The sequence below is a fragment of the Nerophis ophidion genome, linkage group LG10 (genome assembly GCF_033978795.1).
Source record: "Nerophis ophidion isolate RoL-2023_Sa linkage group LG10, RoL_Noph_v1.0, whole genome shotgun sequence".
NCBI lineage: Eukaryota > Metazoa > Chordata > Actinopteri > Syngnathiformes > Syngnathidae > Nerophis > Nerophis ophidion.
In genome coordinates this window covers 45,651,006-45,795,184 of record NC_084620.1, presented here as the reverse complement: position 1 = coordinate 45,795,184, position 144,179 = coordinate 45,651,006, and the positions used below count along the sequence as shown (strand labels likewise).

The 144,179-nt window shown below is 38.4% G+C and overlaps 4 protein-coding genes across 6 annotated transcripts in view; 2 read left to right on the top strand and 2 right to left on the bottom strand.

Annotated features, from left to right (window-relative positions):
* Positions 1 to 32,316: 32,316 nt before the first annotated feature.
* LOC133559915 (mannose-P-dolichol utilization defect 1 protein-like) lies at positions 32,317 to 49,647 on the bottom strand. The gene is made up of 7 exons (XM_061911913.1): positions 49,518 to 49,647; positions 46,756 to 46,821; positions 39,651 to 39,783; positions 39,492 to 39,577; positions 36,557 to 36,675; positions 35,145 to 35,255; positions 32,317 to 35,058 (listed from the first exon to the last, which is right to left on the bottom strand). Exons 1-7 carry the CDS (start codon positions 49,642 to 49,644, stop codon positions 34,909 to 34,911), a joined length of 792 nt encoding a protein of 263 aa, XP_061767897.1. The 5' UTR covers positions 49,645 to 49,647; the 3' UTR covers positions 32,317 to 34,908.
* Positions 49,648 to 54,775: 5,128 nt separating this feature from the next.
* mpdu1b (mannose-P-dolichol utilization defect 1b) lies at positions 54,776 to 96,009 on the bottom strand. Of its 3 annotated transcripts, none has more exons than XM_061913914.1 (7): positions 95,822 to 96,009; positions 94,188 to 94,253; positions 85,893 to 86,025; positions 82,290 to 82,375; positions 76,279 to 76,397; positions 76,029 to 76,139; positions 54,776 to 55,213 (listed from the first exon to the last, which is right to left on the bottom strand). In XM_061913914.1, exons 1-7 carry the CDS (start codon positions 95,946 to 95,948, stop codon positions 55,148 to 55,150), a joined length of 708 nt encoding a protein of 235 aa, XP_061769898.1. In that variant the 5' UTR covers positions 95,949 to 96,009; the 3' UTR covers positions 54,776 to 55,147. The 3 variants fall into 3 exon arrangements, with proteins under 3 accessions (XP_061769898.1, XP_061769897.1, XP_061769899.1); XM_061913913.1 differs by lacking the exon at positions 54,776 to 55,213 and adding an exon at positions 63,970 to 64,452; XM_061913915.1 differs by lacking the exon at positions 54,776 to 55,213 and adding an exon at positions 64,533 to 71,127.
* A 3,069-nt stretch (positions 96,010 to 99,078) lies between these two features.
* mblac1 (metallo-beta-lactamase domain containing 1) lies at positions 99,079 to 113,702 on the top strand. Its single transcript, XM_061913912.1, has 2 exons — positions 99,079 to 99,547; positions 113,435 to 113,702. Exons 1-2 carry the CDS (start codon positions 99,134 to 99,136, stop codon positions 113,681 to 113,683), a joined length of 663 nt encoding a protein of 220 aa, XP_061769896.1. The 5' UTR covers positions 99,079 to 99,133; the 3' UTR covers positions 113,684 to 113,702.
* A 16,408-nt stretch (positions 113,703 to 130,110) lies between these two features.
* The window catches only part of LOC133559914 (transmembrane 4 L6 family member 1-like), a 20,506-nt gene continuing 6,437 nt past the window's right edge, over positions 130,111 to 144,179 (top strand). The window contains exons 1-3 of the mRNA XM_061911911.1: positions 130,111 to 130,427; positions 137,155 to 137,220; positions 140,930 to 141,081. Of these exons, the coding sequence (XP_061767895.1) occupies positions 130,236 to 130,427; positions 137,155 to 137,220; positions 140,930 to 141,081 (410 nt within the window). The 5' untranslated portion in view covers positions 130,111 to 130,235. The remainder of the gene's footprint in view (positions 130,428 to 137,154; positions 137,221 to 140,929; positions 141,082 to 144,179) is intronic.

Below are 144,179 nucleotides of genomic sequence, written 5' to 3'. Positions count from 1 at the left end.
TTTTTTCAACGCAAAAAATGTGCCTTGCCTCAATAAAGGTTGAAAAACACTGTTCTAGGCGCTGCAGTGGGATGATTTAAAGGCCTACTGAAACCCACTACTACACACCACACAGTCTGATAGTTTATATATCAATGATGAAATATTAACATTGCAACACATGCCAATACGGCCTTTTTAGTTTACTAAATTGCAATTTTAAATTTCCCGGGAGTTTCTTGTTGAAAACGTCGCGGAATGATGACGTGTACGTGTGACGTCACGGACTGTTAAGAAATATCATCGCTGCGCACACACACAGCTAAAAGTAGTCTGCTTTAACCGCATAATTACACAGTATTTTGGACATCTGTGTTGCGGAATCTTTTGCAATTTGTTCAATTAATAATGGAGAAGTCAAAGTAGAAAGATGGAGTTGGGAAGATTTAGCCACACAAACACAAGGTGATTCTTTGTTTAAAATTCCCGGAGGTGAAGCTTTCCTATGGGGCAGAGCGGTTAAGCGAACATGGATCCCGACCAAATGTCAACCAGCAGTTTTCGGTGAGAAAATTGTGGTAAAAAGTCACCTCTTACCAGAGATCAGACACTGGCCTCAAGACACCCGTGGACACACCCCTCCAACTTTCAGGTACTATTAAACTCACTAAAACACTAGCAACACAATAGAAAGATGAGAGATTTTCCAGGATTATCCTAGTAAATGTGTCTAAAAACATCGCAATCACGTTTTTTTTTTTTTTAACCCTTGTGTAATGTTCATATTGTTGTTACTCAGCCAGTGTTTGTGGGTCTGATGGACCCGTTGCATTTTGTGGCTTTTAATGCCTGACAGTTGAACACTTTTACGTTAAAATACTGAACAGATGTTTACCTTATCCTAATAAACATCTGTTCAGTATTTTAACGTAAAAGTGTTTGATTGTGAGGCATTAAAAGCCACAAAATGCAACAGGTCCATCAGACCCACAAACCCTGGCTGAGTAACAACAATATGAACATTGCACGGAAAACTTCTCTGCCGGTTTCTGCATCCCACAGGGATTCTTCTTTTGTGTTACTGCACCTGCGGTTCCCACGCAAGGTTGCAACATTGTTTGTCAACACTGTCTGATCTCATTTTCTCGCACATTTGACCCTCTGATGTTTTGTGTACCTACACTCTGTCCTCCTCCTGTCTAGGCCTGCTGTGTGTGTGTGGGGGTGGGTGGGTGGATGGGTGGTTGTGTGTGGTACACAGAACATCAATTTTCACACTTGTATTAGTCAGTTTAAAAAAAGAAGAGTGTTAAGCCTTTTTTAAAAGCATTCACAGTCTGTGGTGCCCTCAGGTGGTCAGGGAGGTCGTTCCACAGACTGGAAGCGGCGGAGCAGCAAGCCCGGTCTCCCGTTGTTCGTAGCTTCCCTCAGAGTTTTTAGGAGGTTAGCCTGTCCGGAGCAGAGGTGTCGTGTGGAGTATGGTGTTCCATCCATCAATTTCTACCGCTTGTCCCTTTCTGTTTTGTTGAGCGTGCATTACATGGCTGGTAACTGTTACTAGGTACATAGTGGGTGGATGGTTGCGTGTGGTACACAGAACATCAATTTCCACAACTCTATTAGCCCCGGGTCCAGTGGAACCGGACATCTTATATGTGATAGAAATGTGTAGGGGGGGGGGGGGGGGTGCATGGTGTGTGGTCATTAAATATGTATTCTGATATATTTTCTTCACAAAAAATGAGCCAAAGTCAGTGAGTCTCAGTTTGAAAAATTCTTTAATTGTATCATTTTCTTTTAATAAAAAATGAAAACGGGTCCCACAGACCATTTATTTTGATTTTTTTGTAGTCCTTCGCTATCAATATCCTCAAACACGAATCTTTCATCCTCGCTTAAATTAATGGAGAAATTGTCGTTTTCTCGGTCCGAATAGCTCTTTTTGTTAAAGGCTCCCATTAAAAACAATGTGAGGAGGCATCAACGGGTGACCTCATCGTCTCCCGACCAAATGTCAACCAGCAGTTTTCAGTGAGAAAATAGTGGTAAAAAGTCGCCTCTTACCGGATATCAGACACTGGCCTCAAGACACCTGTGGACACACCCCTCTGACTATCAGATACTATTAAACTCACTAAAACACTAGCAACATAATAGATGGAGAAGGGATTTTCCAGAATTATCCTAGTAAATGTGTCTAAAAACATCTGAATCCGTCCCAATGCAATCGCGTTTTTTTTTTTAACTTGATTTATTAATATTTTTTTTCTAGTCCGTCGCTATCAATATCCTCAAACACAAATCTTTCATCTTTGCTCAAATTAATGGGAAAATTGTCGTCTTGGTTCGAATAGCTCTTTTTGTTGGAGGCTCCCATTAAAAACAATGTGAGGACGTGAGGAGCCCTCAACGGGTGACGTCATCGTCTCCCGACCAAATGTCAACCAGCAGTTTTCGGTGAGAAAATAGTGGTAAAAAGTCGCCTCTTACCGGAGATCAGACACTGGCCTCAAGACACCTGTGGACACACTCCTCCGACTATCAGGTACTATTAAACTCACTAAAACACTAGCAACACAATAGAAAGATAAGGGATTTCCCGGAATTATCCTAGTAAATGTGTCTAAAAACATCTTAAACCGTCCCAAAGCAATCGCGTTTTTTTTTTTAACTTGATTTTTTTTATATATATTTTTTTTTCTAGTCCATCGCTATCAATATCCTCAAACACGAATCTTTCATCCTCACTCAAATTAATGTGGAAATTGTCGTTTTCTCGGTTCGAATAGCACTTTTTGTTAAAGGCTCCCATTAAAAACAATGTGAGGACATGAGGAGCCCTCAACGGGTGACGTCATCGTCTCCCGACCAAATGTCAACCAGCAGTTTTCGGTGAGAAAATTGTGGTAAAAAGTCGCCTCTTACCGGATATCAGACACTGGCCTCAAGACACCTGTGGACACACCCGTCTGACTATCAGATACTATTAAACTCACTAAAACACTAGCAACATAATAGATGGAGAAGGGATTTTCCAGAATTATCCTAGTAAATGTGTCTAAAAACATCTGAATCCGTCCCAATGCAATCGCGTTTTTTTTTTTAACTTGGTTTATTAATATTTTTTTTCTAGTCCGTCGCTATCAATATCCTCAAACACAAATCTTTCATCTTTGCTCAAATTAATGGGAAAATTGTCGTCTTGGTTCGAATAGCTCTTTTTGTTGGAGGCTCCCATTAAAAACAATGTGAGGACGTGAGGAGCCCTCAACGGGTGACGTCATCGTCTCCCGACCAAATGTCAACCAGCAGTTTTCGGTGAGAAAATAGTGGTAAAAAGTCGCCTCTTACCGGAGATCAGACACTGGCCTCAAGACACCTGTGGACACACTCCTCCGACTATCAGGTACTATTAAACTCACTAAAACACTAGCAACACAATAGAAAGATAAGGGATTTCCCGGAATTATCCTAGTAAATGTGTCTAAAAACATCTTAAACCGTCCCAAAGCAATCGCGTTTTTTTTTTTAACTTGATTTTTTTTATATATATTTTTTTTTCTAGTCCATCGCTATCAATATCCTCAAACACGAATCTTTCATCCTCACTCAAATTAATGGGGAAATTGTCGTTTTCTCGGTTCGAATAGCACTTTTTGTTAAAGGCTCCCATTAAAAACAATGTGAGGACATGAGGAACCCTCAACGGGTGACGTCATCGTCTCCCGACCAAATGTCAACCAGCAGTTTTCGGTGAGAAAATTGTGGTAAAAAGTCGCCTCTTACCGGATATCAGACACTGGCCTCAAGACACCTGTGGACACACCCCTCTGACTATCAGATACTATTAAACTCACTAAAACACTAGCAACATAATAGATGGAGAAGGGATTTTCCAGAATTATCCTAGTAAATGTGTCTAAAAACATCTGAAACCGTCCCAATGCAATCGCGTTTTTTTTTTAACTTGATTTATTAATATTTTTTTTCTAGTCCGTCGCTATCAATATCCTCAAACACAAATCTTTCATCTTTGCTCAAATTAATGGGGAAATTGTCGTCTTGGTTCGAATAGCTCTTTTTGTTGGAGGCTCCCATTAAAAACAATGTGAGGACGTGAGGAGCCATCAACGGGTGACGTCATCGTCTCCCGACCAAATGTCAACCAGCAGTTTTCGGTGAGAAAATAGTGGTAAAAAGTCGCCTCTTACCGGAGATCAGACACTGGCCTCAAGACACCTGTGGACACACTCCTCCGACTATCAGGTACTATTAAACTCACTAAAACACTAGCAACACAATAGAAAGATAAGGGATTTCCCAGAATTATCCTAGTAAATGTGTCTAAAAACATCTTAAACCGTCCCAAAGCAATCGTGTTTTTTTTTTAACTTGATTTTTTTTTATATATATTTTTTTTTTCTAGTCCATCGCTATCAATATCCTCAAACACGAATCTTTCATCCTCACTCAAATTAATGGGGAAATTGTCGTTTTCTCGGTTCGAATAGCACTTTTTGTTAAAGGCTCCCATTAAAAACAATGTGAGGACATGAGGAGCCCTCAACGGGTGACGTCATCGTCTCCCGACCAAATGTCAACCAGCAGTTTTCGGTGAGAAAATTGTGGTAAAAAGTCGCCTCTTACCGGATATCAGACCCTGGCCTCAAGACACCTGTGGACACACCCGTCTGACTATCAGATACTATTAAACTCACTAAAACACTAGCAACATAATAGATGGAGAAGGGATTTTCCAGAATTATCCTAGTAAATGTGTCTAAAAACATCTGAATCCGTCCCAATGCAATCGCGTTTTTTTTTTAACTTGATTTATTAATATTTTTTTTCTAGTCCGTCGCTATCAATATCCTCAAACACAAATCTTTCATCTTTGCTCAAATTAATGGGAAAATTGTCGTCTTGGTTCGAATAGCTCTTTTTGTTGGAGGCTCCCATTAAAAACAATGTGAGGACGTGAGGAGCCCTCAACGGGTGACGTCATCGTCTCCCGACCAAATGTCAACCAGCAGTTTTCGGTGAGAAAATAGTGGTAAAAAGTCGCCTCTTACTGGACATCAGACACTGGCCTCAAGACACCTGTGGACACACCGCTCCGACTAGCAGGTACTATTAAACTCACTAAACACTAGCATCACAATAGAAAGATAAGGGATTTCCCAGAATAATCCTAGTAAATGTGTGTAAAAACATCTGAATGCGTCCCAATGCAATCGCGTTTTTTTTTTAACATGATTTATTTATTTATTTTTTTTCTAGTCCTTCGCTATCAATATCCTCAAACACGAATCTTTCATCCTCGCTCAAATTAATAGGGAAATTGTCGTTTCCTCGGTCCGAATAACACTTTTTGTTGGAGGCTCCCATTAAAAACAATGTGAGGACGTGAGGAGCCCTCAACGGGTGACGTCATCGTCTCCCGACCAAATGTCAACCAGCAGTTTTCGGTGAGAAAATAGTGGTAAAAAGTCGCCTCTTACCGGAGATCAGACACTGGCCTCAAGACACCTGTGGACACACTCCTCCGACTATCAGGTACTATTAAACTCACTAAAACACTAGCAACACAATAGAAAGATAAGGGATTTCCCGGAATTATCCTAGTAAATGTGTCTAAAAACATCTTAAACCGTCCCAAAGCAATCACGTTTTTTTTTTTAACTTGATTTTTTTTATATATATATTTTTTTCTAGTCCATCGCTATCAATATCCTCAAACACGAATCTTTCATCCTCACTCAAATTAATGGGGAAATTGTCGTTTTCTCGGTTCGGATAGCACTTTTTGTTAAAGGCTCCCATTAAAAACAATGTGAGGACATGAGGAGCCCTCAACGGGTGACGTCATCGTCTCCCGACCAAATGTCAACCAGCAGTTTTCGGTGAGAAAATTGTGGTAAAAAGTCGCCTCTTACCGGATATCAGACCCTGGCCTCAAGACACCTGTGGACACACCCGTCTGACTATCAGATACTATTAAACTCACTAAAACACTAGCAACATAATAGATGGAGAAGGGATTTTCCAGAATTATCCTAGTAAATGTGTCTAAAAACATCTGAATCCGTCCCAATTCAATCGCGTTTTTTTTTTAACTTGATTTATTAATATTTTTTTCCTAGTCCGTCACTATCAATATCCTCAAACACAAATCTTTCATCTTTGCTCAAATTAATGGGAAAATTGTCGTCTTGGTTCGAATAGCTCTTTTTGTTGGAGGCTCCCATTAAAAACAATGTGAGGACGTGAGGAGCCCTCAACGGGTGACGTCATCGTCTCCCGACCAAATGTCAACCAGCAGTTTTCGGTGAGAAAATAGTGGTAAAAAGTCGCCTCTTACTGGACATCAGACACTGGCCTCAAGACACCTGTGGACACACCGCTCCGACTAGCAGGTACTATTAAACTCACTAAACACTAGCATCACAATAGAAAGATAAGGGATTTCCCAGAATAATCCTAGTAAATGTGTCTAAAAACATCTGAATGCGTCACAATGCAATCGCGTTTTTTTTTTAACATGATTTATTTATTTATTTTTTTTCTAGTCCTTCGCTATCAATATCCTCAAACACGAATCTTTCATCCTCGCTCAAATTAATAGGGAAATTGTCGTTTCCTCGGTCCGAATAACACTTTTTGTTGGAGGCTCCCATTAAAAACAATGTGAGGACATGAGGAGCCCTCAACGGGTGACGTCATCGTCTCCCGACCAAATGTCAACCAGCAGTTTTCGGTGAGAAAATAGTGGTAAAAAGTCGCCTCTTACCGGAGATCAGACACTGGCCTCAAGACACCTGTGGACACACTCCTCCGACTATCAGGTACTATTAAACTCACTAAAACACTAGCAACACAATAGAAAGATAAGGGATTTCCCGGAATTATCCTAGTAAATGTGTCTAAAAACATCTTAAACCGTCCCAAAGCAATTACGTTTTTTTTTTTAACTTGATTTTTTTTATATATATATTTTTTTCTAGTCCATCGCTATCAATATCCTCAAACACGAATCTTTCATCCTCACTCAAATTAATGGGGAAATTGTCGTTTTCTCGGTTCGAATAGCACTTTTTGTTAAAGGCTCCCATTAAAAACAATGTGAGGACATGAGGAGCCCTCAACGGGTGACGTCATCGTCTCCCGACCAAATGTCAACCAGCAGTTTTCGGTGAGAAAATTGTGGTAAAAAGTCGCCTCTTACCGGATATCAGACACTGGCCTCAAGACACCTGTGGACACACCCCTCTGACTATCAGATACTATTAAACTCACTAAAACACTAGCAACATAATAGATGGAGAAGGGATTTTCCAGAATTATCCTAGTAAATGTGTCTAAAAACATCTGAAACCGTCCCAATGCAATCGCGTTTTTTTTTTAACTTGATTTATTAATATTTTTTTTCTAGTCCGTCGCTATCAATATCCTCAAACACAAATCTTTCATCTTTGCTCAAATTAATGGGGAAATTGTCGTCTTGGTTCGAATAGCTCTTTTTGTTGGAGGCTCCCATTAAAAACAATGTGAGGACGTGAGGAGCCATCAACGGGTGACGTCATCGTCTCCCGACCAAATGTCAACCAGCAGTTTTCGGTGAGAAAATAGTGGTAAAAAGTCGCCTCTTACCGGAGATCAGACACTGGCCTCAAGACACCTGTGGACACACTCCTCCGACTATCAGGTACTATTAAACTCACTAAAACACTAGCAACACAATAGAAAGATAAGGGATTTCCCAGAATTATCCTAGTAAATGTGTCTAAAAACATCTTAAACCGTCCCAAAGCAATCGTGTTTTTTTTTTAACTTGATTTTTTTTTATATATATTTTTTTTTTCTAGTCCATCGCTATCAATATCCTCAAACACGAATCTTTCATCCTCACTCAAATTAATGGGGAAATTGTCGTTTTCTCGGTTCGAATAGCACTTTTTGTTAAAGGCTCCCATTAAAAACAATGTGAGGACATGAGGAGCCCTCAACGGGTGACGTCATCGTCTCCCGACCAAATGTCAACCAGCAGTTTTCGGTGAGAAAATTGTGGTAAAAAGTCGCCTCTTACCGGATATCAGACCCTGGCCTCAAGACACCTGTGGACACACCCGTCTGACTATCAGATACTATTAAACTCACTAAAACACTAGCAACATAATAGATGGAGAAGGGATTTTCCAGAATTATCCTAGTAAATGTGTCTAAAAACATCTGAATCCGTCCCAATGCAATCGCGTTTTTTTTTTAACTTGATTTATTAATATTTTTTTTCTAGTCCGTCGCTATCAATATCCTCAAACACAAATCTTTCATCTTTGCTCAAATTAATGGGAAAATTGTCGTCTTGGTTCGAATAGCTCTTTTTGTTGGAGGCTCCCATTAAAAACAATGTGAGGACGTGAGGAGGCATCAACGGGTGACGTCATCGTCTCCCGACCAAATGTCAACCAGCAGTTTTCGGTGAGAAAATAGTGGTAAAAAGTCGCCTCTTACTGGACATCAGACACTGGCCTCAAGACACCTGTGGACACACCGCTCCGACTAGCAGGTACTATTAAACTCACTAAACACTAGCATCACACTAGAAAGATAAGGGATTTCCCAGAATAATCCTAGTAAATGTGTCTAAAAACATCTGAATGCGTCCCAATGCAATCGCGTTTTTTTTTTAACATGATTTATTTATTTATTTTTTTTCTAGTCCTTCGCTATCAATATCCTCAAACACGAATCTTTCATCCTCGCTCAAATTAATAGGGAAATTGTCGTTTCCTCGGTCCGAATAACACTTTTTGTTGGAGGCTCCCATTAAAAACAATGTGAGGACGTGAGGAGCCCTCAACGGGTGACGTCATCGTCTCCCGACCAAATGTCAACCAGCAGTTTTCGGTGAGAAAATAGTGGTAAAAAGTCGCCTCTTACCGGAGATCAGACACCTGTGGACACACCCCTCCGACTATAAGGTACTATTAAACTCACTAAAACACTAGCAACACAATAGAAAGATAAGGGATTTTCCAGAATTATCCGAGTAAATGTGTCTAAAAACATCTGAAACTGTCCCAATGCAATCGCGTTTTTTTTTTAAAACTTGATTTATTAATATTTTTTTTCTAGTCCGTCGCTATCAATATCCTCAAACACAAATCTTTCATCCTCGCTCAAATTAATGGGGAAATTCGGTCCGAATAGCTCTTTTTGTTGGAGGCTCCCATTAAAAACAATGTGAATATGTGAGGAGCCATCAAACATGTGACGTCATCGTCTGCGACTTCCGGTAGAGGCAGGGCTTTTCTCTTAGCACCGAAAGTTGCGAACTTTATCGTGGATGTTCTCTACTAAATCCTTTCAGCAAAAATATGGCAATATCGCCAAATGATCAAGTATGACACATAGAATGGACCTGCTATCCCCGTTTGAATAAGAAAATCTCATTTCAGTAGGCCTTTAAAAAAAAAAAAAAAAAAAAAAGAAAAAGCTGCGATTATTTACTTTTTTTTAAATTTTTGGTCCTCTTTAAAATTCACTTTCTCCCCCTCTCCAATTCGCTTTCGCTACCCTAGTCACCCCCAACCCCCCCCCCCACCGCCTTGCCCGCTTCCCACACAAAGCTCGTGGATGATGGCCCCCGCGCGTATAATTGGCCGTTTCGGAGGCGGCATTGTCCGCCGCCTTTCAGGACGCAGGTGCATATAGTAAAGCGCGGCGAGTCTCCGCTCCTCCCTTCGGCCGGCTTTGTTCGCCCTCTGCCTGGCCTCCACCCTCCGACAGCCCCCGCTGTGCAGAAAATAAGGGGCTGCTTTTCTGCTTTTTTTGCCCCCCTCCTTCGTTCGAGCAGGCTTAACCCTTTCACCGGCCGCCGCCTTTTCTCATGGAAATGCGCCACAAACCCCCCTACCCCACCCAAGACCCCCACCCCACCGAACCCCGAACTTTGCACCAGCTAATCGGTCGATGGAAGGGGGTGGATTGTGGGAGAGTTGATTTACAAATGAAAGTTTCTGCCATTGCTTCCCAAACATGATACTTGAGGTACTTCAGCTGGGATATTATGTCAAAAAGTAATATAATGATGACAACTTAGTTGTGATGTCATGAAAAAAAGTGAGGATTTGACCCGAAAACAATGTTCTAAATTTTGCAAAGTCGGGGAAAAAAATTTCTTATTTTAAAAGTGTGATATTGAGAGAAAAAAAGTGTAATATCAAATTTAAAAAACGCTTAATATGAGAAACGTGGTCATTTGAGGACGATTAATGCTATTTATTTGTCATTAATCACATGAATAAACTTATTTTTAACAGCCCTAATATACATACATACATACATACATACATACATACATACTGTATATCTTACATTATACAAAGTTTCTGCTTTGTTTCCCAAACATGATACTTGAGGTACTTCAGCTGGGATATTATGTCAAAAAGTAATATAATGATGACAACATAGTTTGATGTCATGAAAAAAGTGCGGATTTGACCCTGAAAAAATGTTCTAATTTTGAAAAGTTGGAAAAAAATTACATATAACAAAAGTGTGATATTGAGGGAAAAGAGTCGTATTATAATCAGAAAAAAGTGTAATATTACATAAAAAAATGCGTTATATGAAAGACGAGGAAATTTAAGGACGATTAATGCAATTTTTTTTGTCATTGATCACATGATTGAACTTATTTTTAACAGCTCTAATATACATAGATACATACATACATACATACATACATACATACATACATACATACTGTATATCTTACACCATAAAAAGTTTCTGCCATTGCTTCCCAAACATGATACTATGATACTTGAGGTACTACAGCTGGGATATTATGTGAAAAAGTAATATAATGTTGACAACTTAGTTGTGATGTCATGAAACGAAAAGTGAGGATTTGACCCAAAAACAATGTTCTAAATTTTGCAAAGTCGGGAAAAAAAATTACTCATTTTAAAAGTGTGATATTGAGAGAAAAAAAGTGTAATATCAAATTTAGAAAACGCTTAATATGAGAAACATGGTCATTTGAGGATGATTAATGCTATTTATTTGTCATTAATCATATGAATAAACTTATTTTTAACAGCCCTAATATACATACATACATACATACATACATACATACATACAAACATACATACTGTATATCTTACATCATACAAAGTTTCTGCCATTGCTTCCCAAACATGATACTTGAGGTACTTCAGCTGGGATATTATGTCAAAAAGTAATATAATAATGACAACATAGTTGTGATGTCATGAAAAAAGTGCGGATTTGACCCTGAAAAAATGTTCTAATTTTGAAAAGTTGGAAAAAAAATTACATATAACAAAAGTGTGATATTGAGAGAAAAGAGTCGTATTATAATCAGAAAAAAGTGTAATATTACATTAAAAAAAATGCGTTATATGAAAGACGAGGAAATTTAATGACGATTAATGCAATTTTTTTTGTCATTAATCACATGATTGAACTTATTTTTAACAGCCCTAACATACATACATACATACATACATACATACATACATACATACATACATACATAGATACATACATACATACATACTGTATATCTTACACCATACAAAGTTTCTGCCATTGCTTCCCAAACATGATACTTGAGGTACTACAGCTGGGATATTATGTGAAAAAGTAATATAATGATGACAACTTAGTTGTGATGTCATGAAAAAAAAAGTGAGGATTTGACCCAAAAACAATGTTCTAAATTTTGCAAAGTCGGGGAAAAAAATTACTTATTTTAAAAGTGTGATATTGAGAGAAAAAAAGTGTAATATCAAATTTAAAAAACGCTTAATATGAGAAAGGTGGTCATTTGAGGACGATTAATGCAATTTATTTGTCATTACTCACATGAATAAACTTTTTTTAACAGCCCTAATATACATACATACATACATACATACATACATACATACATACATACATACATACATACATACATACATACTGTATATCTTACATCATACAAAGTTTCTGCCATTGCTTCCCAAACATGATACTTGAGGTACTTCATCTGGGATATTATGTCAAAAAGTAATATAATGATGACAACTTAGTTGTGATGTCATGAAAAAAGTGAGGATTTGACCCAGAAAAAATGTTCTAATTTTGAAAAGTTGGAAAACAAATTACATATAACAAAAGTGTGATATTGAGAAAAAAGAGTCATATTATAATCAGAAAAAAGTGTAATATTACATTTAAAAAAATGCGTTATATGAAAGACGAGGAAATTTAAGGACGATTAATGCAATTTTTTTTGTCATTAATCACATGATTGAACTTATTTTTAACAGCCCTAATATACATACATACATACATACATACATACATACATACTGTATATCTTACATTATACAAAGTTTCTGCCATTTCTTCCCAAACATGATACTTGAGGTACTTCAACTGGGATATTATGTGAAAAAGTAATATAATGATGACAACTTAGTTGTGATGTCATGAAAAAAAAAAGTGAGGATTTGACCCAAAAACAATGTTGTACATTTTGCAAAGTTGGGGAAAAAAAAGTACTTATATGAAATGTCTGATATTGAGAGACTCCATCCATTTTCTACCGCTTATTCCCTTTTGGGGTCGCGGGGGGCGCTGGCGCCTATCTCAGCTACAATCGGGCGGAAGGCGGGGTACACCCTGGACAAGTCGCCACCTCGTCGCAGGGCCAACACAGATAGACAGACAACATTCACACTCACATTCACACACTAGGGCCAATTTAGTGTTGCCAATCAACCTATCCCCAGGTGCATGTCTTTGGAAGTGGGAGGAAGCCGGAGTACCCGTAGGGAACCCAGGCATTCACGGGGAGAACATGCAAACTCCACACAGAAAGATCCCGAGCCTGGATTTCAACCCAGGACTGCAGGACCTTCGTATTGTGAGGCAGACGCACTAACCCCTCTGCCACCGTGAAGCCCATATTGAGAGAAAAAAGTGTAATATCAAATTTAAAAAATGCGTAATATGAGAAACGTGGTAATTTGAGGATGATTAATGCAATTTTTTTGGTCATTAATCACATGATTGAACTTATTTTTAACAGCCCTAATATACATACATACATACATACATACATACATACATACATACTGTATATCTTACACCATACAAAGTTTCTGCCATTGCTTCCCAAACATGATACTTGAGGTACTTCAGCTGGGATATTATGTCCAAAAGTAATATAATGATGACAACTTAGTTGTGATGTCATGAAAAAAAGTGAGGATTTGACCCAAAAACAATGTTCTACATTTTGCAAAGTCGGGAAAAAAAATTACCTATTTTAAAAGTGTGATATTGAGAGAAAAAAAGTGTAATATCAAATTTAAAAAACGCTTAATATGAGAAACGTGGTAATTTGAGGACGATTAATGCTATTTATTTGTCATTAATCACATGAATAAACTTATTTTTAACAGCCTTAATATACATACATACATACATACATACATACTGTATATCTTACATTATACAAAGTTTCTGCCATTGCTTCCCAAACATGATACTTGAGGTACTTCAGCTGGGATATTATGTCAAAAAGTAATATAATGACGACAACTTAGTTGTGATATCATGACAAAAGTGCGGATTTGACACAGAAAAAATGTACAAATTTTGAAAAGTTGGAAAAATTACTTATATCAAAAGTGTGAAATTGAGAGAAAAGAGTGGCATTATTATCAGAAAAAAGTGTACTATTACATTAAAAAAAATGGATGGATGAGAAAGGAGGCCACGGAGAAGACCCAGGACACGTTGGGAAGACTTTGTCTCCCGGCTGGCCTGGGAATGTCTTGGGACCTCTCGGGAAGAGCTAGAGGAACTGGCTGGGGAGAGAGGTAAGTCTGGGCTTCCCTGCTTAGGCTGCTGCGCCCGCGACCCGACCTCGAAGAAGACGGATGGATGGATGATAGGACAAACGTGGTAATTTGAGGACGATTAATGTGATTTTTTTTTGTCATTAATCACATGATTCAACTTATTTTTAACAGCCCTAATATACATTCATTCATACATACATACATACATACATACATACATTCATACATACATACATACATACATACATACATACATACATACATACATACATACTGTATATCTTACATTATACAAAGTTTCTGCCATTTCTTCCCAAACATGATACTTGAGGTACTTCAACTGGGATATTATGTGAAAAAGTAATATAATGATGACAACTTAGTTGTGATGTCATGAAAAAAAAAAGTGAGGATTTGACCCAAAAACAATGTTGTACATTTTGCAAAGTTGGGGAAAAAAAAGTACTTATATGAAATGTCTGATATTGAGAGACTCCATCCATTTTCTACCGCTTATTCCCTTTTGGGGTCGCGGGGGGCGCTGGCGCCTATCTCAGCTACAATCGGGCGGAAGGCGGGGTACACCCTGGACAAGTCGCCACCTCGTCGCAGGGCCAACACAGATAGACAGACAACATTCACACTCACATTCACACACTAGGGCCAATTTAGTGTTGCCAATCAACCTATCCCCAGGTGCATGTCTTTGGAAGTGGGAGGAAGCCGGAGTACCCGTAGGGAACCCAGGCATTCACGGGGAGAACATGCAAACTCCACACAGAAAGATCCCGAGCCTGGATTTCAACCCAGGACTGCAGGACCTTCGTATTGTGAGGCAGACGCACTAACCCCTCTGCCACCGTGAAGCCCATATTGAGAGAAAAAAGTGTAATATCAAATTTAAAAAATGCGTAATATGAGAAACGTGGTAATTTGAGGATGATTAATGCAATTTTTTTGGTCATTAATCACATGATTGAACTTATTTTTAACAGCCCTAATATACATACATACATACATACATACATACATACATACTGTATATCTTACACCATACAAAGTTTCTGCCATTGCTTCCCAAACATGATACTTGAGGTACTTCAGCTGGGATATTATGTCCAAAAGTAATATAATGATGACAACTTAGTTGTGATGTCATGAAAAAAAGTGAGGATTTGACCCAAAAACAATGTTCTACATTTTGCAAAGTCGGGAAAAAAAATTACCTATTTTAAAAGTGTGATATTGAGAGAAAAAAAGTGTAATATCAAATTTAAAAAACGCTTAATATGAGAAACGTGGTAATTTGAGGACGATTAATGCTATTTATTTGTCATTAATCACATGAATAAACTTATTTTTAACAGCCTTAATATACATACATACATACATACATACATACTGTATATCTTACATTATACAAAGTTTCTGCCATTGCTTCCCAAACATGATACTTGAGGTACTTCAGCTGGGATATTATGTCAAAAAGTAATATAATGACGACAACTTAGTTGTGATATCATGACAAAAGTGCGGATTTGACACAGAAAAAATGTACAAATTTTGAAAAGTTGGAAAAATTACTTATATCAAAAGTGTGAAATTGAGAGAAAAGAGTGGCATTATTATCAGAAAAAAGTGTACTATTACATTAAAAAAAATGGATGGATGAGAAAGGAGGCCACGGAGAAGACCCAGGACACGTTGGGAAGACTTTGTCTCCCGGCTGGCCTGGGAATGTCTTGGGACCTCTCGGGAAGAGCTAGAGGAACTGGCTGGGGAGAGAGGTAAGTCTGGGCTTCCCTGCTTAGGCTGCTGCGCCCGCGACCCGACCTCGAAGAAGACTGATGGATGGATGATAGGACAAACGTGGTAATTTGAGGACGATTAATGTGATTTTTTTTTGTCATTAATCACATGATTCAACTTATTTTTAACAGCCCTAATATACATTCATTCATACATACATACATACATACATACATACATTCATACATACATACATACATACATACATACATACATACATACATACTGTATATCTTACACCATACAAAGTTTATGCCATTTCTTCCCAAACATGATACTTGAGGTACTTCAGCTGGGATATTATGTCAAAAAGTAATATAATGACGACAACTTAGTTGTGATATCATGACAAAAGTGCGGATTTGACACAGAAAAAATGTACAAATTTTGAAAAGTTGGAAAAATTACTTATATCAAAAGTGTGAAATTGAGAGAAAAGAGTGGCATTATTATCAGAAAAAAGTGTACTATTACATTAAAAAAAATGGATGGATGAGAAAGGAGGCCACGGAGAAGACCCAGGACACGTTGGGAAGACTTTGTCTCCCGGCTGGCCTGGGAATGTCTTGGGACCTCTCGGGAAGAGCTAGAGGAACTGGCTGGGGAGAGAGGTAAGTCTGGGCTTCCCTGCTTAGGCTGCTGCGCCCGCGACCCGACCTCGAAGAAGACGGATGGATGGATGATAGGACAAACGTGGTAATTTGAGGACGATTAATGTGATTTTTTTTTGTCATTAATCACATGATTCAACTTATTTTTAACAGCCCTAATATACATTCATTCATACATACATACATACATACATACATACATTCATACATACATACATACATACATACATACATACATACATACATACTGTATATCTTACACCATACAAAGTTTATGCCATTTCTTCCCAAACATGATACTTGAGGTACTTCAGCTGGGATATTATGTCAAAAAGTAATATAATGACGACAACTTAGTTGTGATATCATGAAAAAAGTGCGGATTTGACTCAGAAAAAATTACTGTATTTCCTTGAATCGCCGACGGGGCGCTAATTGATTTAAAACCTCTTCTCACTCCTGCGCTTACCAAAGGCATGCGGTAAAAGTAAGCATGCACTAATTATTTTAAAACATCTTCTCCCTCCAGCACTTAAAAGCAGTAAAAATTTGAGTGTGATGTAAGCTTGGACCTTAAATCCTACTGAATATCTCTTAATCTTCTTCCCTTTATGCGATTTCAAAATACCTATATTGAAATCAGTCTCCTCCATTTTGAAAATGATGACAGGGGTAGTGTCTCTCGTGATGTCACAAGTTTGACCAGGTGGTAATATTAAGCATGCGCTAATTATTTTGGGAAGTGAGTTTGACCCTGCAGTAATTTAAGGCAGGCGCATACTATATGCCCTGCGGCAATTCAAGGAAATACGGTATATCAAAAGTGTGATATTGAGAGAAAAGAGTGGTATTATAATCAGAAAAAAGAGTAATATTACATTTAAAAAATGCGTTATATGAGAAATGTGGCAATTTGAGGACGATTAATGTGATTTTTTGTCATTAATCACATGATTGAACTTATTTTTAACAGCCCTAATATACATACATACATACATACATACATACATACATACATACTGTATATCTTACATCATACAAAGTTTCTGCCATTGCTTCCCAAACATGATACTTGAGGTACTTCAGCTGGGATATTATGTGAAAAAGTAATATAATGATGACAACTTAGTTGTGATGTCATTAAAAAGTGTGGATTCGACCCCCAAAAATTTTCTAATTTTGAAAAGTTGTAAAAATTACTTATATCAAAAGTGTGATATTGAGGCAAAAGAGTGGTCTTATAATCAGATGAAGTGAAATATTACAAAAAAAAGCGTTATATGATAAACGTGATAATTTGACGACAATTAATGTGATTTTTTGTCATTAATCACATGATTGAACTTATTTTTAACATACTTAATATACATTCATACATACATACATACATACATGCTGTATATCTTACATCATACAAAGTTTCTGCCATTGCTTCCCAAACGTGATACTTGCACTTCAGCTGCCATAGGGATATTATGTCAAAAAGTAATATAATGATGACAACTCTGTTGTGATGTCATGAAAAAAGTGACAATTTGACCCGAAAACAATGTTATAATTTTACAAAGTCGGGAAAAAAAGTACCTATATCAAAAGTGTGCTATTGAGAGAAAAGAGTGGTATTATAATCAGAAAAAAAGTGTAATATCAAATTTTTAAAAAAGTGTAATATGAGAAACGTGGTCATTTGAGGACGATTAATGCGATTTTTTTGGTCATTAATCACATGATTGAACTTATTTTTAGCAGCCTTGATATACATACATAAATATATTGAAGTGAATTATATTTATATAGCGCTTTTCTCTAGTGACTCAAAGCGGTTTACATAGTGAAACCCAATATATAAGTTACATTTAAACCAGTGTGGGGGGCACTGGGAGCAGGTGGGTAAAGTGTCTTGCCTAAGGACACAACGGCAGTGACTAGGATGGCGGAAGCGGGAATCGAACCTGCAACCCTCAAGTTGCTGGCACGGCCACTCTACCAACCGAGCTAAACCGCCCCACCATAATAGAGGTAAACTATTGGTTTTGTTCATGATCAATAGCGCTTTTTCTATCGGTATTTGTATTGCTCCAGTTTTAGTGTAAAAATGCTCATTGTCATTACTGTATTATTATTTATTTCACTAACTGCTTATTAGCTATCACTTTTACGATCATATTTGTACATATTGTATGGGCTGGTGTTGTTCTATTGTTGTTATTGTCGTATTTGCTGTTGTTGTTTTTGTCTCTCTGTCTAATCCCCCTCTTATCCCCACAATGTCCCTCTCTGTCTTCCTTTTTTTCTCTTTCTAAAAAAAAAAAAAAAAAAAAAGTAATATAATGATGTCATTTTAGTCATGATGTCATGAAAAAAGTGCGGATTTCTCTCTAGGTCGTCCTCAGACGAGCCTTCCATCGTTGCTTCCAGTCATCCCGATTCTCCATACGTTTGGCCAGTTCCTTGGTACTCTGAGCTCCTGCATGCTTTTTGAGTATGTCCACGTATGTTTGTGTGGGACGTCCTCTTGACCGATGCCCATGTGTTGGTTCCCACAGCACCAATTTGCTGGCTGGCAGCTCCTGTTGTCTTTGGCAGTGTCCTGCTAGTCTCATTCTCCTTACAGCAATCTGGTATTCCCTTGTAGAGGATTCTGTTGGTTACGTGCGCACTCTTGTTGATGTTATGCACTGCACGCAGCCTCCTGGTGTAACAACCATGCATAGACTTCTCCAGGGTTGGCTTCAGGGTCCAGCATTCGCTGCCATAGAGGAGAACAGACTCAACTGTCACGTAGAAGAAGCTGAGGTTGGAGTTCCATACACTGGTCATGCCGTTCAGGGCCCTCCATGCAAGTGTCTTCCTCACTTTTAGATCTTGCTCAGTTGAGTTGACCCATGAGCCCAGGTATTTGAAGTCGTCAACTTCTTTCAGCACAGTGCCTCCTGCTGTTACCAGAGGTTGATGTTTTGGTGGAACGTTGTAGGTCATGACCTCAGTTTTCTTGGCATTTAGCCTAAGGCCAACCTTAGCGCACTCTAGCCCTACCCTGTGTAGCAGTTCTTGTGCTTGTTCCACCTTGTTGGAGAGCAGACTGATGTCATCCGCATGGTCAAGGTCTGTCAGGACCACTGCCGGTTGTCGACTCGACTTCCTTGGTGTCAGCGTGAAGCCAAGTTCCTGCTCTCGCCCATTTATTGCCTTCCTGAGCGCATGATCAAGAACTAAGATGAAGAGGAAGGGGGCTAGTGTATCCCCTTGTATAACTCCAGCCAGGATGTCAAAGTCCTCGCTGTTGCCATCTGGGGTCACCACCCTGGTCCTTGATCCTGCATACTCTGAGTAGGTTCGGAGGACTACCGTATGCCTTCAAGATCTTCACCATCGTGCCTCGATGTATCGCGTCAAATGCCTTTTTGAAGTCTATGAAGCATAGGACTGCAGTCAGGTTGTCCTTCCTCACCTCCTCAATCAATCTCCTCAGTGCCAAGATCTGGGCTGTAGTTGTTCGTCCTTCTCGAAAGCCATTCCGATTTACTCTTAGGTGAGGGTCGATTGCATGCCGGACCCTGTTTAGGATCATGCGGTCGTAGACTTTAGCAGTGATACAGGTCAGGCTGATGCCTCGGTAGTTGTCTGGCTTCGAGAGGTCTCCGGATTTGGGCACTGGCACAATGTTTGATAGAGACCACATATCAGGGAGCCGATTATGCAGCAGGGCAAGGTTGCAGAACTCTAGAATGATGTCATTGAGATCACAGTTCTTCACGACCTCTGGGGGTATGACGTCTGGGCCAGCGCTTTTTCCCACTCATACTGTGGCTTTTGCCCTGGCGAACTCTCCGAGTTCTCCAAAAAAAGTCCAAAAAAAAGTACTTACTGTATATCAAAAGTGTGATATTGAAAGAAAAGAGTGGTGTTATAATAAAAAAAAAGTGTACTAATAAATAAATAAAAATGCGTAATATGAGGAACGTGGCAATTTGAGGACAATTGATGTGATTTTTTTGTCAAACACATGATTGAACTTATTTTTACCAGCCCTAAGATACATACATACATACATACATACATACATACATACATACATACTGTATATCTTACACCATTCAAAGTTTCTGCCATTGCTTCCCAAACATGATACTTGAGGTACTTCAGCTGGGATATTATGTCCAAAAGTAATGATGACAAGTCAGTTGTGACATCATGGAAAAAGTAATGATTTGACCCAAAAACAATGTAAAAAATTTTAAAAATCCAAAAAAAAAACTACTTATATCATAAGTGTGATATGGAGAGAAGAGTGGTAATATAATCAGAAAAAAGTGTTATATCAGATTAAAATAAAAAGTGTAATGCGAGAAAAGTGGTAATTTTAGGACGATTAACGCAATATTTTTTTGTCATTAGTCACATGGTTGAACTTATTTTTAAAAGCCCTAATATACATACATACACACATACATACATACATACATACATACATACATACATACATACATACATACATACATACATACATACATACATACATACATACTGTATATGTTACATCATACAAAGATTCTGCCATTGCTTCCCAAACATGATACTTGAGGTACTTCAGCTGGGATATTATGTCAAAAAGTAATTTTTAACAGCCCTAATATACAATCCCCGTTTCCATATGAGTTGGGAAATTGTGTTAGATGTAAATATAAACGGAATACAATGATTTGCAAATCCTTTTCAACCCATATTCAGTTGAATGCACTTTCAAGACAAGATATTTGATTTTCAAACTCATAAACTTTATTTTTTTCTGCAAATAACAATTAACTTATAATTTCATGGCTGCAACATATACCAAAGTAGTTGGGAAAGGGCATGTTCACCACTGTGTTACATCACCTTTTCTTTTAACAACACTCAATAAACCTTTGGGAAATGAGGAAACTAATTGTTGAAGCTTTGAAAGTGGGATTCTTTCCCGTTCTTGTTTTATGTAGAGCTTCAGTCCTTCAACAGTCCAGGGTCTCCGCTGTCGTATTTTACGCTTCATAATGCGCCACACATTTTCGGTGGGAGACAGGTCTGGACTGCAGGCGAGCCAGGAAAGTACCCACACTCTTTTACTACGAAGCCACGCTGTTGTAACACGTGGCTTGGCATTGTTTTGCAGAAATAAACAGGGGCGTCCATGATAACGTTGCTTGGAGGACAACATATGTTGTTCCAAAACCTGTATGGACCATTCAGCATTAATGGTGCCTTCACAGATGTGTAAGTTACCCATGCCTTGGGCACTAATACACCCCCATACCATCACAGATGCTGGCTTTTGAACTTTGCCCCTATACCAATCTGGATGGTTATTTTACTCTTTGTTCCGGAGGACACCACGTCCACAGTTTCCAGATATAATTTCAAATGTGGACTCGTCAGACCACAGAACACTTTTCCACTTTGCATCAGTCCGTCTTAGATGAGCTCGGGCCCAGCGAAGCCGGCGGCGTTTCTGGATGTTGTTGATAAATGGGTTTTGCTCTTCATAGTAGAGTTTTAACTTGCACCTATAAATGTAGCGACCAACTTTAGTTACTGACAGTGGTTTTATGAAGTGTTCCTGAGCCCATGTGGTGATATCCTTTACACACTGATGTCGGTTTCTGATGCAATACCGCCTGAGGGGTCAAAGGTCCATGATATAATCGCTTACGTGCAGTGATTTCTCCAGATTCTTTGAACCTTTTGATGATTTTACGTACCGTAAATGGTATCATCCCTAAATTCCTTGCAATAGCTCGTTGAGAAATGTTGCTCTAAAACTGTTCGACAATTTGCTTACAAAGTGGTGACCCTCACCTCATCCTTGTTTGTGAATTACTTAGCATTTCATGGAAGCTGCTTTTCTACCCAATCATGGCACCCACCTGTTCCCAATTAGCCTGCACACATGTGGGATGTTCCAAATAAGTGTTTGATGAGCATTCCTCACTTAATCAGTATTTATTGCCACCATTCCCAACTTTTTCGTCACATGTTGCTGGCATCAAATTCTAAAGTTAATGATTATTTGCAAAAAAAAAATGTTTATCAGTTTGAACATCAAATATGTTGTCTTTGTAGCATATTCAACTGAATATGGGTTGAAAAGGATTTGCAAATCATTGTATTCCGTTTATATTTACATCTAACACAATTTCCCAACTCATATGGAAACGGGGTTTGTATATAAATCCATCCATTTCTACTGCTTGTCCCTTTTGGGGTCACGGTGGGGGGGCTGGAGCCTATCTCAGCTGCTTTCAGATGGAAGGCGGGTACACCCTGGACAAGTCACCACCTCATTAATATTACATATACAGTATTTTATATTGCTACTTTGGTACATATTTTGTCTATTTTATATTTGCATTACTCTTTCCATCCTTAGTTACTGAGCTACTGTGTGGAAAAAAAAATGCCCTTGTGGCTCAATAAATTATGTCTAAGTCTAAGTCTAAGGAAACAAGTCATGATTTAGGACACGGGTGTCAAACGTACGGCCCGCGGGCCGGATCAGGCCCGCGAACAGGTTTTATCCGGCCCGCTGGATGATTTTGCGAAGTATAAAAAAGAGCCGAAATGTTTGAATGAAAAAACCTGCTGTTCTAGATGTGTCCACTAGATGACGCAATAGCAATTATTTTTATCTTTCTAATCTAGATTATGCTACACATGTAAGAAAAAAAGAAAAAAAAACACGTTACTGCAGCAGGCGAGGTAAATGAGCAAACTACATAAATAACATCCTGTAATTTGATTTTGTTATTTATTTTATCCTGATGGATTGAAAATTAGTTGACTGATGAACATTATCACATAATTTATTCAGAAAGTAGAAATAACGATGTGGAGGGGGGGCGTGGCTTGCAGTCCTGCAACAAAGCAGGGTGTGCCAGGAACGAATTCGAGATCAGCGACAGGTGCGTAGATGGCCCACCTAGGCGTGCTTATCTAATCACCTGTCACTCTGTTAAAGGCAGCAGTCGGGAAGGAGAGAGGGGTGGTTGATTGTGGAGCACGAGCACGAGCGAAAGCGAGACTGACGAAAAGACAATTGCTAAAAAGCACAAAGACAATTTATTGCAAAATAGAACATTCTCGTAAAACTGGAAGAGCCTTGCATGTCGGTGATTGGTGATCCGAAAAACCCGGAAAAGCAAGTTTTCCACACACGACAAATAAAGATAGAATACTATTAGCCGCAACATGTGAGTGTAAAATAAACCTGACAACATTATGATTTTTACATTTTCAGAATGTGCTTGTTCTATTTTTAAACAACAAACACAATCTGTATTTCAAACAATCAATCAATCAATCAATCAATCAATGTTTACTCATATAGCCCTAAATCACTAGTGTCTCAAAGGGCTGCACAAACCACAACACAAACCACTACGACATCCTCGGTAGGGCCCACATAAGGGCAAGGAAAACTCACACCCAGTGGGACGTCGGTGACAATGATGACTATGAAAACCTTGGAGAGGACCATATTATACACCCCACTAGCAGCAAACCCCGCCACCCCCGTGCATCGGTAAGGTGGGCGGGGTTGGGGGCGCAGGGGTGTAAAGTATATTCAGGAAGTATCATGGATGCAAAGGATTCTGGGTATTTGTTGTGCTGCGTTTATGTTGTGTTACTGTGCAGATGTTCTCCCGAAATGTGTTTGTCATTCTTGTTTGGTGTGGCTTCACAGTGTGGCGCATATTAGTAAGAGTGTTAAAATTGTTTATATCACAACCATTAGTGTACTCTGTATCACCCAGTATGCCCTTCAAATTTGTACGTGTGTTTGCGTAAGCTGCACACAACATGTTGCTGGACTGGCAAACGGTTCGTACATGTTGTTGAAGGTGTCAAAGACAATGGCTTCACAGCACGCCCTTATTCCCGTTATCTGAATGATCACCATTGGATATTCACGAGAACGTTAGCGGCTCCCATTGCCTTCTTTACCTTGTGACACGGGTCAAACTAGCTTTTTTAGTGGTAAAGTTCGCCGACTCCGGATAAATAACAACGGGCGGGTGGCGGGCGGCGGGCGGCGGGCGGTTGCGGTTCTGTTAAAATGTTGGTTCGGGTGGATGACGACTTTAGTGATGCGGTTGCGGATGATATAATTTCCTATCCGCGCATCTCTAGAGTTGGGTCGAAGATAATACCCAGATTCTTTACCGAGTCGCCTTGTTTAATTGTTTGGTTGTAAAATGTTTAAGTTGTATTATTAAATAGAGGTCGGTGTCTAGCAGGACCGATAATCATCATTTCCGTTTTTTTGGCGTTGAGTTGCAAAAAGTCTTTATTTTCAAGTTATCTTGCCATGATTTGGGAGAAGATTTTTCTCCATGTGCCCCCCCCCCCATCTAAAATGAGTTTGACACCCCTGATTTAAGAGTTCTCCGTATAAGTTAAGTTCATAATAAGCTCACCAAAAATTCAGGGAAAAAAAATAAGAGAAGTTGCAATATGTGAGAAAAAAAGTTAATATATTCCTGCAAACTTTACTGGAAATATATATATCTATTTCATGTAAAAATATTACATTTAATGCACATTTTTGTCTATTTTAGGGACGAAAAGTAAATATTTTTGAGGGAATGAAAAGTAATTAAAAAAAAAACTGCTTTTAATTTTTTTTGCCTGATTCCACTGAGGTGGAAGGAGCAGGCTGGTCACAGGTAAACAGTTAAGTAACACTTTGAATTGTAATTTACGGATGTTAAAGGAATATATGCTGGCTGTTTTGGCTGAAGACCTGGGGGTGTTGTGGGGGTTTTTGACAGGGGGTTGGGAGGTGTCAATGGAGGGGATTTTCTGGTCCAGTACATCCCATCACCTAGCAACAGGCAGCCAGGCTTCAACAAGTGGTTGCCATGGAAGTATCCAGGCTGACTTAAAAGTTGTTATACAAAGGGCGTGTGTGTGTGTGTGTGTGTATGTGTGTGTGTGTGTGTGTGTGTGTGTGTGTGTGTATGTGCGTGTGTGTATGTGTGTGTGTGCGTGTGTGTGTGAGTGTGTGTGCGTGTGTGTGTGTGTGTGTGTGTGAGAGGACCAGCTGGTAAATCCCAAACCATTTAAAGGGGAACATTATCACCAGACCTATGTAAGCGTCAATATATACCTTGATGTTGCAGAAAAAAGACCATATGTTTTTTTAACCGATTTCCGAACTCTAAATGGGTGAATTTTGGCGAATTAAAGGCCTTTCTATTATTCGCTCTCGGAGCGGTGACGTCACAAACGTCACCTAGGTAGTCAATCCGCCATTTTCTCAAACACTTTACAAAAGGGGTCACCAACCTTTTTGAAAGCAAGAGCTACTTCTTGGGTACTGATTAATGCGAAGGGCTACCAGTTTGATACACACTTAAATAAATTGCCAGAAATAGCCAATTTTCTCAATTTACCTTTAACAAATAAATCTATATATATAAGAAATGGGTATTTCTGTCCGTCATTCTGTCGTACATTTTTTTTCCTTTTACAGAAGGATTTTTGTAGAGAATAAATGATGAAAAAAACACTTAATTGAACGGTTTAAAAGAAGAGAAAACAGGCAAAAATGAAAATTTAATTTTGAAACATAGTTTATCTTCAACTTCGACACTTTAAAATTCAAAATTCAACCCAAAAAAATGAAGAGAAAAACTAGCTAATTCAAATCTTTTGGAAAAAAATTTAAAAAAAGAATTTATAGAACATCATTAGTAATTTTTCCTGATTAAGATTAATTGTAGAATTTTGATGACATGTTTTAAATAGGTTAAAATCCACTTCCATAAGATTTGAATTTGATTCTACAGATTTTTTAGATTTGCCAGAATAATTTTTTGGAATTTTAATCATAAGAAGTTTGAAAAAATATTTCAAAAATATTCTTTGTCGAAAAAACAGAAGCTAAAATGAAAAATTAAATTGAAATGTATTTATTATTCTTTACAATAAAAAAAAATACTTTAACATTGATTTAAATTGTCATGAAAGTAGAGGAAGGAATCCATCCATTTTCTGCCGCTTATTCCCGTTCGGGGTCGCGGGGGGCGCTGGTGCCTATCTCAGCTACAATCGGGCGGAAGGCGGGGTACATTCTTTACAATAAAAAAAAAATACTTTAACATTGATTTAAATTGTCATGAAAGTAGAGGAAGGAATTTAAAAGGTAAAAATGTATATGTGTTAAAAATCCTAAAATCATTTTTAAGGTTGTATTTTTTCACTAAAATTGTCTTTCTCAAAGTTATAAGAAGCAAAGAAAAAAAAAAAAGAATTTATTTAAACAAGTGAAGACCAAGTTTTTAAAATATTTTCTTGGATTTTCAAATTCTATTTCAATTTTGTCTCTTAGAATTAAAAATGTCGAGCAAAGCGAGACCAGCTTGCTAGTAAATAAATACAATTTTAAAAATATAGGCAGCTCACTGGTATGTGCTGCTATTTGAGCTATTTTTAGAAAAGGCCAGCGGGCGACTCATCTGGTCTTTACGGGCTACCTGGTGCCCGCGGGCACCGCGTTGGTGACCCCTGCTTTCCAAACACCGAGTCAAGTCAGCTCTGTTATTTTCCCGTTTTTTTGACTGTTTTCCGTACCTTGGAGACATCATGCCTCGTCGGTGTGTTGTCGGAGGGTGTAACAACATGACCAGGGCGGATTAAAGTTGATTTACATGGAGTGTGCATCGATTAGTACGGCATGCTAATCGATGCTAACATGCTATTCAGGCTAGCTGTATGTACATTTGTAGCTATATTTGCATCCAGCCTTTCCCTCCACCCACATTTAATGCCAAACAAACACTTACCAATCGACGGATTTATGTTGCTCCAGTGTCAAAAGATGCGAAAGTCCCTCGTTTGGTCTGCACATTTTACAGGCGATGGTACGACAGACATGGCACAGAGATGTATGGACGAGGCATGATGTCTCCAGGGTACGGAAAACAGTCGAAAAAACGGAATATAACAGAGCTGATTTGACTCTGTGTTTGTAAAGTGTTTGAGAAAATGGCGGATTGACTACCTATGTGACGTCACGTTTATGACGTCACCGCTCCGAGACCGAATAATAGAAAGGCGTTTGCGAATAGCTATTGACGCTATTCGGCGATCGCCTTCTAACCAACGATTGAGTGTCCCAGGGTAGGGTATCCATACATCCCTGTGCCATGTCTGTCGTAGCATCGCCGATAAAATGTGCAGGAGCAACTTATATGCGTCGATTGGTATGTGTTTGTTTGGCATTAAATGTGGGTGGAGGGAAAGGCTGGATGCAGATATAGCTACAAATGTACATACAGCTAGCCCAAATAGGATGTTAGCATCGATTAGCTGGCAGTCATGCCGCGACCAAATATGTCTGATTAGCACATAAGTCAATAACATCAACAAAACTCACCTTTGTGATTTAGTTGACTTTATCGTTGGAAATGCATCTGCTTTTAGTGTCGCAGGATATCCATGAAGGTATACGTTCACGCTTACATAGGTCTGCTGATAATGTTCCCCTTTAACAGGAACGTTCCCATTTAAAGTGAACCCCCCAGGGTAGATTGAGGGCATGTCCCCACAGAACTGTTTTGAGGTGAAAACAAGGACGATGCGTCCCGTTTCAGCATTTTTATCCCCACGCAAACCCACCTAAAGTGGGAAGGTCTGAAAACTCCGGAATTGTCCTTTTCATGCGGCAAAGGAGGCCACAAAAGAACCCGAGGATGTCATCTATCAGGTAGACACAACAACACACACCTCATCCATCCATCTTTTTCCGCTTATCTGAGGTCGGGTCGCGGGGGCAACAGCCTAAGCAGGGAAGCCCACACTTCCCTCTCCCCAGCCACTTTGTCCAGCTCCTCCCTGGCGGATCATGTTGATACCATGTGAGTAGATGTTGATTTAAATATTGATATTATGTGAGTGAATATTGAATAAAATGTTGATATCATGTGGATAATGTTGATTAAAATCTTGATACCATGTGAGTAAATGTTGATTAAAATGTTGAAATCATGTGAGTGAATATTGATTGAATAAAATGTTGATACCATGCGAGTAAATGTTAATTGAAATGTTGATATCATGTGAGTGAAAACTGACTAAAATCTTGATACCATGTGAGTGAACATAAATTAAAATGTTGGTATCAAGTGAGTGAATAATGACTAAATTATTGATACCATTGGAGTGAATGTTCATTAAAATGTTGATACCATGTAAGTGAATATTGATCAAAATGTTGATACCATGTGAGTAAATATTGATTAAAATGTCGATATCATAGAAGTGAACATTGATTAAATGTTAATATCATGTAAGTGAATATTGATTAAAATGTTGATATCATGTGAGTGAATATTCATTAAACTATTGATATCATGTGAGTAAATGTTGATTAAAATGTTGAAATCATGTGAGTAAATATTGATTGAATAAGATGTTGCTAACATGCGAGTAAATGTTGATTGAAATATTGATATCATGTGGGTTACTATTGAATAAAATGTTGGTATCATGCGACTAAATGTTGATTAAAATCTTGATACCTTGTGAGTGACTATTGACTAAAATCTTGATATGAAGTGAGTGAATAATGACTAAATCATTGATACCATTTGAGTAAATGTTGATTAAAATGTTGATACCATGTAAGTGAATGTTCATTAAAATATTGATATCATGTGAGTGAATATTGATTAAAATGTTGATACCCTGTGAATGAATATTAAGTTGAAGTGATATTGAGGGATATTGAGTGAATGAATGTTGATTAAATTGTTGATACCATGTGAGTAAATGTTGATTGAAATACTGATATTATGTGAGTGAAAATTGAATAAAATGTGGATATCATGTGACTAAATGTTGATACCATGTGAGTGAATATTGATTAAAATTTTGATACTATGTGACTAAATGTTGACTAAAATGTTGATACCATGTGACTAAATGTTGACTAAAATGTTGATACCATGTGAGTGAACATAAATTAAAATGTTAGTATCAAGTGAGTGAATAATGACTAAATTTGTGTGGATATTCACTAAAATATTGATACCATGTAAGTGAATATTGATCAAAATGTTAATACCATGTGAGTATATATTGATTAATATGTTGATATTATGTAAGTAAACATTGATTAAAATGTTGATACCATGTGAGTGACTATTCATTAAAATATTGATATCATGTGAGTAAATGTTGATTAAAATATTGATACAATGTGAGTGAATATTGATTAAAATGTTGATACCATGTGAGTGAATATTGATTAAAATGTTGATACCATGTGAGTGAATATAAATTAAAATGTTGGTATCAAGTGAGTGAATAATGACTAAATTATTGATACCATTTGTGTGGATATTCACTAAAATATTGATACCATGTAAGTGAATATTGATCAAAATGTTAATACCATGTGAGTATATATTGATTAATATGTTGATATTATGTAAGTAAATCTTATTCAAAATGTTGATACCATGTGAGTGACTATTCATTAAAATATTGATATCATGTGAGTAAATGTTGATTAAAATATTGATACAATTTGAGTGAATATTGATTAAAATGTTGATAGCTTGTCAGTAAATGTTGATTAAAAATGTGATATTATGTGAGTGAATAGTGATTAAAACAATTGATATAATGTGAGTGAATATTGATTAAAATCTTGATATCATGTGAGTAAACATAAATTAAAATGTTGATATGAACTGAGAGAATAATGACTAAAATGTTGATACCATTTCAGTGAATATTGATTAAAATGTTGATACCATGTAAGTAAATATTTATTAAAATATTGATATCATGTGAGTGAATATTGATTAAAAGGTTAATACCATGTGAGTATATATTGATTAATATGTTGATATTATGTAAGTAAATATTAATTAAAATGTTGATACCATGTGAGTGACTATTTATTAAAATATTGATATCATGTGAGTAAATGTTGATTAAAATATTGATATCATGTGAGTGAATATTGATTAAAAGGTTAATACCATGTGAGTATATATTGATTAATATGTTGATATTATGTAAGGAAATATTAATTAAAATGTTGATACCATGTGAGTGACTATTTATTAAAATATTGATATCATGTGAGTAAATATTGATTAAAAGGTTGATACCATGTGAGTGAATATAAATTAAAATGTTGGTATCAAGTGAGTGAATAATGACTAAATTAGTTTGTTATCAGCCTCGTGCACGCTCTGTGTTAGTACACTTTTGTTTGTTCTTGTTCTATTATTTAAAATTAAATCATGTTTTCTCACTCCAGGCCTGCCTCCATTTCTGCATCTTGGGGTTCGTCACTAACAAACTCTGACAGGCTTACGCTAAATGTGTTTGTGGTTGCTGTGAGGTAACACTGACATTTGTTGTTTATATATTATTTGCAATCAATCAATGTTTATTTATATCGTACTAAATCACAAGTGTCTCAAAGGGTAGCAAAAGACACAACGACATACTCGGTTCAGAGCCCACATAAGGGCAAGGAAAAACTCCCAAGCCAGTGGGATGTCAATGTGAATGACTATGAGAAACCTTGGCGAGGACCGCAGATTTGGGTGGCCCAACAATCAGATCTGGAGTTATGGTTGAGATAGGTGGTCGGGAAATGTGCCAAAAAAGTCAGAAAACTTGGAATCAATGCAGATCTCCGTCCAGTCAGTCGGTAATTAGAAAAAGCTCCCTTTAAATGATTGCAAATTTTGGTCCGTGAATATGGTGGTGGGCAGGGCACAGAAGAAAAGGAAAACCACACCATGGAAGTGAAAATGAACATCATAAAAAGCTCAAAAAGGTTGATTGGCAACACTAAATTGGCCCTAGTGTTTCAATGTGAGTGTGAATGTTGTCTGTCTATCTGTGTTGGCCCTGTGATGAGGTGGCGACTTGTCCAGGGTGTACACCGCCTTCCACCCGATTGTAGCTGAGATAGGCACCAGCGACCCCAAAAGGGACAAGCGGTGAAAAATGGATGGATGGATTTTATTTGTAAAAAGCCCTTTACATTGAGAAAACAAGCTCAAAGTGCTACAGTGTATTAGGATAAAATAAAATATTAATAATAATAAGATAATAAAAATAAATAAAAATAAAAACTAGAACATCTTGATAGTTATAACTAGTATGCATAAATCTATAGAATTTTTTATATTTAAAAAAAAAAGAAGGGTTTTTAAGTTGTTTTTTAAAGCATCCACAGTCTGTGGTGCCCTCAGGTGGACAGGGAGAGCGTTCCACAGACTGAGAGGGCCGGAGCAGAAAGCCCGGTCTGTAAAGTGAAAAGGGCTTTGAGTCACTAGAGAAAAGCTCTATATAAATATAATACACTTCACTACTTCCAGAAGGACAATCCACCAATCAGGCCTATATGGTAGAGTGGCCAGACGGAAGCCATTTCTTAGTAAAAAATAGTTTGCCAAAAATGCACCTGAAAGACTCTTAAACCATGAAAAACTTAATTCTCTGGTCTGATGAGACAAAGCTTGAACTCTTTGGCCTGAATGTTGGGAGGAAACCAGGCACTGCTCATCACCAGGTCATACCATCCCTACAGTGATGCCTGGTGGTGGCAGCATCATGCTGTGGGGTTGGTTTTAAGCGGAAGGAACTGGAAAAAAAGTCAGGATAGAAGAAAAGATGAATGCAACAAAGTACAGAGACATCCTGGATGAAAATCTGCTCTTGTTGTGGGTTCTCCTGGCCCACAGTAGACAGTTTGAATTGAGTCTTGGGTGGCTTTCTTTCCAGCAATATGAATTGTACAACTCCAACTCCCACCCCTTTCTCCTCCCGGCTGCCGCCTTTTAAACAGAGTGACAGGTGATTACATAACCAGGCCCAGGTAGGCCATCTACGCACCAGTCGCTGATTTCGAAGCCGGTCCAGGCACACCCCGCTTCGCCGCAGGCCCACAGGCCACGCCCCCCCCTCCACAGGCTGTTGACCGACGCTTCCTATACCCAACCTGATGGAGCTTGAGAGCTGCTGCAAAGCGAAATGGTCGAAACTGCCCAAAGATAGGTGTGCCAAGTTTTTGGCATCGTACTCAAAAAGACATGAGGGTTTAATTGCTACCAAAGGTGCATCAACAAAGTATTGAGTAAAGGGTCTGAATACTTGTACAGGTGGTTTCTTAATTTTTTGTTTTTTTAATACATTTACCAAAATGTCTTTAGAAAAACAAACAACACTTTGCTCATTGTCGTTATGGGGTATTGCGTGTAAAAATTGATGGTCTCTTTTTTTTGGTGGAATAAAGGCTGTAACATAACATAATGTTCCATCATGAATTGATTTAAATAAATATCCATTCTCTTTGTCAAAGGGGAACATTATCACAATTTCTGAAGGGCTAAAAACAATAAAAATCAGTTCCCAGTGGCTTATTTTATTTTTCGACGTTTTTTTCAAAATTTTACCCATCACACAATATCCCGAAAAACGTCTTCAAAGTGCCTGATTTTCACCATCGCTATATCCACCCGTCCATTTTCCTGTGACGTCACTGCGTGACGTCAATTCAAACAAACATGGCGGATAGAACAGAAAGATATAGCGATATTAGCTCGGATTCAGACTCCGATTTCAGCGGCTTAAGCGATTCAAATGATTACGCGTGTATTGAAACGGATGGTTGGCGTGTGGAGGCAGAAAGCGAAAACGAAATTGAAGAAGAAACTGACAGCGGCAACGAGGACGAATTCGGCATTCGCCTTCTAACCAACGATTGCATCTTTTGACCACTGGTGCAACTTGAATCCGTCGATAGGTATGTGTTTGTTTGGCATAAATGTGGGTGGAGGGAAAGGCTGGATGCAAATATAGCTACAAATCAAGCATAATGATGCAATATGTACATACAGCTAGCCTAAATAGCATGTTAGCATCGATTAGCTTGCAGTCATGCCGTGAGCAAATATGTCTGATTAGCACATAAGTCAATAACATCAACAAAGCTCCCCTTTGTGATTTTGTTGACTTTATCGTTGGAAATGCATCTGCTTTGAGTGTCGCAGGGTATCCACACATCTCTGCGCCATCTCTGTCGTAGCATCACTATCATCGGTAAAGTGTGCAGAACAATCGAGGGACTTTCGCATCTTTTGACCACTGGTGCAACTTGAATCCGTCGATTGGTATGTGTTTGTTTGGCATTAAATGTGGGTGGAGGGAAAGGCTGGATGCAAATATAGCTACAAATGAGGCATAACGATGCAATATGTACATACAGCTAGCCTAAATAGCATGTTAGCATCAATTAGCTTGCAGTCATGCCGTGAGCAAATATGTCTGATTAGCACATAAGTCAATAACATCAACAAAGCTCACCTTTGTGATTTCGTTGACTTTATCGTTGGAAATGCATCTGATTTGAGTGTCGCAGAATATCCACACATGTTTGTCGTAGCATCGCTATCGTCGGTAAAGTGTGCAGACCAATCGAGGGACTTTCGCATCTTTTGACCACTGGTGCAACTTGAATCCGTCGATTGGTAAGTGTTTGTTTGGCATTAAATGTGGGTGGAGGGAAAGGCTGGATGCAAATATAGCTACAAGTGAGGCATAATGATGCAATATGAACATACAGCTAGCCTGATTAGCATGTTTGCATCGATTAGCTTGCAGTTATGCCGTGAGCAAATATGTCTGATTAGCATATAAGTCAATAACATCAACAAAACTCACGTTTGTGATTTCGTTAACTTTATCGTTGGAAATGCATCTGCTTTGAGTGTCGCAGTGTATCCACACATCTCCGTGCCATCTCTGTCGTAGCATCGCTATCATCGGTAAAGTGTGCAGAATAATTGAGGGCCTTTCGCATCTTTTGACCACTGGTGCAACTTAAATTTGTTGATTAGTATGTTTGTTTGGCATTGAATGTGGGTGGAGGGAAAGGCTGGATGCAAATATAGCAACAAATGAGGCATAATGATGCGATATGTACATACAGCTAGCCCTAAATAGCATGTTAGCATCGATTAGCTTGCAGTCATGCCGTGAGCAAATATGTCTGATTAGCACATAAGTCAATAACATCAACAAAACTCACCTTTGTGATTTCGTTGACTTTATCGTTGGAAATGCATCTGCTTTGAGTGTCGCAGAGTATCCACACATCTCTATGCCACATCTGTTGTAGCATCGCTATCGTCGGTAATGTGTGCAAAACAATCAGGGGACTTTCGCATCTTTTGACCACTGGTGCAATTTGAATCCGTCGATTGGTATGTGTTTGTTTGGCATTAAATGTGGGTGGAGGGAAAGGCTGGATGCAAATATAGCTACAAATGAGGCATAATGATGCAATATGTACATACAGCTAGCCTAAATAGCATGTTAGCATCAATTAGCATGCCTTGACCATTGATATGTCTGATTAGCACTCTCCACGTAAGGCGTTTCAATCGCCAAATTCACCCTTTTAGAGTTCGGAAATCAGTTAAAAAATATATGGTCTTTTTTCTGCAACATCAAGGTATATATTGACGCTTACATAGGTCTGGTGATAATGTTCCCCTTTAAGGTTTACGGATGAGCTAAAGTATAAATCCTTTTTGGGACAGAGGGAAGAAGATCTATTCATGGACCGTTGTCATTTCAGTGTCCGGTACTTTGTTTAGAATCTTTTGAGTTCTTTTCCAGTAGTAGAGAACCTGCACAACTATCACGAGGTTGCAGGCCACTGATACCACGTAGGTGACGACCAGCAGCGTGTCCCCGGTCTCCTGTGGACACAACATGCAGGCGCTGTGATATATCATGTCTACCTTTCATTTCATAGGAATAATTAGTGTAATTGTTTGTTTTTTACTTGCACCGAAGTGAAGACGCGCGCCAGCGATCCAGCAAATAAGATGAACACAGTCATAGCAGACAACTGGCCAGTGTGTCCATTCCGGAAGTTGGTGACTCCTTGGATGATCTGCAGGACACACGTGGTTTATTTGTGTATTTACAGCAGGGCAAAAAAGTATTTAGTCTGCCACTGATTGTGCAAGTTCTCCCACTTAAAATGATGACAGAGGTCTGTAATTTTCATCATAGGTACACTTCAACTGAGAGAGACAGAATGTGAAAAATCCAGGAATTCACAATGTAGGAATTTTAAAGAATTTATTTGTAAATTATTGTGGAAAACAAGTATTTGGTCAACCATTCAAAGCTCTCACTGATGGAAGGAGGTTTCGGCTCAAAATCTCACGATACATGGCCCCATTCATTCTTTCCTTAACACGGATCAATCGTCCTGTGCCCTTAGCAGAAAAATAGCCCCAAGGCATGATGTCTACACCCCCATGCTTCACATTAGGTATGGTTTTCTTGGGATGCAACTCAGTATTCTTCTTCCTCCAAACATGACGAGTTGAGTTTATACTCAAAAGTTCTATTTTGGCTTCATCTGACCACATGACATTCTCCCAATCCTCTGCTATATCATCCATGTGCTCTCTGGCAAAGTTCAGACGGGCATGGACATGCACTGGCTTAAGCAGGGGGACACGTCTGGCACTGCAGGACTTCATTCCCTGTCGGCGTAGTGTGTTACTGATGGTAACCTTTGTTACTTTGGTCCCAGCTCTATGCAGGTCATTCACCAGGTCCCCCTTGTGGTTCTGGGATTTTTGCTCACCATTCTATTGATCATTTTGACCCCACAGGATGAGATCTTGCGTGGAGCCCCAGATTGATGGTGATTATCAGTGGATAATTGCCCCCCCAGTTGATTTTTTCACACCAAGCTGCTTGCCCATTGTAGATTCACTCTTCCCAGTCTGGTGCAGGTCTACAATTCTTTTCCTGGTGTCCTTCGACAGCTATTTGGTCTTGGCCATAGTGGAGTTTGGAGTCTGACTGTTTGAGGCTGTGGACAGGTGTCTTTTATACAGATAACAAGTTCAAACAGGTTTCATTAATACAGGTAACGAGTGAAGGACAGAAGAGCTTCTTAAAGAAGAAGTTACAGGTCTGTGAGAGCCAGAGATCTTCCTTGTTTGAAATGACCAAATAATTATTTTCCAACATAATATACAATATAAATTATTTAAAATTCCCACAATGTGAATTCCTGGATTTTTTTGACATTCTGTCTCTCACAGTTGAAGTGTACCTATGATGAAAATTACAGACCTCTGTCATCATTTTAAGTGGGAGAACTTGCACAATCGGTGGCTGACTAAATACTTTTTTGCCCCACTGTAGTTGGCGGTGACAATGTTTGTGTACCCTGCTGACGATGACTGCAGGCATGTTGGACGCTTGCATGGTGGTCACCACTGACGAAGGAGTGAGTGGAGACATCAAGAGAAACAACAACCCCAAATACACCAACACAAAAACAACACCTGCAAGACAGTCACCAAACGTTTTTGTAAAAAGTCAAGAAGGACGTATTTTCTAGACGAATACAATTTTTTTTTTTTTAATGTAGAGCCTTTTTATTTTATCTATGATTATTTTCAAGAACTAAGGATTTATGGACATAAGCACAATGTTGTATATTTTTGGGAGAACACATTAAGTTAATTTAGAAATGTTATATTTGATATATCTTTTAAAACATATATTTTTATAAAAAAATGTCTTCACAAAGTGTATATTTTTTACCGAGAAGCAATAATGTTCAATAGACATGAGGTAATTATTTTAATTAATTAATTTTTTAATTATTTTAAAACCTCTTCTCACTCCGGCACTTACATACATATATATATATATATATATATATATATACATATATATATATATATATATATATATATATATATATATATATATATATATATATACATATATATGTATATATATATATATATATATATATATATATATATATATATGTATGTATATATATATATATATATATATATATATATATATATATATATATATATGTATATACATACTTTATTAATCCCAGAGGGGAAATTACAATTTTCAGCACAATCCCATTCAAGATCCGACAAACATTACAGGGACACAGAACAGGATCGCTGACAAAAAAGGTGAGATACAGGTAAACAATGGGGCGAGATGGGTCTAAAATAGCATCGGTCTCAGCCTGGGCCCCTGGAGAGGGGGTCCAGACTGAGGCCAAGGAAAAAACAACTCATAGCCATAGCACACATCCCTCTTACATGTGTGTAAGAGGGATCCATCAAACATCAAATAACACTTTAAAGGACTTTAAAAGAGCAGAGCTGTTACAACCAGCCACTTCTACATACAGCTATGAATAAAAAGTAAAAGAAACATATACACTGTGGTGGCTTCTGCGGTGTTCCACGCCATCGTCTGCTGGGGTGGAGAGCGTGTGGCTAGAGACAGGAGCAGACCCAACAAAGCAATCAAGAGAGCCGACTCCACTCTCGGCCGCCCACCAACTCTCGGCAAGTGTCCAGTCTGCATGGTTGAGCGAGGATGCGTCCAAGGAGACCGAGGTGTCCGATACCTGCTCATTCAGCTAAGACACTGTGAAGCTTGTCCGTCCCGCCGCTCAGCAGTCCTGTCTCTTCATCCGCTCCAGTCCCTTCAAACAGACTCTGGTGTGGCAGAGACCCAGCAGCTGGTCTCCATGGCCAAAAGGCTCCCGGGAGGCAGATCCAGAAATTCACAAAAAAGCACCGCAGAAGTCACGAAAGTGCCAGTCCCAAAGGGTCCCGAACCAAAAGGCAAATAAATGAATAAATAAATAAAATAGATAAATAAATATGTATGCATATATACATATATATATATATATATATATATATGTGTGTGTGTGTGCATATATATATATATATATATATATATATATATATATATATATATATATATATATATATATATATATATATATATATATGGGCTTCACGGTGGCAGAGGGGTTAGTGCGTCTGCCTCACAATACGAAGTTCCTGCAGTCCTGGGTTCAAATCCAGGCTCGGGGTCTTTCTGTGTGGAGTTTGCATGTTCTCCCCGTGAATGCGTGGGTTCCCTCCGGGTACTCCGGCTTCCTCCCACTTCCAAAGACATGCACCTGGGGACAGGTTAATTGGCAACACTAAAATTGGCCCTAGTGTGTGAATGATAAATGGGTTGTACTTGTATAGCGCTTTTCTACCTTCAAGGTACTCAAAGCGCTTTGACACTACTTCCACATTTACCCATTCACACACACATTCACACACTGATGGAGGGAGCTGCCATGCAAGGCGCCAACCAGCACCCATCAGGAGCAAGGGTGAAGTGTCTTGCTCAGGACACAACGGACGTGACAATGTTGGTACTAGGTGGGAATTGAACCAGGGACCCTCGGGTTGCGCACGGCCACTCTCCCACTGCGCCACGCCGTCCATAAATCTAACATATAAATGTGAGTGTGAATGTTGTCTGTCTATCTGTGTTGGCCCGCGATGAGGTGGTGACTTGTCCAGGGTGTACCCCGCCTTCCGACCGATTGTAGCTGAGATAGGCGCCAGCGCCCCCCGCGACCCCGAAAGGGAATAAGCGGTAGAAAATGGATGGATGGATGGATATATATATATATATGTGTGTGTATATATATATATATATATATATATATATATATATATATATATATATATATATACATATATATATATATATATATATATATATATATATATATATATATATATATATATATAATAACAAAACTTAATTTATTTTTCATATGTTGTATAGTTCGGAAATTTTTTATATTTTTTGAAAAAAAAAGTTTTTTGTTTTTTTAATTCAATCTTATTATAAAAATAATCCATGAATTATTTTTCTTGAAAAGTGTATTAACTTACCTTGAAAACTAAAAAAAACAACAAAAAAACTTTCCCCCATTAAAAAAACATAAAATGCCAGTAAAAAATAATAAACATCAAAAGGCGGAAGGGACACACAGCTCTACACCGCACACAAAGATCAGTGTCACTTCCACGTCAATCACAGTCCATTTGGTTATGGTTATGGTTATGGTCATGGTTTATATTTATTTCAAACATGAACATTTTTACTCTCGTTTGATCAACTTTGGGCGGATTTATCTTGGGAGGAAAATGCGATGAGCATTAAAATCTGTCTTCATTTTTTTCCAAAACACACATGACCAACTTTGAGTCGCAAATGCGACAGTTTGACCCTGGAAACAGGCTAAAAGTTGTCTAACCTTTGGCTGTCCTTTTAGTGTAGAACTGAATGAGGAAGCCGACGGTGACCGTCTGCAGCATGACGAAGAGCGCCTCACCCCACGCGCTGTTAAGAAAACATTAAATGAAGATGAAAAGAAATCGATTCAAAACATGAGGTGTCCTGATATGTCCTGGACCTGAAGGGGAAGCTGTTGGTGACGCTGTAGGCGATGCTTCCTGTGATGGCCAGCAGCTCCACCAGCACAGACGGGAAACTTAGACCCTCTGCACTTTTTGCTTTAATCACTTTCACAATCTGAGGCAACTTCACTGGAAAACAACAACAACAACAAAAAAAACTCAAGAAAACGTCATCTTGTCAAGTTATGCAAATCTTGACCACAAGGTGACGCCAAAGATCACAAACAGTTCAAGTCTAAATTCAGCAAAACCGTTCCTCATAAAAACGTTATTTTATGGACAAAAACATGGCCTTTCCTTTTAACAACACTCAGTAAACGTTTGGGAACTGAAGAGACTTATTTTTTAAGCTTTTCGGGTGGAATTCTTTTCCATTCTTGCTTGATGTACAGCTTAAGTTGTTCAACAGTTGTTGTGATATTTTATGCTTCATATTGAGCCACACGTTTTCAATGGGAGACAGGTCTGGACGACATGCAGGCCAGTCTAGTACATACACTTTTTTACTGTGAAGCCACGCTGTTGTAAAACGTGGCTTGGCATTGTTTTGCTGAAATAAGCAGGGGCGTCCATGATAACGTTGCTTGGATGGCAGTATATGTTGCTCCAAAACCTGGATGTACCTTTCAGCATTAATGGTGCCTTCACAGATGTGTAAGTTACCCATGCCTTGGGCACTAATACACCCCCATACAATCACAGATGGTGGCTTTTGAACTTTGCGCCTATCGCAGTCCCGATGGTTCTTTTCCTCTTTGGTACGGAGGACATGACGTCCAGAGTTTCCAAAAATAATTTGAAATGTGGACTTGTCAGACCACAGAACACATTTCCACTTTGCATCAGTCCATCTTAGATGAGCTGGGCCCAGCGAAACCGTCTGAGTTTCTGGGCGTTGTTGATAAATGGCTTTCGGTTCGTATAGTAGAGTTTTAACTTACACTTACATATGTGGCGACCAACTGTGGTTACTGACAGTGGTTTTCTACAGCATTCCTAAGCCCAAGTGGTGATATTCTTTACACACCGATGTCGTTTTTTTGATGCAGTGATTGAAGGTCCGTAATATCATCAATTACGTGCAGTGATTTCTACAGATTCTCTGAACCTTTTGATGATGTTACATATGTAGATGGTGGAATTCCTAAATTCCTTGCAATAGCTTGTTGAGAAATATTGTTATTAAACTGCTTGACAATTTGCTCACGCATTTATTCCCAAAGTGGTGACACTCGCCCCATCCTTTTTTGTGAATGACTGAACATTACATGGAAGCTGCTTTTATGCCCAATCATGACACCCACCTGTTCCCAATTAGCCTGTTCACCCGTGGGATGTTAAAATAAGTGTTTGATGAGCATTCCTCAGTATTTTTTGCCACTTGGGCCAGCTTTTTTGAAACATGTTGCAGGCATCAAATTCCAAATCAGCTAATATTTGCAAAAAATAACAACGTTTTCCAGTTTGAACGGTAAATATCTTGTCTTTGCAGTCTATTCAATTGAATATAAGTTGAAAAGGACTTGCGAATCATTGTATTCTGTTTTTATTTACGAATTACACAACGTGCCCACTCCACTGGTTTTGGATTTTACAATTTTACCAAAAAACTGGCATTTCCGGCATAAACTGTATTTTAAAGGGACACATTCAGGCAAATGTTTGTTTGTTTTTTACCTTGAAATATACAGTTGTTACACCATACCATATAAGTATTAGTCAAGCAGGTATTTGATTTTTTTTCATCGTTTTTTAAAATGCAAAAGTTGCATTTTTTTCCCCCAGAAAAAAAGTGTTGTACTTTCAAAAAATATAGATTTTATTTTCAAGGAAAGAAATAGCAGAAAACATTTTGTTGCAGGCCCATTTTCTAGTTTTTGTGCATTGTCAATGCTGGATTAGATGAGATGTATTTACTACTGCTGCCACTAGATAGGGACATTGTTTCATGTAAAATGCAGTAAAGATTTTTACTGAGTGATTTGTTTTTTAAATAGTACACAAACGGCGCAGGATAAAGATTTTTTCAAAACAAAAATGGTTGACTTTTAACGTGGCTTCATCAAAAAAAAATGTTTTTCAAGAAAATGTAAGTTTTCCAAAAGTCTTCCAGAATAAATCGTTTTTTTAAGCGCAAACAATACTCTTTTTAAAAGTTATGGCCGATTGTGGCTATCGATACCCTGAACGCACACCAAAAAACACAAATATACATACTTAGTTTTAAAAATATATAATCATATAATATTAATATGAAATATAATATAATATAATATAATTTTAAATATATTTACTAAAATGTGCAGGTTTTAGACTAATACCGATTAATTGTTCAATTATCTATGTTTTTGTTCAAAAAAACAACTATTATAAAGTGTAGTGTCACTCTCATAAATTGTAGTGTCACTCCCATTAAGTGTAGCGTCACTATCATAAAGTGTGATGTAACTACCACAAAGTGTTGTGTCACGCCCATAAAGTGTAGTGTCACTCTCAAAAATTGTAGTGCCACTCCCGTAAAGTGTAGCATCACGATTATAATGTGTAATGTAACTCCCATAAAGTGTTGTGTCACTCCCATAAAGTGTAGTGTCACTCTTAAAAAGTGTAGTGTCACATTCATAAGGTGTAGTGTCACATTCATAAGGTGTAGTGTCACATTCATAAGGTGTAGTTTCACTCTCATAAAATGTAGTGTCACTCCCATAAAGAGTAGCATCACTCTCATAAAGTGTAGCGTCATTCTCGTAAAGTGTAGTGTGACCCTCCTAAAGTGTAGCGTCACTCAAAGTGTAGCGTCACTCTCACCAAGTGTAGTGTCACTCCCATTAAGTGAAATGTCACTATTATAAAGTGTAGCGTCACTATCTAAAAGTGTAGTGTCACTATCATGAAGTGTAGAGTCACTCTCATAAAATATAATGTCACTATCATACAGTGTACTGTCACTCTTATAAAGTGTAGTGTAACTCTCATAAAGTGTAGCGTCACTCTCATAAAGTGTAGCGTCATTCTCGTAAAGTGTAGTGTGACTCTCCTAAAGTGTAGCGTCACTCATAAAGTGTAGCGTCACTCTCACCAAGTGCAGCGTCACTCTCATAAAGTGTGGTGTCACTCCCATTAAGTGTAGCGTCACTCTCATAAAGTTTAGCATCATTCTCATAAAGTGTAGTGTGACTTTCCTAAAGTGTAACGTCACTCATAAAGTGTAGTTTCACTCTCACCAAGTGTAGCATCACTCTCATAAAGTGTGGTGTCACTCCCATAAAGTGTAGCGTCACACCCATAAAGTGTAGCGTCACACTCATAAAATGTAATGTCAGTATCATACAGTGTACTGTCACTCTTATAAAGTGTAGTGTAACGCTCATAAAGTGTAGCGTCACTCTCATAAAGTGTAGCGTCATTCTCATAAAGTTTAGTGTGACTCTCCTAAAGTGTAGCGTCACTCATAAAGTGTAGCGTCACTCTCATAAAGTGTGGTGTCACTCCCAGAAAGTGTAGCGTCACTCTCATAAAATGTAATGTCACTATCATACAGTGTACTGTCACTCTTAAAAAGTGTAGTGTAACTCTCATAAAGTGTAGCGTCACTCTCATAAAGTGTAGTGTGACTCTCCTAAAGTGTAGCGTCACTCTCATAAAGTGTAGCGTCACTCTCACCAAGTGTAGAGTCACTCTCATAAAGTGTAGAGTAACTCTCATAAAGTTTAGCGTCCCTCTCATAAATTGTAGCATCAATCACATAAAGTGTAGCATCACTCCCATAAAGTGTAGTATCACTTTCATTAAGAGTAGTGTCCCTCTCATAAAATAATAATAATCATAAAGTGTAGCATCATTATCATATAGTGTAGTGTCACTATGGTAAATTGTAGTGTCACTATCATAAGGTGTAGCGTCACTCTCATAAAGTGTAGCATCACTATCATAAAGTGTAGCTTTACTATCATAAAGTGTAATGTAACTCCCATAAAGTGTTGTGTCACTCCCATAAGCTGTAGCGTCACTATCATAAAGTGTAACATCACTCTCATAAAGTGTAGCTTCACCCCCATGAAGTGTAGTGTCACTATCATTAAGTGTAACTTCACTCCCATAAAGTGTAGAATCACTATCATAAAGTGTAGTGTCACTATCATTAAGTGTAACTTCACTCCCATTAAGTGTAGTATCACTATCATAAAGTGTAGTGTCACTATCTTTAAGTGTAGTGTAGCTATCATAAGGTGTAGTGTAACTCATAAAGTGTAGCGTCACTCTCATAAAGTGTAGCATCACTCTCATAAAGTGTAGCATCTCTCTTATAAAGTGTAGCGTCACTCTCATAAAGTGTAGTGTCATTCTCATAAAGTTTAGCTTCACTCCCATAAAGTGTAGCGTCACCCTCATAAATTGTAGCATCAATCCCATAAAGTGTAGCATCACTCCCATAAAGTGTAGCGTGACTCCCATAAAGTGTAGCATCACTCTCATAAATTGTAGCATCAATTCCATAAAGTGTAGCATCACTCCCATGAAGTTTAGTGTCACTTTCATAAAGTGTAGTGTCACTCTCAAAAAGTGTAGTGTCACTCTCATAAAGTGTAGTGTCACTCTCATAAAGTTTAGTGTCATTCCCATAAAGGGGAGCATCACTATCATAAAGTGTAGCATCACTCTCATAAAGTGTAGCTTCATTCCCAGAAAGTGTAGTGTCACTTTCATAAAGTGTAGATTCACTACCTTAAAGTGTAGTGTCACTATCATAAAATTTAATGTCACTATCATACAGTGTACTGTTACTCTCATGAAGTGTAATGTAACTCTCATAAAATGTAGCATCACTCAATTAAAGTGTAGCGTGCCTCTCATAAATTGTAGCATCAATCCCATAAAGTGTAGCATCACTCCCATAAAGTGTAGTGTCACTTTCATTAAGGGTAATGTCACTCTCATAAAATGTAGTGTCACTATCATGAGGTGTAAAATCACTATCATAAAGTGTTGTGTCACTGTCATAGAGTGTTATGTCACTCTCATAAAGTGTAGTGTCGCTAACATAGAGTGTAGCGTCACTCTTATAAAGTGTGGTGTCACTATCATAAAGTGAACCGTCGCTATCATGAAGTGCAGTGTCACTATCAAAAAGTGCAGTGTCACTATCATAAAGTGTGGTGTCACTACCATAAAGTGTAGCATCCTTCCCATAAAGTGTAATGTTACTATCATTAAGTGTAGCGTCCCTATCATAAAGTGTATCTTCACTATCATAAAGTGTAGCGTCACTCTCATAAAGTGTAATGTCACTATCATAAAGTGTAGTGTTACTATCATAAAGTGTAGCGTCACTCTCCCAAAGTGCAGCTTCACTCCCATAAAGTGTAGTGTCACTTTCATAAAGTGAAGCGTCACTATTATAAAGTGTAGTGTCACTCTCATAAAGTGTAGTGTCATTCTCATAAAGTGTAGTGTCACTCCCATAAAGTGTAGTGTCACTACCATGAAGTGTAGCCTCACTTCCATAAAGTGTAGCGTCACTCTCACCAGGTGTAGCGTCACTCTCATAAAGTGTAGTGTCACTCCCATAAAGTGAAGTGTCACTCCCATAAAGTGTAGCGTCACTCCTATAAAGTGTAGCGTCACTATCATACAGTGTCATGTCACTTTCAAAAAGTGTAGCGTCACTCCCATAAAGTGTAGCATCACTATCATAAAGTGTCATGTCACCATCATAGAGTGTTATGTCACTCTCATAAAGTGTAGTGTCGCTAACATAAAGTGTAGCGTCACTCTCATAAAGTGTAGTGTCACTATCATAAAGTGAAGCGTCACTATCATGAAGTGTAGTGTCACTATCATAAAGTGTAGTGTCACTATCATTAAGTGTGGTGTCACTACCATAAAGTGTAGCATCCTTCCCATAAAGTGTAGTGTTACTATCAAAAAGTGTAGCGTCACTATCATAAAGTGTAGCTTCACTATTATCAAGTGTAGCGTCACTCTCATAAAGTGTAATGTCACTCTCATAAAGTGTAGTGTTACTATCATAAAGTGTAGCGTCACTCTCCCAAAGTGCAGATTCACTCCCATAAAGTGTAGTGTCACTTTCATAAAGTGAAGCGTCAATATCATAAAGTAAAAAGTCACTCTCATAAAGTGTAATGTCACTCTCATAAATTGTAGTGTCACTCCCATAAAGTGTAGCGTCACTCCCATAAAGTGTAGCGTCACTATCATAAAGTGTCACGTCACTTTCAAAAAGTGTAGCGTCACTATCATAAAGTGTAGCGTCACTCCCATAAAGTGTAGTGTCACTACCATGAAGTGTAGCCTCACTTCCATAAAGTGTAGCGTCACTCTCACCAAGTGTAGCGTCACTCTCATAAAGTGTAGTGTCACTCCCATAAAGTGAAGCGTCACTCCTATAAAGTGAAGCGTCACTATCATAAAGTGTCATGTCACTTCCAAAAAGTGTAGCGTCACTATCATAAAGTGTAGCGTCACTCTCATAAAGTGTAGTGTCACTACCATGAAGTGTAGCCTCACTCCCATAAAGTGTAGCGTCACTATCATAAAGTGAAGCGTCACACCCATAAAGTGTAGCATCACACCCACAAAGTGTAGTGTCACTCTCATAAAAGCTGGACACACCGTGTTATGTTGAACAACTTGGATACACATCTAGTGTTTTGAGGACAAGACATCATTATTTTATCAACAAGAAGACATAGTTGTCATAAAGTCAGCGAGCAGTAGAGATGATGACCTCATGAAGCTCTGAAAAAAAAAAAATCACCCAAACCCCAATTTGCTATTTTTTCCAGAAAGTGTGGTTGTGGCACAAAAGTCAAGATTTAAGTCAGATGGCCAGAAGCTCAACAGAACATTCTGCTAACAACAGCTCAGCAAGGAAAACAAAGGCCTTAAAAGTCCTGGGCTCCATTAGTCTGGGACAAACTGTTCTCAAAACTGTATTCGATTTTACGGACTATTTTTCTATTCTCCCGGAAATAAGAATACGGGACAAAGTGCGTCCCTTGGCAGCTCAACACGGAACACGTGCATTTTGTCCATAAGAACGAGAGAAATCTGTCAAGGGTCATGTGGCAGTGTTCTTACCCATCAATGATCCCAAGATGATGGCGGTCCCCAGGACTTTGCTCAGTAGCGTCTTAAAACATGCTCCTGAAACAAAACAGAGAAAACAATTACCATAATATTAGGAGAATAAAGTTGGAATAGTGTTTAGAAATGTCCCTCCAACTACTAGATGTTTGTGTGCTATTTTAATTCAAACTATTGTATGTGTAGAGGTTGCCCTCTAGTGGGTTCGTCAGACCACCAAACACTGCCAGGAGAGCCCGGAATTCAGGGTATGTTTTATTTTCATAAATGTGCAGAGGCTTTTGCTTTCCAGCAAAATGTCTTTCTCTCCTGCATCTGCTCAGCAGCGCCTCCAACTCCAACCCCGTGTCTCAACCCGGCTGCTGCTAATAAAGGCGACAGGTGATTAGATAACAAGGCCCACCTGGGCCATCTACGCACCTGTCGCTGTCTTTGAGGCCAGTCCTGGCAGGCCTGCAGGCCACGCCCCCTCTCCACAGTATGGTATAATGAGTTTAAAAAAAAAATGAACAGGGAAAATGAACTGAAAATGACTGTATTATTGAAAAATGTTTTGTAAAATTATGAGAATGGTACGGTTTCTGGGATCGAGCCGTCTCTCAATATTTTTTGCTTTAAGTTGTGAGAAGAAAATTGGGTTACGGGCCAGCTACAGATAGTGTTGCGCAATATAGTTGATATACAATATAAATTATATATATATATATATATATATATATATGTATATATATATATACATATATATATATATATATATATATATATACATATACATATACATATATATATATATATATATATAGACGATGTACAATATAAATGATATACAATATGGATGACCCATGATCCGCTTGTCTCTTTGGGGCCACGGGGGGTGTTGGAGCCTATCTCAGCTCCAATCGGGCGGAAGGCGGAGTACACCCTGGACAAGACGCTACCTCATCGCAGGGCCAACACGGATAGACAGACAACATTCACACTCACATTCACATGATATACGATATAGATGATGTACAATATAAATGATATGCAATATAGATTATATACAATATAAATGATACACAATATAGATGATTTACAATGTAAGTGATACACAATATAGATATACAATATAGATGATATACAACATAAATTATATACGATATAAATGATATACGATATAGATGGTGTACAATATAAATGATATACAATATAGATGATGTACAATATAAATTATATACAATAAAAATGACATACAATATGGATGATGTAAAATATAAATGATACACCATATAAATGATATACAATATAGATGATGTAGAAAATAAACGATATGCAATATAGATTATATACAATAGAAATGATACACAATATAGATGATTTACAATATAAGTGATAAACAATACAGATATACAATACAGATGATATACAATATAAATTACATACGATATAAATGATATACGTTATAGATGGTGTACAATATAAATGATATACAATATAGATGATGTACAATATAAATTAAATACAATAAAAATGACATAGAATATGGATGATGTAAAATATAAATGATATACTATATATATGATATACAATATAGATTATGTACAATATAGGTGATATACAGTATAGATGATATACAATATAAATGATGTACATTATAAATTATATACAATATAATTGATGTACAATAAAGATTACATACAATATAGACAATATACAATATAGATTATATATAAAATACTGTAAATGATAAACAATATAAATTAAACACTATATAGATGATCTGAACCAAGGATGTTGTTGTGGCTTGTGCAGCCCTTTGAGACACTTGTGATTTATACATACATACACATTGATTGAATTATGATATACAATATAAATTATATGCAACATAGTTTATCGAGTGGTTTCGTCTGTGGGCAGGTGTACTGACCATGGCATGACTGTCCTTGATTGGCCTGCCCACTCTCCTGACCTAAACCCCCAAAAAGAATTTGTGGGGTTTTGTGAAGAAGAAGCTGAAAGACACCAGACCCAATAATGCAAATGAGCTACAGGCCGCTTTTGAAGTATCCTGGGCATCCGTAAAACCTCAGCAATGCCTCAGGCCGATTACCTCCATGCCACACCACATTGATGCAGTAATTTGTGCAAAAGGATTCCCAACCAAGTACTGAGTGCATCATTTAACATTTTCAAATGTTTGATTTTGTTTTGCTGTAGCGCCCCCCGCGACCCCAAAAGGGAATAAGCGGTAGAAAATGGATGGCTGTTATAAATCTTTTTTTTTACTAGGTCTGAGGAAATATTCAAATTTTTGGTTTTTGAGTTTTTTTTAAGCTGTATGCCATTATCAGCAATATTAAAATAAAAAAAGACTTGCAATATTTCAGTTGATGTGTAATGAATCCAGAATGTATGACATTTTCTGGTTTTTAGTTGCATTACAGAAAATAAAGGACTTTATCACAATATTCTAAAGATTTAAAGACCTGTATGAGCTAACTGGGCAGTGGCCATTTTACCTCATTTTTTTTAATTCCTCCAAAACCTGTAGAAAGGGTGGTCCCCACAAGTGATGATCAAAAACGTGGTCCCCATTCCAAATGATAACCAGTGTGTGCGTGCGTGTGCGTGTGTGTGTTTTGTGTGTGTGTGTGTGTGTGTGTGCGTGTGTGTGTGTGTGTGTGTAGGTGTTAATCCCCCCACCCCCAGGAGTGGGATAAGGTAGAAATGGATGCATAATTATTATTGTAGTAGGTTTTGCTGCCACCTACCGTCTATGAAGTTGTATTGCAGGAAAAAAGCAGTGTAGCACGACTCGGGGAGAAAATACGCCAACAAATCTCCTTTGAAAGGATCCATGAAAGAGGAACCTTTCTGCAAATACATTTCCTCCACCATTGTTAGCCCTTTTTCCTTTTTTTTTTTTTAAACAATCCAAAGGTCAACATATATTTTTATCTGCCATTTTCTGATTGGACGGTAATAAAAAACATTGGCTATTGGATTTTTAGGCATATAAGAATAATTATTATTATGTTATAATCGAATGGAATATTCGATAAAAATCAAAACTTGTTGAATTTTACAAATACATTTTTTTGTTTTCACATTAAACAATATCCATGACGTATAGTTTATGTATCAACGCGGTGACCTACTTTCGCCCGATAAAAGATAACAGTTGAACTTTGACTTTTCTTTGTGTACGTATGCCTGATAAGGACGATGGAAAAAAAAGAACGGTACAAAAAGGCACGTTGTATTTGTAATAAACAAAAATATGTGATATAAACCGGCCAAAATGCCAGTTTTTAAACAAACATATCCTCCAGAGAAGCAGCCGATTCATTTGTTGTGTTAAGAAAATATTTATAGTAAGTTTTTGGTGATTATTATTTGTCGGAGTTCAACACTGGAAAAAATTAGATATGAAAAAAACATTGTATTTTCTGTGTAGTTCTTGATACAATTAATGAAGTACTATCATGGAGTATTTACAGTACATTGGTGACAAATTCCTCATAGTTTAGGTGACTGTTGGCAATTTACCCAAACTTTAAACCAAAAATATTAAACAGTTTTGATTGTTTTTTGACTTTATTAAATGTTTGGGTAGATTTGTAATAATGAAAAAACGGTTTTCTTTTAAGTAGTGTAAAAATGTATCAAAGCTGTTTGTCTAGTTCAGGGGTCCGGAACCTTTTTGGCTGAGAGAGCCAAGAATCCAAATATTTTAAAATGTATTTCCGTAAGAGCCAGATCTTTTTTTTTTCAACAATGAACACAGCTAAACGCGTGCATTTTTAAGTAAGACCAACATTACTACAGTATAATAGGTCTCGTATTCTTTGTACTAACGTTGATATTCTGAAGCTAACTGTGGAGGTGCGTGGCCTGTGGGCCTGCAGCGATGCAGGGTGTGCCAGGACCGGCCTCGAAATCAGCGACAGGTGCGTGGATGGCCCATCTGGGCCTTGTTATCTATTCACCTGTCGCTCTGTTATGAGCAGCAGCCGGGAGGGGAGATAGGGTTGGAGCTGGAGTCAGAGCGCGAGCGAGAACGAAAGAGAAAAATACAATTGCTGGAAAGCAACTGAGAGACCTATTGAAAAATAAAAAAATATCTTAACCCTGAAACAGGCTTTCATGTCATTGCTTGGTGGTCTGAACAACCCCCAGGAGGGCAAGCCCTAAAAAAAGACAATAATAAATAAATCATGCAATTTCTTGAACAAGTGCGGTAGAAAAAGGATGGATGGATTCAAATGCATGAGCATGTTTAATATTTTGAACGTTATTTACAACATTTAGATTACAAGTGGAATTAGTCATTACTTATCGTGTTAAGCAGTGTCAGCTCAGATTTATCCGAGAGCCAGATGCAGTCATCAAAAGAGCCACATCTGGCTCTAGAGCCATAGGTTCCCTACCCCTGGTCTAGTTCATGGGTGTCAAACTCTGGCCCGCCGTTTAATTTAAATTGACCCTAGAGGCAATATCAATTTAGCATTAGAGCTGGCCCTGTGACAATGTGTCACTTCATTTCTGTTAGTTTTTCGTGTTTTTGTATTTACTTCCTGTTCAGTGCTCTTATTTTGTTGTATTTCCTGTTTTTATTCACGGAGCACTGTTTTTCTCTTTTTGTTGATTGGCAGCGGTTCACACCTGCTGTCAATCACACTAGTGTCTATTTATGTTTCACTCGAGCACTCCTCAGTGCTCGATGATAATATTATGTTGAGAATGTTAATCTGCACGACTGCTTTATGTTTGCTTTTGTTATTTTCTTATGTGTATTAAATTCCTCTTACCTTCACTCAACTCTCCTGGATTCTTGCATACTCGGGGACACACAACTGCAGCCATGCGACATCCCAACAGGCCCGCCGGTGTTATACAGCGTCGGTGCCGCTGTAACACCGCATTCACCGCTAATTTTCCTGGTAGTCTCCCTAAGTTCAGTGCCCCTCCCGAAAATCTCCCGGGGCAACCGTTCTCCCGAATTTCTACCGATTTCCACCTGGACAACTATATTGTGGGCGTGCATTTAAGGCACTGCCTTTAGCGTTTTCTATAACCTGTCGTCACGTCCGCTTTTCCTCCATACTAACAGCGTGTCACATAATATTTGTGGCTGTTACACACACGCACAAGTGAATGCAAGGCATACTTGGTCAACAGCCATACAGGTCACACTGAGGGTGGCCGCATAAACAACTTTCGCACTGTTACAAATATGCGCCACACTGTGAACCCACACCAAACAAGAATGACAAACACAGTTCGGGTGAAAATCCGCACTGTAACACAACGGAACAAATACCCAGAACCCCTTGCAGCACTAACTCTTCCGGGAAACTTCCAGCAAACTGACCAATAATTAATGTTTTATTCATGCATTTTCTCTTGCTACATCAAGGCTTGAATGTTTGGTTCATTCATTATTATTTTATTTTCAAATGTATTATCAGACTATGGAAAAAAAATGATATTTACCTCAGAAGATTGCAAATAGAAGAAAAGGCATAACATTTTTATTTAAATTTTATTTGATATTTTTTTTAATTATTATTAGTATTATTTGAAACTGGATTTTGCATGTTACTAAAGTTATATAAGCCTTGCTTGTTCAATATTTAATGCAAAACTTGTTTGGGTCCCTATTAAAAGGTTCATCTGTTCAACCTTGGCCCGCGGCTTTGTTCCGTTTAAAATTTTGGCCCACTCTGTATTTGAGTTTGACACCCCTGTTCTAGTTAATGGAAGAATGTAGTTAATCATAGATCTGTTATGAAAAAAGTATGGATTTTGAATTGATTGGTTGATGGGTTTCAATTCTAGCCTGATTTAGCCATTCCTTTACCACTTTTGATGTGTGTTTGGGGGTCATTGTCCTGTTGGAACACCCAACTGCGCCCAAGACCAAACCTCCGGGGCTGATGATTTTAGGTTGTCCTGAAGAATTTGAAGGTAATCCTCCTTTTTCATTGTCCCATTTAAAGCACCAGTTCCATTGGCAGCAAAACAGGCCTGTAGCATAATAATACCACCACCATGCTTGACGGTGGGCGTGGTGTTCCTGGGATTAAAGGCCTCACCTTTTCTCCTCCAAACATATTGCTGGGTATTTTGGTCAAACAGCTACATTTTTGTTTCATCTGACATTACATGGACCTTCTGGAGGAAATATCTGTGGTCAGAAGAAACACAAATTGAGCTGTTTGGCCACAATACCCAGCAATATGTTTGGAGGGAATCCCAGGAACACCATACCTACCGTCAAGCATGGTGGTGGTAGTAGCTGAACTGCACCAATTTTGTCCAGAGGAGTGGTCAAAAATTGCAGTGAAACTTGCCAAGGGACATGTAAGCAAATATTAACATTGCTGTATGTGTACTTTTGACCCAGCAGATTTGCTCACATCTTCAGTAGACCCATAATAAATTCATAAAAGAACCAAACCTCATGAATGTTTTTTGTGACCAACAATTATGTGCTCCAATCACTCTATCACAAAAAATAAGAGTTGTAGAAATTATTGGAAACAAGTGTATGTAAACTTTTGATCATGACTGTCTGTCTGTCTATCTATATTACCATACAGTAATTTTGAAGTTATTAGGGATTTGTAAAGTTTGAACTTTGTCTTGAAGTTGGATAGAAGCATTTAAGTCCCATCTTAAAACTCATTTGTATACTCTAGCCCAGGGGCCACCAACCTTTTTGAAACCAGGAGCTACTTCTTGGGTACTGATTAATGCCAAGGGCTACCAGTTTGATACACACTTAAATAAATTGCCAGAAATAGCCAATTTGCTCAATTTACCTTTAATATATATATATATATATATATATATATATATATATATATATATATATATATATATATAAATGGGTAATTCTGTCTGTCATTCCGTCCTACATTTTTCTTCCTTTTACGGAAGGTTTTTTGTAGAGAATAAATGATGAAAAAAACACGTAACAGAACGGTTTAAAAGAGGAGAAAACAGGAAAAAAATGAAAATTAAATTTTGAAACATTGTTTCTCTTCAATTTCAACTCTTTAAAATTCATAATTCAACCAAAAAAAAAAAAGAAGAGAAGAAATAGCTAATATGAATCTTTTTGAAAAAATAAAAAAAATAATTTATGAACATCATTAGTATTTTTTCCTGATTAAGATTAATTTTAGTATTTTGATGGCATGTTTTAAATAGGTTAAAATCTAATCTGGACTTTGTTAGAATATATAACAAATTGGACCAAGCTATATTTCTAACAAAGACAAATCATTATTTCTTCTAGGTTTTCCAGAACAAAAATTTTAAAAGAAATTCAAAATACTTTGAAATAAGATTTAAATTTGATTCTAAAGATTTTTTACATTTGCCAGAATAATTTTTTTGAATTTGAATAAGTTTGAAGAAATATTTCACAAATATTGTTTATCGAAAAAACAGAAGCTAAAATGAAGAATTAAATTAAAATGTATTTATTATTCTTTACAGTAAAAAAAATTAATTTACTTGAACATTGATTTAAATTGTCAGGAAAGTAGTGAAGTGAAGTGAATTATGTTTATATAGCGCTTTTCTCAAGTGACTCAAGGCGCATTACGTAGTGAAACCCAATATCTAAGTTACATTTAAACCTGTGTGGGTGGCACTGGGAGCAGGTGGGTAAAGTGTCTTTCCCATGGACACAAGGGCAGTGACTAGGATGGCACAAGCGGGAATCGAACCTGCAACCCTCAACTTACCAACCGAGCTAGGAAGAGGAAGGAATTTAAAAGGTAAAAAGGTATATGTGTTTAAAAATCCTAAAATCATTTTTAAGGTTGTATTTTTTCTCCAAAATTGTCTTTCTGAAAGTTATAAGAACCAAAGTAAAAAAAAAAAAAGAATTTATTTAAACAAGTGAAAACCAAGTCTTTAAAATACTTTCTTGGATTTTCAAATTCTATTTGTGACGGACTTCCTGCCATAACCGTGTGGGTTGCTAGGACCCTGGATGCAAGACACCTCGTAGCAAGATTGACACTCGTTTATTCTTTCAACAAACTGCGTCTGTCCCAGCCGGTCGCGCCACTTTCTAGCGCGACCTTTTTGGCTGCTTGTTTTGGCGCCCCTTTCGGTGGCCGGGTGCTGCGTCTTCCGCAGGGGCTCTTCTTTTTCCGGGTCGCTCTCGTTGCTTGCGTCGTTGTCGTAAGCTGCAGTTCCTCCTCCGTCTTCTGCCCCGGTCGTTCCTCCCTCGCCCTTCTTATGCTGTGGCAGCAGATGGAGAGATTGTGAGCAGGTGTGTGTTGTACGCACCTGACTCGGATTGCTGCTCCCATGCCGCTCCGCGTTCGTCACGTCTCTCTTCTCTGCCGCATGCCCCGCCTCCTGGCCTCCATCTTGGTCAGGACCGTTTCTCTTCAACCCGCTGTCGGCCCGTCGGCTGCATCTCTCCACATATTTTTTCTCTCTTAGAATCAAAAATGTCGAGCAAAGCGAGACCAGCTTGCTAGTAAATAAATACAATTTATAAAAACAGAGGCAGCTTACTGGTAAGTGCTGCTATTTGAGCTGTTTTTAGAACAGGCCAGCGGGCGACTCATCTGGTCCTTACGGGCGACCTGGTGCCCTTGGGCACCGCCTTGGTGACCCTGCTCTAGCCTTTAAAGGCCTACTGAAACCTATTACTACCGGCCACGCAGTTTATACATCAATGAAGAAATATTAACATTGCAACACATGCCAATACGGCCTTTTTAGTTTACTAAATTACAATTTCAAATTTCCCGCGGAGTTTCTTGTTGAAAACGTCACGGAATGATGACGTCTTGGGTTGTAGCGGACATATTAGCCCAGCACCACTTACGGCTAAAAGTCGTCTCTTTTCATCGCATAATTACACAGTAATTTGGACATCTGTGTTGCTGAATCTTTTGCAATTTGTTCAATTAATAACGGAGACTATAAAGAAGAATGCTGTTGGTGGAAAGCGGTGGATTGCAGCTGCCTTTGTTGTGAAACTTTAACACAGAGCGGTCAAGCGAACATGTTTCTCTAAGTCAACCAGCAAGTTTTTGGATGGGAAAATTGTGATATTAAGTCGGCTCTTACCGGATACTTGAGTGGATTATGCGACCTCCTGCATCAGCGGTCAAAAATGCAGCTGTGATCTTGGCTCCCCCATTGGCTTCTCTGAGAGACACTGGCGTTCACTGCAGCCCTCCGACTTTCAGGTATGACTTTATATTCTCACCAAAACACTATTAACACAATAAGCAGGTAAGGAATTTTCCAGAATTATCCTAGTAAATGTGTCTAATAACATCTGAATCGCTCACACTGCCGTCGCCTGGAGCAGTCGCCTTTACTTTTTTTTTTTTTAGTTCTTCACTCTAAGTTTCCTCATCCACAAATCTTTCATCCTCCCTCAAATAAATGGGGAACTCGTCGCTTTCTCGGTCCGAATTGCACTTGCTGCTGGTGGCTGTGATTATAAACAATGTGAGGAGCCCTCACACCGGTGACGTCACGCGCACATCGTCTGCTACTTCCGGTACACGCAAGGCTTTTTTGTTAGCGACCAAAAGTTGCGAACTTTATCATCGATGTTCTCTACTAAATCCTTTCAGCAAAAATATGTCAATATCGCGAAATGATCAAGTATGACACATAGAAAGGACCTGCTATCCCCGTTTGGATAAGAAAATCTCATTTCAGTAGGCCTTTAAGTATACCCCCTTTTGATCTGCCGTTTCTCCCTTGTGGAGGGGGGTTAACAGGTCCGGTGGCCATGGATGAAGTGCTGGCAGTCCAGAGTCGGGACCCGGGTGCGTCGGTTGGGGACATCGCTGCACTGCTGACCCATCTCCGCTCGGGGTGGTCTCCTGCTGGCCCCACTATGGACTGGACTCTCACTAATATGTTAGATCCACTATGGACTGGACTTTCACAATATTATGTCAGACCCACTCGACGTCCATTGCACCCCGTCTCCCTTAGAGGGGGAGGGGGTCATTGACATCTGCGGTCCTCTCCAATGTTTCTCATAGTCATTCGTATTGACATCCCACTGGGTTGTGAGTTTTTCCTTGCCCTTATGTGGGCTCTGAACCAAGGATGTCATTGAGGCTTGTGCAGTCATTTGAGACACTTGTGATTTAGGGCTATATAAGTAAACATTGATTGATTGATTGATTGATTTCCACATCGCATGTGGCATTTTTGGCCAGTTTTGCTCCCTGGTATTTAAATCTGGACAGTTGTTCCCCCGTCCATCATCATGTTGGCCCTTGAGTTCCTTGAGGTGTTGATTAGTACCTTTGGTTTGGCTGTGCTGACCTCCATTCCATAGCCACCAGCTGCTTTTTAAGGTCCTGCAGTTCGGAGTTTGACCCTGCCTTTGAGGTCGATATAATCTGCAAAGCGTATTGTAGTCTGGTGCCCATGTAGGGCTTCTTCCTGCAGGATTCTCTCTAGGGGGAGAGAATGCATCCTTGCCTGACACCTGGTTCGGAAGAACTGTCCTATTTGGTCGTTAAGGAGGACTACGCTGGTGGCTTTATCATAGAGGGCCTCCGTGACTTGTATGAGCCCGTTTTGTATATTGAACTATTTTAGTGTGTGCCAGAGCCCTTCGTGCCATACACCATCGAATGCCTTTTTGAAATCAATGAAGTTTTGGAACAGGTCTCTCTGATGTTCGATTGTTTTTTCCATTACTATCCTACAGTGGAAAATGTGTTCCACTGTACTGTGTCCTGCTCTGAAACCTCCTTGTTCATCTGGTAATAGTTCTTCAGAACTTTGCCATCCATCCATCCATCTTCTTCCACTTGTCCGAGGTCGGGTAGCGGGGGCAGCAGCCTAAGCAGGGAAGCCAAGACTTCCCTCTCCCCAGCCACTTCATTCAGCTCCTCCCGGGGGATCCCGAGGCGTTCCCAGGCCAGCCGGGAGAGAAAGTCTTCCCAACGTGTCCTGGGTCTTCCCTGTGACCTCCTACTGGTCGGACGTGCCCTAAACAAATCCCTAGGGAGGTCTTCGGGTGGCATCCTGAGCAGATGCCCGAACTACCTCATCTGGCTCATCTCTATGTGGAGGAGCAGCGGCTTTAATTCGAGCCCCTCCCGAATGACAGAGCTTCTCACCCTATCTCTCAGGGAGAGCCCCGCCACCCGGCGGAAGAAACTAATTTTGGCCGCTTGTACCCGTGACCTTGTCCTTTCGGTCATAACCCAAAGCTCATGACCATAGGTGAAGATGGGAACGTAGATCGACCGGTAAATTGAGAGCTTTGCCTTCTGGCTCAGCTCCTTCTTCACCACAACGGATTGATACACCGATCACCCTGTCGACCTCACGATCCACTCTTCCCTCACTCGTGAACAAGACTCCAAGGTACTTGAACTCCTCCACTTGGGGCAAGGTCTCCTCCCTAATCCGGAGATGGGACTCCACCCTTTACTGGACGAGAACCATGGACTCGGACTTGGAGGTGCTTATTCTCATCTCAGTCGCTTCATACTCTGTTGCGAACCGATCTAGTGAGAGCTGAAGATCTTGGTCCAATGAATCCATCAGGACCACATCATCTGCAAAAAGCAGATATCTAATCCTGCAGCCACCAAACCAGAACCCCTCAACGCCCTGACTGCGCCTAGAAATTCTGTCCATAAAAGTTATGAACAGAATCGGTGACAAAGGACAGCTTTGGCGGAGTCCAACCCTCACTGTAAACGGGTCCGACTTACTGCCGGCCATGCGGACCAAGCTCTGAAACTGATTATACAGAGATAAGGTTAATGGTCCTATAGTTCTCTCATTTTTTGAAGTTTCTTTTCTATGGAAGGGGAATGACAGGTAAATTGTGTCCATTGTTACTTTCCACATGTGTTGGCATATTTCTGTTAGGGCTTTGATGGTGTCGTCACCTCTGCGCTTAACCGGCTCTGCTGGAATTTCATCCACTCCAGGGGACTTGCCAGGTTTTAGGCTTTGTGTGGCTGCTTCTCCCCTCATTATGGTTGGGCTTTCTTTCTCTTCTATTGCTGCTTTCGTTTTGCCGAGTACCACAACATCAGGTTTGAGCTCATAGTTGATGAGATCTTTACAGTACTCAGTCCACCTTTCGAGAATTTTCTCATTTTCATTTAGCAGTTTGTCTTCTTGTCATGTATTGAGTCATCGTTCTGGGTTGGTCTTTTGTGATATCCTTTAGTAGATTAAATGGTCTCCGGTCTCCATTCCTATCTCAGTGTTCTTAGACTGCTCTTCCAACCAGTTTTCCTTGGCTTGTCTGATCTCATGGCGAACTTCCCTCCGTGTACTTGTTGGTATTATGCTCCAGGGTAGTGATTATACATATATGTATATATATATATATATATATATATATATATATATATATATACACAAATCCCAAAACCAGTGAAGTTGGCATGTTGTGTAATTCGTAAATAAAAACAGAATACAATTATTTGCAAATTTGTTTCCACTTAAATTCAATTGAATAAACTGCAAATACAAGATATTTAATGTTCCTACTCAAAGACGTATTTATTTTTTTTGCAGACAATTATTAACTTAGAATTTAATGGCAGGAACACATTGCAAAAAAGTTGGCACAGGGGCATTTTTACCACTGTGGTACATGGCTTTTCCTTTTAACAACACTCAGTTAACGTTTGGGAACTGAGGAGACCACTTTTAGAAGCTTTTCAGGTGGAATTCTTTATTATTCCTGCTTGATGTACAGCTTAAGTTGTTCAACAGTCTCTGTTGCGGTATTTTACGCTTCATATTGTGCCACACATTTTCACTGGGAGACAGATCTGGACTACAGGCAGGCCAGTCTAGTACCCGCACTCTTTTACTATGAAGCCACACTGTTGTAAGACGTAACTTGGCATTGCCTTGCTGAAATAAGCAGGGGTGTCCATGATAACGTTGCTTGGATGACAGCATATGTTGTTCCAAAAACTGTATGTACCTTTCAGCATTAATGGTGCCTTCACAGATGTGTAAGTTACCCATGCCTTGGGCACTAATACACCCTCATACCATCACAGATGCTGGCTTTTGAACTTTGCGCCTAGAACAATCCAGATGGTTCTTTTCCTCTTTGGCCACACTTTCCAAAAACAATTTGAAATGTGAACTCGTCAGACCACAGAACACTTTTCCATTTTGCATCAGTCCATCTTAGATTAGCTCGGGCCCAGCGAAGCCGGCAGCGTTTCTGGGTGGTGTTGATAAATGGCTTTGGCTTTGCATAGTAGAGTTTTAACTTGCACTTACAGGTGTAGCGACCAACTGTAGTTACTGACAGTGGTTTTCCGAAGTGTTCCTGAGCCCATGCGGTGATATCCTTTACACACTGATGTTGCTTTTTGATGCAGTGCCGCCTGAGGGAGGGAAAGTCTGTAATATCATCGTCTACGTGCAGTGATTACTCCAGATTCTCGGAATCTTTTGATGAGTATTCCTCAACTTTCTCAGTCTCTTTTGCCACTTGTGCAAGCTTTTTTTAATACATGTTGCCGGCATCACATTCCAAATGAGCCAATATTTGCAAAAAATAACAAAGTTCTTCCAATTTGAACATTAAGTATCTTATCTTTGCAGTCTATTCAATTAAACATAGGTTGGAAAGGGTTCGCAAATCATTGTATTTGGTTTTTACTTATGATTTGCACAACATGCAAACTTCACTGGTTTTAGGGTTTGTGTGTACAAAACCCGTTTCCATATGAGTTTGGAAATTGTGTTAGATGTAAATATAAACGGAATACTATGATTTGCAAATGATTTTCAACCCATATTAATTTGAATATGCTACAAAGACAACATAGTTGATGTTCAAACTGATAAACATTTTTATTTACAAATAATCATTAACTTTAGAATTTGATGCCAGCAACAAGTGACAAAGAAGTTGGGAAAAGTGGCAATAAAAACAGATAAAGTTGAGAAATACTCATCAAACACATATTTGCAACATCCCACAGGTGTGCAGGCTAATTGGGAACAGGTGGATGCCAAGCTGACGTTAGTAGCTTAGCTTTTCTAGAACGCTATCATTAGCTAACAAAAAAATAAATAAATGGTTGTACTTGTATAGCGCTTTTCTACCCCTTTTTAAGGAGCCCAAAGCGCAACAAACATAACTAATACTCACATAGTTTAGGTGCGGGGTATAATGCTTACAACACTTTTAAAGTTAGCTCCCTCCAGGCAGCCGTTTAAGGTTTTTGTCACTTTGCCACCATGGCTAATATACACGTAAAGACAATCGGACAATCAAGGTCGGCAAACGCCAGATTACGTAATGTCGTATAAGATTTATCTGGAGCCTAAAGTGAAAAATATGTCATTATAATTGGCTCCAACACATGTGGACTTTGAAAAAAATGATAAACTTGTTCAATATTCGTGACAATTATTTTCTTTGTCTGTGGGAAAAGCCGACAACTTCCGAGTTACGCCGCGTCTGAAAATAATACGACTTGAAGGGCCTTGGCTTTTTCTTGATGAGTTGTGAAAATATTATACTCATTCCACAAGATGAGACTATACATATTGCTTAGGATTTATTTTCAACATGTTACAATACTGTACATCACATATTTCAAACTTCTTATTACATGTTCGAAAAGGAGTCCGAAAAAAAGCTTATTTATACCCACTCTTTTTCTGTTTCAGAGTTTGTTTTTTTTACACATTCGTTTGGTCATTTCCTGTGCTCAATTTGTACCACAAAATAAATAATGTAGGTTGTAATGACTAAGATCATCGCATTTTCGATAAGGATTCTTCTTTTTTGTACTTTGTAAACTATTTTAGTTTGAGCAGTTTCTTAAACTGGATCATATTACCGTATTTTTTTGGACTATAAATCGCAGTTTTTTCATAGTTTGGCCAGGGGCGCGACTTATACTCAGGAGCGACTTATGTGTGAAATTATTAACACCGTAAAATATCAAATAATATTATTTAGCTCATTCACGTAAGAGACTAGACGTATAAGATTACATGGGATTTAGCGATTAGGAGTGACAGATTGTTTGGTAAACGTATAGCGTGTTCTATATGTTATAGTTATTTGAATGACTCATAATATGTTACGTTAACACACCAGGCACCTTCTCAGTTGGTTATTTATGCATCATATAACGTACACTTATTCAGCCTGTTGTTCACTATTCTTTATTTATTTTAAATTGCCTTTCAAATGTCTATTCTTGGTGTTGGATTTTATCAAATACATTTCCCCCAAAAATGCGACTTATACTCCAGTGCGACATATATATGTTTTTTTCCTTCTTTATTATGCATTTTCAGCAGGTGTGACTTATACTCCGGTGCGACTTATACTCCAAAAAAATACGGTAGTACTTTGTTTGATTTCTTGGTTAATCCAATCCATAATTTAATTCCACATACTGATATACTAAAGGTTTTAAAGGGGAACATTATCACAATTTTAAAAGGGTTAAAAAGAATAAAAATCAGTTCCCAGTGGCTTGTTTTATTTTTAGAAATTTTTTTCAAAATTTTACACCTCCCGGAATATCCCTAAAAAAAGCTTTAAAGTTCTTGATTTTCGCTATTTGCGATGCGACTGTCCATTTCCCTGTGACGTCATACAGGGCTGCCAATACAAACAACATGGCGGTTACCACAGCAAGATATAGTGACATTAGCTCGGATTCAGACTCGGATTTCAGCGGTTTAAGCGATTCAACAGATTACGCATGTATTGAAACAGATGGTCAGAGTATGGAGGCAGATATCGAAAACGAAATTGAAGAAGAAATTGAAGCTATTGAGCGAATAGCTATTGACGCTATTCGGCCATAGCATGGGTGTACCTAATGAAGTGGTCCATAGCATGGCTGCCTTATTAGCATCGCCGGTAAAATGTGCGGACCAAACGATCAGGACTTTCGCATCTTGTGACACTGGAGCAACTTAAATCCGTCGATTGGTAAGTGTTTGTTTCGCATTAAATGTGGGTATCTAATTTCAAATGTACATACAGCTAGCGTAAATAGCACGTTGGCATCGATTGGCGTAGCATAGGATCGATTAGCTGGCAGTCATGCTGCGACCAAATATGTCTGATTAGCACATAAGTCAACAACATCAACAAAACTCACCTTTGTGATTTCGTTGACTTAATCGTTGCAAATGCATCTGCAGGTTATCCATACATCTCTGTGCCATGTCTGCCTTAGCATCGCCGGTAAAATGTGCAGACACTTTGGCACATTCAATGGGGGTCTGGCGGCAGATTTCTTGCCAATGGTGCAACTTGAATCCCTCCCTGTTACACCCTCCGACAACACACCGACGAGGCATGATGTCTCCAGGGTTCCAAAAAATAGTCGAAAAAACGGAAAATAACAGAGCTGAGATGCGGTGTTTGTAATGTGAAAATGAAAATGGCAGGTGTATTACCCCGGTGACGTCACGTTCTGACGTCATCGCTAAAAGACCGATAAACAGAAAGGCGTTTAATTTGCCCAAATTCACCCATTTAGAGTTCGGAAATCGGTTTAAAAAATATATGGTAATCTTTCTGCAACATCAAGGTATATATTGACGCTTACATAGGTTTGGTGATAATGTTCCCCTTAAGTGTTGTACGTGCATACAAATGTTTTAAATTACATTCCTCTGTGTATGTTATATTTTTTTCTCTTTTGTTGAGAAGAATTGTACGATTTTGGGTAGCAGGTTATAGTTTGCTTTGTGCATAATTTTAGCTAATGCACCAAATCATTGAGTTGCAATAATTTTGATTAAAACAAAATAAAGGCTTTGAATGTTCTCAACAGCCAACACTATGTAAAATGTATTTTAAGCAGAAAGACTTCAACGGTTAAACTTGTTTCCACACAACTGACAAAAGTTAAAATAAAGTACATTAAATAGGTGGATTTAGTTAGTTCTCAAGTGGTCTGTCAAGTGTGTCAATTTATTGGGCTGTACTTTGACAAGCGGTAGAAAAATGGATGGATTATTGTTACCAAAAATACAATAGTCCTGTGTATTGCAACATAGTGATTGAAGAGAAAGTTGTAAAGTTACAAAATATTCTGTAAAATACAACATTTTTCTCCTAATATTTCTAATATCACGAGAAGTTGTAGATAGAATCTACAAAAGTTAAATCCTCTTTATAAAAATACTACCAGAAATTCCTCGAGACACCCCCAAAACAAGACCAAAATTTGATATTTTATTAGGAACTACGCCTTGTACAATTCAATGATTACAATTGCAAACTTAAATCTTTTAACACTTACAACCATTTAAAAAGAGCATGTATATTCAAATTTGATGACGCTGTGGAGAGAGCTTGATGATGTACTTCACTTATTTTTAGCTTAATCTAGATGTCTCATACAAAGCAACTTAAAAATGGGTGTAAACGTGTATATTTTAGACACGCCAAAGTTATTATTAACTGAATAAAATAACCCAGGAATGTATATTTGCATTTTAATTGCACAATCAGCATGATGGCCCGGTATCAAGTGTGTAAACCTGTTATGGGTATTGCAGGTGTTATTAATCTCTCTTCTTCCTCTTCTTTTTCTTCTTGCGCTCCGAGGAGCTGTTCCAGTAGTACGCCACCTGCAGGGCGATGAGGCCGTTGCAGCACGAGGAGATCACATAGGTCAGCGCCATGAGCTTGTCGCCCGTTTCCTATGACATAGCAGATATAATCTCATTTACTTTTTTTGGATACATTCCATCAAAAAAATCTGTGTTAGTACGAAAAAAAATTTAGAATAATACTAAAACTAGCAGCTTTAAAAACCTCTTAAGGCCCAAGCTGTTTGTTTCCATGCTTTTTTGTTTTATTTCTCTTTGCTATTTGGGCTTATTGGACCCTAATAAGAATAAAAATTAAGAATCTTCCTTTGATATGATGTACGTAGTCCATAAGTAAAAAATGTGTACTTCATGTTTAGCGACATGCTAATTCTTATTTTTTACACTTTTTTCCCCCAAATTCCATTGTATGTTATATTCTTCTAACACCACTAGATGGCAGTATAAGTGTCCACATAAGCGGCCATAAGACCCCAATTCAGTAGTGTACACAATTTTGGAAACAAGAACTAAAAGGTGCTGTCCACGCATGTGGCCACTAAACCTTGAGAGGTTTTAATAAGAGAATTTACTTCTTTTTTTTTTAAATCTGGGGTGTACCCCGCCTTCCGCCCGAATGCAGCTGAGATAGGCTCCAGGTGCATGATCTGGCACCTGCTCACAGGGCCAAAACCAGCAGTAACTGGTGCACTGACCATGGCATTACTGTCCTCGATTGGCCTGCCAACTCTCCTGACCTAAACCCCATAGAGAATTTGTGGGGTATTGTGAAGAAGACGCTGAAAGACACCAGACCCAATAATGCAAATGAGCTGAAGGCCGCTATTGAAGTATCCTGGGCATCCATAACACCTTAGCAATGCCACAGGCCGATTGCCTCCATGCCACGCCGCATTGATGCAGTAATCCGTGCAAAGGGATTCCCAACCGAATACTGAGTGCATTAATTGACATTTTCAAATGTTTGATTTTGTTTTACTGTTATAAATCTTTTTTTTTAACTTGGTCTGAGGAAATATTCAAATTTTTTGAGATAGGATTTTTGAGTTTTTTTAAGCTGTATGCCATAATCAGCAATATTAAAAGGCTTGCAATATTTCAGTTGATGTGTAATGAATGCAGAATGTTTGACATTTTCATGTTTTTAGTTGCATTATAGAAAATAAAGGACTTTATCACAATATTAAAATTTTCTGAGATAGTCCTATATGTTCTGGTATTACATTTGTTGCATTTGGACAAACTTGGTCAGAGTCTTCACTAACGCCATGAAAACAAAGCTCCATAGGTTCCTGCACCGTATCTTTTTATTTATTTATTTTTCTCATTCAATGCGTTTTGTTTATTTTCATTACTATTTACATTGTAGATTGTCACTGAAGGCATCACAACTCTGAATGAACACATTGAGTTATGTAGTTAACAAAAAAAATGTGATATAACTAAAAACATGTTTTATATTGTAATTTCTTCAAAATAGCCACCCTTTATTCTGATTACTGCTTTGCACACTCTTGGGATTCTCTCGATGAGCTCCAAGAGGTAGTAACGTGAAATGGATTTCACTTCACAGGTGTCATAGTTGTGATGCCTTCAGTGACTATCTACTTTTTTTTCATTTTCTTTTTATTGACATCCAGCATCAGACATTCTTATCCATTACATCATATCATATATACATCATATAACTGTTGTCCACCCTAAATGTCAAAACAAGTTTTGTTTATATCCCAACCATACCACCTATCCCCCTAACCAAAAAAAGAAACAGCAAAAAAAAAAAATAAATAAATAAAAAAAATACTATCTACAAATACATCAATTAAATCCTGCACTGTATCTTAATACTATTACATTTGATTCATAAAGGGCTTTTCAAGGCACTTAAAGACGCTGAGCAAGGAGCTACAACAAAATGTAAAAAAGCAGTCAATCAATAAACATGAACATCTTGGCTTTGAAGACAGTTTTATCTTGATTGCTTGTCAAATCAATAAAAGACTGCAAAATGCGCAACATTTTCACTCTTTTCGCACGACTTCCTTACTTTTATTACATAAGTTCACTCACAAACTAGGGTTTTCAATATATGGCTATTTCACGGGTCACCAACGCGGACCAGATAAGTCGCCCGCTGGCCTGTTCTAAAAATAGCTCAAATAGCAGCACTTACCAGTGAGTTGCCTCTATTTTTTTAAATTTGTATTTATTTATTAGCAATCTGGTCTCGCCTTGCTCGACATTTTTAATTCTAAGAGGGAAAAAACTCAAATAGAATTTCAAAATCCACCAAAATATTTTAAAGACTTGGTCTTCACTTGTTTAAATTAATTCATTAATTTTTTTACTTTGCTTCTTATAACTTTCAGAAAGACAATTTTAGAGAAAAAAATACAACCTTAAAAATGATTTTAGGATTTTTAAACACATATACCTTTTTACCTTTTAAATTCCATCCTTTTCTTTCCTGACAATTTAAATCAATGTTCAAGTATTTTTTTAATTTATTGTAAAGAATAATAAATACATTTTAATCTAATTCTTCATTTTAGCTTCTGTTTTTTCGACAAAGAATATTTGTGAAATATTTCTTCAAACTCATTATGATTAAAATTCAGAAAAAATATTCTGGCAAATCTAGAAAATCTGTAGAATCAAATTTAAATCTTATTTCAAAGTCTTTTAAATTTCTTTTAAGATTTTTGTTCTGGAAAATCTAGAAGTAATAATGATTTGTCTTTGTTAGAAATATAGCTTGGTCCAATTTGTTAATTATTCTGACAAAGTGCAGATTGGATTTTAACCTATTTAAAACATGTCAACATTTTAAAAGTAATCTTAATCAGGGAAAATGACTAATGATGTTCCATAAATTATTATTTTATTTTTTTTAAAAAGATTCGAATTAGCTAGTTTTTCTCTTAATTTTTTTCGGTTGAATTTTGAATTTTAAAGAGTCGAAATTGAAGATAAACTATGTTTCAAAATTTTATTTTCATTTTTTTCCTGTTTTCTCCTCTTTTAAACCGTTCAATTAAGTTTTTTTTTCATCATTTACTCTCTACAAAAAACATTTTGTATGACAGAATGAGAGACAGAAGTACTCATTTTTTTATATATAGAGATTTATTTATTAAAGGTAAATTGAGCAAATTGGCTATTTCTGGAAATGTATTTAAGTCTGGATCAAACTGGTAGCCCTTCGCATTAATCAGTACCCAAGAAGTAGCTCTTAGTTTCAAAAAGGTTGGTGACCCCTGGGCTATTTAATATCGCAGTCATCAACAAGATACAATGTAATCGGCCCAAACCTTAAAAGAGGTACTTTTTACTCACAGAAGCTACTTGTATCAGTGGTTAAAACCATCTCCATCCGCACAAGTGTCGTTTCAAAACTGTCTCCGTCTACACACAAACGCAGACATCTAATGTCATGCACGATTTGTCCAACCAGAAGCCTGGAAAAAGTAGCAGCAGCTGACTCGGTGGCATTACACCTCTGTTAATATAAAGTTTGATTGATTGATTGAAACTTTTATTAGTAGATTGCACAGTTCAGTACATATTCCGTACAATTGACAATAAGTTTTTTAACTTGTTTAAGTCTGGCATGTGATTTGACCTTAATGAAAACAGACTGAAAATAAGCCGGGGGTCAGGGGCCACAGGTCCCCAGCCAGGTCCACGTCCACCCCCACCATCAAAGCTCCTGGTTTTTCAGCAATTGAACATGCAAAAATGATCAACAGTGTTGACATCAATACATACCCCATTCATTCAAATTAATCACTATTTGTGTTCCAGTCACCACATTATTTAGTTACTACAGTAATTACAACTTGTGTTCACATCCACATGGGTTAATCTACTCTATAAAGTATTTACAACCTTACTAGTGTTCACTTCACAGCCACGGATGGTTCATCTAGTTATTTACATTATTTACACATTACCTTGCTTCATTCACACAATACCTTGGCATTTTTGCTCTGATGGCTCTGACATGAGCCTTCCTGGCATTTTCTTTGCATTTTACTTTTTGTGTTTTGCTTTAGTGGATTCTGCCTTGGATTTTAGAGCAAATTTGTGTCTCTTCGACTCCCTCTCCACTTCTAACTGCTCCAAATGCAAAAACAATGTTTATTCTATTGGCTAACTTACTTTATCTGAATAGCCAATTGTGATTTATAGCATGAAATAACAAACATCTTGCAGTCATGTTGTTTGTATCAAAATGATATAACTATTCAATGTCAAGATATACACAGTATAAATAATTAACAAAATGTCAGCTACTGTCTTGTTCTAAAACACCAATGAAAATTAAATATTGCATTTAGACAGGCTACAGTGTAGCTTACAGGGGAACATTATCACAATTTCAGAAGGGTTAAAACCAATAAAAATCCGTTCCCAGTGGCTTATTTTATGTTTTGAAGTTTTTTCCTAAATTTTACCCATCCCGTAATATCCCTAAAAAAAGCTTTAAAGTGCCTGATTTTCGCTATCTGTGAAGCCATCGTCCATTTTCCTGTGACGTCATCCAGTGATGCCAATACGGACAGCACAGCAAGATATAGCGACATTAGCTCGGATTCAGACTCGGATTTTAGCGGCATAAGCGATTCAACAGATCACGCATGTATTGAAACAGATGGTTGGAGTATAGAGGCAGATAGCGAAAACGAAATTGAAGAATAAACTGAAGCTATTGAGCGAATAGCTATTGACGCTATTCGGCCATGTCTGCCTTAGCATCGGCGGTAAAATCTGCAGACCAAACGATCAGGACTTTCGCATCTTGTGACACTGGATCAACTTAAATCCATCGATTGGTAAGTGTTTGTTTGGCATTAAATGTGGGTGGAGGGAAACGCTGGATGTAAATATAGTTTCCAATGTACATGCAGCTAGCTTAAATAGCATGTTAGCATTGATTAGCTGGCAGTCATGCCGCGACCAAATATGTCTGATTAGCACATAAGTCAACAACATCAACAAAACTCACCTTTGTGATTTAGTTGACTTTATCGTTGGAAATGCATCTGCAGGTTATCCATACATCTCTGTGCCATGTCTGCCTTAGCACCGCCGGTAAAATGTGCAGACACTCCAGGCACATTCAATGGGGGTCTGGCGGCAGATTTCTTTGACTTTATCGTTGGAAATGCATCTGCTTTGAGTGTCGCAGGATATCCACACAATCTTGCCATCTCTGTAGTAGCATAGCTATCGTCGGTAAAAAGTGCGGAACAAACGACAGACCATTTCGTCGGCTTTCCCCACACCCTCGTATTTTGAACAAATTTCGTCCCATTTCTTGCCACTTTTGCATCTTTAGGCCAGTGGTGCAACTTGAATCCCTCTCTGTTAGTGTTGTTACACCCTCCGACAACACACCGACGAGGCATGATGTCTCCAAGGTTCCAGAAAATAGTCGAAAAAACGGAAAATAACAGAGCTGAGACGCGGTGTTTGTAATGTGTTTGAGAAAATGGCGGCTTTATTACCTAGGTGACGTCACAGTCTGACATCTTAGCTCCGAGAGCGATAAATAGAAAGGCGTTTAATTCGCCAAAATTCACCCATTTAGAGTTCGGAAATCGGTTAAAAAAATATATGGTCTTTTTTCTGCAACATCAAGGTATATATTGACGCTTACATAGGTCTGGTGATAATGTTCCCCTTTAAGTCATCACGTCTGCCACAATCTCGCGCGTTCTTAAATGTGTATTTGTCTTCCATGTCGAGAGCAGTTTTTGATTTGGGCTTACATGGTAAACTCAAATGAATGTGTTGGTCATTGTTTTATCCAGACGCATACATTTGTCCAAATGTGAACAAGTAAGCGCATTGTGGGTTTCCTGGCTGTCGTCTACATCGCTAAAAGAAAAATCTAAGGAAGAGAATCCCTCTGCCATCTTCCACTATTTTTTTTAATATACAAATGGCCCGTTTGAATATTTCCTCTCCTCTTCTTCTACTCTTTCATCCTCATTTGGTATGTGCGCATCTGTTGTGATTTCCCTTTCTGGTTCGATGATCTGACCTCAGATTGGCCTGTCCGGGATGTTTTGTCCTAATCTTAACTCATCATTGTAAAGAAACCAACCAATCATGGATGTTCTTTAAGTAAACCAACCAATCATCATTGATGTTTCCTGTATATGTTGTCCCCTGCCCGTTGAGTTACACTAGTCCATTTCTCATTTTCTCTTCGGCTTTTTTTGTAGCATGTAGCTTAGCTAACCGCTACATGGGTCTAAAAATAGCTAAGCTACGGAAATCGCTACTTATTTCAAAAGTAGCAATGCTACTGCCAATTTACTGGGAAATGTAGTTAAGCTACGTAGCTTCGATTTTTAAATTAATAATTTTTAATGGAAAACCGTAGTTTTTACCACTGCAGCCGCAAACCGGAATGGATGCTTAAAAACTGTACTCATTATGGGAAAACCGTAGTTGTTGGCAGGTTTGGCAAAGAGACGGATCAAAATTTTAACACACATTATAAGTCAGAAAAAACACAGAAAAACTGAAATTTTAAAAAATACATTTAAAGAGATAAAAAATACGAATTTCCTACTATAATGCCTGAACTGTGCAAAAGTGCAGCTGTCAGATTAATCTCCAATTTTAAATATTTCAAAAACTTGGGCTGAAAATGCTACCACCCACCTGCAGGAGGAGCTCATAACTAAGCCTGCATTGTGTTTAGGCATCAAGGAATGAAACACTAGAACTCTCCTCACTCTCCAAATCCTCCTGCACACATGCCTCCAAAAAATATAACTTCACATTTTAGCCAAGATAGGATGGGGTACATGTTTATTGGCTTTAAGTTGGTAATGTTATGCAAACCCCACTTTTCTTGTCTGTTTGTAACTTTTTTGTGTATTTGGGAGTCACTCAGTGCGGAAAATGTAAATTCAAACTACGGATGCCCTGAGCAGATATTAATAAAAACAAGTTAGCCTCTTTCCAAACAAGTTGTATGACATTTGCCCTGATTTGTGACGTTTACCATCTGTGACGTCATTGGATATCTCCATACATTTGTTCGGCGACCTCTGTGCGAGTTCAACAGTTTTTTTTTTTCCCTTTTAGCACTTGTAGTCTGAACAAAAAATATGTCCATGGTGCGACCTGATGATGGAAAATGCTGTTATGTATATATATATATATATATATATATATATATATATATATATATATATATATATATATATATATATATATATATATATATATATATATATATCAACCAGCACAGGTCACAACACAAACATCCAGCCTCATTCAAAGAGGTAAGAAGTGCTTGCTTGTTAATTTTTGTGTTTCGTGTCGATGTTCCTATTTGGAGTTTTGAACGCGGCCGTCTAGCAAGAATTAAAACCAGACATGAAGTAGAGAGTCTGGCTAAGACACTCACATCATTCCAAGGAAAATGTAAACCGAAAGATTTGCTCAAAACTACATTTAAACCGCAAAGACATTTCCTATAATATATGGCAAGTTTGGATACAATTAGGAATATATATCATCATGACTTTATTTGGGCTGTCAATAACAATCACACGATAACGCATGTGATTAAAAAAAATGTTTATCATGTTATAATATATTCATGAAGATTAATCACATCTGGGTTAAGGCTTAACCAATGTTATACATTCTCTGATCGCGATGAGAGGCGGCCAATTTCACTTCAAAACAGAACTTTAGATAAAATTGAAGTAACGTGTTGGTATTGTAGCGACAAACCTATTCATCATTGCTGCACATCAAGTTTAAAATACCATCTTAAAGCTGCTAGCATGAATGCTACATCGACAACAAGCAGAGTAGAACAAAATTCACTGGGAAATTTTACTGCATTAATGTTGTCAGTAAAAGTACCACAGATCAGGTAGACAGCCACTGCATCTGAGAAAACCAAGTCCTGCAAGATGACGTCATTCATATCAACACAGGCACAAAAAACAACTGTACTACACAACCGAGAGCATCAAGTTGCAACTCCCGGCTGATGGTGAAATTATTTTGCTAACTGTAGAACATTGGACCTGAGGAAGAAATCACAACTAACTGGGGTCCCATTGTACCAAAAAAAAAAAGCGATCTCGCATTGGCATCTGAAAAGGTAAATGAGCTTGTTTGTTTAAACAACCGGCTAAACTAAAAATGAGTAAATTCAGATTTAAATGGTGCAAGTTGTTTATGAGTTTACTACATTATCAATTAATAACTGTACTTTGTTTGGAATATAATTGCAAAGATTTAACATGTGCACTTCATTCTTACTATACTCACTGTCACTAAGTTTTGATCAAATTGACGATTTACAGTTGAGTATAACATTTAAAAAACTTTCCTATATGACATTCTGAATGATATTGATTGTTGTCACTAACTTTTGTGTGGTGCTGTTTTCTTAGTTATGATTGTCCAAGCTGTTTATCAGATCCTAAGGCCCGACGATATGGCAAAAACAAAAAAACAAACAAAAAAAAAATCACTCAATCTTGATAAATATCACAAAACATTAAAACTATTTTAACCTGCCAGGTTTGAAGCACTGTACTAAAAATAACTAAGGATTAGTTTAACATTTTATTAACATTCTGACTAAATAAAAATGAAATTAAATTGGAAAAAGCACAATAACATATTGTGCCAACACATTTAAATTTATAATGTTGATACATTTTACCTTCCAGAAAACTATATATATTCTGATCGCTTCAATTGAGACACCTGGAAACAACCATTGCAATGAAGATAAAACGACCTGAAAACCGCTCTTAATTACCAAACAGAAATCAAAATGCCTCACTTACTAGCTGTTTTTGCATGCGTAAGTGGAACGGCTAAAGTAAGGTGCGACGACGGCATAAAACACAAGGCGATTGTGCACGATCTACTATGTTTGGACATCCTTGGTTGTTAAATGCATACGATTACCGTTTGGCTGTGATCACAGAACTATGTGACTGTTTAATAAAACATACCTCTATATAGCGTCTATCAATTGATTTGATTGATTTTTAGACAATTACTGTCAGTTGTGAGGCTCTCCCGCAACCATGCGCACGCACACACCTGCTCAAGCTCCTCTAATACATTACCACTTTACAAACATTTGTTTTAAACAGACCTATTATAACAAGCAACATCAGTGTGGTTATAATAAGAAGTGAAAAAGTTTCATCAATGGATTATCATTCACGTGCAGTCAGGAAGAATAAGCTGTTGCAAGTGCATGAACACTACATGACCATGGCTTTTTCAAATTTAAAGTCTCAAACTTTCATGGCTTTCAAAGACATTCACAAGTGTTAGTGAAACTCATATATTTGAGATGATTAGATATTTTGTGTATATAGTAAACAATTTAGATATTTGAGTTCAACTCACGAGAAATAGGAGAAAAAACAAAAGTGTTGTTCAGTGTACCAATTAGAACAGGGGTCGGGAACCTTTTTGGCTGAGAGAGCCAAAAAGCCAAATATTTTAAAATGTATTTCCGTAAGAGCCATATATTTTTATTTACACTGAACAAAACTAAACGCATGGTTTTTGAAGTAAGACCAACATTTCTATAGTATAACAGGTCTCTTATTCTTTGTAATAACATTGTTATTCTCGAGCTAACTGTGGAGGGGGCGTGGCCTGCTGGCCTGCAGCGAACTGGGGTGTACCAGGACCGGCCTCGAAATCAGCGACAGTTGCGTAGACAGCCCACCTGGGCCTTGTTATGTAATCACCTGTCGCTCTGTTATAAGCAGCAGCCAGGAGGAGAGACGGGGTTGGGGCTGGAGCCAGAGCGCGAGCGAAAACGAAAGAGAAAAATACAATTGCTGGAAAGCAACTGAGAGACTTATTGAAAAATAAAACAATATTGTAACCCTGAAACAGGCTCTCATGTCGGTTTTGGTGGTCTGACGAACCCCAGGAGGGCAAGCCCCACACTAACCAAGAATAAATAAATAACTTCTTACCATTAACGCAAATTCTTGAACAGTTGCGGTAGAAACCGGATGGATGGATTAAAAATGCATGAGAATGTTTTATATTTTGAACATTATTTTTAACACTGTAATTACAAGTGGAATTAATCATTATTTATCATATTAAGCAACGTCAGCTAAGATTTATCCGAGAGCCAGATGCAGTCATCAAAAGAGCCACATCTGGCTCTCGAGCCATAGGTTCCCTACCCCTGAATTAGAACATACTTGCCAACCTTGAGACCTCCGATTTCAGGAGGCGTGGTTGGGGCGGGGGGCGTTGTTAAGAGGGGTGGCGTATAATTCACCAACTCGAGTATTTCATATGTATATACATATATAAATATATATATATGTATATATATGTATGAAATACTTGACTTTCAGTGAATTCTAGCTATATATATTTATTTTATTATATATATAAATAAAAGAAATAGTTGAATTTCCGACTGCACCTACCAAATACACAGTAATAAAAACACAGTTGTTCAACTAACTGTACTGTGCTTACTGGTTACAAAAAACAACAACAACACTTACCTTTCATTATTTGAGTAATCTTTGTTCTGCCATTTGCGTATTGGCGAGCGATCTCCGAATCCGGGAACATCCTTCACGGATTTGTTGTAGACATCCGCAAATGAGAACTGGATGTTGCTTCCAGCTATCAGCATAGCTATCTTTGTCTCAGCATAAGATACACCATTGGGTCTCCATTTTGCGAGGTGGCCCATAATACTGGGTTGTGAACGATGTTGTGCTGTGGACGCTTTGTGCTTCGCTGACCGTTCATGGCTGAGTATATCCGTTCGGCCGCGGTGTTCAATGGAGAAGCCTGTTCTACAAAATTTACAGGCAACATACCCCTCCCCCTTCGAACTTTCCTGGATAAACTGAAATTCTTGTTTCCAATCGCTCTGGAACTTGCAAGCGTATTTCTTCATTTTGCTCGTCGACGGTGTAATATATTGGGTTGGAGTCAATAACCAGGCGACGTGATGAAGTTACGTCTCTTTACTGTGGGCTTCAGAACAGACTCCCTAATGCATGTTCCTTGACTGCACTTAGAATATATTTACATTCTATTCTATGTACAGTAGATGGCAGTATTGTCCTGTTTAAGAGGGTCACAACATTTAGTCAGGTCTGGATTTCGGGAGATTTTCGGGAGAAAATTTGTCCCGGGAGGTTTTCGGGAGAGGCGCTGAATTTCGGGAGTCTCCCGGAAAATCCGGGAGGGTTGGCAAGTATGAATTAGAATGCAAAAAAAACCCCCCAAAACTTTTGTCTTCTTGTCTCTCATAAGGATTAGGAATGATAGGCAAAATATTTTAAAGCAAGAGCAACAATAATTGACCTTTAAACTTATATCACGCTCGATTAATTTTGATCAAGAATGTCATCATTGAAAGCAATAGTTGTACATGTTAAATTAAGTAACTTGGATCATTGTTAAAATAGGTGACATATTCTACAGAAGTGACTTAATGTCAGTGACTTTGGAAAACTCGAGAATACCAAATTGGTGACTTGAGATTTGACTCCACCTGTCACATATTTATTTACATGAAACCTAACTTAGATTTGGGATTCAGACTTAAGACTTACTTGAAACTTGAAATACATTGACTGCTAATAGTAAAAAAATGATACCTGCAGTGACGTGAAGATGCGTGCTAGCGATCCAGCAAACAACAGGAAGATGGAAATAGCTGACAACTGGCCAGTGTGTCCGTTGCGAAAGTTAGTGGCCGCTTGGATCAGCTGCAAGACACAAACCCACTTTTTTCTTGAAGAAATAATAACACAAATATTATTTTCAGTAATATTCGGAGGGCAAAAAGTTAGACTTAAGTAACATTTTGCCAGTAATGATATGATACTAAAAACTGTGTTAGTGTACCCTGCTAACGATGACGGCAGGCATGTTGAAGGCTTGCATGGTGGTTACCACTGATGTAGGAGTGACTGGAGACAAAACCAGGAACAACAACCCCAGGTACACCAACAGAAAAACAACACCTGGAAAAAAAAAAGTTACGTGATTCCCTGTTATTAACAACAACTGCCACCACATACATAAGAATATAAAACACATAAGTACAAAATACTATTTAGCACCATCTTATCTTGCTGATTGGATTGTACCCAACGTTCTGTCTAGAAACCTATGTTCCAAGAACACTCCCTTCTCAGTGATTTCCAGTCCCCAAAATAAGTCTAAAGGCTCTAGAGCAGTTGGAGACGCGACCTTGGTAGAAGCATTTATAGACTCTGTTTTAGAGCAGTTGACCTGCCGCTTCTCTTTTTTTGCCCACCTCTCCTCCCGACGGACAGTGATAATCCCTGGAGGGATACCAGTCTGAAGGATGTGCTAGCTATTCTAAGTAATGACCAAGTGTGGTCCACTCCTCTATGACTTGGATGGAGACCTCCTACAACCCTCTGCTTGTCCCAAGTGGACTGGACTCTCACAATATCATGATTGATGTCATCGTGGTTTGTGCAGTCCTTCGAGCCACCTGTGATTAAGGGCTATATAAATGAACTCTGACTGAATGATTGATTGTATTCTTAATGAGTAAAAAAAATATTTGAAATTAAACATTTCTGACTGTTTTTGTTTTACTCTGATAATTACATTTTTAATCTGGATCGTCTAGTGCAGGGCTGCTCAACTAAAATGTTCCGGGGCTACATTTCCACTTATTATTCATTGATTTAATATTCAAATAAAAAGTTCAACAATTAAATACAAATACATTAAATTTAATGAATAATAATTCACAGTAATGCAAATGTGTCATATTGATGTAAACTACAAACTATGCAAGTAGGAGGGGAACATATTTTTTTTGTGCCATTTGCTAACTTCCGCGAGAGGGCACAGAGTGGGTGGATGGCAGTGACGTGCGGTCAGGGGAGTGATCATGCAAAGAAATAAAATATATAATGAAAAAATAACTGTAATTGTTAGTTTTAAATTTTCATTTAGCTTCACCAATTTGGAATATTTTTTCTTCAAAATAGCTGAATTTTTACTATCCCTCGTAAACTTCTCTGTCTGATGTGCGGCCAGAGCGCGTTCTTGTCTAGTGTGTTGCTGAGCGTTCAAAACGGCAGAGAAAAAAGTCTGAGGTGAGGCAAACAGTTCTCGTGTCTCACGATAGGGGCAGGGCGCTCATGATCAGAGACATACGGTGGCGTAAGCGAGTCAAGTGCCGCAGCGAGTAACATGTTTTGTGTGTTGGTTAAGCCATCAAAACGGCAGAGAAAAAAGTCTGAGATGAGGCAAACACTTCTCGTGCCTCACGATAGGGGCACTCATGATCCCAGACATACGGTGGCATCAGCGAGTAAGTGCCGCAGTGAATTGTTTTTTCCGTCTCGTGCACCCCGACTTTCAACATGGATGACTACATTTCCGCACTTAAACAGTTTTCTAAAGTGGACTTTAAAGCGAAGGAAGACCAACGTCAGAGATGAATGGTTTGTTTCAAACAGTAGGACGGAAAGTTACTCTCTCTTTTCATATACGTGAAAAAACTGGCTTTGTGGATGTTCTTTCAACCTGTGGAACTTTGTGGACTCAAATGGGATTTTGTGACCTAAAGAATTTGCAAAGAAGCCTCACCAAATATGAGCGGTCGGCCGCTCATATTCAAAGCTAGATTGCGTTAAAAACGTTTGGGATGACGAGGGTAGACTTGGCTTTGGATGAACAGTGGCGACTCAACATCAGTGTCCACAATGCTAAGGTAAAAGAGAACCGAGAGATTTTAAAAGATGTCATCAATGCGACCTGCTTCCTCGCCAAATGATGAGAGTATGAGCTCTGCTAATCGCGGCAACTATGTTGAACTCTTAAAAGACTTTTAAAACAGAAGGAAGTAAAGGAGGACTTTTACCAGAAAGTGACGGCTATTTTTATCCAGAAGGACCGGCGCATGGACTTCATTTATAAGTAAAGGTAAGACGGCGATAACATTATTTTGGTTTCGTTTTTAATGAAATGCACATTTTGTGAGCGACAGTTTGTATTCATAAAGAATGCAGGAATGAAACATAACCCCTAAACTGCTGCCAATTAAATGACAAATAATCTATACAGAGCGCATACTGTATATTTGTAAATCTGATTCTGATTACATCAGTGCCTCACCAGCTATAAACCTCACCGCACGTGACTGATGGACGGATGGATGGATGGATGGATAAATACATACATAGATAGTACTTTATTGATTCTTTCAGGAGAGTTTCCTCAGTAAAATTTAAATTCCAGCAGCAGTGTACAAAAGTGAGATCAAATTCAAAAAGTATATAATGGGGGTATAAATTGAAATGAAATAGAAAATATTAAAATAAGAATAAAAATAAAAAACAACAATAAAAATACAAATATAACAGTGAAAATAAGAATAGAACAAAAGATACTATGGAGTATTGACCATTTTATGAAACTGTATTGCACTGTTTTTTTGTTGCAGTTTATTTCAGTATTGTTATTGTTTGACATCCCCTGTCGGCCTAGTACCCCCTGCCCCCAGGTGTGGCAGTTTAGAGACCAACACAAGGTGGTGAATGTCTGACATGTTTAGAGACGTTGTCACAAGTGTACTCTAAGATTCTGTAAAGAAGATTTCGACCTGCTTCCCTGAGAGTCTATGTGGCCAATGAGTTCTGTAGGCACTGATGAGACATGTAAAAGACATGTTCAAAATAAATGTCTGTTAAAAACCAAGTATGATTTGAGCTTTGATGAAACTCATTGAGTAAAGCTAAGGGTCGGACTATTATTCTTATTTTGTATGTTCCTGAGAACCAGCATTTTAAAGCATTGCTTTACACAATGCAACCTAGATACACCACGCCATTCCATCGCTATTTTACTGAGATGCCCATCTCGAGTCTCTCCAGCCAAACCAAAACACAAGTCATGACCTTGTGTTTAAAGCACTTTTACAAAGAATGATTGTGTTCTGTCAGAGTAATTCTGTGCCATGTATTTTAGTCTCAAATTAATATTTTGTAAGGGCCACAATTTGCTAGCTTGAAAAGGCATTACATTTGTAGATACAGAATTATACATTTTGAAGGGGGATTGTTAGTGCTGAGCTGCTGATCCAAAACAAATATTTAATAAGGGTGTAAAGGTACACAAAAATTTCGGTTCAATAAGTACCTCGGTTCAGAGGTCACGGTTCGGTTCATTTTCGGTACAGTAAGAAAACAACAAAATACACATTTTTTGAAGATTTATTTACCAAATTTGCTAAATCTTCCACAAAAAACATTTTTCTTAGTGGAAGATTTGATGTGAAGTAATCAGAACCTTGGATAGGTCAATAATTCATAAAAATATTGATTTTGATTCAATATTATGTTTTGAGCAAGACAGTTCGAAAAACAAACAAACAGCTTTGTTTTGTTAGTCAATGTTGCAACTTTTTCAAAATTACATTTAGTCTTTAAGCTTTTATATTTCACTTATGTTTATTTTAATAGTTGTTAAAAAAATTGTATAAAAATTATCAAAAAACTTTCAACTCTGATTTTCCAGTGAACAGATGAGAGCTGTCTTTGTTGCACCAACAAAGTCTTGGAAGATTTAGCCGTGTACGTTGGAATGACACGGGAAGGGTTATCTATTGTCCTCAAAGACCTGCCGAAGCTGAATCCAGGGCGAACCAGAGCCCGAGGCATCATCTTCTTTTGTCTTCAATGTAATCGAAAACAATCACTGTTTACATACACCCCATTTCTGTACTAACATGTGTTGTTGTGTAAACATTGAATATCTAAATAAAAAATGAGACGTACACTTTTTTTGTCAGAGCGTGGTGCAGACCGTACAGAGAGTACAGTGGCCATGTCTCTCCTCAGATCTGAGTCTAAATTGAATTATCTCTCTGTTTGATTCCTTGTCTTTTGTCTTGTTTAATAGATGTCATCAGTGTTTGAACCTGACAATAGTATTTTTAGAATGTGCTGTGGGCCGCAAATAGCTTCTGGGGCACACTTTTGACACCCCTGCTATAGATAATAAAAAATAAAATCTGATAAATCTATGGGTAAAAAGCAGAGCCTGGCGATGCATGCGCGTTTATCGTAACTCTCTCGCTCTCTCTGTCTCTGCCCCTCCCTCACGAATGCTGCTTGCACAATTTGTTTTGTTTTCAAACCCTTTTTAACCCTGAACGTACATTGAAAATACACGCACCCTAACTTAAAAGGCCGGACATTTGAGGCATTTAAGAAACTCCACCCGGACAGCCCCGCTAAAGATGAGATATCCGGTGAAAAGAGAAGGTATGGTCAGTCTATCGTAGCTCGGTCACTGATAGCATGCTGTGTGTTGTGCCTCGGTGTGCATTGTTTACACAACGTGTGGTACGCTACTTAATATGTCCGTGCGGAAACTCGTTCGGTACACCTCCGAACCGAACCGAAACCCCTGTACCGAAATGGTTCAATATAAATAGACGTACCGTTACACCACTACTATTTAATATTTATGTGTGTATTAAAGCAGCAAAGCACTTTAACAGTGATTCAATGCCAGTATTTAGTCTGAAGTTAATATTTTGTAAGGGCCACATTTTGTGAGCTTGAAAATGCACTACAACTGTAGATACAGAATTCTATATTTTGAAGGAAGATTATTACTGCTGAGCTGCTGATCCAAAATAACTTTCATGTTTATGTTTGGATTTAAGCAGCAAAGCACTTTAACAGTAATTCTGTTCCAGTATTTAGTCTAAAGGTATTATTTTGTAAGAGCCACATTTTTGTTTGTTTGAAAATGAACTATAACTGTTGGTAGAAAATTCTACATTTTCGAGGAGGATTATTAATGTTGAGCTGCTGATCCAGAAAAATGTGTTTGTATTTAAGCAGCAAATCACTTTTTGAACTGTTTGGTTTTGAAGTTCATATTTTGTAAATGCATTGTTTTTGTGCTCTTTTATTTTAGGGCACCGGTTTTGCACACATTTAGATTAATTACCTCAACTGTTGTTTCTTACTGTAAATTATTTTTTAAGTAGAAAGTAACGAAGGCTTATTGTGTGCAACAAAAGAAATGCAAAACTGCATCAATATATATAAATTAAAGATGCATCAATAATCGATTTTTTTGTCAAATTATTGCTCCGGAATGATAATCAAATTGTGAAGTGCCCATCAATTATACAATTGTACAATCATGTTTCTTTTAAACCAGTGGTTCTCAAACTTTTTTCAACAAGTACCGCCATAATCACCAACATTTAAATACAGTAGCGTGGAAGGCCAAAGCATTCATTAAAAACAAGGCAGAGGTTTTATTTAACAAGTATATTTAATATTTTTGGCCACTTTAACATTACATACAGTTTGTACAGTAGGACTGTGTTTGAATATGCCAAAATAAAACACTACTTAAAAAATGAATCAAATAAAATTAACATATTTTTAATCAGGTGATTATTTGGCATACCACAGTAAACTAAACAAAGTTATCACTATTCGACATGTTTGTGATCCTTTGATCCAAATAACAATCGATAAGAGAACCTATAAAGAACCGAATCCACCCATCCATTTCCTACCGCTTGTCCCGTTCTGTGTTGCGGGGGGTGCTGGAGCCTATCTCAGCAGCATTCGGGCGGAAGTTGGGGTACACCTTGGCCAAGTCGCCACCTCATCGCAGGGCCACAGATAGACAGACAACATTCACACACTAGGGCCAATTTAGTGTTACCAATCAACCTATCCCCAGGTGCATGTTTTTGGAGGTGGGAGGAAGCCGAAGTACCCGGAATCGCTAAAGAGAGTTGTAAAAATCTTAACAATTTCCATCGCTTCATATACATACACAACAAATTAACATGACTTTTTTACTTGCCAGTAAGAGAAGGTGTGTTTTCTAACCTCTGGCGGTTCTCCCTGCGTAGTGCTGAATGAGGAAACCAATGGTGATTGTCTGCAGCATGAGGAAGAACACCTCACCCCAAGCACTGCCGAAAACATTTGACAATTAATATCATTAAAACAGTTGGTTGATTTAAAAAGGGTGTTTTAAGGCGGCCACATATAGATTTGGCGCTACCTGTTTGCACTTGCTCAAAAGAAACATAAGGGGACTGTGGCCTGTCTTTAAAGCTCCTTGCAGTCAGTGTTACGCCGCTTCTAAATACGAATCATATGGACCCAGATCTTATTTATAAAAGTTTGCTGTGCACAAAAACGTCAACAGGGGCGAATGTGTCACCGCACATTGTACAGAAAATATTCTGTGCGGTAAAAGTGACGAATTTCTACGCGCTTATTTCAATCAGGAATCGGCGATGGTGGCACAAAATAGATAACATATTTTTCACAATATATTCTCTAATTGTGAATCTACTGTATATTTACTTGTTAAAGCCTAAATATAAATATAGAGCTGTATTAACTGTCTGGCCACACAGTGATAATGCATTTTTTTTAGGCTAAACAGAGATTATAGCACAACCCTGTTTTCTTTTTTAAATAAAAGCACATTACATGTTCATGAAATGATGACATTAGTTTTTTTAAATACATTGATTTTATAAAAAAATAGTTGCAAAAGTTTGAATTTCATGCTGCCATGCAGGATAAACACCATGTAGTCTCAAATCATTATCATTCAAATATTTTATATCGTACAAATATAAAACACACTGTACAAAAAGCAAATGTATTGTTCCAATAATATTGAAAATCATCTTCTGTGCGTGAAAAGAGCTTTAAATATTGCTCATGGTGATTACTACTTGAAAATACTACAACAAATACTAAATAAACATAAAAGTAAAACAAAATATTAGGACATTTGGCAAAAAAAAACACTAAGACATGAACATGATTTTTCCTAAACTTAATAACAGTTCTAAGTAACGGTCACTGATGCCAGGAAGTAACGTGTTACTCTAATATTACCAGAGTAAATACTTCCACTATCACATCAGTGCCCTCCTTGCACGCCTCGCCGCTGTCAGGCACCCACCCAGAGCTCAGTCCCCGAAACCCAGAAAAAGCTTCTAATACGAGGAGCCAGCGCACGCCTCAACGGTTCGCCCCGAAAAGCGACGTTGCAGTGTGTGCACATCACCCCAAAAAATCGAGTTGCCAAAAATCTCCTTTCTAAACCGCTATCACTTGCCTGTGACGGGTAGCTACTAAGTCGGTACTCTTGTCTTGTTCTATATATTGTACAGTATTTTGTATTTCTATAGTGTTTTGTATATTGTACAGGATTGCTTATTATTTTTATTTGGATAGTAGTATGTTTATTTCAATTGTTATTTTTTTCCTTTACCTCTTGTGTTATTTATTTCACCCCATATTTGTTCCCACTACCGCACCTTAAGTTGGAGTCTTTAATCTTGTTATATGCAAATATAATGACAATAAAGTCCATTCTATTCAATTCAATTCTATTCTAAGCTAACGATCCAAAGAGAATAAAAGAGTGTGTTTGCTCAGAGAGACGTCAAATAGCCACATAAGCAGGGAGGCCCAAAGTACAGACATCTTTAAACAGCCACAGCGCACAATCAACCCTGTATCCATCCACCTATTGAAGAAATGTCAAAATAACGGATGCAAAAACATTTAATTAAGCCAAAAACATTTGTCTGATTAATACTACTTATTTCATTTTATGATTGCACGCTGCATATTGTGGCATTGTTTACCACCTTTCATCCTTAGTAAATTGTATTATTTAAGACTTATATTTATTGAATTGAAAATAGTTCAATTCCACGCTATGGTGAATTTACCAACAGCTAAAATGATGCACAAAACAAACTATAAACTGCTACCCATGAAACGTACAACAATTCTTTTCAACAAAATAGGAGAAATATAACTTTAGAGGAAAATGTGACTTAAAACATTTAGTATGTCAGTATGTGGAATTAAGTTATGGAATTGATTAAGTAAAGAAATCAAACAATAGACTATAGTTGTGTTGAGGTTGAATTTACATGTTTTTTGTTTTCCATCAGACTCCATTATCATCGTCTTGGTGGAAGCAGTGTCAACTTTAGTATCTGTCCAGGTCTTTGATGTCATCGACAAAAAGTAATCTTGCTTCTGGACCTCCATTTAACTTGATGTAGATTTTGCAGTTGGCAGTTCCTTTGCTTCCCCAAGTCGCGTGCTTTCTAGGAGATTTTGGCATTACGTTTTGTGAGATGCTCATTCAAGTACACATTTGTACCCTTCAGCTTCTTTCCCTATTTTGGCAGTGCTATTTTAGACTTTCTGTTAATGAGTTTCACAAAGATGGCCGGAGAGGTGGTGGTGTTTCTTCCATTCAGTGGGATGCCTGTTCTGGTTAATGTCGATTTCAATTTACTTTAATTGCAGAAAGTTGTCCTCCATTGTTCACAGTTTTAATTATGTGCCCTGTCACTCATTCATTTGTTTATCCTGATCCATTTCGTCTATGATATTCCTTAGCATGTTTTTGTCTCGTTTCATTGCAATAACTTTGTTTTGGAGAGTCTTCACTTTATTGACGCATTTCCTGAAAATCTCTTCTCATGTTATTATTATAAGTTAACAGACTTTCTATATTTTCCTGCAGAGTTCTCAGATTTTATTTGTATACTGTTGTTGCTTTTCTCTGATCTTCTTTAAATTATTTTGTTGCTCTTTCCAGGTCTGCGTTGTGATCTTCTTTAAATTCTTTAATTACTCTATGTTTGCTTTTTGCATTTTCTATGTCATCGACTATTTTTTTGTAGCATCAAGTTTTGCTTCCCATCGGGTCCTGTATCCAACATTAACACTTGCTTTTCCTCGTGTCCTGTGTTCAGAGACCCATTCGATTCAGATGACACCAAAAGTTTCGGGATTTGAGTTTTTCTCCAAGATTTTGAAATTGCAGCAGCTCACTAAAGTCAGTACCTCTTTGGTAGCTCGTATTGGCTCGCTAACGGCAGTTGCTTCTTTATCAACTTGTGGAACTTTTTACTTGTTTATTTAAACAATTTTGTTCCTTGCACTGTTCAGAGATCAACTTGAGGTGTCGTCAACTTATATCACTGTGTTGTCGGAAGCACTTTGAAACTGTTTCAAACTCTCGCCTTAGATTCCGGTTGCCAGGCAACCGCTTTGAATTGCGGTGGGGGCCGTTGGCTTGAGGCTATCGGCTCTTCCAACACGCCTTATTTCAGAAAATCAATGCTTCACACCGAACCAAAAGCAGTTAAAAATGCCTTTAACTCTCCTTTGGCTGTGATCACAAATCAGTGGTCAAAAATCTTCAATGTTATCAAAAACCCAGGTAGCAAAACCGTTTTGCGTCTTCTCCCATTGATAGGAAATGACAAATTAAATAAAGAATGAAAATATTTTTAATTTCAATATCAATACAATAATAATATAATACAATAATCGTGATTATCAATTTGGCCATAATGGTAATGCCCCAGATTGCGGTCCTGCGGGAAACGATAAAATGCACATTGAAATGTCCTACAGTAAAATGGTTGTAACCTGAAGGGGAACTTGTTAGCGATACTGTAGGCCATGGTTCCAGTGATGGCTAGCAGCTCCAGTAGCACCGACTGGAAGCTCAGACCCTCGGCGCTCTTAGCCCCCATCATCTTCAAGATCTGTGGTAGCTTTACTGGAAACAAACATAACAAGAAGTACATAATATTAACCAATTTCAAAAATACAGTTATTAAACAATGTGGTCCCAAGGACATGGCTTCTAAATTTACCAATTAAAATACCATATGGTAAAACTACCATTACCAATGTAATGGTGAAAATTTGATAATTACAATTCTATTCCCAAATAGGTAAATACTAGGGGTGTAACGGTTCGTGTATTTGTATTGAACCGTTTCGGTACGAGGGTTTCGGTTCGGCACGCGGGCGTACCGAACGAGTTTGGAAGCAGAAGTCTTCACAAGCTGCTCTGCTTTCTGCCTCTGTGGCTCTGTCTCAGCAGCAAGCATTGTCCCGCCCACACAACCATCTGATTGGTTACATACAAAGCCAATCAGCAGTGCGTATTCAGAGCGATGTAACAGCCAATCAGCAGTGCGTATTCAGAGCGATGTAACAGCCAATCTGCAGTGCGTATTCAGAGCGATGTAACAGCCAATCTGCAATGCGTATTCAGACTTCAGAACGATGAAGTCAATGCTTCAGCATCGAGCAGAGATATTCGTTTAGCAGGGGAGCAGCGCACTCTACCCAAATTATGCCAAACACTTCCCAGTCACAACTATTACAAACATCACTCTGAGCCCGTTGACCTTCTAGAAACTTAAACTGCAGCTCAGCTAGCTCACAGTATAGCCTTGAGGTGAGGGCTAACTAGCTTTTAGCGTAACATTAGCTCATTTTGCTGTGTGTTTGTGTGTGTGTGTGTGTGTGCGTGCGTGCGTGTGCGAATAGTCTCTCCTATTGCAATTGTACTATGTTTTCAGCTATAGTTACATGAATCATTAGTAATGTAGCAGCCTAGTTTTGAATAGCAGGGTCCCTGCTATCACATGTTGATAAAAATACAACATTTATATAATAAAAGTCAACTACAGGCTTCCCAAATGCTGTAATAAATTAAGCATGATGAGTTGAATAACAGTTTCAATGGAAACTGTTTAATGTTGCACTTTTTATATGTGGAAGAAAGGTTTTTTCATTTTATTTAATCAAAGCAACAACTTGAGGCCGTTTAATGTAGATTAACGTGGGCAGAATTATTATAGTGTTCCCAATGTTAAAAGGATAAAGCCAATGTTTACAAATTTGGTAAATAATTAACCCAAAAATGTATATTTTGTTGTTTTCTTACTGTACCGAAAATGAACCGAACCATGACCTCTAAACCGAGGTACGTACCGAACCGAAATTTTTGTGTACCGTTACACCCCTAGTAAATACCTTTACCATTCTTAAAATTACCATCAAATATACCACTACCAACTTCCATCCATCCATCCATCCATTTTCTACCGCTCATTCCCTTTTGGGATCGCGGGGGGCGCTGGTGCCTATCTCAGCTACAATCAGGCGGAAGGCGGGGGAGACCCTGGACATTTCACCACCTCATCGCAGGACCAACACAGATAGACAGACAACATTCACACTCACATTCACACACTAGGGCCAATTTAGTGTTGCCAATCAATCTATTCCCAGGTGCTTGTCTTTGGAGGTGGGAGGAAGCCGGAGTACCCGGAGGGTACCCACGCATTCACGGGGAGGACATGCAAACTCCACACGGAAAGATCCCGAGCCCGAGATTGAACCCAGCACTACTCAGGACCTTCGTATTGTGAGGCAGACGCACTAACCCCTCTTCCACCATGAAGCCCCCATTACCAACTTACAATCTGAATTTATCATTTAAATTTCAAACATAATCAACCCTTAATACTTCTGACCTGTGTCAATGAAATGAACCCAAACAAATTGTAATTATTAAATTACAAATCATAAAACTTCGACAGGGTGAACAGTAACAAGACTGCAATAGCTCAAATATGCCCATTTTGTTTTACAACCAATAAAAGTGTAATTTCTTCGGATTCCTCAAGATGCAAGTGAGATATACCGGTAAATGAAATCATCAAAAACAAGTCAGCAGCTGGTGTGACCCTTAAAGCAGGGGTGTCAAACTCGTTTTCATTGAGGGCCACATCACAGTTATGTTTGCATTCAGAAGGACGCCTCTAACAGTGAATTGTATTATTACACAATTGCCAATGCAATTATTATATATATATTTTTTTTACATAAAATGTAAAAATACAAAAAATATATATATATTTAAAAATAAAATGGCAGCTCATTCGCAGGTTTACAGTAGTTTTTACAGCATATTACTGTAAAGAATGAACGACTCAGTTGCCCAAATTTTACTCTATATTTTCCTTTTTTTTTTTTTTTTACTGGAAATACAAAACTGCTTTTTTTATAGTAAAATTCTGGAAACTGAGCTGGCATTTTTTACCGTAAAACTGCAGATTTGACATTGTATTACTGTAAATGGCAAAACGATACCACAGTTTTTTACAGTAAAAAACTGGCAGCACAGTTGCCAGAATTTTATCGTCAAAAAACATTTGTACTACTTTTTCAATATACAGTAAAATACTATAAAAAAGTAAACTTCACAATTGTATCATAAACAATTTTTATATTGAAATCCATTGTCATTTCTACAGTGTACAGTGTGCAATCTACTAAAAAAAGTCTCAATAAATCAATCAAAACAAGCACTTTATATGTAGAAAGATTTTGTGAAGAAACCATTCTGAGCCTATCTTATTTAGTTTTTATTTTATATATGTTGACCACATTACCACTGGCAATGGACCCTGTGTGTATATATGTATGTTATGCCATTGTTTACCATCATCCATCCATCATCTTCCGCTTATCCGAGGTCGGGTCGCGGGGGCAGCAGCCTAAGCAGGGAAGCCCAGACTTCCCTATCTCCAGCCACTTCGTCTAGCTCTTCCCGGGGGATCCCGAGGCGTTCCCAGGCCAGCCGGGAGACATAGTCTTTCCAACGTGTCCTGGGTCTTCCCCGTGGCCTCCTACCAGCTGGACGTGCCCTAAACACATCCCTAGGGAGGCGTTCGGGTGGCATCCTGACCAGATGCCCGAACCACCTCATCTGGCTCCTCTCGATGTGGAGGAGCAGCGGCTTTACGTTGAGCTCCTCCCGGATGGCAGAGCTTCTCACCCTATCTCTAAGGGAGAGCCCCGCCACCCGGCGGAGGAAACTCATTTCGGCCGCTTGTACCCGTGATCTTATCCTTTCGGTCATGACCCAAAGCTCATGACCATAGGTGAGGATGGGAACGTAGATCGACCGGTAAATTGAGAGCTTTGCCTTCCGGCTCAGCTCCTTCTTCACCACAACGGATCGATACAACGTCCGCATTACTGAAGACGCCGCACCGATCCGCCTGTCGATCTCACGATCCACTCTTCCCCCACTCGTGAACAAGACTCCTAGGTACTTGAACTCCTCCACTTGGGGCAGGGTCTCCTCCCCAACCCGGAGATGGCACTCCACCCTTTTCCGGGCGAGAACCATGGACTCGGACTTGGAGGTGCTGATTCTCATTCCGGTCGCTTCACACTCGGCTGCGAACCGATCCAGTGAGAGCTGAAGATCCCGGCCAGATGAAGCCATCAGGACTACATCATCTGCAAAAAGCAGAGACCTAATCCCGTGGCCACCAAACCGGAACCCCTCAACGCCTTGACTGCGCCTAGAAATTATGTCCATAAAAGTTATGAACAGAATCGGTGACAAAGGACAGCCTTGGCGGAGTCCAACCTTCACTGGAAACGTGTCCGACTTACTGCCAGCAATGCGGACCAAGCTCTGACACTGATCATACAGGGAGCGGACTGCCACAATAAGACATTCCGATACCCCATACTCTCTGAGCACTCCCCACAGGACTTCCCGAGGGACACGGTCGAATGCCTTCTCCAAGTCCACAAAGCACATGTAGACTGGTTGGGCAAACTCCCATGCACCCTCAAGAACCCTGCCGAGAGTATAGAGCTGGTCCACAGTTCCACGACCAGGACGAAAACCACACTGTTCCTCCTGAATCCGAGGTTCGACTATCCGGCGAAGCCTCCTCTCCAGTACACCTGAATAAACCTTACCGGGAAGGCTGAGGAGTGTGATCCCACGATAGTTGGAACACACCCTCCGGTCCCCCTTCTTAAAGAGAGGGACCACCACCCCGGTCTGCCAATCCAGAGGTACCGCCCCCGATGTCCACGCGATGCTGCAGAGTCTTGTCAACCAAGACAGCCCCACAGCATCCAGAGCCTTAAGGAACTCCGGGCGGATCTCATCCACCCCCGGGGCCTTGCCGCCGAGGAGCTTTTTAACTACCTCAGCGACCTCAGCCCCAGAAATAGGAGAGTCCACTACAGATTCCCCAGGCACCGCTTCCTCAAAGAAAGACGTGTTGGTGGGATTGAGGAGGTCTTCGAAGTATTCCCTCCACCGATCCACAACATCCGCAGTCGAAGTCAGCAGAACACCATCCGCACCATACACGGTGTTGATAGTGCACTGCTTCCCCTTCCTGAGGCGCCGTATGGTGGTCCAGAATCGCTTCGAAGCCGTCCGGAAGTCGTTTTCCATGGCTTCCCCGAACTCTTCCCATGTCCGAGTTTTTGCCTCCGCGACCGCTAAAGCTGCACACCGCTTGGCCCGTCGGTACCCGTCCACTGCCTCCGGAGTCCTATGAGCCAAAAGAACCCGATAGGACTCCTTCTTCAGCTTGACGGCATCCCTCACTGCTGGTGTCCACCAACGGGTTCTGGGATTACCGCCACGACAGGCACCAACAACCTTGCGGCCACAGCTCCAATCAGCCGCCTCGACAATAGAGGTTCGGAACATGGTCCACTCGGACTCAATGTCCCGCACCTCCCTCGTGACATGTTCAAAGTTCTCCCGGAGGTGTGAATTGAAACTCTCTCTGACAGGAGACTCTGCCAGACGTTCCCAGCAGACCCTCACAATGCGCTTGGGCCTGCCAGGTCTGTCCGGCATCCTCCCCCACCATCGCAGCCAACTCACCACCAGGTGGTGATCGGTAGAAAGCTCCGCCCCTCTCTTCACCCGAGTGTCCAAAACATGAGGCCGCAAATCCGATGACACAACTACAAAGTCGATCATGGAACTGCGGCCTAGGGTGTCCTGGTGCCAAGTGCACATATGGACACCCTTATGTTTGAACATGGTGTTTGTTATCGACAAACTGTGACGAGCACAAAAGTCCAATAACAAAACACCACTCGGGTTTAGATCCGGGCGACCATTCTTCCCAATCACGCCTCTCCAGGTTTCACTGTCGTTGCCAACATGAGCGTTGAAGTCTCCCAGTAGGACAAGGGAATCACCCGGAGGAGCACTTTCCAGTACTCCCTCGAGTGTACCCAAAAAGGGTGGGTATTCTGAACTGCTGTTTGGTGCGTAAGCACAAACAACAGTCAGGACCCGTCCCCCCACCCGAAGGCGAAGGGAAGCTACCCTCTCGTCCACTGGGTTGAACTCAAACGTACAGGCTTTGAGCCGGGGGGCAACCAGAATTGCCACCCCAGCCCGTCGCCTCTCACTGCCGGCAACACCAGAGTGGAAGAGGGTCCAGTCCCTCTCGAGAGAACTGGTTCCAGAGCCCTTGCTGTGCGTTGAGGTGAGTCCGACTATATCCAGCCGGAACTTCTCTACCTCGCGCACTAGCTCAGGCTCCTTCCCCCCCAGTGAGGTGACGTTCCACGTCCCAAGAGCTAGCTTCTGTAGCCGAGGATCGGACCGCCAAGTGCCCTGCCTTCGGCTGCCGCCCAGCTCACAATGCACCCGACCTCTATGGCCCCTCCTATGAGTGGTGAGCCCATTGGAGGGATGACCCACGTTGCCTCTTCGGGCTGTGCCCGGCCGGGCCCCATGGGAACAGGCCCGACCACCAGGCGCTTGCCATCGTGCCCCAACTCCGGGCCTGGCTCCAGAGCGGGGCCCCGGTGACCCACGTCCGGGCGAGGGAAATCTGGGTTCATTTCGTTGTAATTCCATAGAAGTCTTTGAGCTGCTCTTTGTCTGATCACTCACCTAGGACCTGTTTGTCTTGGGAGACCCTACCAGGGGGCATGAAAACCCCCAGACAACATAGCTCCTAGGATCATTGGGACACGCAAACTCCTCTACCACGGTAAGGTAGCAGCTCAGAGAGGAGGCCATTGTTTACAAATTTGGTAAATAAATAACCAAAACATTTATATTTTGTTGTTTTCTTACGGTGAGAGCTTTGAAGATAAAAAGTGGCTGGGTCTTCCAGCAAGACAATGATCCAAAACACACCGCCCAGGCAGTGTGTTTTTTTCCCATTCTGTCTTTCACAGTTGAAGTGTACCTATGATGAAAATTACAGACCTCTGTCATCATTTTAAGTGAGAGAACTTGCACAATCGGTGGCTGACTAAATACTTTTTTGCCCCACTGTATATTGTGTATATATACATACACATAAATATATATATATATATATATATATATATATATATATATATGGGTTGTGGGAAAAAAATTGATTCCAATACGAATCGAATCGAATACGTTGTGCGATTCAGAATCGATTCTCTTTTTTTTTTTTAAATCAATTTTTTTTATTTTTTTTATCAATCCAACAAACCACTACACAGCAATACCATAACAATGCAATCCATGTATATATATATATATATATATATATATATATTTATATATATATATATATATATATATATATATATATATATGTATATATATATAAATATAGATTTATTCATCAAAGGTAAATTGAGCAAGTTGGCTATTTCTGGCAATTTATTTAAGTGTGTATCAAACTGGGAGCCCCTCGCATTAATCAGTACCCAAGAAGTAGCTCTTGGTTTCAAAAAGGTTGGTGACCCCTGCTAGGGGGGGGGGGTTGCCCACATCTGAGGTCCTCTCCAAGGTTTCTCATAGTCAGCATTGTCACTGGCGTCCCACGGGATGTGAATTCTCCCTGCCCACTGGGTGTGAGTTTTCCTTGCCCATTTGTGGGTTCTTCCAAGGATGTTGTAGTCGTAATGATTTATGCAATCCTTTGAGACATTTGAGATTTGGGGCTATATAAATAAACATTGATTGATTGTAGTGTAATGCCCGCAGCTAAAAGCAACTGTGTGAGAACATATACTCTAATATCACGATAAAGTCATTTTCTATATCGCACAGAGACATACCCTATTTACAGCATGTATATAAAACGTTGATGGTGGTTTTTGAAGTTGTTTTATAGGGGTTGGAAGGATACATGGATGACTCACGTTAGCTGCCATTGAAGTCGCATCTTGCGAGTGTTTTTTATCTTCAGAATCCCAAAAAATTCTCACATATGTTCTTGATTTACACAAAAATTGTGAATGATAGGCACAATTATCCCAAAAAGTCCAGTTCCCCTTTAAGATACATTCTAAACCAGGGGTAGGGAACCTATGGCTCTAGAGCCAGATGTGGCTGTTTTGATCACTGCATCTGGCTCTCAGATAAATCTGAGCTGACACTGCTTAAGACGCTAAGTAAATAATAATTCCGCTTGTAATCACATTGTTAAAAGTAACGTTCAAAGTATAAAACATTCTCGTGCATTTTAATCCATCCATCCGTTTTCTGCACCTGTTCAAGAAGTTGCGTTAATGGTAAAAAGTTATTTATTTATTATTGATTAGTGTGGGGCTTGCCCTCCTGGGGGTTCTTCAGACCACCAAGCACCGACGTGAGAGCCTGTTTCAGGGTTACGATATTGTTTTATTTTTCAATAAGTCTCTCAGTTGCTTTCCAGCAATTGTCTTTTTCTCTTTCGTTCTCGCTCGCACTCTGGCTCATGGCTGCTGCTTATAACATAGCGACAGGTGATTAGATAACAAGGCCCAAATCGGCCGACTACGCACCTGTCGCTGCAGGCCTGCAGGCCACACCCCCTCCACAGTTAGCTTCAGAATAACAATGTTATTACAGAGAATAACAGACTTATTATACCCTAGAAATGCTGGTTTTACTTAAAAATGCACGTGATTAGTTGTGTTCAGTGTAAAAAAAATATTATTATTAATGGATCTTACGGAAATACATTTTAAAATATTTGGCTTCTTGGCTCTCTCAGCCAAAAAGGTTCCCGACCCCTGTTCTAAACACTTCAAAGATAGAACATCGCAATTGAAACACTTCAAGCATTCTTATAATGAAAAAAATATGTTTATTTTTACCCATCACTGATCCAAGGATGATGCCTATCCCCAGTCCTTTGCTGATCAAAATCTTTAGACATGGAACTAGAACACAAAAAAATCAAAATCAATAAAATGCTCTGGACACAAAAATAATACAATGTCAAGCAATGGAGTTGCCTTTGGAGGCTGTTGGTAACCTTCACGAAGATGCCTATAAGGCACTTTCCAATGTGTTTTAGGCTTTATATCCCGCCGTTTTAAGGCTTTTAACACGTAATGACATCCTTATATAACACGCCCATTAACGAAGAGTGTGGTTAGCTTATTTGCATAGGTAATTTTAACTAGAATGCATGTTAGTTGCTTCTCTTGAACTGCTTTTGTCACTATCGCTGTCTTGTCCACATTTACACGGAGGGAGCGCATGCACACACACAAAATAATAGAATAGAATATTATAGTACCCCAGGGATCAATAAAGTACTATTCTATTCTATTCTATTCTTTTGTGTGTGTGTGTGTGTGTGCATGTGCTCCCTCTGTGTAAATGTGGACAAGACAGCGATAGTGAGAGCTTTGAATGGTTGACCAAAATACTTATTTTCCACCATAATTTACAAATAAATTCTTTAAAATTCCTACATTGTGAATTCCTGGATTTTTTTTTACATTCTGTCTCTCACAGTTGAAGTGTACTTATGATGAAAATTACAGACCTCTGTCATCATTTTAAGTGGGAGAACTTGCACAATCGGTGGCTGACTAAATACTTTTTTGCCCAATTTTGTGTTTATCCTTGAATACCAACTATTGTGTATTATTCAAAATCACCTAATTCAGCTGGCTAGTTGTTATCAAAAGTACTAAAATCCTTTTCAGCATGAATCTGACAACTAAGTAGGCTAAATAACATTAAACTTCAATACATGCTCGGATAGGCCAGTATTGGTATCGGATCTGAAGTGTAAAAACAATATCGTATCGGATCGGAAGTGCAAAAACCTGGATTGGGACATCCCTAATATATATATATATATATATATATATATATTCTGTGGTTATATATATATATATATATATCTATATATATATATAAATAACCACAGAATATATATATATATAAATAATTGAGGTTTCTGTGGTTAATCTGTTATACAGTGTTCAATACCGGGGTAAAGTGGAATATACATTAGGTCAGAAAAAAACATAGGTTATTTTATCCCTACAAGTCTATTTCGCAGGTTTTCCTGCTCTTCAGGGGATTTTATTAAAATATAATATACAAAATATGTGTGCATATATATATATATATATATATATATATATATATATATACAGACACACACATACATATATATATATATATATATATATAATTTTTTTTTTTTACTTTAAGCAAGTTGCAAAACAGCCTCTTTAGGTAGCAACTAATGCAAATCAATACATCTATATGATCTAAAGTAAAAAGTAAGCAACCATGTAAGCAAAACTAAAGCATTTTGAATTTAAAGCAGACATGATAGTATAGTATATATTAGGTACAATTATTGAATTTAACCAAACAACATATTGAAGCGAGGTGTAATATTTCGAAGGAGATGCTAGCTTTACACAAGTGCGCTTCCGGTTTTGAGTGAGTGAGCGAGAGGATATCAAACGAACACACGTACCATCCAAAAGGTTGAACTTGATAAATAACTCGTCGTAACATGACTCGGGCATCAAATATGCCAACAAGAAGCCTTTAAAAGGATCCATGAAGGAGGAAGCTTTCAAAAAAGTTGTTTCCTCCGCCATTGTGGGGTCAACAGTACAGTCAAGATGACAGGGAGTGTCACCATGAATAATCCGACTAGCTAACAAGTAACACGGAAGGCGTTCCGCCTGCATTCATATAGTTATAAATTGCTTGGAACTCCATCAATCCATCCATTTTCATCTATAATAATTTATTATTGCAACAACGTTAGGGATTATTAATTGAGAATTTAATCATTTAATTTGACGTTCATAATTGACCCGTCACTTATTAGAAATAACCCGACTATCGACCTGTCATTTTTATTATTATTTTTTGTCTTTCTTAACAGAACCTAATTATTAAAGGTTTTAAAAAATAACTTTTAAATAGAAATAATTTTGTAGTATAGACGTGAGCCAATAATTGATAAATAATATTGTGATCTACATAGTCTATAACAGGGGTCACCAACCTTTTTGAAACCAAGAGCTACTTCTTAGGTACTGATTAATGCAAATGGCTACCAGTTTGATACACACTTAAATAAATTTCCAGAAATAGCCAATTTGCTCAATTCACCTTTTAATGAATAAATCTATATGTGTATATATATATATATATATATATAATATGATATATATATATATATATAAATATATAAAAATATAAATGGGTATTTCTGTCTGTCATTCCGTTATACATTTTTTTTCCTTTTACAGAAGTTTTTTTGTAGAGAATAAATAATTTAAAAAAAACACTTAATGCAATGGTTTAAAAGAGAAAAAAACACGAAAAAAAAAGAAAATTACATTTTGAAACATACTTTATCTTCATTTCGACTCTTTAAAAGTCAAAATTCAACCAAAGAAAATGAAGAGAAAAACTAGCTAATTCGAATCTTTTTGAAAAAATGAAAAACAATAATTTATGGGACATCATTAGTAAATTTAAGATTAAGATTAATTTTAGAATTGTGATGACATGTTTTAAATAGATTAAAATCCAATCTGCACTTTGATAATATATAACAAAGCTAGCTATATTTCTAACAAAGAAAAATCATTATTTCTTCTAGATTATCCAGAACAATTTTTTAAAATATATTCAAAAGACTTTGAAGTAATATTTAAATTTGATTCTATAGATTTTCTAGATTTACCAGAATATTTTTATTTATTTTAAATCATAATAAGTTTGAAGAAATATTTCACAAATATTCTTCGTCGAAAAAACAAGTTAAAATAAAGAATTACATTAAAATGTATTTATTATTCTTTACACACACAAAAAATACTTGAACATTGATTTAAATTGTCAGAAAAGAAGAGGAAGGAATTTAAAAGGTAAAAAGGTATATGTGTTTAAAAATCCTAAAATAATTTTTAAGGTTATATTTTTTCTCTAAAATTGTCTTTCTGAAAGTTATAAGAAGCAAAGTAAATAAATAAAAGAATTTATTTAAACAAGTGAAGACCAAGTCTTTAAAATATTTTCTTGGATTTTCAAATTCTATTTGAGTTTTGTCCCTCTTAGAATTAAAAATGTCGAGCAAAGCGAGACCAGCTTGCTAGTAAATAAATACAATTTAAAAAATAGAGGCAGCTCACTGGTAAGTGCTGCTATTTGAGCTATTTTTAAAACAGGCCAGCGGGCTACTCATCTGGTCCTTACGTGCTACCTGGCGCCCGCGGGCACCACGTTGGTGACCTCTGGTCTATAATGTAAGACACAAAAGATAAAGAGCACTGTGTGATGATTATAAGTTCACCTTTTAAGCTTACAAAAATATTGATTTAAAATGGTTGTGTAGTGTCACCTCCTATTTTTGCGATGGCAGTAACAACCATGAATTGATCAACGTGGACCCCGAACTTAAACAAGTTGAACAACTTATTCGGTTGTCACCATTTAGTGGTCATTTATGGAATATGTACTGTACAGCGCAATCTACTAATAAAAGTCGTCTCAATCAATCACAAAAAAATTCAGGTCAGACCGGACATGTACTTCAGCCAAAATAAATTTTACATAAATGTCGATTTATGAAAGTAAGGCCTACATTTTGTGATTGGCTTAATGGGTTACAATTATCAATCAGATTTTGGAGTTGATTAAGAGTATAAAAGCCCTTAAATTGATACCCTTGTTAAAACATTTAAAGTGATTTAGGCAGCCCTTTTTGGCCTTTTTTTTCTCCATATTTTTTTAGTATATGTATTAGGGCTGTGAATCTTTGGGTGTCCCATGATTCGATTCAATATCAATTCTTGGGGGTCACGATTCGATAATATATCGATTTTTTCGATTCGATTCGATTCTCGATTCAAAAACGATATTTTTCCGATTCAAAACGATTCTGTATTCATTCAATACATAGGATTTCAGCAGGATCTACCCCAGTCTGCTGACATGCTAGCAGAGTAGTAGTAGTAGCTTTTTTTTAAAAAAGCTTATATATTTGTAAAGGACAATGTTTTATCAACTAATTGCAATAAGGTATATCTGTTTTAACTATTAAACGAGCCCAAAATATGACTTATTTTATCTTTGTGAAAATATTGGACACAGTGTGTTGTCAAGCTTATGAGATGCGATGCAAGTGTAAGCCACTTTGACACTTTATTTTTATTTTTATAAATGTCTAATGATAATGTAAATGAGATTTGAAATCACTGCTATGCTGAAATTATAACTAATATTGATACTGTTGTTGATCATATTCATATTTGTTTCACTACTTTTGGTTTGTTCTGCGTCGTGTTTGTGTCTCCTCTCAATTGCTCTGTTTATTGCAGTTCTGAGTGTTGCTGGGTCAGGTTTGGTTTTGGAATTGGATTGCATTTTTATGGTATTACTGTGTAGTGGTTTGTTGGATTGATTAAAAAAAATAGATTTAAAAAAAAAAAAAAAATCGATTCTGAATCGCACAACGTAAACGATTCGATTCGTATTCGAATCGATTTTTTCCCACACCCCTAATATGTATATACTTAAAAAAACGTTTTGTTATTGAACAACATACCTTTATCATTCACACACAATAGTCAAGACACTTTCAACGTCAAGGAAATAAAACAAAACCAAATATTGTTTTGTGTGAATCATAAAGGTATGTTTGCAGTTCAATTTAAAAAAAAAAGATAAAATAAAAAAATAAAAATAAAAAAAGGTCAGACCGGACATGAGACCGGATGTTTACAAAAGTTGTACATCCGGGAAGTCGAACTCGCAGCGTCTCCAAATGGCGTCAAGTGGTCAATTCCAACTAATTCCTCTGTCTGAATCACAAATGGACTTTCCTGGTTGTCCGTACTCCGTGTCCGTCCTTAAAGTAGGCTATTATCAACCTCAGCAGGACGGGACATTTAAGGCAGACGGAAGCATCACCTTAATAAGGGGACACAACAATAACAATATCCTGGTGGACACCGGGGGGCCATGGGACAGAAACTTCCTACTCAAGGCGCTAAAAGACCGGGGTTTGGAGCCCGGGGACATCCGCCTGGTCGTGGGGACTCACGGACATTCCGACCATGTTGGTAACCTCAGTCTTTTCCACTCGTCAGTTATGATAGTAGGACATGACATAAGTCAAGGGGACATTTATACACCCAGCACGTTTGCACAGGGGTGCCCACACGTCGTGGACGAGCACGTAAGTGTTAAATTATGTTCTTTTCCACACACGGACTAGATAATTGATTATTTAGACCAGGGGTGTCAAACTCATTTTAGATTGGAGGCCACATGGAGAAAAATCTACTCGTAAGTGGGCCGGACTGGTAAAATCACGGCACGATAACCTAAAAATAAAGACGAACGATTATTGTTGTCTTTGTTTAAAATAGAACAAGCAAAATCTGAAAATGTACATATTATGTTTGTTTACACTTACATGTTGCAGTTAATACTAGTATTCTGTGTTTATTTGTCGTTATTTATTCTTTCTAAATAGATTACGTGATAATGTTCATCAGTCAACTCATTAGTCCTCATTTTCAATCTATCAAGATAAAAAAATAATATCAAAATCAAATTACAGGATGTTACAGTTGTGATCAAAATTATTCAACCCCCACACAATTTTGGTGTTTTAGCAAGTAGGACATTTATTCTGTATTTTGTTTATAGTCATATCAAATAAAGATGCATTAAATAGACAAATGCAACTTGAATTACAACATTATATTTTGTAACATACCAAACAGTGTAATTTCTCTTAATATCTCATTGACAAAATTATTCAACCCCTTGAAGATCGTAACTCTTAAGAACAGAATTTGAATAAGGTCTTTTTAATCAGGTGTTGAAAACACCTGTAGATGTAATTAGAACCATAACGAGCAACTCATTGAAAAAGACTGTGACGCTCAGCTTCTTGTAGATGGTCAATGGTGTATTTGCAACATGGTGAAGTCCAGGGAGTGGTCAAAGAAGTCAAGAGAGGAGGTAATTTCTCTTCATAAGAAAGGATATGGATATAAGAAAATAGCAAAGACATCACATATTCCAAGAGACACAGTTGGGAGCATAATTCACAAGTTGAAAGCTAAAGGCACAGTGGAAACACTACCTGGGCGTGGTAGAAAGAGGATGCTGTGTGCAACTGCTGTCCGGTATTTGAAGCGTACAGTGGTGAAAACCCCCCGGGTAACAGCTGAGGAACTACAACAGGACATTGCAGAGGGGGGAACGCAGGTTTCGTCCCAGACAATAAGGCGCGCACTACGAGATGATGGCCTCCATGCCAGAACTCCCAGGCGCACCCCACTTCTGACTACCAGGCACAAGAAAATAGACTCCAGTATGCCAAAAATAATCTGGACAAACCCCAAAGGTTTTGAGAAACAGTTCTATGGAGTGATGAGACAAAACTGGAACTCTTTGGGCCTATGAATAAACGAAAAAATGAAGCTTACAAAGAGAAGAACACCTTGCCTACTGTTAAGCATGGTGGGGGGTCAATCATGCTCTGGGGCTGTTTCTCTGCCTCAGGTACCGGGAATCTCCAGCGCGTTCAAGGCATTATGAATTCTATTTCCTACCAGGATATATTAGCTGCAAATGTCATGAAGTCAGTGACGAAGCTGAGGCTTGGGAGACGTTGGACCTTCCAACAGGACAACGATCCCAAGCATACCTCCAAATCAACATCAGAGTGGTTGCAGAAGAAGGGCTGGAAGACTCTGGAGTGGCCTTCACAGTCGCCAGACCTAAATCCTATAGAAAACCTGTGGTGGGACTTGAAGAAGGCAGTTGCAGCACGCAAGGCCAAGAATATGAATAAACTGGAGGCTTTTGCCCAAGAGGAATGGGCTAAAATACCTGTAGATCGTTGCAAGAAGCTTGTGTCCGGTTATGTATCACATTTGAAGGCTGCAATTACTGCCAAAGGGTGTTTTACTAAGTACTAAAGATGCATGTAACTAGGAGGTTGAATAATTTTGTCAATGAGATATTAAGAAAAATGTCCTTTTTTGGTATTTTGTAAAATACAGTGTTACAATTGAAGTTGCATTTGTCTATTTGACACATCTTTATTTGATATGACTATAAACAAAATACGGAATAAATGTCCAACTTGCTAATACACCAAAATTGTGTGGGGGTTGAATTATTCTGATCACAACTGTATTTATGTAGTTTGCTCATTTTCCTCGACTAGTGCACTAACATATTTTGTTGTTTATTTTGTAGCATAATCTACAAAGATACAAATAATTGCTATTGTGACATCTCGTGGACACATTTAGAACTGTTTATTTAATTCAAAAATTTTGGCTCATTTTTATACTCAGCAAACTCATCCGGCGGGCCGGATAAAACCTGTTCGGGGGCCGTACGTTTGACACCCCTGATTTAGACCGTTTGTTCAACTTCGGCAGACATGTTCAAAACTGTACAACAGCACGAGCCCTATTCCTTTTCTGGTGCATCACTCAATAAAGTCCCTGTTGCAACAAAAACAATAGTTCCTAGTAAAAGAGAAAGTCAAACACAAATACAAATAGACAGAATACAAATTGAAAGAGTAAATGAAACCAAATTTCTAGGTATAATGATTGATGAAAAATTTAACTAGAAATCTCATGTAAAAAATATACAACATAAAGTTGTAAGAAACACGTCAATAATGAATAAAGCTAAATATTTTCTAGAGCTGGGGTCACCAACGCGGTGCCCGCGGGCACTAGGTCGCCCGTAAGGACCAGATGAGTCGCCCACTGGCCTGTTCTAAAAATAGCTCAAATAGCAGCACTTACCAATGAGCTGCCTCTATTTTTTTAATTGTATTTAGTTACTAACAAGCTGGTCTTGCTTTGCTCGACATTTTTAATTCTAAGAGAGACACAACTCAAATAGAATTTGAAAATCCAAGAAAATATTTTAAAGACTTGGTCTTCACTCGTTTAAATAAATTCATTAGTTTTTTTTACTTTGCTTCTTATAACTTTCAGAAAGACAATTTTAGAGAAAAAAATACAACCTTAAAATGATTATAGGATTTTTAAATATAAGTTTTTTTCATAATTCATTCTCTACAAAAAACCTTCCGTAAAAGGAAAAAAAATGTACGACGGAATGACAGACACAAATACCCATTTTTTTAATATATATACATTTATTTATTAAAGGTAAATAAAAAAAAAAGGTAAATTGAGCAAATTGGCTATTTCTGGCAATTTATTTAATTGTGTATCAAACTGGTTGGAAGCCCTTTGCATTAATCAGTACACAAGAAGTAGCTCTTGGTTTCAAAAATGTTGGTGACCCCTAATTTAGACTGTTTGTTGAACTTCGGCAGACATGCTCAAAACTGTACAACAACACGAGCCCAATTCCTTTTCCGGTGCATCACTCAATAAAGTCCCTATTGCAACACAAACAATAGTTCCTAGGGAACATATAACGTTCATGTCTTCAAAGGCCTACTGAAATGAGATTTTCTTATTTAAACGGGGATAGCAGGTCCATTCTATGTGTCACACTTGATCATTTCGCGATGTCGCCATATTTTTGCTGAAAGGATTTAGTAGAGAACATTGACGATAAAGTTCGCAATTTTTGGTCGCTAATAAAAAACCCTTGCCTGTACCGGAAGTAACAGACGATGTGCGCGTGACGTCAGGGGTAGTAGGGCTCCTCACATCCTCACATTGTTTACAATCATAGCCAGCAGCAGCTAGAGCTATTCGGACCGAGAAAGTGACAATTTCCCATTAATTTGAGCGAGGGTGAAAGATTTGTGGATGAGGATCTTGAGATTGAAGGACTAGAAAATAAAAAGTTTAAAAAAAAGGCGATTGCAGATGTTATTACACACATTTACTATGATAATTCTGGAAAATCCCTCATCTGCCTATTGTGTTAGTGTTTTAGTGAGATTAAATAGTACCTTTAAAGTCGGAGGGGTGTGGCCACGGGTACGTGTGTTGACCCAGTGTTTATGAGGCAAGTCACGCTGCTGGAAGCTCCGCTGATGTCACCGACGTCGCCGGTAAGACCAAACTTATTACCACAATTTTCTCACCGAAAACTGCTGGTTGACATTTGGTCAGGATTCATGTTCGCTTGACCACTCTGATCCATAGTAAAGCTTCGCCTTCGGGAATTTTAAACAAGGAAACACCGTGTGTTTGTGTGGCTAAAGGCTAAAGCTTCCCACCTCCATCTTTCTACTTTGACTTCTCCATTATTAATTAAACAAATTGCAAAAGATTCAGTAACACAGATGTCCAGAATACTGTTTAATTATGCGATTAAAGCAGACTACTTATAGCTTGGATCGGGCTGGAAAATAATTTCCGCTACAACCCGAGACGTCAAACGCACGCGTCATCATACGAGTCATCATACCGCGACATTTTCAACACGACACTTTGCGGTAAATTTTAAATTGTAATTTAGTAAACTAAAAAGGCCGTATTGGCATGTGTTGCAATGTTAATATTTCATCATTGATATATAAACTATCAGACTGTGTGGCCGGTAGTAGTGGGTTTCAGTAGGCCTTTAAGACCCACCTTTTTGAGTTGGATTTTACCTGAAATTAATTATTTTGTTGAAGTCACTTGTATTTAACTTTTTATCCTTATTATATTTTGTTTAGTTGTATTTATTTGTTTACTGTAATATACAAACCCCGTTTCCATATGTGTTGGGAAATTGTGTTAGATGTAAATATAAACGTAATACATCCATCCATCCATCCATTTTCTACCGCTTATTCCCTTTCGGGGTCGCGGGGGGCGCTGGCGCCTATCTCAGCTACAATCGGGCGGAAGGCAGGGTACACCCTGGACAAGTCGCCACCTCATCGCAGGGCCAACACAGATAGCCAGACAACATTCACACTCACATTCACACACTAGGGCCAATTTAGTGTTGCCAATTAACCTATCCCCAGGTGCATGTCTTTGGAAGTGGGAGGAAGCCGGAGTACCCGGAGGGAACCCACGCATTCACGGGGAGAACATGCAAACTCCACACAGGAAGATCCCGAGCCTGGATTTGAACCCAGGACTGCAGGAACTTCGTATTGTGAGGCAGACGCACTAACCCCTCTGCCACCGTAATACAATGATTTGCAAATCCTTTTCAACCCACATTCAATTGAATGCACTACAAAGACAAAATATTTGATGTTCAAACTCATAAACTTAATTTTTTTCTTGCAAATAATAATTAACTTAGAATTTCATGGCTGCAACACGTGCCAAAGTAGTTGGGGAAGGGCATGTTCACCACTGTGTTACATCACCCGTTCTTTTAACAACACTCAAAAAATGTTTGGGAACTGAGGAAACTAGTTGTTGAAGCTTTGAAAGTGGAATTCTTTCCCATTCTTGTTTTATGTAGAGCTTCAGTCGTTCAACAGTCCGGGGTCTCCGCTGTCATATTTTACGCTTCATAATGCGCCACAAATTTTCGATGGGAGACAGGTCTTGACTGCAGGCGGGCCAGGAAAGTACCTGCACTCTTTTTTTCGAAGCCACGCTGTTGTAACACGTGCTGAATGTGGCTTGGCATTGTCTTGCTGAAATAAGCAGGGGCGTCCATTAAAAAGACGGCGCTTAGATAGCAGCATATGTTGTTCCAAAACCTGTATGTACCTTTCAGCATTAATGGTGCCTTCACAGATGTGTAAGTTACCCATGCCTTGGGCACTAATGCACCCCCGTACCATCACAAATTCTGGATTTTGAACTTTGCGTCGATAACAGTCTGGATGGTTCGTTTCCCCTTTGGTCCGGTTCACACAATGTTGAATATTTCCAAAAACAATTTGAAATGTGGACTCGTCAGACCACAGAACACTTTTCCACTTTGCATCAGTCCATCTTAGATGACCTCAGGCTCAGCGAAGCTGGGGGCGTTTCTACATGTTCTTGATTCTCAGACCTGGGCAAATTAAGGCCCGTTGAATTTTTCAATCTGGCCCGCCGGACACTTCCCAATAATTTTTTTAGATCTTTAAGATGGAAATTTTAGCTGCCATGTTTTCAAATGACCGTAAGTCTTGAACTATACAAAGTATTTCAATGGTTGGAATCCGCGCTTATGTTGATATACCAGTTACTATGGTAATATAATTAGTTACTATGGTAATCTAATTAGTTACAATGGTAATCTACGTCACAGCAGCTCAGACAAGCACCAAGCAGTGTGGGCGGGAAAAATTTTCACAGACGCGGAAGGAGATTTTCACAACAAAGTTCTAAAGCTTTGTGATATATAGAAAATAATAGAAAGTACTTTATTGATCCCTGCGGGAAATTCAGCAAATATCAGATATATCAGATTTTAGGTGGGTTTATCGTGTACCCTTCGCGTTCATATTTCACTGTTTGTAAAATTTTTGTTGCGTTTCACTTGATTGTAAAAAATGTTGATCGAAAGGCGGTGTGACATTGATATTTTGTCAATATTCAGTGTTTTAACAAGCATAGAAAAATGTAAAAATTCCATTCTTTTTTTTAAGGCAGTCTGTCATAATGTTTTTAGCATTCAATTAGACATTATTGGGAGGTTTTGTTTTAGTGTGTCTAAAAATAGGTACACCGGCCCCCAGGACATATTTTTTTTCGCTAAATGTGGCCCCCGAGTCAAAATGATTGCCCAGGCCTGCTCGAGGGCCTATCGTTACATAAAACACATAACGCAGAATAGGTAATAAAAAGAGCTGTAACTGAGCTATCAGATCTTGTTATTGTAATGCCTACATTAGAACGGTCCCTGGTGCAAAAAAGGTTGGGGACCCCTGATATAGAGTATCTTCGACGTGGCGCAGTGGAAGAGTGGCCGTGCGCAACCCGAGGGTCCCTGGTTTAATCCCCACCTAGTACCAACTTCGTCACATCCGTTGTGTCCTGAGTAAGACACTTCACCCTTGCTCCTGATAGGTGTTGGTTAGCGCCTTGCATGGCAGCTCCCTCCATCAGTGTGTGAATGTATGTATGAATGGGTAAATGTCGAAGTAGTGTCAAAGCGCTTTGAGTACCTTGAAGGTAGAAAAGCGCTATACAAGTACAACCCATTTATCATTTATTCGATAGGCGTTTTTGCAGGGGTAAAACCGCTGAGCACTCCTGTCATACACAGTAGAGCAGAGGTCTTCAACAGGGGGTCCAGGACCTCCAAGGGATCCGTAGAAGTACTGGAGGGGGGTCGTAAAATAGTTGTTGATTTGACTTTCAAAAGATAAATGAGCTAACCGGGGGAAAGGAAGAGGCTTAATGAAAAGTTCAGTTGGAGCTCCACACATCTGCTCGCTACATAGTCAAATGGGAAGGGTTTTGACTTTTTTCCTACCCGATAAAGAAATATCCAGAAACAGTTAGTGATATCGGAATGACTTGGTCAAACCTTGGGAAAGCAGCAATACAGCATCATTCACAAAATACACCCATTTCAAGAGTAATCTGTAACCAAAAGACAAATACAATATAAATGAGTGATCTTTGCCATTAGAACAGTCCTTGTCTTATGTTCTTGGAATGTGTGTCAGGTATGTGAGAATAACTAAGCGGAGATATCTCTGCACGGCACGAAAAATGCATCAGCGGGATATAAAAGTGTCTTATCTTTTAGACATAAAACTAGACCAGGCAGTTAAGGTGAGTCAACACAACTTAAGGCATATTAAAGGCCTACTGAAATGAGATTTTCTTATTTAAACGGGGATAGCAGGTCCATTCTATGTGTCATACTTGATCATTTCGCGATATTGCCATATTTTTGCTGAAAGGATTTAGTAGAGAACATCGACGATAAAGTTCGCAACTCTTGGTGCTGATAAAAAAGCCTCGCCTTTACCGGAAGTCGCAGAAGACGACGTCACAAGGGTGAGGGTTCCTCACGTCCTCACATTGTTTCCAATGGGAGCCTCCAGCAGCAAGAGTTATTCGGACCGAGAAAACGACAATTTCCCCATTAATTTGAGCGAGGATGAAAGATTCGTGGATGATGATATTGATAGTGAAGTACTAGTAAAAAATAAAATAAAATAAAAAGCGACGGCTCCGGGCGGCGGCAGTGTGAGCGTTTCAGATGTAATTAGACAAATTTACTTGGATAATTCTGGAAGATCCCTTATCTGCTTATTGTTTTAATAGTGTTTTAGTGAGATTGTAAAGACATACCTCGAGGTGGGATGGCTGCGGTGAACACGCAGTGTCTCAGAGAGAAGCCGAGGAGCCAAGCTCACAGCTGCCTTTTGAACAGTTACTGAAGGAGGACGAATAATCCAATGATGTCTCCGGTAAGATGTACATCACAATTTTCCCGTCCAAAAACATGCTGGTTGACGTAGAGAAACATGTTCGCTTGACCGCTCTGTGTTAAAAACAAAGAAACACCGGCTGTGTCTCGGTGCTAAAGACAGCTGCAATACACTGCTTTCCACCAACAGCATTGTTCTTTATAGTCTCCATTATTAATTGAACAAATCGCAAAAGATTCAGCAACACAGATGTCCAAATTACTGTGTAATTATGCGAAGAAAAGAGACGACTTTTAGCCGTAACTGGTGCTGAGCTAATAGTTCCTGACAGTCCGTGACGTCACGCGCACGCGTCATCATTCCGCAACGTTTCCAAAAAAACTCCGCGGGAAATTTAAAATTGCAATTTAGTGAACTAAACCGGCCATATTGGCATGTGTTGCAATGTTAATATTTCATCATTGATATATAAACTATCAGACTGCGTGGTCGGTAGTAGTGGATTTCAGTAGGCCTTTAAGGCATATAAAGACTGTTAATTGTTGCTAGACAAGAGATTGTGGCATCGGCGGCGATGACCAAGAAGAACGCGGAGTTGGAATATAATTACAACACTTTATGTTCATATTTATATACATATTTATATAATATTTGCATATTTATATAACATGTAACTACAAGCTCCATTCACAAACAGAGTCCCATTGCTTTTATGAGCGGTCGAACGAGTCAAAAGCCGGAAAAAAAAAATTTTGTTTTATTTATTTGTGGTGGCCGTAATTCTTTCGTGGCTGGTCGCCACAAATAATGTGTGGGAAACCCTGACAGGCTCTTCCTACTCTTTCTTGTCTCCTTCTCACAGACAGCATGCACACCTTCTTACATATGTCACATACGTATACGCCCTCGCAGGAGAGGTTGCAGCATGGGTAACATTGGCTGTGATGCTAGAGGGGTGCTGCAAGTGGTAGTACAAGAGAAAGAAGGTGCAAATCTGGTAACAAATTAAGGAATAATTAATTCCTAAGAAAAACAGCACGGGGTGCATCGTCTGGCGGTGGCTTGGCTTCAAACGGGAATATGTCGAACTAGTATGCGGCAAACGTGTTGCTACAAAAAGTAACACCTACTGCTAATTTGTCGCATCATTTGAAAAGTCACCCGCTAGAGAATGAAGAGTGCTTAAAACTGCATGTCAACAACTCCGTTCGGTGCCATACCCACAATATGCCGAAGCAACCATTTCCAGATCGTATGAAAAAAATAGTCAACAACAGAATTTAATAACATCCGTAGTAACCTACCACATAGCGAAGGACGTACACTATTTGATTTCCTGTTACGCAGCTCATTTTTATTTGACACTCATTGAAATATCTTGTGAGACATCATGCACAAAAGTGCACTTTATTTGTTTTAAACTATTGTAGTGGCGTTCTGTACAAAAAGTGCACTTTAATTAAGTGTTTTGATATGTCATCTTAGTGACATCATGCACAAAAGTGCACTAATAGCTTGTTTTAAAATGTATCTGACAATCTTGCACTTTCTGTTTTGAAATGACATGAATGTTTGAGCCACTGCTTAATAACTGTTTAATAAATACAGTTTTGGTCAATTGACTTAATTTTGATTTCCCTCTCTGCATGAAAGTTTAAAATGAGTTTAAAATATTTCCTGCAGTATGAACAAGAATGTTTTAATGTAGACACAAAGAATCATCATACTGCTGTGATTATATGCATCAAGTGTTCATTCAAGGCTAAGGCAAAATATAAAGATTTATGTCGTGTATCGTGATATGGCTTAAACATATTGGGATATTAATAAAAAGCCATATCATCCAGCCCTAGCGTTATTCTTCTGCTTCTTTTTCTGGCGGCACGCAGGCGTTTGCAGCGACTTCTGTCTTTTTAACGACTGAGGAAAGAGGAAGGGACTTATGCCATAAAGCAAAATCAGCATATTTGTTGTTGTTTGTGTGGCAGGGTTCCTGCCCCCCTTCTCAAAGTTCTAAGTGCCAGTAAAAGCTATACAGACCCCCTCTGGCTAGATAGAGGTGTCGTTCAACTAGTTGGAGGTTCATGTATCATCCCAAAAGTTATGGAAATATGTTACAAAGGTTGAAAAGTTACTTATTTTGGAATTTTGACAATATTTGCAATCCTTATGTAAGAGAAGAACACATGTTTTTCCTTTTTAATGCATTCTGAATATGAATTCAATGCGATCAAAAGCCTACTTACAATGGAGCCTATGGGCGTTGTTCTATTCTGCTTATAAAGCCCTTTAAATAACCATCCATTAAGGTTGTATATACACACTGTAATTATATATGTCCTGTAGTAACAGGCACATTCATACTAACATGTAATATTTATGTATTTTGATAATTTTAAGCATTTGAAGGCACAATATTTCAAAAACGCATCACAATGTTTACGTATTAACATCACTGAATATTACTCACTGCAGACTTTATGAGAGCCAACAAACATAAGAAAACATCACTTACTGGACAAGGTCTGCTGTCATTAGGATGCCGACTGTTAAGACGTTCATGTGTTTCTGTTTAGATGAAGAATGACTCATAATTTTAAGGAAGAAAAAAGGTAAAACCAAGCGTCTTTTCGTGTCTTTCTCACCATTTCTGGGTCTACATTGACTGCTTAATTTGACCAACTCGTCAGATTATGTCGTCATTCTTCTATCCGAGTGGAAAACATGATTTACAAACCCCGTTTCCATGTGAGTTGGGACATTGTGTTAGATGTAAATATAAACGGAATACAATGATTTGCAAATCCTTTTCAACCCATATTCAGTTGAATATGGTAGAAAGACAACATATTTGATGTTCAAACTGATAAACATTTTATTTTTTTGCAAATAATCATTAACTTTAGAATTTGATGCCAGCAACACGTGATAAAGACGTTGGGAAAGGTGGCAATAAATACTGATAAAGTTGAGGAATGCTCATCAAACACTTATTTGGAACATCCCACATGTGTGCAGACTAATTGGGAACAGGTGGGTGCCATGATTGGGTATAAAAACAGCTTCCCAAAAAATGCTCAGTCTTTCACAAGAAAGGATGGGGCGAAGTACACCCCTTTGTCCAGAACTGCGTGAGCAAATAGTCAAACAGTTTAAGAACAACGTTTCTTAAAGTGCAATTGCAAGAAATTTAGGGATTTCAACATCTACGGTCCATAATATTATCAGAAGGTTCAGAGAATCTGGAGAAATCACTCCACGTAAGCGGCATGGCTGGAAACCAACATTCAATCAATTAATCAATCAATGTTTACTTATATAGCCCTAAATCACTAGTGTCTCAAAGGGCTGCACAAACCACTACGACATCCTCGGTAGGCCCACATAAGGGCAAGGAAAACTCACACCCAGTGGGACGTCGGTGACGATGACTATGAGAACCTTGGAGAGGAGGAAAGCAATGGATGTCGAGCGGGTCTAACATGATACTGTGAAAGTTCAATCCATAATGGATCCAACACAGTCGCAAGAGTCCAGTCCAAAGCAGATCCAACACAGCAGCGAGAGTCCCGTTCACAGCGGAGCCAGCAGGAAAACATCCCAAGTGGAGGCGGATCAGCAGCGCAGAGATGTCCCCAGCCGATACACAGGCGAGCAGTACATGGCCACCGGATCGGACCGGACCCCCTCCACAAGGGAGAGTGGGACATAGGAGAAAAAGAAAAGAAACGGCAGATCAACTGGTCGAAAAAGGGAGTCTATTTAAAGGCTAGAGTATTCAAATGAGTTTTAAGGTGAGACTTAAATGCTTCTACTGAGGTGGCATCTTGAACTGTTACCGGGAGGGCATTCCAGAGTACTGGAGCCCGAAATGAAAACGCTCTATAGCCCACAGACTTTTTTTGGGCTTTGGGAATCACTAATAAGCCGGAGTCCTTTGAACGCAGATTTCTTGCCGGGACATATGGTACAATACAATCGGCAAGATAGGATGGAGCTGGACCGTGTAGTATTTTATACGTAAGTAGTAAAACCTTAAAGTCACATCTTAAGTGCACAGGAAGCCAGTGCAGTTGAGCCAGTACAGGCGTAATGTGATCAAACTTTCTTGTTCTTGTCAAAAGTCTAGCAGCCGCATTTTGTACCAACTGTAATTTTTTAATGCTAGACATGGGGAGACCCGAAAATAATACGTTACAGTAATCGAGACGAGACGTAACAAACGCATGGATAATGATCTCAGCGTCTTTAGTGGACAGAATGGAGCGAATTTTAGCGATATTACGGAGATGAAAGAAGGCCGTTTTAGTAACGCTTTTAATGTGTGTCTCAAAGGAGAGAGTTGGGTCGAAGATAATACCCAGATTCTTTACCGTGTCGCCTTGTTTAATTGTTTGGTTGTCAAATGTTAGAGTTGTATCATTAAATAGAGGTCGGTGTCTAGCAGGACCGATAACCAGCATTTCCGTTTTTTTGGCGTTGAGTTGCAAAAAGTTAGCGGACATCCATTGTTTAATTTCATTAAGACACGCCTCCAGCTGACTACAATCCGGCGTGTTGGTCAGCTTTAGGGGCATGTAGAGTTGGGTGTCATCAGCATAACAGTGAAAGCTAATACCGTATTTGCGTATGATGTCACCTAGCAGCAGCATGTAGATGCTGAAGAGTGCAGGGCCAAGGACCGAACCCTGGGGAACTCCACACGTTACCTTAACATAGTCCGAGGTCATTGAATAACAGGTGACATTCGATCCCTCAGACGGCACTGTATCAAAAACCTACATCAATCTCTCAAGGATATCACCACATGGGCTCAGGAACACTTCAAAAAACCACTGTCACTAAATACAGTCCGTCGCTACATCTGTAAGTTAAAGCTCTATTATGCAAAGCGAAAGCCATTCATCAATAACATCCAAAAACGCCGCCGGCTTCTTTGGGCCCGAGATCATCTAAGATGGACTGATGCAAAGTGGAAAAGTGTTCTGTGGTCTGACGAGTCCACATTTTAAATTTTCGGAAATATTCGACACGGTGTCATCCGGACCAAAGGGGACGCGAACCATCCAGACTGTTATCAACGGAAGGTTCAAAAGCCAGCATCTGTGATGGTATGGGGCTGCATTAGTGCCCAAGGCATGGGTAACTTACACATCTGTGAAGGCACCATTAATGCTGTAAGGTACATACAGGTTATGGAACAACATATGCTGCCATCTAAGCGCCGTCTTTTTCATGGACGCCCCTGCTTATTTCAGCAAGAAAATGCCAAGCCACATTCAGCACGTGTTACAACAGCGTGGCTTCGTAAAAAAAAGAGTGCGGGTACTTGGGCCTGCAGTCCAGACTTGTTTTCCATCGTAAATGTGTGGCGCATTATTAAGAGTAAAATACAACCGCGGCCCGGACTGTTGAACGACTGAAGCTCTACATAAATTAAGAATGGGAAAGAATTCCGCTTTCAAAGCTTCAACATTTAGTTTCCTCAGTTCCCAAACGTTTATTGAGTGTTTTTAAAAGAAAAGGTGATGTAACACAGTGGTGAACATGCCCTTTCCCAACTACTTTGGCACATGTTGCAGCCATGAAATTCTAAGCTAATTATTATTTGCAAAAAAAAAAAGTTTATGAGTTTGAACATCAAATATCTTGTCTTTGTAGTGCATTCAATTGAATATGGGTTGAAAAGGATTTGCAAATCATTGTATTCCGTTTATATTTACATCTAATACAATTTCCCAACTCATATGGAAAAGGGGTTTGTTTTTAATTTTACAACTTTTTGACGTCATTCATTATTGTCGCTTTTGTTGTCTTCAGGTGTGTGTACTACCCACTCCTGGCCACACGGGGCAGGACGTGAGCGTGCAGGTGAGAGGGATGTCAGTTGGCACGCTACTGGTCGCCGGAGACCTATTTGACAGCTGTTGTGATGAGGACACCTGGCGCCACCTGAGCGCCAACACTGCAGTACAGGAAGCGAGTCGCCACAAGGCGTTGCAGACAGCAGATGTCATCGTACCAGGACATGGCGTTCCTTTTCGGGTCCTCAGGAATTCATTTTTGTAATAAATAATTGATAATGCTACACCCAGCGAACATTCTTTTCCAAGTACTAGATCTACTGGTGTCCTTTGTGTCACACGGTGACTCAGTTCCTTTATTCAGGAGGACACACTCCTGTTCGTTTGAAAAGATTGAACTCCAGAGGCCGAGTCCTTCAATTGCAAGTTCAGTAGCGACAGAATCAAACAATCCGAGTGATACATGTATAGACGCCTCAGTTTACGAGTTGTGTAGAAATGATGTGCCTCCATAATTTTTTACTTTTACTCTCTGCAAGTATGGTCGACAGATAGCTTGAAAAGTGATCCTGAATACTGTATTTTTCGGGCTATAAGGCGCGCTTAAAATCCTTTTAACTTTCTCAAAACACGACAGTGCGCCTTATAACTCGGTGCGCCTAATGTACGGAATAAATGTTAAATGAGTTATACTTGTACAGTGTTGCGGTTTTCTACTTTCAAGGTACTCAGAGCGCTTTTGTTGTGATCCGGTCCCCGGATCACATCTTTAGTCTGTGTTTTGAGTCCTTTTGTGTCTTTTGATTATTTTTGGGCTCTTCCGGTACCTTTGTTTGAGCTCTTCCTTGTTTGTATTTATCACCAGGGTGACTTCATTTGCTCCACCTCCACTGGCATCTGACACACACCTGTTTATGATTATTGTTTTAGTATTTAAATCGGCCTGCTACCTTTGTTCTGCCTGGATGTTTTGTTTGCTCCATGCAACAGTAAGTTTGTTATTCCGCTTTGTATCTACGCTGCTAAGTCTCGTCTTAGCTTCGCGTGCGCTCTCCGCGTCGTTTTCTCTTGGACTTTTGAACTCGATGCTTGCTAACCATTAGCATTTAGCTTCCCGTGCGTAGGCACGCCTTTTCTTTGCCTTTTGTCAAGTGTTCTTTTTACCTTTTGTATATTAAACAAGCACCTCTACAGAATCTCCTCTCTGGTCAACAAAAGCACCTTGAGGATTCTAGCGGGAACTCTCATTCAACCCTTCTTCGATTACGCTTGCACCTCCTGGTACCCCAGCACCTCCAAAACCCTCAAATCTAGACTCCAAACATCCCAGAATAAACTAATCCGGTTACTTTTAGACCTCCACCCCAGATCACACCTCAATCCAACCCACTTCTCCAAAGTGGGCTGGCTCAGGGTGGAGGACAGAGTAAAACAACTTGCACTGAGCCTAGTCTATAAAATCCGCTACACCTCCCTGATACCGAAGTACATGTCCAACTACTTCCTTAACGTAAATGACCGCCATAACCACAACACCAGGGGGAGCTCCACAAACCACGTTAAACCCAGATTTCGATCTAACAAAGGTCTTAACTCATTCTCTTTCCATGCCACATCATCTTGAATGGGATTGTGCTGAAAATTGTAATTTTCCTGAAGGAACTCTCCTGACGGAATAAATAAAGTACTATCTAATCTAATCAATGTGGAATGCACTCCCAACAGGTATAAAAGTAAGTGCATCTCTATATTCCTTCAAAACCGCTCTAAAACAACACCTCCAGGCAACTTCAACACTTTACTAATACCCTCCTCCATTCACATCCCATCTCCCCGGATTATAAACAACTCAAATGTACTTCTAATGTATATACTTGTTCTTATGCTATGTGAACTCATTATGTTCTCTGCTGGCTGTACATATCCTACTAAATAAGACCTACACTGTTTCAATGTCCACATTTCTCTGCTGATGCAATTGTTGATGACTGAAGTTCTGATATCAACCAAAGCTCCTCATCCCACCCCCCGGATTGTAAATAATGTAAATAATTCAATGTACATACTATGATGATTAACTTGTGTGATGACTGTATTATGTTGATAGTATATATTTGTACCATGAATTGATTAACGTGGACCCCGACTTAAACAAGTTGAAAAACTTATTCGGGTGTTACCATTTAGTGGTCAATTGCACGGAATATGTACTGTACTGTGCAAACTACTAATAAAAGTATCAATCAATCAATCAAACCAACCTGCAATCCAGCCTTGTCCGAGTCCTGCAGCATCAGGGGGTGACAACTCGCGCCTTCAAAATGCATCCCAAAGGTAACAGCTTTGACTCTATTACTACATTCACTCATTCACACACACAAACACACACTGATGGCGGGAGCTGCCATGCAAGGCGCTAAACAGGACCCATCAGGAGCAAGGGTGAAGTGTCTTGCTCAAGGACACAACAAACGTGATTAGGTTGGTAGAAGGTTGGGATTGAACCAGGAACCCTCATGTTGCTGGCACGGTCACTCTCCCAACCACGCCACGGCGTCCCAATTAATAATAATTAATTGGGGCTTACTAACCTCGAAGCAATTTTATTTGGTGCATGGTGAAATTATAAGTGTGACCAGTATATGGCAGTCATATATAAGAGATACGTGTGGACTGCAATATGATGCCAGTAAAGTGCACATATGGACACCCTTATGTTTGAACATGGTGTTTGTTATGGACAAACTGTGACGAGCACAAAAGTCCAATAACAAAACACCACTCGGGTTTAAATCCGGGCGGCCATTCTTCCCAATCACGCCTCTCCAGGTTTCACTGTCGTTGTCAACATAAGCGTTGAAGTCCCCCAGCAGAACAAAAGAGTCACCAGGGTGAGTACTTTCCAGTACTCCCTTGAGTGAACCCAAAAAGGGTGGGTACTCTGAACTGCTGTTTGGTGCGTAAGCACAAACAACAGTCAGGACCCCTCCCCCCACCCGAAGACAGAGGGAGGCTACCCTTTCGTCCACCGGGTTGAACTCCAACGTGCAGGCTTTGAGCCGGGGGGAAACCAGAATTGCCACCCCAGCCCGTCGCCTCTCACTGCCGGCAACGCCAGAGTGGAAGAGGGTCCAGTCCCTCTCGAGAGAAGTGGTTCCAGAGCCCTTGCTGTGCGTCGAAGTGAGTCCGACTACATCCAACCGGAATTTCTCTACTTCGCGCACTAACCCTGGCTCCTTCCCCCTCAGTGAGGTGACGTTCCACGTCCCAAGAGCCAGCTTCTGTAGCCGAGGATCGGATGGCCAAGTGCCCTGCCTTTGGCTGCCGCCCAGCTCACATTGCACCCGACCTCTATGGCCCCTGCTATGGGTGGTGAGCCATTTGGAGGAGGTGACCCACGTTGCCTCTTCGGGCTGTGCCTGGCCGGGCCCCATGGGAACAGGCCCGGCCACCAGGCCCTCGCCATCGTGCCCCACCTCCGGGCCTGGCTCCAGAGGGGGGCCCGGTGACCCGCGTCCGGGCGAGGGAAATCTGAGTCCTTTGTTCGTGTACATCATAGAGGTCTTCGAGCTGCTCTTTGTCTGGTCCCTCACCTAGGACCAGTTTGCCTTGGGAGACCTTACCAGGGAGCTTAAAGCCCCGGACAACAAAGCTCCAAGGATCATTGGGACATGCAAACTTCTCTACCACGGTAAGGTGGCAGCTCAGAGAGGAGTATGGCCTTTTATTAATATCTCAACGTTTTTAGGCCATGTCCCGATACACGATATGTATCTCAAAATTTTGCCTTAGCCTTGAATGAACACTTGATGCATATAATCACAGCAGTATGATGAGTCTATGTGTCTACATTAAAACATTCTTGTTCATACTGCATTAATATGCTCATTTTAAACTTTCATGCATAAATCACAATTAAGTCAATGGACCAAAACGGTATTTATTAAACAGTTATTATTGTACAGAACGCCACTACAATAGTTTAAAACAAATAAAATGCACTTTTATGCATGATGTCACAAAAGATATGTGTCACATAAAAATGAGCTACATATCAAAGGTGTATGTCCTTCGCTATGTGATAGGTTCCTGCGGATGTTTTCTCCTTCTGTTGTTGAGTATTTGTTTCATACGGTGTTGATGTGGAAATGGTTGCTTCAGCATTTTGTGGGTGTGGCACCGAACAGATATGTTGACATGCGGAGTTTCAAGCAGTCTTCTTTCTCTAGCGGGTGACTTTTCAGATGATGCTATATTAGCAGTGCTGCTACTTTTTGTAGCAACGCTTTTGCTGCATATTTGTTCAACATGTTCCCGCTTGAAGCCAAACCACCGCCAGACGATGGACCCGGTGCTGTTTTTCTTGGGAATGAATTCTTCTTTCATTTGTGACCAAATTGGCAACTTCTTTTTCTCTTTTTACCACCCTCACCGCACGGTTAGCATCACAGCTAACGCTACCTGTACTCTACGCGGGAGCGTGTGACGTTGCACACGTGGCGTATGTAAGAAGGTTCGCTTGTTTTAAGTCTTTGTGAGAAGTAGAGACAAGAAATAGTGGGAAACGCATGCAGTGTAATGCCCGCAGCTAAAAGCAACTGCGTGAGAATGTATACTCGAATATCACGATACAGTCTTTTTCTTTTTTTTGCCAAAGACAAACCCGCGATATATTGAGTTTATCGATATATCGCCCGGCCCTAATTAGCAGACATATTAATTGGTGTTTTGTTTTGCAATATTATGCGAAAACTAACTTTACTAAATTTCTGCTAATGTGTATTTGAGATCTACATAAGTCCTAAAAATTTGCGCACGTTCGCCACTGTAGTCCGTGAAAATTCCGTTGTCGATAAGCTTCTTCTTTTTCTCTATCTCAATGGTCTCCAAATGGGGTTACGCGTATCCCTGGGGGTACTTGAAGGTATGCCAAGGGGTACGTGAGATTTTTTTCAAATATTCTAGAAATAGCATCAATTCAAAAATCATTTATAAATATATTTATTGAATAATACTTCAACAAAATATGAATGTAAGTTCATTAACTGTGAAAAGAAATGCAACAATGCAATATTAAGTGTTGACAGCTAGATTTCTTGTGGACATGTTCCATAAATATTGATGTTAAAGAATTATTTTTTTGTGAAGAAATGTTTAGAATTAAGTTGATGAATCCAGATTGATCTCTATTACAATCCCCAAAGAGGGCACTTTAAGTTGATGATTACTTCCATGTGTAAAAATCTTTATTTATAAATGAATCACTTGTTTATTTTTCAACAAGTTTTTAGATATTTTTATATATTTTTTTCCAAATAGTTCAAGAAAGACCACTACAAATGAGCAATATTTTGCACCGTTTAATAAATCAGAAACTGATGAAATAGTGCTCTATTTTACTTCTTTATCTCTTTTTTCAACCAAAAATACTTTGCTCTGATTAGGGGAGACTTGAATTAAAAACATTTTCACAAGGGGTACATCACTGAAAAAAGGTTGAGAACCACTGCTCTATCTTCTTATTATGGGACATTCACCCTCTTCTGTAACCATTTCTAATATAAAGTAGTGTAAAGTTCTAACTTGTATCTCTCTATGGAAACACTAAAAACTACTAGTGTAGTGGGTTTACATAATCCACCCACAGAACTTTAGTTATTGGAGAGTTACTGTCGGAGGTTTTGTCACGGGATACATTTTTAACGTTGTTGTTGCATTATTGAGCCACAGATGAGAAGATGCTGTGCCGTTATTGATTGAAGTAAAGTCTGAATGTCATTAAATCTTTTGACTCTTCTTCCACTCCCGTCCTTGCACGCTACACCGCTACAACAAACATGACAGAGAAAAAAACGCTGTCGAAGGTGAGCCACGTAAATAAGACCGCCCACAAAACAGCGCATCCAAAAGCGACTGTCAGAAAGCGACTTGAACATGATCTGTAAGACATAATCCATGCAACGTTTTGACCAAAGAACCTCCATTACATGTTATGTAGACCACAAGGAAGTATTTTAAATTTAGAAAAAAATCATAATATGACTCCTTTTAATGCGCCTTATGATCTGGTGCGCCTTTTGTATGAAAATAGACCTGAATAGACCCGCTCATCAGCAGTGCGCCTTATATTCCAGTGTGCCCTATGGACAAGAAAATACGGTATTTTAAGTCCGGAGAAAAGTATTTGTTCTTAAAAACACGACGAGTTGAGTTTGTACCAAAAAGTTGTATTTTGGTTTCATCTGACCACATGACATTCTCCCAATCCTCTGCTGTATCATCCATGTATCCATTTTGGTATAAACTCAACTCGTCGTGTTTGGAGGAAGAAGAATACTGAGTTGCATCCCAAGAACACCACACCTACTGTGAAGCATGGGGGTGGAAACATCAGGCTTTGGGGCTGTTTTTCTGCTAAGGGGACAGGACGACTGATCCGTGTTAAGGAAAGAATGAATGAGGCCACTGTAAATATATATATATATATATATATATATATATATATATATATATATATATATATATATAGTGTAACAAAAGCAGTGTATGTCTGATCTACAACTAAAAACGCTTTGATGAGGTTTTGTAGCAGAGGGGGCTCAACCAGTTATTAATTCCAGAAACAATGAAAGTTTAAAAGAGTGGTATATTTTCTTTTGGCCACTGTATTAATATTTAGGATTTCACTGCGTGAAAGGCCATATAGCTCAACAAAGTGCACCGCAAAGGCTGTAGAACCTGATTTTAGGTTCAATTAAGGTTGATAACCTCGAGGTCAATAAATGTTGTTTTATTCCAGCCATAAAACCCTCATAAACCTCAGAACAATTTTGCATTCTTTATTTTAGCTACCATCAACTGCCTAACACACACCTGTCAACATTTGTATTTGAAAATAAGGGGAATGTTGCCGGAAAATCATTTAAAAACATAATTCATACTTAAATTATGATTTTGAGATAAAACTAAATTTAAATGTGTTTTTTTTCACAAACTACAAATTCAATTTAAAATATTAAATTTAAATTCTCATTGCAAAAAAAAAAAAGTTTACATTTTTTTTTTAAACCAGTTAATATTTGGATTGAATCTTTTACATATCTAATTTATATCTGGGGTTGAATAACCATACAACTAAATGCCTGTCATGTCTTTGTGATCATGTTCTGTTTTGTTTTTGACTACATTATTTCCTGTTTTTGCGCACACTGATTTGTTTTAGTTTCCACGACAACCATTAGTTTCACCTGGCTCATTTCTTTGGACTCATGCACCTGTCAATAATCAAGCCTGTAGTTGCCAGGCAGTTAGCCTGGCGACATTACCCTCTACACACTCTTGATACCTGATTGCTCACTTCTTGCCATAGATTCATGCTTTTCACGTCACAGTAAGTGTTGAAGTTTTTTTTGTTCATAGTTCTACCAATGTGCGGGTTTTTATTTTCAGAGCCTAGCTTTTGTATCTCCTCTATGAGCGCTTTTCCTTTGTACCTTTTTTTGAGTTAAGATTAAAAGATGTCGTCACCTTCACATCGTGTCCGGTCCAGTCGATTTGCACCACGGGAAAACAAACCACACCGTAGTCCACGTCATGACAATGCCAAACAAATTGAATACAAACACAATGAAATAGAATAATACAAAATACAATAGAATATATTAAAATTAAATGAAATAAAATGAATCAGGCTCTAGCGGAGCAATTATCAATGGGCAGGTATGATGGCAAATAGATGACATAAGTTCATAAAGCAGATATACAATAAGATTGCTCACACTAAGAAATTGAGGCGGTGATCTTATCACTCCCTTATTTGCAGAATTAACCTTTCAGCACATTGTGTGAGTGTGTGTGTGTTTTGTGTGTGTGTGTGTGTGTGTGTGTGTGTGTGTGTGTGTGTGTGTGTGTGTGTGTGTGTGTGTGTGTGTGTGTGTGTGTGTGTGTGTGTGTGTGTAAGGACGCTGACACACCCTTAGCATTTCGAATGTGTCATAATCTATAGATAAGGTCGTCATACCACAACAGATATGCACCCACACACACACACACGCACGCACACACACACATACACACCACTTATCTTAACACACCATTCGTTATTGCGCCACAAAAAGCCATATCATCATGTAATATTTTACAGGGTTAAAAAGAAAACCACTTCAGTTACGACCTGATATTCTTTTGCTCCCCTAATTATATCGTATTTAATTGAACGTCATTAAGCACGGGTGCGAAACAAACAACACCAAAGCCAAGTTAGCCAGAAAACATCCAAAATGTGAATCAAAACATTTAATTACTATCCATGATTGTGGGGAAGGCCACATTCCAAGTCGTACTACATCATCAAGTACCGCATGACACAGGAACAAACATATTCAGAAATAAAAGAAAATGACATCAAATGAGGACAAGCAGAATGAAAAATGCCTGGAAGGATGGAACAAAAAAAATGTAAAGACACTGAATGGGGATGTGATTATAATCAAAATTCTCCTCGTGGTGTAAATATGTAGATAACAAGTATTGGACATGTTTTGGTGTACATTCTGCATAAATTTTGTTCCACAGTCCCATTTAGAACCTTCTTGTTGCTTATGTCTGCAAGAAGTATTCAACAGCACAATATAGGTTTGCTTTGATATCATTATTTTTTTTTACAACAAAACAAATATAAAAAAACATGTCATTTTTAAAGTATTGTATATGTAATATAGTTTATACCATTTTATTTCTTAGTTGTTTTTTTTTTGTAATTGAATTGACTAGTCTGCGATTACATGATTTTTATTTGCAAAGTGTGTTTTTTTAAATGACATTTTCCCAAGCGATATAGCACATCTTTAAAGCAGCACTAAGTAACTTTTCAACCTTTAGAAAATATTTCCATAACATTTGGGATGATACACTCGTTGAATGCATACTTGCCAACCTTAAGACCTCCGAATTTGGGACATTTGGGCGGGACGGGGGGCAGGGTTAAAGGGGGGAGTATATTTATAGCTAGAATTCACTGAAATTCAAGTATTTCTTTTATATATATATATATATATATATATATATATACATATATGTCTTGATTGGATTATCCAGAGAATAGTGCTCGATACCGTGGTAGAGCGCAATATGTAGGTGTGTGAAAAAAATCACAAGACTACTTCATCTCTACAGAACTGTTTCATGAGGGGTTCCCTCAATCATCAGGAAATCTCCTGATGATTGAGGGAACCCCTCATGAAACAGTTCTGTAGAGATGAAGTAGTCTTGTGATTTTTTTCCCACACCTATATATATCCATATATATATATATATATATATATACAGTGGGGGTGTTACGTTCCAAAAAAGTATTTAGTCAGCCACCAATTGTGCAAGTTCTTCCACTTAAAATGATGACAGAGGTCTGTAATTTTCATCATAGGTACACTTCAACTGTGAGAGACATAATGTGGAGGAAAAAAATCCAGGAATTCACATTGTAGGAATTTTAAATAATTTATTTGTAAATTATGGCGGAAAATAATAATTTGGTCACTTCAAACAAGGAAGATCTCTGGCTCTCACAGACCTGTAACTTCTTCTTTAAGAAGCTCTTCTGTCCTCCACTTACCTGTATTAATGGCACTTGTTTGGACGCGTTATCTGTATAAAAGACACCTGTCCACAGCCTCAAACAGTCAGACTCCAAACTCCACTATGGCCAAGACCAAAGAGCTGTCGAAGGACACCAGGAAAAGAATTGTAGACCTGCACCAGAATGGGAAGAGTGAATCTACAATAGGCAAGCAGCTTGGTGTGAATAAATCAACTGTGGTAGCAATTATCAGAAAATGGAAGACATACAAGACCACTGATAATCTCCAATGATTTGGGGCTCCGTGCAAGATCTCGTCCCGTGGGGTCAAAATGATTATGAGAACGGTAAGCAAAAATCCCAGAACTACACGGGGGGACCTGGTGAATGACCTGCAGAGAGCTGGGACCAAAGTAACAAAGGTTACCCTCAGTAACACACTACGCCGACAGGGAATCAAATCCTGCAGTGCCAGACGGTCCCCCTGCTTATGCCAGTGCATGTCCAGGCCCGTCTGAAGTTTGCCAGAGAGCACATGGGAGAATGTCATGTGGTCAGATGAAACCAAAATACAACTTTTTGGCATAAACTCAACTTGTCGTGTCTGGAGGAAGAAGAATACTGAGTTGCATCCCAACAACACCATACCTACTGTGAAGCATGGGGGTGGAAACATCATGCTTCGGGGCTGTTTTTCTGCTGAGGTGACAGGACGATTGATCTGTGTTAAGGAAAGAATGAATGGGGCCATGTATCGTGAGATTTTGACGCAAAACCTCCTTCCATCAGTGAGAGCTTTAAATGGTTGACCAAATACTTATTTTACACCATAATTTACAAATAAATTCTTTAAAATTCCTACAATGTGAATTCCTGGATTTTTTTTTTTTCAAATTCTGTCTCTCACAGTTGAAGTGTACCTATGATGAAAATTACAGACCTCTGTCATCATTTTAAGTGGGAGAACTCGCACAATCAGTGGCTGACTAAATACTTTTTTGCCCCATTATATATATATATAAATATATATATTCATTATATTAGGCATATACACACACGTAACACCCCTCTCTACTCAATGTTGTATTTGAAAGTGCAATGCTTTGCAGCCAGTAGCACAGCCTTTGAAGGAGCATAGGTATGGGCAGCATCAGGCTGTCCTCACTCAGGTCCGGCTGGAAATCGGGAGAAATTCGGGAGAACGGTTGTCCCGGGAGAGGCACTGTAATTCTGGAGTCTCCCGGAAAATTCGGGAGGGTTGGCAAGTATGGTTGAATGACACCTCTGTCATGGCCTGAGGGGGTCTATATGGCTTTTACTGGCTCTTAGCAACTTTGATGAGGGGGGGCAGGAACCCTTCCGCACAAAAAAAACTACAAAAGAAGTAACGGTGCTTTCCGGCATACGTCCTTCCCCCCCTTTCCCCGTTGTCGTTAAATAGACGGAAGTCAATGCGAACGCTTGCGTGCAATTACTGCTATCATGGCCGAAGTTCCAAAACAACTAAAGAAACTAAAAGTTTTGTCTAGGAGACAAACACAAAAAAATGGAGCCTACCTGGATAAAAGGACAGTCAAGGATCAACATTGCCCTGGCTTTTACTCACTGGTGCAAGCTCAAAGAGTGGGGAGGGATTTCAGACCGATGCTGCCTTGGCTCTGTTTCTGCTAAACTAGTAAGTGACTTTTGATGCTCAAATCAAAATGCTAATGCTAATGCTAGCTATCCGAAATTTGCGTGGTAGCAATAAATAGCCACCACCTTGATAGTTCGCAGTTCCAGACTACTTCCTTTGGAAAAACTCTCCCGCCGCCCCGATACAATCTTGGTAGTAGCGTCATGTTCGTAGCGCAGTCCAAGATCACTTCTATTTAAAGTAGCGGTGTAGTTAAAAAACAAGTTGCCTCTATATTGAAGCTATTATCATATACATCTGATGTGTGACATCGAAAAACTTTCACAGTAAATAAATATGATCCAAACAGTATCAATTTCACAGAGATTCCGGATCCATTTTAATGAGCTAACCAGACACGTGATCGCATGACATAGCGGTAGGATCCACGGATCACTTCCCCATCAACAACGAGTTAGAAAAACTGCTAAACAGATCCAACTTTAGTGAAATACAAACATCATGTAGCATTATTGGTAAGTGCAAAACAAAAAATACAAACACAGTAAAACGATTGCTTTAATGTACAAAGTTTGCTCGCACTATGATGACTGATAGGATGTCCATGTCTTCCGGTTTATATGAAGAATTAATCGTGATGCACACAAAGGGTTAACAAGGAAAAGTCTCCCTGCCGACACTGTGTACGGTTGTGTGTGTTTGTCTCCATCTGCGGGCATAAGTTGAATGTCACAGATGAACAACTTCTAGATTTATGGCTAAATCCTCCTAACAATGATTTATATCGAGAATAACTTTTGACGAGCCAAGAATTTGCAGAAATAGCCGAAGGTATTCAGTGTTTTCACATACTTTGCAGACTGTTAAAACAATCGGATATGGTTTAACGGATCCAATGAAACACAAAGTAAACTTTTTTTTCCACACTACTGCTACTTTAACATCAGCATGGCAAATAAAATACTTACCGTATTTTACAGACCATAGGGCGCACCAGACTATCGGGTGCACGGCCGAGGAATGGTCTATTTTCGATCTTTTTTCACATACAAAACGCACAGGGCGCATTAAAGGAGTCATATTCCTATTATTTTTCTAAATGTAAAACACTTTCTTGTGGTCTACATAACATGTAATGGTGGTTATTTGGTCAAAATGTTGCATCGATTATGTTTTACAGATCATCTTCAAGGTGCTTTCTGACAGTCGCTTCAGGATGCGCCGTTTTGTGGGCGGTCTTATTTACGTGGCTCACTTTCGGCAGCGTTTTCTATCCGTCATGTTGTTTGTTGTAGTGGTGTAGCGTGCAAGGACAGGAGTGGAAGAAGTGTCAAAAGATGGATTTTTTTGGACTTATGCAAATACCAAATACAGACCAGGAGGCACCAGAAGGTAAGAAAAGTTGCTTTTGCATAATACTGCGAAGCAAAACGCCAGATAATATCTCTTACCTTATACACACACCATAATAATACTGGTATGTTGAAGCACAGTACAATCCATCAAGCGGTGCGGCTTCGTAGCTTACCAAAGTCGTACTAAAACATTTTGATGGATTTTTGAGCGCCGTGTGTAATGCTCCAAATGTTCAATGGAACATATGAAATGTTGGTGTTGTTTACTTGAGTCATATTGCAGTCTACACTAGAGTTTTGTGGTACACAGGTATTAGTATAGTATAGTACCGCGACACAAATTAATCCCCCCCCCACCACAACCCCCTAATTGTTATAAAGCACACTATCTATATGAAACATGCTTCACTGATTCGGGTATTTGGTGAGCGCCATTTTGTCCTACTAATTTTGGTGGTCCTTGAACTCACCATAGTTTTATGCCACTTCTTTTTCCGTATCATTTTGTCCACCAAACTTTTAACGTTGTGCATGAATAAATAAATACAGCGTTTTAAAAGCATACACAATCTGTGTAAATACATTAGTCTGTGGTTAAAAGAACTTGAAATGACTCGAAACTCAAAATGTAGGACTTGGGACTTGACTGGAGACTTTCCTGTCTTAAATTTTGACTTGACTCTGGACTTGACTCGAAACTTGAGGGCAAAGACTTGAGACTTACTTGTGACTTGCAAAACAATGACTTGGTCCCACCTCTGCTGTTAACATTAAACATGCTTCACTGATTCGAGCATTTGGCGAGCGCCGTTTTGTCCCACTAATTTTGGCGGTCCTTGAACTCACCGTAGTTTGTGTACATGTACCGTATTTTTCGGACTATAAGTCGCACTTTTTTTTCATAGTTTGGCCGAGGGTGTGACATATACTCCGGAGCGACTTATGTGTAAAATTATGAACATATTACCATAAAATATAAAATAATATTATTTATCTAATTCGCGGAAAAGACGAGGAAAATGTCAGCAATCGTCACACACACGTCAACCAATAATAATAATAATAATAATAATAATGGATTAGATTTATATCGCGCTTTTCTATTGTTAAATACTCAAAGCGCTCACAGAGAAGTGGGAACCCATCATTCATTCACACCTGGTGGTGGTAAGCTACATCTGTAGCCACAACTGCCCTGGGGTAGACTGACGGAAGCGTGGCTGCCAGTTTGCGCCTACGGCTCCTCCGACCACCACCAATCATTCATTCATCATTCATTCACCGGTGTGAGCGGCACCGGAGGCAAGGGTGAAGTGTCCTGCCCAAGGACACAACGGCAGCGATTTGGATGTCAATAGGTGGGAAGCGAACCTGCAACCCTCAGGTTTCTGGCACAGCCGCTCTACCCACTACGCCATGCCGCCCCAATAAGGATTCGGCAGGGGAGGGTCATGGCAGAAATGCATTGTGGGTCATGGAATGCTAACTGCTATATGCTACTACCGTAGTTATTACAATGAATCATTTCATCGTTGGCGGTAACTTATAAAAACTGAGAAGGGCTGAACAAAAATGGCACCGAAAAGGAAATAATGTACTGCTGATTACACAATATCAAATAATATTATTTATCTAATTCGCGGAAGAGACGAAGAAAATGTCAGCAATCGTCACATACACGTCAACCAATAAGAATTCAGCGGGGGAGGATCATGGCAGAAGTGCATTGTGGGTCATGGAATGCTAACTGCTATATGCTACTGCCGTAGCTATTAAAATGGATTTTTTTCTTTGTTGGCGGTAACTTCTAAAAACTGAGAAGGGCTGATTAAAAAATGGACCGAAAAGGAAATCATGTACTGCACAGAAAACGACAAGAGGAAGCGGCGCATACCTTTGGATTTGGCAAAGTTGTTTAGAAGCGACATCAAAGAAGATTTCATGGGATTTAGAGATTGGGAGTGACAGATTGTTTGGTAAACGTATAGCATGTTCTATATGTTATAGTTATTTGAATGACTCTTACCATAATATGTTACGTTAACATACCAGGCACGATCTCAGTTGGTTATTTATGCGTCATATAACGTACACTTATTCAGCCTGTTGTTCACTGTTCTTTATTTTAAATTTCCTTTCAAATGTCTATTCTTGGTGTTGGATTTTATCAAATAAATTTCCCCTAAAAATGCGACTTATACTCCAGTTTGACGTAGATATGTTTTTTTCCTTCTTTATTATGCATTTTCGGCCGGTGCGACGTATACTCCGGAGCGATTTATAATCCGACAACTACGGTCTACCTTTCTCCGACTTTCTAAGACGTGTTTTATTCCACTTCTTTTTCCGTCTCATTTTGTCCACCAAACTTTTAACGTTGTGAATGAATGCACAAAGGTGTGTTATGTTGATGTTATTGACTTATGTGGAGTGCTAATCAGACATGTTTGGTCACTGCATGACTGCAAGCTAATCAATGCTAACATGCTATTTAGGCTAGCTGTATGTACAGTGGGGCAAAAAAGTATTTAGTCAGCCACCGATTGTGCAAGTTCTCCCACTTAAAATGATGACAGAGGTCTGTAATTTTCATCATAGGTACACTTCAACTGTGAAAGACAGAGTGTGAAAAAAAAATCCAGGAATTCACATTGTAGGAATTTTAAAGAATTTATTTGTAAATTATAGTGGAAAATAAGTATTTGGTCAACCATTCAAAGCTCTCATTGATGAAAGGAGGTCTTGGCTCAAAATCTCATGATACATGGCCCCATTCATTCTTTCCTTAACACGGATCAATCGTCCTGTCCCCTTAGCAGAAAAACAGCCCCAAAGCATGATGTTTTCAACCCAATGCTACACAGTAGGTGTGGTGTTCTTGGGATGCATCTCAGTATTCTTCTTCCTCCAAACACAAGTTGAGTTTATACCAAAATGGATACATGGATGATACAGCAGAGGATTGGGAGAATGTCATGTGGTCAGATGAAACCAAAATAGAACTTTTTGGTATGAACTCAATGTAGCAAGATCCTGCTTGGGTTCTTCTGGGAGCACAGAGAATGAGCAGCACACTCGAGGCAGGTTTACAATATTTAATTACTGGTTGTTCACACAAATGTCAGTTTTGGGTTTTCAGCCCGTACTTGCAATCCACAAGGTTCGTTTTCAGTTCTCTCTTCAATTCGGCTTTTCAGCCGCTCGTCCTCCGCTCCAGGTGTGTCCTCTCTGCCTCCCCTCAAGGTTGTCCGCGCCGCTAGTAAGGAACAGGTGATTAGATAACTCGTTCCAACTGAGCTCATCTACTCACCTGTCAGCTGCTTCATGGCCGACCGCTGCACACACCCCGCCCGCAGGGAACGTGTGGACCACGCCCCTGCCACACTCAACTCGTCGTGTTTGGAGGAAGAAGAATACTGATTTGCATCCCAAGAACACCACACCTACTGTGAAGCATGGGGGTGGAAACATCATGCTTTGGGGCTGTTTTTCCGCTAAGGGGACAGGACGATTGATCCGTGTTAAGGAAAGAAGGAATGGGGCCATGTATCGTGAGATTTTGAGCCAAAACCTCCTTCCAAATAATTATTTTCCACCATAATTTACAAATAAATTCTTTAAAATTCCTACAATGTGAATTCCTGGCTTTTTCCCCCCCACATTCTGTCTCTCTCAGTTGAAGTGTACCTATGATGAAAATTACAGACCTCTGTCATCATTTTAAGTGGGAGAACTTGCACAATCGGTGGCTGACTAAATACTTTTTTGCCCCACTGTACATATTGCACCATTATGCCTCCTTTGTGGGTATATTTGAGCTCATTAAGTTTCCTTTAAGTCCATAATTCAACTTATATCTCATGACGCACTATCTGTATGTAATATGGCTTTTAATTTTTTGCGGCTCCAGACGGATTTGTTTTTGTATTTTTGGTCCAATATGGCCCTTTCAACATTTTGGGTTGCCGACCTCTGCTCTAGACCGTGGAAAATGAACCGTTAACATTTAGTCACACATCTTTTATGACTGCGGCCATAGAGCCACTCCCACGCTCATAAAGAGGTTTATCATGCTAAGCGTCCTTATCAACGGTAATCCACCCACGGAAAGACCTGACATATATATATATATATATATATATACATACATAAACGTATTTAGTAGAGGGTGTTTTCCACTCGCCTCTGCTAACACCAGCAGGTTCGCTCGAAGTCCTCCATTTTACCATCTGTCTTTCCGCCCGCCAACATGTGTACGGGAGCATGTTCCAAGGTGATCGCCGTGCCCATCTACGTCCTGGCACTGGTGTCCATCATCTGCAACATCATGCTCTTCTTCCCCGACTTCGACACAAAATACGCGGCCGAAGACCAGTACGGAGAAAAACGCATCACGGAGGAGGTTAAATACATGGGGGGATTGATCGGAGGCGGAATCATGGTATTGTATTTTTCTTTTTCTTTTTCCACACATGCATTATCTCCTTATAATACCGCAATATTGTTTTGTAATCAGGAAATTATATTTGCCCCCAAAATGACGTCTTTATTTACGTTTATTTCCTAACTCTTACTGACTTAAGTCCTGTAGAAATAGTAATCAGCTGTTAATACTATTGTTTTTTCGTGTACATATTTAATCGAAATTATTTTATTAGTGGTGTCAATTTGTTGTGGTAATTGGGATTCATTTATTTGATTGCACTAATCAAAGGTTTAATTATAACGTTTTGTCTCTTCTCGTAGAAAACATTGGTAAGTCGCACCCTGGAGTGGACTTTGATTAGCTGTTGTTGGGTCTAGCAGAGGCTGATTGGCCTACGAGGCGGTAAAATAAGCAGCGGCGTCTTCTCTCTCTTGGCTACTGCTCACCGGTTGTTGGCCCGATGATGTTAAAGGGGAACATTATCACAATTTCAGAAGGGTTAAAACCAATAAAAATCAGTTCCCAGTGGCTTATTTTATTTTTTGAAATTTGTTTCAAAATTTTACCCATCCCGGAATATCCCTAAAAAAAACTTTAAAGTGCCTGATTTTCGCTATCTGAGAAGCCATCGTCCATTTTCCTATGACGTTATCCATTGATGCCTCAGCGGATAGCACAGCAAGATATAGCGACATTAGCTCGGATTCAGACTCGGATTTCAGCGGTTTAAGCGATTCAACAGATTACGCATGTATTGAAACGGATGATTGGAGTATGGAGGCAGATAGCGAAAACGAAATTGAAGAAGAAACTGAAGCTATTGAGCGAATAGCTATTAACGCTATTCGGCCATGTTTGCCTTGGCATCGCCGGTAAAATGTGCAGACGATCGGAAGTTTCGCATCTTGTGACACTGGATCAACTTAAATCCATCGATTGGTAAGTGTTTGTTTGGCATTAAATGTGGGTGGAGGGAAACGCTTGATGTAAATATAGTTGCAAATGTACATACAACTAGCCTAAATAGCATGTTAGCATCGATTAGCTGGCAGTCATGCCGCGACCAAATATGTCTGATTAGCAAATAAGTCAATAACATCAACAAAACTCACCTTTGTGATTTAGTTGACTTTATCATTGGAAATGCATCTGCAGGTTATCCATACATCTCTGTGCCATGTCTGCCTTAGCATCGCCGGCAAAATGTGCAGACACTCCGGCACATTCAATGGGGGTCTGGCGGCAGATTTTTTTGACTTTATCGTTGGAAATTCATCTACTTTGAGTGTCGCAGGACATCCACACAATCTTGCCATCTCTGTAGTAGCATAGCTTTCGTCTGTAAAGTGTCCAGAACAAACGACTGACCATTTCGTCGCCTTTCCCCACACCCTCGTATTTTGAACAAATGTTGTCCAATTTCTTGCCACTTTCACATCTTTGGGCCAGTGGTGCAACTTGAATCCCTCCCTGTTAGTGTTGTTACACCCTCCGACAACACACCGACGAGGCATGATGTCTCCAAGGTTCCAGAAAATAGTCGAAAAAACGGAAAATAACAGAGCTGAGACGCGGTGTTTGTAATGTGTTTGAGAAAATGGCGGCTTTATTACCTAGGTGACGTCACGTTCTGACGTCATCGCTCCGAAAGCGATAAATAGAAAGGCGTTTAATTCGCCAAAATTCGCCCATTTAGAGTTCGGAAATCGGTAAAAAAAATATATGGTCTTTTTTCTGCAACATCAAGGTATATATTGACGCTTACATAGGTCTGGTGATAATGTTCCCCTTTCACAATTCAGCAACGCCCGCTCATGAGTAAGCACTATGAAAACGCTGCCAGATAATGCTGGGGAATGGGATTAATTCCACATTAGCAATTTAGCATGCTCGCAAATGAAGTGTATTTCTGGTCTTGTCATCCTCGTCCGGACAGAATTATACAGGTCTGCAGTTCCCTGGAGGAGCATAGGTCCAAAAAATGAAGGGCACATAACTGGAGAAGCCAGATCCCCAGTCTTATATTCCTACCTCCTGTCTCTGTGTGTGCTGGGTCAGGAGAGCACACCCTTGACTATAAAAGGAGATGTTTGTGTGTAAGAGACTGGAAAACAACTGCTTTCATTCATCCATCCATCCATTTTGTACCGCTTGTCCCTTTCAGGGTCACGGGGGGTTCTGGACTCTATTTCCACTGCATTCGGGCGGAAGGCGGGGTACACCCCGGACAATTCGCCATATCATCACAGGGCCTACACAGATAGACAGACAACATTGGTCCTACTCAGTGGCCTAGTGGTTAAATTGTCCGCCCTGAGATCGGTAGGTTGTGAGTTCGAACCCCGACCGAGTCATACCAAAGACTATAAAAATGGGACCCATCATCTCCCGCTTGGCACTCAGCATCCATCCATCCATTTTCTACCGCTTGTCTCTCTTGGGGTCGCAAAGGGTGCTGGAGCCTATCTCAGCTTCATTTGGGCAGAAGGCGGGGTACACCCCGGACAAGTCGCCACCTCACTGCAGGGCCAAGACAGATAGACAGACAACATTGTTCCTACTCAGTGGCCTAGTGGTTAGAGTGTCCGCCCTGAGATCGGTAGGTTGTGAGTTCGAACCCCGGCCGAGTCATACCAAAGACTATAAATATGGGACCCATTATCTCCCTGCTTGGCACTCAGCATCAAGGGTTTGAATTGGGGATTGAATCACTAAAAATGATTCCCAGGCGCGACACCGCTGCTGCCCACTGCTCCCCTCACTTCCCAGGGGGTGAACAAGTGGATGGGTCGAATACAGACAATCATTGGTACTTACCATGAATTGATTAACGTGGACCCCTTATTCGGGTGTTACCATTTAGTGGTCAATTGTACGGAATATGTACTGTACCGTGCAATCTACTAATAAAAGTTTCAATCAATCAATCAAAAACTTTAACTTTAACATAACATTCACACACTAGAGCCAATTTACTTTCAGTCATAACTTAAATGTTGGCATTGAGCTAGACAGGTAGTTTCCTCTCAATGATATGGTTTACTTTTACATTCCGAAGTCCCAATTAGAGCCTCTTTTCCTACGAGAAATGATCCAATCCACCTGCGATTATCAAACTAAGGGGCCTTATCCTATGTGCTCAAACTTTAATATCACTATTTACTTAAACCTAAATGTTTGCTTTCTCCAAGATGAATATGAACATTCACCATACGCAGAACATAATATGAGTTGATTCATTCATGTGACGTTAGCCCTTTTTGTGTGTATCCAACTAAAAATCATATCTTCATCGTTCAAATTAGAATAACTCATTCAACACAGATAGATCATAGTTCAACATTTTACACACAAAGAGCAACCATGGAGCAAGCAACTACCATTAAACGTGGACCCCGACTTAAACAAGTTGAAAAACCTATTCGGGTGTTACCATTTAGTGGTCAATTGTATGGATTATGTACTGTACTGTGCAATCTACTAATAAAAGTTTCAATCAATCAAAAAAAAAGCATGCTAATGGCTAAGCTAACCGCTAAGCTAGCTTGAAGCCACACCAGGAAACAAGTGCTTGGTAAAGTTGAAAAAGTCCAGTCTTTTGATTGATTGATTGAAACTTTTATTAGTAAATTGCACAGTTCAGTACATATCCTGTACAATTGACCACTAAATGGTAACACCCAAATACGTTTTTCAACTTGTTTAAGTCGGGGTCCACGTTAATCAATTCATGGTAAGTCCAACCATGTTGTTGCAGAAAGTAAGCAAATATTAACATGACAACAAATAGTTGCTGTGTCAGCATTGTGATGCCAATGCGGATAGCACAGCAAGATACAGCGACATTAGCTCGGATTCAGACTCGGATTTCAGCGTCATTTGCGACTCAACAGATTACGCATGTATTGAAACGGATGGTTGGAGTATGGAGGCAGATAGAGAAAAACGAAATTGAAGAAGAAAATTAAGCTATTGAGCGAATAGCTATTGACGCTATTCGGCCATGTTTGCCTTAGCATCGCCGGTAAAATGTGCAGACCAACGATCGGAAGTTTCGCATCTTGTGACACTGGATCAATTTAAATCCATCGATTGGTAAGTGTTGGTTTGGCATTAAATGTGGGTGGAGGGAAACGCTTGATGTAAATATAGTTTCAAATGTACATACAGCTAGCCTAAATAGCATGTTAGCATCGATTCATGGTAATCAATGGTGAAATCCGAGTCTGAATCCGAGCTAATGTCGCTGTATCTTGCTGTGCTATCCGCATTGGCATCACAATGCTGACACAGCAACTATTTGTTGTCATGTTAATATTTGCTTACTTTCTGCAACAACACGGTTGGACTTACCATGAATTGATTAATGGTGGCTAATGCTCACCTGTTGTTGAAATGTACCTGACGGCATCAGCAGCGGAGATGTTAACAATTTAGCAAAACCCGCTCATGAGTAAGCACTGTGAAAACGCTGCCAGATAACGCTGATTCATCAGGCCAATTAACAATTTAGCATGCTAGCATGTTAGCACATAATGTATGTTTACAGCTAAAAATCATATCTTCATCATTCAAACTAGAAAAACTCATTCAACACAGATCGTAGTTCAACATGTTACACACAAAGGATCAACCGTGGAGCAAGCATGCTAATGGGTAAGCTAACCGCCAAGCTAGCTTGAAACCGCACCAAGAAAAAAGTGCTGGGTAAAGGTGAAAAAGTCCATGCCAACCGTGTCGCTGCAGAAATTAAGCAAGTATTAACATGAACTGATTAATTAGTTGCTGTGTCAGCATTGTCACAGGAGGGCAGATCCAGCCATAAATTGGTGGTGGCGATATTCCAGGTGGTATCAGTATATGATCGATACGAGAGTGATTATGCTGATATAATCAATAATCATTGTTGATACACTGATTTTGTTGCCAGGAAATACTTCCTTTGACAAAGGACGACTTGAAAGAGTATTAGAGAGTAATTTTTTTTTTGTTCAGTTATTGACTATTGACTTTTTTTTGCTCAATCAGTTGTACGTAATAAAAGAGAATGCAGAAGTTTAAATACTGTGTTGACACTGTCACACCGACAACAGATAAATAACTACATGGAACCATTTTTTACAGGTAATTCATGTGATTGGTATTGGTATTGGTATTGGTATTGGTATCGGCCGATCTCCCTCATGTTTGATCTGCAATGGAATTGTAAGCATAAAACCCTGATCATATCATCCCTAATCTAAAATATATGAATCTAAAATGCGATGCATTTTCTGTCCCCCTGTATGTATGTACGTATGTACTGTATATACGGTCTATATATATAATAAGTACAGCTATGTATGTGTATATATGTATATATACATATGTGTGTATGTACATATACATATATGTATATATATATATATATGTATATATACATACATAAATTGTTTATATATATGTATGTATGTATATATATACATATATGTATGTTTAAATGTATGTATATATACATATATGTATGTATATATGTATGTGTATATATATACATGTATGTATGTATATATGTATGTATATATACATTCATACATACATACATAAACACATATACATACATACATAGTTGTATATACATGTGTGTATATATACATACATACATATATATATAAATATACATACATATATGTATTTATACACATACATACATATATATAGTTTCATACATGTTTATACATACATACACATATATACATTAATATATGTATATGTATATATATACATATATTCACACATACATAGTTGTACTTACTATTCATATATATATACTGTATATGTACATATATATGTATATATATCATATATATATATATATACATATACATATACTGTATATATATACTGTATATATATATATATATATATATATATATATATATATATATATATATATATATATATATATATATATATATATATATATATATATATATATATATATATATATACAGGGGCGGTATAGCTCGGTTGGTAGTGCGGCCGTGCCAGCAACTTGAGGGTTGCAGGTTCGATACCCGCTTCCGCCATCCTAGGCAATGCCGTTGTGTCCTTGGGCAAGACACTTTACCCACCTGCTCCCAGTGCCACCCACACTGGTTTAAATGTAAATTATATATTGGGTTTCACTATGTAAAGCGCTTTGAGTCACTTGAGGAAAAAGCGCTATTTAAACATAATTTCACTTCACTTCATATATATATATATACATACATACACCTTCCATAAAATAAATATGTAGAAGGACTCATAATTAGACTCTGGCACATTGAAGATGATACCACATCTACTCTGTAGAGGACATTTGTTTTGGATCTCTTCTTTTGGCTTGGTAACACATTTCTGTATGTAAACAGCTAAAAATAATATGTTAATAATTTATTCATCTTTTAAATTAGAATAACTAATTAAGAAGGGATCATAATTACTTAATTTATCAAAATCCAGTCTTTTGAAAAGAAAAACAGGTCGTTTTGAAGTACAAAACAACAATGGCCACAAGCAGAGCAGATTGTAGACTCAGCGTTTCTAGGAAGCAAAACTAAATAGGCTATTTATATTCAACAGTGAAACAAGGAAAACAATGGCAAAACAAAAACAATGAATTAACGGGCAATAGGTAAGACAGCCAGGTGGATGTTAGAGTACCACAAATAAAACACAGGATGTAACAACTTGTGTAAACGCTGGTTTTCCTCTGCAACAGGCTGTAATTCCTGCCATCCACATCCACCTGACCAGCTCTGGAAAATGCTGTGCTAACCGCTGTGGGGTAAGTACAACTTTGATTGTATAACAAATACAACTTTGAATATATAGTAAGTGCCACTTTGAATTTATATCAAGTACAATTTTGAATACATAGTAAGTACAACTTTGAATTTATAACAAGTACAACTTTGAATATATAGTAAGTACAACTTTGATTTTATAACAAGTACAACTTTGAATACATAGTAAGTACAACTTTGAATTTATAACAAGTACAACTTTGAATACATAGTAAGTACAACTTTGATTTTATAACAAATACAACTTTGAATATATAGTAAGTACAACTTTGAATTTATAACAAGTACAACTTTGAATACATAGTAAGTACAACTTTGAATTTATAACAAGTACAACTTTGAATATATAGTAAGTACAACTTTGATTTTATAACGAGTACAACTTTGAATACATAGTAAGTACAACTTTGAATTTATAACAAGTACAACTTTGAATACATAGTAAGTACAACTTTGATTTTATAACAAATACAACTTTGAATATATAGTAAGTACAACTTTGAATTTATAACAAGTACAACTTTGAATACATAGTAAGTACAACTCTGAATTTATAACAAGTACAACTTTGAATATATACTAAGTACAACTTTGAATATATAGTAATTAGAACTTTGAATATATAGTGCATAGAACTTTGAATATATAGTATGTACAACTCTGAATATGTAGCAAGTACAAGTTTGAATATATAGTAAGTACAACTCTAAATATATAGTAAGTACAATTTTGAACATATAGTAAGTACAACTTTTAATGTATAGTAAGTACAAGTTTGAATACATTGTATGTACAACTTTGAACTTATAGTAAGTACAACTTTGAATATATAGTACGTACAATATTGAATATATAGTAAGAAGAACTTTGAATATATAGTCAGTAGAACTTTGAATATATAGTAAGTAGAACTTTGAATATATAGTATGTACAACTTTGAATATATAGTAAGTAGAACTTTGAATATATAGTAAGTACAACTTTAAATGTATAGTAAGTACAACTTTGAACATATAGTACGTACAACTTTGAACATATAGTATGTACAATTTTGAATAAATAGTAAGTTAAACTTTGAATATATAGTCAGTAGAACTTTGCATATATAGTAAGTACAACTTTGAATATATAGTAGGTACAACTTTGAATGTATAGTAAGTACAACTTTGAATATAGACTAAGTACAACTTTGAATACTCTATATAGTAAGTACAGCTTTGACTATGTAGTAAGTACAACTTTGAATATATCGTAAGTACAACTTTAAATGTATAGTAAGTACAACTTTGAACATATAGTACGTACAACTTTGAACATATAGAACGTACCATTTTGAATAAATAGTAAGTTAAACTTTGAATATATAGTCAGTAGAACTTTGAATATATAGTAAGTACAACTTTGAATATATAGTAGGTACAACTTTGAATGTATAGTAAGTACAACTTTGAATATAGACTAAGTACAACTTTGAATACTCTATATAGTAAGTACAGCTTTGAATATATAGTGAGTACAACTTTGAATATATCATAAGTACAACTTTAAATGTATAGTCAGTACAACTTTGAACATATAGTACGTACAATTTTGAATAAATATTAAGTAGAACTTTGAATATACAGTACGTACAATTTTGAATAAATATTAAGTAGAACTTTGAATATATAGTAAGTAGAACTTTGAATATATAGTAGGTACAACTTTGAATGTATAGTAAGTACAACTTTGAATATAGACTAAGTACAACTTTGAATACTCTATATAGTAAGTACCGCTTTGAATATATAGTAAGTACAACTTTGAATATATAGTAAGTACAACTTTAAATGTATAATAAGTACAACTTTGAACATATTGTACGTACAACTTTGAACATATAGAACGTACAATTTTGAATAAATAGTAAGTAGAACTTTGAATATATAGTCAGTAGAACTTTGAATATATAGTAAGTACAACTTTGAATATATAGTAGGTACAGCTTTGGATGTATAGTAAGTACAACTTTGAATATAGACTAAGTACAACTTTGAATCCTCTATATAGTAAGTACAGCTTTGAATATATAGTAAATGCAACTTTCAATATATAGTAAGTGCAACTTTAGATATATAGTAGGTACAACTTTGAACATATAGTACGTAGAACTTTGAATATATAGTAAGTTGAACTTTGAATATATAGTCAAAAAAACTCTGGATATATAGTAAGTTGAAATTTGAATATATGGTCAATAAAACTTTGAATATATAGTAAGTGGAACTTTGAATATATAGTCAGTAGAATTTTGAATATGTAGTAAGTACAACTTTGAATGTATAGATAGTACAACTTTGAATATAGACTAAGTACAACTTTGAATATATAGTAGGTACAATTTTGAATATATAGTAAGTACAACTTTGAATATATAGAAAGTACAACCATGAATACTGTATATAGTAAGTACAGCTTTGAATATATAGTAAATGCAACTTTCAATATCTAGTAAGTGCAACTTTAGATATATAGTAGGTAAAACTTTGAAAATATAGTACGTAGAACTTTGAATATATAGTAAGTTAAACTTTGAATATATAGTCAATAAAACTTTGAATATACTGTATAGTAAGTTGAACTTTGAATATATCATCAGTAGAACTTTGAATTTATAGTAAGTACAACTTTGAATATATAGTACGTAGACCTTTGAATATATAGTTAGTTGAACTTTGAAAATGTAGTCAGTAAAACTTTGAATATATAGTAAGTAGAACTTTGAATATATAGTCAGTAGAACTTTGAATTTATAGTAAGTACAACTTTGAATATTTAGTAGGTACAACTCAGATTGTATAGTAAGTACAATTTTGAATGTATAGTAAGTACAACTTTGATTATTTAGAAAGTAAAACTTTGAATATATAGTAAGTACAACTCTGAATATATAGTCGGTAAAACTTCGAATAAAAGGAAGTACAACTTTTAATGTATAGTAAGTACAAGTTTGAATACCGGTATATACAGTAGTATGTACAACTTTGAACATATAGTAAGTACAACTTTGAAGATATAATACTTACAACTTTGAATATATAGTAAGTACAACTTTGAATATACAGTAAGTAGAACTTTGAATATAAAGTCAGTAGAACTTTGAATATATAGTAAGTACACCTTTGAATATATAGTAAGTACAACTTTTAATTTTTAGTAAGTGCAGCTCTGAATATATAGTAAGTAAAACTTTGAATATGTAGTCAGTAGAACTTTGACTATATAGTAGGTACAACTTTGAATATATAGTGTGTAGAACTTTGAATATATAGTCAGTAGAACTTCGAAATATGTAGTAAGTAGAACTTTCAATATATAGTAAGTACAATTTTGAATGTCCAGTAAGTAACTAGAGTAAGTACAACTTTGAATATATAGTAGTTACAACTTTGAATGTTTAGTAAGTACAACTTTGAATATATAGTAAGTAGAACTTTGAATACATAGTAAATAGAACTTTGAATATATAGTACATACAACTTTGAAGATATAGTAAGTAGAACTTTGAATATATAGTCAGTAGAACTTTGAATATATAGCAAGTAGAACTTTGAATATATAGTAGGTACAACTTTGAACATAGAGTAAGTACAACTTTGAATATACACCATTACAAGTGTGTTTTGTCTCTGTTGCCTGTTTTCCGCACAGATGTTTTTGTCTATTGGTTTTGCGGCGGTGGGCGTGGTCGGAGCCGTGTACAGTCTGAGTGTGGCGGCCCTTGGCCTCAGCAACGGGCCGTTGTGCTACTGGACAAATCAACAAAACCCCATCCCCAACTGGGGCGTTCCCTTCGCAAACAGGTAACTATTTTTTCTGAACATACGGCATTTAAATATTAATAAGTGGAAATGAATAAATGGATAAATAAGAGTCTAGAGGAATTCAGGGATTTCACCATATACGGTCCATAATATCATCAAACGGGTCAGAGAATCTGGAGAAATCACTGCACATAAGCCATGATGTTATGGACCTTCGATCCCTCAGGCGGTACTGCATCAAAAAGTGACATCAGTGTGTAAAGGAACACTTCAGAAAACCACTTATAGTAACTACAGTTTGTCGCTACATCTGTAAGTGCAAGTTAAAACTCTACTATGCAAAGCCAAAGCCAATTATCAACAACACCCGGAAACCCTGCTGGCTTCGCTGGGCCCGAACTCATCAAATATGGACTAAAGCAAAGTGGAAAAGTGTTCTGTGGTTTGACGAGTCCACATTTCAAATTGTTTTTGGAAACTGTTTACGTTGTGTCCTCCGGACCAAAGAAGAAAAGAACCACCCGGATTGTTCCCGGGGCAAAGTTGAAAAACCAGCATCTGTGATGGCATGGGGGTGTATTAGTGCCCAAGGCATGAGTAACTTACACATCTGTGAAGGCACCATTATTGCTGAAAGGTACATGCAGGTTTTAAAGCAACATATTGTCATGATCCGTCACCCGGGTCATGGCATGATTTGGGTTTGGTTGTTTTTCTGTTGTAGTCCGTTTCCTGGGTGCACCATCTTCACCTGTTTTTTTGTTGGTTTCCCTGGGCACTGATTCTCCTCACCTGTCTTAGTTTTGCAATTCCCACCAGGTATTTTGGTTAATCACTCCCCTTTATAGTTTCCTGTCACCCAGCATTAGTTGCTGGGCCAATGTTTGCGATAGGCAACATTTACGTTCTCCTGGTTTTCTCCTCGCTCTTGAGATTCTTCTACACCAGGGGTCACCAACCTTTTTCAAACCAAGAGCTACTTCTTGGGTACTGATTAATGCGAAGGGCTACCAGTTTGATACACACTTAAATAAATTGCCAGAAATAGCCAATTTGCTCAATTTACCTTTAATAAATAAATCTATATATATATGTATATATATATATATATATATATATATATATATATATATATATATATATATATATATATATATATATATATATATATATAAATGGGTATTTCTGTCTGTCATTCCGTCGTACATTTTTTTTCCTTTTACGGGAGGTTTTTTGTAGGGAATAAATGATTAAAAAAACACTTAATTGAACGGTTTAAAAGATGAGAAAACAGGAAAAAAATGACAATTAAATTTTGAAACATAGTTTATCTTCAATTTCGACTCTTTAAAATTCAAAATTCAACCCCCCCCCCCCCTCAAAAAAAGAAAAACTAGCTATTTCGAATCTTTTTGAAAAAATTAAAAAAAGAAAATATGGAACATCATTAATAATGTTTCCTGATTAAGATTAATTTTAGAATTTTGATGACATTTTTTAAATAGGTTAAAATCCAATCTGCATTTTGTTAGAATATATAACAAATTGGTCAAAGCTATATTTCTAACAAAGACAAATCATTATTTATTCTAGATTTCTCAGAACAAAAATTTCAAAAGGAATTCAAAACACTTTGAAATAAGATTTAAATTTGATTCCAAAGATTTTCTAGATTTGCCAAAATATTTTTTTGAATTTTAATCATAATAAGTTTGAAGAAATTTTTCACAAATATTCTTCGGCGAAAAAACAGAAGCTAAAATGAAGAATTAAATTAAAATGTATTTATTATTCTTTACAATAACAAAAAAAAATACTTGAACATTGCTTTGAATTGTCAGGAAAGAAAAGGAAGGAATTTAAAAGGTAAAAAGGTATATGTGTTTAAAAATCCTAAAATAATTTTCAAGGTTGTATTTTTTCTCTAAAATTGTCTTTCTGAAAGTTATAAGAAGCAAAGTAAAAAAATAAATGAATTCATTAAACAAGTGAAGACCAAGTCTTTAAAATATTTTCTTGGATTTTCAAATTCTATTTGAGTTTTGTCTCTCTTAGAATTAAAAAATGTCGAGCAAAGCGAGACCAGCTTGGTAGTAAATAAATACAATATAAAAAAATAGAGGCAGCTCACTGGTAAGTGCTGCTATTTGAGCTATTTTTAGAACAGGCCAGCGGGCGACTCATCTGGTCCTTACGGGCTACCTGGTGCCCGCGGGCACCGTGTTGGTGACCCATGTTCTACACACTAGTATTCCTCGTTTTTCACCGTTGGTGACATTTTGGTTTGTTTTAGCACCACGCTTGTTAGCGTCTTTGGTTTTGTATTTTCGATCCTGCTTCAAAAATAATTAAAACCATAAATCCTACCTGCACGCCGCTCCAGCTTGTCTTCTGCCTTGGAATGAAGACTACCAGCGCAGCTATGCGCCACCGCCAACGTGACACATACAGGTATGTTGCCATCCAAGCAACGTTATCATGGGTGCCCCTGCTTATTTCAGCAAGACAATTTCCAAAGCATGTCTTTGTAGTAAAAGAGTGAGGGTACTAGACTGGCCTGCCTGTAGTCCAGACCTGTCTCCCATTGAAAACGTGTAGGGCGTTATGAAGTGTAAAAACGGACAAGGGAGACCCCGGACTGTTGAACAACTTAAGCTGTACATCAAGCAAAAATGGGGAAGAATTCCTACTGAAAAGCTTCAAAAATTGGTCTCCTCAGTTCGCAAATGTTTACGAGTGTTGTTAAAGGGGAACATTATCACAATTTCAGAAGGGTTAAAACCAATAAAAAGTTGTTCCCAGTGGCTTATTTTATTTTTCTAAATTTTTTTCTAAATTTTACCCATCATAGAATATCCCGAAAAAAGGCTTTAAAGTGCCTGATTTCCCTTTTTGTGAAACCACCGTGCATTTTCCTGTGACGTCATCCAGTGATATACATGCTATCCAGGCGGATAGAACAGAAAGATATAGCGACATTAGCTCGGATTCAGACTCTGAGTTCAGCGGCTTAAGCGATTCAACAGATCACGCATGTATTGAAACGGATGGTTGGAGCATGGAGGCAGATAGCGAAAACGAAATTGAAAAAGAAACTGAAGCTATTGAGCGAATAACTATTGACGCTATTCGGCCAT

Coding starts and splice junctions, on each gene's coding strand:
- mblac1 (XM_061913912.1), top strand. CDS start 99,134: ATGGCGTCAAGTGGTCAATTCCAACTAATTCCTCTGTCTGAATCACAA. Junction 99,548..113,434: donor CACACGTCGTGGACGAGCAC/GTAAGTGTTAAA, acceptor TGTTGTCTTCAG/GTGTGTGTACTACCCACTCC.
- mpdu1b (XM_061913913.1), bottom strand. CDS start 95,948: ATGGCGGAGGAAACAACTTTTTTGAAAGCTTCCTCCTTCATGGATCCT. Junction 94,254..95,821: donor CAAGTTCAACCTTTTGGATG/GTACGTGTGTTC, acceptor TTTGTGTTCTAG/TTCCATGTCTAAAGATTTTG. Junction 82,376..85,892: donor GCTAACAAGTTCCCCTTCAG/GTTACAACCATT, acceptor TGTTTTCGGCAG/TGCTTGGGGTGAGGTGTTCT.
- LOC133559915 (XM_061911913.1), bottom strand. CDS start 49,644: ATGGTGGAGGAAATGTATTTGCAGAAAGGTTCCTCTTTCATGGATCCT. Junction 39,784..46,755: donor CATCTTGGGATCATTGATGG/GTAAGAACACTG, acceptor GTTGTTTTCCAG/TGAAGTTGCCTCAGATTGTG. Junction 36,676..39,491: donor CACTAAAAGGACAGCCAAAG/GTTAGACAACTT, acceptor ACTGTCTTGCAG/GTGTTGTTTTTGTGTTGGTG.